General features: G+C 41.9%; 2 protein-coding genes across 3 annotated transcripts in view; both read right to left on the bottom strand.

The window, feature by feature from the left end:
• Positions 1 to 56466, bottom strand: part of LOC149743987 (disintegrin and metalloproteinase domain-containing protein 19) — an 88350-nt gene extending 31884 nt beyond the window's left edge. The window contains exons 1-8 of the mRNA XM_089905921.1: positions 56298 to 56466; positions 53569 to 53654; positions 49068 to 49138; positions 22715 to 22793; positions 17349 to 17425; positions 8146 to 8338; positions 7408 to 7473; positions 2613 to 2684 (exon numbers count right to left, since the gene is read on the bottom strand). Coding sequence (XP_089762047.1) covers positions 2613 to 2684; positions 7408 to 7473; positions 8146 to 8338; positions 17349 to 17425; positions 22715 to 22793; positions 49068 to 49138; positions 53569 to 53654; positions 56298 to 56364 — 711 coding nt within the window. The 5' untranslated portion in view covers positions 56365 to 56466. The remainder of the gene's footprint in view (positions 1 to 2612; positions 2685 to 7407; positions 7474 to 8145; positions 8339 to 17348; positions 17426 to 22714; positions 22794 to 49067; positions 49139 to 53568; positions 53655 to 56297) is intronic.
• A 35436-nt stretch (positions 56467 to 91902) lies between these two features.
• LOC149743986 (transcription factor SOX-30-like) lies at positions 91903 to 134438 on the bottom strand. Of its 2 annotated transcripts, XM_089905919.1 has the most exons (5): positions 124527 to 134438; positions 122294 to 122533; positions 120900 to 121079; positions 114259 to 114751; positions 91903 to 93639 (listed from the first exon to the last, which is right to left on the bottom strand). In XM_089905919.1, the coding sequence occupies exons 1-5, from the start codon at positions 125533 to 125535 to the stop codon at positions 93258 to 93260; spliced, it is 2304 nt and encodes a 767-aa protein (XP_089762045.1). In that variant the 5' UTR covers positions 125536 to 134438; the 3' UTR covers positions 91903 to 93257. The 2 variants fall into 2 exon arrangements, with proteins under 2 accessions (XP_089762045.1, XP_089762046.1); XM_089905920.1 differs by lacking the exon at positions 114259 to 114751 and having other exon boundaries at positions 93414 to 93639.
• Between the last annotated feature and the right edge of the window lie 9741 nt (positions 134439 to 144179).

Here is a 144179-nt window from a genome sequence, read left to right as displayed (position 1 = left end):
TCCACAGATTTGCCTTTTCCAGACATATTCTATAAATGAAATTATACAATATGTAGTCTTTTGTTATTTCTTTCATTTAGCATGTTTCTGCGATTCATCCGTCTTGTAGCCTGTATCAGGCTGCCATTCCTTTTTATTGCTGACTAGTATTCCATTGTGCGGATATATTAATGGATTTATTGGAAGACGTCTCCGACTCATTTTGGAAGTAAATGGGTGTAAATGAAATACATGTAGATAGATGTGCTTACTTTGAAAATTTCCTTCCCCATCACTGGGGGTTTTTGGGTTTTGTGAAGGATGCCATAAACAGGTTGCAAGCTTTAGGCTGCAAAGGTCCCAGATAATCTTCAGGATTTTGTCCAACCCAGAGATCCTGAAATTCTATACACGAGCCTTGATCCTTGGGCTCCTTAAGGCTAGAGCTACACCTAACTTTCATGACACAGTATATTTCATCTCACACACACATAGCAGGAAGAGGGTTTTCCTTAAAGCGAAGTACTGGAAGGCGTAGGTACAAGGAATTCTTTGACTGGCCTATCCTAGAGAATACTGAGACAGCAACTTAAAAAAAAAAAAAAATTGCAGGTAAAGCTAGGTCACGTGAGCAGGAGATGCCATCTTAATCCGAAAGTGGCAGGTACTGCCCCAAGGTAAATATAACAATCATAGCACCAATGCTTATCAAGTGCTTTCTATGTATTAAGCACTGAGGCCTAGAGAAGTTCAGTAACTTGCCAAAGTCTCAGCAGGAAGCTGGCAGAGCCAGGATTAAGGCCCGGGTTATTAGACCTCAGAGTCTAATCATGACGACACTACACTGCTGAAGTGCTACCGTATTTACACATCCAGAGAATCAACTTGCCCCCAAGAAACCGTGATGTAAATGGGCTCCAGATTCAGCAGAGTATCAGTTGATTTCAATGGAAATTTTGATTTTCCTGTTTTACGCTAGGTCAATCATTACAGAAAATAAAGGGTTTGGATTTCAATTTGAACTTGCTTCACTAGGGAGCTTTTTGAGGACTTAAACTTGGCTTTTTTCACAGTGAAGGAAAAACATTTTTGATTGGGTTCATGGTTCAGCTGATCAGTGCGGTGCATTCCAGTTTTAGTTCCATAATAGCTCAGTTCAAGTAGGTGGGTCAGCAAGCCTCAGAGAAGTGAGCTTGCCTTCCCTAACCCCAGCCGGGAGTGACTAACCTCAGCTGCAGATGAGAGAACCGAGACTGCTTCACAGAGCAGACCAGCTGGCAAGGGGGGGCCTTCCAGCAAGGATGTGGTTTGCTAACGCCTCTCTTCTCCTTCCACTTTTCACCAGCACCACTCGTTCGATGACCCAGACCAGCTGCAGAATCTACATAGCGGAGACCCAGCCAAGTCTCCCACCTGCAGCATCTCCAGAACAATAGATGTCACATGGGGGATAACATGGTCTACCCCCAGGGAAACAAGCTTTTCTTGTTTTCCCAGATGCTGAGTGTTTGCGTTGTGGGATCATTTAGATGTTATTGCTGAGTGAACTGAAGGCTAGAGAGAGGACTAGACTGTGTCCCTGGAGTCCTTCCTTCCAGGAAATGCCAGTGTTTGACTTTCACCAGGCACCAAACACTGACCAGCGTTTCCAGAGTCATCTACGGCAAAAACACAGGGCATAGACCTGCCCATCCAGTGACTTCAGTACACTACCAAATTTGCTTGTAAATCCCTAAAAAGATTTGTTCTCTTCCTTATCCTCTAATATTTTTTTAAAAAAAGAAAAAAATATATATATATATATTCCCCCTTGAGACCTGGGATCCAGGAATCCCTAGCAGGCCCAGAGTTAAGGTTCAGAAATTTTGTGAGTGCCCTGAAACTGTACAATAAATGTGATCAGATTCTCAGAGACCTGCGATCCCAAACATTAAAATCTACTTTTTAAAACTATTTACCACTCGCCTATCAAGAGGCCACTGTCATTCTAGGTTACCTCTTCTGCATTTTGCACTCTTTCATATAAACAAAGTATTTCCAAGTCCCAGACCAGCCTATTCTAGTAAAATTCAAGAATCTGGGTATTTCCTAAGAGCTTGCTTAAAAGAGCCTGACCTAGGAAAGTTAACCAACTGCATGGCTTTTCTAAGAGACAAAACCAAATGATTTTAGAACTGTTTTACAGAGGGAGATTATACAGATTGACCCCAAACAACCCACTCCTCAACTTTTAAGGCAGGGATGAGGGGAAGGGGGTCAGAGGACAGCACTCTGGGTCCTCACCCCTGCTTCAGCTTAGAGGAGTCTGTTGTCATCAGACTTCTATATTAGACATTGGAAAAAGGATTCCATCAGAAAAACAAAAACAATCCAAAGTTATTGATTGAAATCAACCCCTCATTTTGTAAATTAAAAAACAAAACAAAACAGCAACCCAAACAAGACAAGCTACTTGGCTAGGTCCATGCAGTTGACGGTCTTGTCGTGACCACTGAGCTTCAGCTGCATCGCTACTGCCTCCCAGAAGCTGGTGGGGCGGCCAGTTGAGCAAGAGGCAAGTCAGGTGTGATCTCCTGTCCTGCAGCTCCTCTAAGGTGCTGGCACCTTTCCCACAAGGACACACCTGGTCTCACCTTATCAACGTAATTGGCGATCTCCATGAGCTTGTGTTTGGTGGCGTCCTGGTCTCGTCGATTCTTCTGAAACTAAATGGGGCAAGCAGAACTAGGTGAGACCCCAGAACCCTTCCCAGGACCCCTCGTGTGCCCCATTACTGGTCTTTGAATTCCTTTTCATTTTCTTCCGTCTTCTATGATGACTATCTCCCTGACACATAGTGTCAGCTTGGGAGGGCAGAACCTGGGTCACATCCATCTTGGTACCTCCAACTACTAGCTCAGTTCCAGGCACACGGTAGGCATGTTAACAGTTGTGCAGTGAACTGAACTGTCTTCCTCCAGCCTGTGAAGTCAACCTTGTTCTCCTGTCCTCCTAATTACAAGGCCTCCTGCAAACTTCCATTGGGGCTTAGAAGAGGGACCAATCCAATCCTTGCCTCCGTCATCACCCCAGCATGGAGCCACCATCACAGGGATCTCACAAGGCCTCCGTGCACGTGATCAGTCAACATGGTCAAATTGTTGCTGAACAACTGCAGTGTGCAAGGCACTGCACTTGGTGCTGGGTAGGATACAAAGTGTGTGGTCCTGGTCCTAGCCTTGAAGGAGCTTCAGTTAAAACACAGAGCGGACCAGAAATAACAACAATGGCAGATGCTATATTTAAGGAGTATGAAATAGAAACGGGCTGAGAAAACCTGCACAGAAATAACTGCAACAGGAGGCTGTGTGAATGACACAAAATGAGTGCTGGCAATGAGGATCATAAAACCTTGGGAAATAGGCTTCATCTAGGCATGCTACTCAGATCAACTAGCAATGCCTTCCACAGTGAGAAGAATTCTAAGGCTGCAAGGGGCTCGGCAGCAAAAAATGCTGTGCTCCATCAGAAATATCCGCCGTGGGCAGCAGGAGGGGCACATTTCTGTAGGTAGCCTCACTTAATCACGCCTGCTTCAAAAGCGTAGATCACGGGCTTCCCTGGTGGCGCAGTGGTTGAGAGTCCGCCTGCCGATGCAGGGGACACGGGGTCGTGCCCCGGTCCGGGAGGATCCCACGTGCCGCGGAGCAGCTGGGCCTGTGAGCCATGGCCGCTGAGCCTGCGCGTCCGGAGCCTGTGCTCCGCAACGGAAGAGGCCACAACAGTGAGAGGCCCGCGTACCGCAAAAAAAAAAAAAAAAAAAAAAAAAGGGTAGATCACTTTCAGCTGCAATGATGAAGGAAAGCTTCACAGCATAAAGATAAAACTTGCTACAACTGAAACCTAAATTTGAAAATGATGGGTATGTCCTATATGCTGCCATTGTTACACAGAACCTGGGTACCTATCTGATTTACCTTGTGTACACACGATATATGTTACTTCAGTCCAAACCTTCACGTCCTTCCTCCACTGCATCCCACAAGAATACACAAGAAAGAAATGAAAAGAACAGCCAAATAAAACACCCTGGGATATTTGCCCAGATGGGGGTGTGTCTCAGCCACGATAGGGGGAGAAACGCACCGTTTCCTATTCTCCCACTGCTTCTGGACCTTCCTGGGCCTCCTGGGAACCATGACTCATCAGAACTGCAATCGTCTCACTTTCACCATTGCTTTCTACGGAGTTAAATTCAATGTAAGATCCTGGGACTTAGACCTTTCCAAGGTGTTAATCCTGAAGTTTCTCTTTACTCAGTCATCCCATTTCTAAACTCGTCTCACGGGCACAGAAAGTGCTGCAGCATTTAGGGAGTATTTATTAGAACATCAGAGTCAGACTTCATTGTCTTTCAGATATATTAATCCTATCTTCAAACAGCTGCCCAATAATACCACCATAGTTTTAAGGAATGTACCATGCTATCCTGAAGAGCCTCAGGCAAGAGTCAGCAAACTTTCTGCAAATGGCCAGACTGTAAATATTTTAGGCTTTGCAGCCATAAAGTCTCTACCACAACTACTCAACTCTGCCATTGTAGCTCAAAAGCAGCCATGGACAACACATGCAGCGGTAGGCATGGATACGTTCCAGTAAAACTTTATTTATAAAAACCCAGAGTGGGCTGGATTTGACCATGGGCTATAGTTTACAGACCTCTGATGTAAAGAAAAGAGTATCTCCCACTTACACTTTCTGGGCTGACACGGGCCTTAAAACACGGTGCATCACCTGGTCTTTCCCAACTGCCCCACATTCTGTCTGTATCTTGAAAAGTCCTTGGCATACCTGTTCTCACAGCTGCCCTGTCTCCTCCTCCAAATCCCATCTTGCTCTTCCCCCACCTGGATCTCCCATTTCACCTAAGGAATGAATAAACTGAGAACCACCCCCAGGTGCTCCCACCTAGGCCCAGGGAGCTGCATGGTCATTTTTACTGCTGAAAACCCTCTCTCCAGGCAGCAACCCCATCCATGTCTCTGCTCCCTGTGCTAAGTCCAGAGCCCAGAGGCAAAGCCTGGCCTGTCTCAACACCAGGTTATAAATCACAGATAAGGCGCCCTCCTCTTCCCTGTCTGCCGTCCTCTCAGATTAATTAATTGTCAGGAATACATTTCTGCCCGCGGAGGATGAGAGGCCACTTGGAGAGGGAGTGGGGGAGGAGGTGGTGAGGGGGGCAGGGATTTGTGAGCCTGTGAGCCCAGCCTGGCCTATTACTTCCCCACCCACCCCTGCCCAGGACCTGAGTAGTGCGCACATTCCCTATCCACCATCCACTGAGCTGCATGAATCACGGCCTGTGGGCAGCACCTATGGGGCGCTGCTGGAGACCCTCCCTCTAGAACAGGAAGATGGCTCTACGCACAGCACAGTTCTGGAGGCACCTTGGGCGCACACTTTTCCTTTTGGGGGTTTGCTGTGACCCTGGAGGTCAGGAGACTGAAGATGTCCAATCCTCACCCCACCCCCGCTTCTCCAGCTTTCAGACTCACACCCAGTGGGTTTTAAATCCCCACACCAGGAGTCCTCTGGTGAGAGTGCAAGGCCGAGGGGGAACATCACCCCACCTTTCCATTAGAGCAGCTGTGTTTCTATATGCTTAACTATCGGGGTCACAGGAGCTTTCATCTGAACAAAGGATTCTGCAGCACACACACAAAAAAGGTTCGAGACCACTGTATTAGAGGATCTCAAGATGTCCCGGAGCCGGGGAAGCTCAGCTCTCTTCCAGCAACCCTCCCACTATGGCAGTTCTGTTAGGCAGGGGCCAGCGCCATTAGCATCCCCCATGACTGCGCAGCTGCGGCTTTTACATCACTTAGGATTTTGCTCCCCACACCACTCCCCCATCCTACACACAAACCAGTCTTTGGAAAGGAAAACAAAAGAAAAAAAAAAAAAAAAGAAAGAAAGGCTGCTGGAAAAACCAATACCGACACCAATTAAAAAGCAAAACTCCTCTCAAAGCAGAACAAGATGTTTCCTCGGGGCTTCCCTGGTGGCGCAGTGGTTAAGAATCCGCCTGCCAAGGCAGGGCACATGGGTTCGAGCCCTGGTCCGGGAAGATCCCACATGCCACGGAGCAACTAAGCCCGTGTGCCACAATGACTGAGCCTGTGCTCTAGAGCCCACTAACCACAACTACTGAGCCTGCATGCCACAACTACTGAAGCCTGCACTCTAGGGCCCACAAGCCACAACTACTGAGCCCGTGCACCACAACTACTGAAGCCTGCACTCTAGAGCCCACGGGCCACAACTACTGAGCCCACGCCACAACTACTGAAGCCTGCACTCTAGAGCCCGTGCTCTGCAACAAGAGAAGCCACTGCAGTGAGAAGCCCACGCACCACAATGAAGAGTAGCCACCACTCGCGGCAACTAGAAAGCCCGCGCGCAGCAACGAAGACCCAACGCAGCCAAAAATAAATAAATAAATAAAATTGAAATATATATATATATTTTTTTTTTTTTTAAAAAGATGTTTCCTCGGCCTGGGAAAGCCCTTCACCTCCGCGTCTCTGCGCAGTTAACGACTCCGTGTCCTTGCAGACACTCAAGGGCCACCTCCTCCTGCCACTAACACTGGAAGGCAGCTCTTCCAGCGCGAACTCTAGTATCCTTCCCCCTTCCCTGCACTGCCTCCAGGATCTGTGCTGTGGGATTGCTCCTCAGGGGGAGCTGCTAACTAACCCATTTGGACGGTATGTGACAGATGGGAACTGTGATGAGTTCTGTCAGAAAGGGAGCCCCAGGCGAGGTGCAGTGTTAGAACGTGGGGAGTGCTCAGCTCATCTGACCTTCCATGCCCAGAAGATATGTCAGTTCTGTGGTTGAGCCACTACATAAAGTGAGAATGGGGTAAAATGCGGCTAATTTAGGCAAATATGGGCCGTAGGGCCTGAATCCATTCTTTAGGAGTCAGCTTCAACACTACTGCCTTGGGAAGCTTTTCCCAATTCATTATCTGTGCTCTAATCCTCTACAATGAACCACCCTACAGCAGTCATCACACTTGGAACTAGAGAGTTTTTGTGCTGCTACTGTAAACCCTGTGGTTTAAGGGCAGGTCTATCTCTATTCTCCCAAAGAATAAGCACCAAAACCTAAGGGTCTTCAGACCCAGTCTAAGAAATGTTAACCCAAATAACATTCTCTATCCTGATGTTCTGATTAATGCACTGAGCTGGAAGAGACTTCTCCTTGTTTTCTTCCCAACTATGTTTAAAATAGCAAAAAGAGCCCTTGGTCAGATTTAAGGTCAAAATCACATGACAAACCGGAAAAAGAGGAATGCTTTAGTATTTCCCCAAAGCAGTTTGAAGGCTGGAATGGAAGCTATCAAGAGAGCAATTTTTCTGCTAAAACCCATTGCCTCCCCCTTACCTCTTCATAATCAGCCACAAGGTAAAGCTCCACATACTTCATGGAGTGTAAATCTTCCCTTTTCATCTAAGAAAGAGACATAAGCAGATCAGAGCTATAGAAATGGTGGACTTGACCTCATTTCAAAAAACTGCTCAGAAATGGTGCAGTTAATAAGCAGCGGCCCTCCTTACTAAATTTGTACCTGGGATCTAGACAACCCCAGCTATGGTCACTTCATCCTCACCCTCACTACACCTTCCGCCCGCCATCTTGGTTATCGCAGGAGGCTGCTCTGGGACAGTGGGTCCAGTCCTTTAGTCTCCAGAAATAACGAGCTGGCTGCCTAGTGCAGACAGAACAGAGGCTGACATACCGTGAGGGAACATGCTGACAGTCAAGTTCCCAAAAGACATTTAAACCACATACCTCTAATTTCGGTATAAATAAATACAAGCATTTTGTGCACATGGTTAAGTGGCTATTCCAAAAAGGGAGGCGTATATTTTTTTCTCACATTTTAAAGTTTCTGAAATCAGCACCTTATTTTAAAGGTAGTAATGTTTTCCCCCAAAGCTGTTATTCTGTCGAAAACAAGGGTTTCTCACACTCAACAATGACTTAGACTAAGAGGAAAAAGCTATTTCCTCCTTCTTAGCCATCTCCCTTTGATTTAGAAATACTCCTGGATCCAAGGTAAGGGTCCTCAGAAGGGACAAGCCTATCCCCAGGCTAACTCCTGTGCTAAGAAAAACTCACCCTGCGAGGTCGCTTCTTGGTCTGGTTTGTAAACTGAAGGACCCAGTCCCTGGCGGTGGGCTTGGAGTGCTCGAACCCACAGTTCCTGGGGGGAAGCTTGAGATGTTCGGATCTGTAAATAAGGTGGTGGCCCTCGCTGTCAGGGAGGGGCTCGATGATGTAGCTGAGGTTACTGCTCACCATAATCAGTCCTCTGTTGACGGGAGAAATAGAATCTCTGGTCAAAGATTATGGTCCTGGAAAAGTCCCTTGCTCAGGCCTCAGGTTCCCCCTATAAAAAATTTCACAGCTGGTTTTGATCATTGCTTCTTAATCTTATTATGGGGTCGTGCACTCCTTGGTGAGAATCTGACGCAAACTCAGACTTCCTCTCCAGAGAAATGCACATGTACGTGAGATGTGGTGCACGGTTTCAGGGTACAAAAGCATATCACAGAGAAGCTTGAAGGTTCTAAAAGGGCTGGACCAGGGACAGCTCATACTCATAAAGGATGGCAGGACTAGGATTCCAAAAAGCCTCCCAAACCCAAACATAGCATACAACAGATCACAGGTCAAAACTTGATAGACGGAGGAAAAGACAGTCTGGTGACTGGACGAAGAATGCTGGCCTGAGGGTGAGGAGACCCAAGTTCTAAGCTTAGCTCCAACGTTAAATTGCCAAATGCTCTTCAACAAACCTCTTCCATCACTCCAAGCCTCAGTTTCCCCAAGTGTAAAATGCAAATGATAATTTTCTAACTTCACAGGACTCTCGGGATAATTAAATGGAAAGACAAGTGTCCTTGCTCTTGGAAACCAAAGCTAGAGACATCACTGATGGCATGCCTACCAGCCCCAATTTCCCTGTGTCAGCAAGGCAGCTCTGCGGTGAGGTGACACCCACAACCAAGCATGTGTGACTTCTCTTTTCTCTGGGTTACAGATACTAGCCTTGAACTCACAATAAATATGTGTGTTCATTCATTATATTTTTTCATTCACTGAACCCTTACTCTGTATTAGGTGTAATCTGGACATAATCCCTGCCCTTGTGTAATTCACATTCCATTGGAGGACAGACATTCATTCCACAAATACTTCCTGAGCTGCTGCTATGTGCCAGGCATCATGCTAGTTGCTGAGGACGGACTAGTGAACAGGACAGACAAGATGCCTGCCCTCACGGAGCTTAGAGTCTGAACATGGGAATAAATCACTACAGTATGTTAACAGAAAAGGCAAAAAGCTTTCATCGCCCTTAACACTGATGTTGGATGCTGCTGCCTGGGGTGCTGCATCAATGAGGCTTCTGGGCGCTTTATCTGGACTCGGTGAGAAAGAGTGCACAGCTTATCACCAATCACTATCACCAATAATCAATGGAAGGGACAGCAGAGGCCCCCGTAGCAGGTATTTGCCATCCTTGACACCGTGAGATAAAAACTAGAGCAAGGGAATGTTATCAGGGCCCTGGGGAAGGAAAGTCCCAGCAATGTACCCCAGGGACCCCACAGCATTACGTGTGCTCCAAAACCTCAGGCTCTGTCCATCCAGAAATTTCAAAAGGTAAAGCGTAGCCAAGTCAGTCTTTGCCACTCCAAACTGGCAGGACCTCTCTTCGGCTGTCTCGGCTTCCATCCCTGCCCCTAACACCTCCAGATCCCCGCCCAGGTTTTGCCCTTTGGGAAGAGCCTGTGATGCTCTCAGGAGAGACAGCGCCAGGCCCTGATCAGCAGCAGTCCTTCCTGGAATCCATCCCTGGTTGACCTCATTCCGGTGCCAGGGAGCCTGACGACTTCCCGGCTACCTCATCCAGGCTGACGCAGCAATCCCAGACCAGCGCCCCGGCGGGACGCCCAATGGGCTGCCTGTGCAGCTGGGGGTGAGAGTGGAACAAACAGCAAGGGTCACATCCGCTCCTGAGTCCAGACGGGAAAGGGCAGAGGGCAGAGCTGCTGTGGGCATCCTGTTCTCAAGCTATCTTCTCATCTTGGCTGACCAAGGCCCCTCCCCGTCACCTCAGTTTCCCCCAATGGCTACAAACACTACAAACCAGCCGATGGCTTTGTGTGCACTGGGTTGTGGCTGTGGAGATAACACCCAGTGCGTGGAAAATTTCCAGTGTAGCTGACCAGGCATCACTTGAATAAGCCTCTAGGCCGAATAGGACAGAGACAACACAGAAGTTTGGTGCACAGTGAACAACAATCATGGTGGTTATAAACTACTGAGTCTTTACTATGGACCAGGCACTGTGCTGAGTATTTTATTATTCACACCAACTTCTATGATCCTTACAAATATTATCCTCATTTTACAAACGAGAAAACTAAGGCTCAGCGAGGTTAATCAACTGACCAAAGTCACACAGGCAGTAAAAACCTAAGTAGTCTGGTTCTAGGTCCCAAGACCTTAACCATGACCTCACACTGCCTCTGTCACCAGAGCCCTGTACAGTAGCTATAAGTGACAAGAATCAGCAACTCTCCTCTGAGGCGTGATCGGCCATTACCCAACTGGCCTGTCTGAAGTAAGACACCAGCTGGGAGAGGCAGTCAGTCCACTTCTCATTTTTAGACACCATTTTTTGAGAGTTAACTATATGCCAGGCACTGTGCTTATAATTGTCATTCTTATTTCATTCTTACATCAATCCTGTAAAGCACCATTATGGGTCCCATTTGATAGATAAGGAAACTGAGCTCCAGAGAGATTAAATAACAAGCTCTCATGGGTATTCTGGGGCCAAAGATTTAAGGTTCGGCAGACTCTGGACCCCATGCCCTTAACCTCTATGCTATTTGCCTCTATCAGTGAGTTCCAAACCTAGGGGTCAGAGATCTTAGGATCAAATCTCCCAGATCTATCCATTAGAATATTCTACACGGTGTATTAAAAATGGAGATGTCCAGGCCCCACCTAGGAGATGCAGATTCTGTAGGCCTGAGCAAGTGAACAAGTCCCATAGGAATCCCCTGCACAGCCACACTCAGGAACCTTGACCTGGAGCCCAGTCTCTGGCAGGGCCCTGTCTTTTCACAGAGCTCTAAGCAATTCTGTTTCAGGGAGTGGGCAGATTATAACTGGAGAAACACAAGCTCAGAAGGACATTGAAGGTCCTTCCAGCAATAGGACTCTGCGGCCGCTCCCCTCCCCTGCCCCTGCTGCGGCTGCTGGTAACGCGCCTGTGTCACAGTTGCCACCTTCCCGACTGCCAGGGGATGGAGAACAGGCTGGCGCAAGCCCTAGCATGTCACAGCATGTCCAGCTTTGAAAGTGGGGGGATTTGTGAGAATCTACTTCCCAGGGCCCTTCACTGTCACCAATCCCAAGCCCTGCTAGCTGCCCTCCCCTGAACACTCACCAGTCATTTCTCCTTCTAAGTGTCTCAGTTGATCTAATTTGCTAAATGTAAGCTCTGGCAGAGCTTAGCGGGGGGTGGGGGTGGGGTGCGCGGGAGGGGGACCCATGAGGTTGGGTGGCCAGGACCTCACACGCTATTCATTGTTGAGAGCGACCTCACACGCTATTCATTGTTGAGAGCTTGATACAAATGAAATTGTACAGAGGAACCCTGGCAGGGCAGGCCAGGCAGGCAGCAGGTTTAACCCCTGAATGACTACAAGACTCGCTCAAATGCATCCTTCCAGGAACTAGGCAAGAACTGCTTCTTAGGAATTTGTCCATTCAGAGCTGAACCCAAGGGGACACACCCTACATGCCTACATCCAGAGCTGCCCTAAGAGGTAATCACTCTGTCACACTTCTTTCCTTCCCCCAAAATCTGCATGCAAGTGAGAAGGAGTTACAGGGAGCTTCAAAGGCAGCACAAAGGTGACGTGGTCACACGGGTGATGTGGTCCCTCTGGGATGGGGTGGCAAGCCACAAGTGGAAAGCATGGGCTCAGGAGTGGGACACACCTGGATTCAAATTCTGGCTCTGCTGTCTGCTAGCTTTGGGCTAAGTTACTCAACAAAGCTTCCCCTCTCACAGGGCTGCTATGACAGTTGGCTGAAGTAAGAGGCAATGTTTACTAATAATTAGGGTAATATTTAAAAAGGATAGCTAATAGTCATTGAGCATGTATGATACACAAGGCAGGGTACAAGGCATCTTATTCAGTAGCCATTCAGCACATATGTATTGAGCACCTACTGTGTGCCAGGAACAGTTCTAGGCACCGGGGATGCAGCATGATAGGAAAACAAAAGAAAGTCCCTGATCTCAAGGAAGTTGCACTCATCACCTCATGTAAATCCACCAATGATGTCACTATTGTTGCTCCCATTTTACAGGTGAGAAAACTGATGCTAGGGAACTGAAGCAACCTGTCAGGTTTTATACCAGGAACTGCCTGGCTCCAGAATCTACACCTGACAAAACTTGATGCTGCCCTGTGAGCGCTTACTCTATGCTTGACACAGAGGTAGCATTTCTTATCTGTTCTGCAGAAGGAAGGCCAGGTATTCAAATGGGAAAGGGCCACGCCTCTCCTTGGCAAAAGGGCAGATAGGCATGGACTGGCTCCTTCTGTCCCAGGCGCCCCACCTCCTGGAAACTGCCCACTCTCTCTGCAGCACAGAAATTTCTACACTGAAGAGTCCTTTCCATGGTCTTGTCTACCCTGCTTTCTCAGATAAGAGGAACCGAAGCCCAGAGAAGTAGGAACTTGCCCAAGGTCACCTAGTGAGCTACTGTTAGAGCTGGGGGCAGATCCCAGGTCTCCTGACATCCAGGCTCCTTACTCATGGGCGGAGCCATGACACCACCCTCAGCCTCCCACCCAGGACTCAGCAGCCCCCTGCACCGTGGGCATCATCTAGAGAGCTGAGCTGGCCAAGGCAAAGACAAGGAGGAAATGAAATGAAACAGGGGGAGGAAAGCTCAGAGATCACACAGCCGGGAGGTATGGAGCTAGATCTGAAACTCAGGTCGCTTGACTCTAAATTGTGAGCTCCTTCTAAGCCATCACATAACGTTCACACACATCCTCCTGTGCTCACTCTTAATTTCATATCCTCTCTCTCCCTCTCTCTCGCACAAAGTCTGAGTCCAGGGACCTGGGGTAAGGTATAACCACAGTGAGTATGGGCCCCAGGGTTTTGAGGACAGATCTGCTATAAGAGTGATGCATCAGGGCTTCCCTGGTGGCGCAGTGGTTGAGAGTCCGCCTGCTGATGCAGGGGACACGGCTTCGTGCCCCGGTCCGGGAAGATCCCACGTGCCGCGGAGCGGCTGGGCCCGTGAGTCATGGCCACTGAGCCTGTGCGTCCGGAGCCTGTGCTCTGCAACGGGAGAGGCCACAACAGTGAGAGGCCCGCGTACCACAAAAAAAAAAAAAAAAAAAAAAGAGTGATGCATCAAATAGATGACTACAGGTGATCTACTGTATGTCTTTGAAAGACTTTCTATGTAATTGAACTTGCCAGACATTAGTACTTAAGATACTATACAGCCATTAAAACAATGAGCTAGATCTATGTGTGCCTACGACATAATGTTAAATTGGAAAAAGAAAAAAACAAATTACAGAATGATATGTATAACCCTATAACCAATCTCCCTTGGATTAAAAAATCATATATACACATAATTATGTATTTCAATTATGTATCCCCAACAGATTACAGATGGGGAATGAGACTGATTGAAAGGGCAGGGCAGGATAAAGAATTTTCACTTCTTTTAGTTTTATGCTCCAGTATTATTTGGATGTTTAGCACACTCATTAGTTACGTAATGATAATCTTCAAGCACTTTCTTTACAAACAAAGTGACCAATCAGGTTTAAAAAATGTTTTTACTGCAATCAATACCTCTCCTGCTGATAGACAGTGAGTTGGACACACATGTGCGCACGCGCACACACACACGTACACGCACGCCCAGTGTCTGCCGAATCCCACAGGTTCAGTCAAGGACACCTCAACCCAGTAATGTCTAGATTTCTTCACAAATAATCGTTGCTCCTAAAATTTATACTTTATGTTAATTTGCAAAGCATTTGTGCACACAAGATATCGTATAGGACATTTAGATGAGTCCTTCATAGGAGACAGGCTTGGGGAGTATGGACACTAAACACCCCTAGGAAATGGTGTGCCACATCATTTCATTGGTGTAGTTTATAAATATCCAGAGCTGCCACTCTATTCTCGAAGGGGTCAGGGGCCTAAACAAGATTACAGAGCATTATATTACATATCCATGTTCCTTTTTGGAAGGAATATTTCTAAAAGGATACACAAGAAACTGGTAACAATGGCTGCCACTGGGAAGGGGGAATTCGGGAAACAGGAAGCGTACTCTTTCATTGTACGCTCTTGTATTATTTGACTGTATTTTTACTATGATCCCGTATTACCTCTTCAATTAAATTAGCCTAAAGAACTGCTTTGGAGAGAAGAGGACGCCCAGCAACAATCTAGAAACTCAGCTGGATTCCTCTGTATTTGTATCATCAGCCTGAAGATCCCACTTGGTATAAATCCTACCTATTTTCTCCAATCACAAAGAGCATGTTTCCAGGAGAGAAGCACAATTGCTATGGAGATTTTCCATTGCAGCATCGCTTTATGAGCCTTAGTGGGGGGCGACTGGAGTGTTCCAGGGGTTTGAAGCCTGCTGCTGCTACAGCTGCTCCTACTCCAGAGTCTGAATCGAGCCATCTGCCAGGCGTCTCCAGCTCTTAAATCAGTCGGGCCCACAGACACCCTTGGTTTCTTAAGGTGTGTAGTGAGAAGGCTGGGAAAATAAGGCGGGTGGACCCCATAAAAGGGAAGCGTGCAAAATAGAAACACATGGACGGCTCACCCAGTTCTCCCCTATCAGCACAGCTGCGGGAATGATGTACAAGAGGCCAAGCCAAATTCCCACTGCCCCAGACCAAGAGGACAGAGGAAGAGGCAGAGAGAAGCAAGTCACACCTGCATGTTCCCTTTCCTCCTTCTTGGGACAGATGCTGTTCACTTGCAGACTGCAGATGACTGGGCCTGTAAACACCACTGGAAGGCCAGTTGGCTAGGCTCAATCAGGTCACTTGAGCAGGGGATTTGGGGTCTCTGTTATGGCCTCCCAGCCAAAGCTTGTTTCCCGCCTAATCCCCTCCGGCCAACTCACCATGAAGCCTTAAGATGAGACATGGCTCGATTTATAAACAAACACGTGGGATCGGCAGCATGATGGGCCTCACATTGGCATGCGAGCCTGGGTGAGTCTTAGCATGGTTTCACTGTTATAAGATGATAATAATCCCGTCTGCATGCTGTAGCGTTAACACAGCACTTAACATTCTCTACCATGCCTATCATCCATGCCCACTTTACAGATGAGAAACTGAGGGCTCAGGAAATTACTTTTATATGCCTGTCTTCCCTCCACCCGTGTAGGACATGGGCATAGAGCAGACATCCACTGTTAATCTGCTGAATGAAAGAAACAATCATTGGCTCAATCGATCAAGAGAGAGGAAGGGTACACAGTGGAAACACCTCCTACTGGCTCATGAGGGCCAACGTGTGCATAGCTGCCCAATGCTGCCTTCAGTAACCACATGTTGATAGCTTCGAATTGGTCATGGTGGGAATATTTTTACCAGCATACTGGCAGATGCTACATATCAGTGCTTTTTTTTTCTTTTTGTTTTCATAGAGCTAGGTTATCAACACACTGGGTATAGGTACCACATAGTATAGGCAATTAAAACCCAGGCAATTAGTATAGGCAATTAGAACACAGGTTTTTCAGATCATCATCTCTTTTCCAAAAGGAGGGGAGGGTGGGAAGAGTCTAAATGAATGATTTTTATTACTCCAACATACATGTATAGATCCTACTATATGCAAAGCACCAGGGTAGGCTGGAGGAGAGAAACGGATATTGAGATAGAATTCATATCCTCAAGGAACACATATTCTCAGGTATAAACTATAACGTGCACACATATCACCTGGGGATCTTGGTAAAAACACAGGTTACAATCCAGTAGGTCTGGGTGGGACCTGAGATACTACATTTTGAACAAGCTCCCAGGTGATACTGATGGTGCCCCGCTGCGGGCCCCGCCCAGGAAGCACGGGTCTGGGAGGTGACTGAGTGCTTGTATATACTGGCCAGTTCTAAACGTTAGATATCTATTAGCACGTGCAATCCTCACAACACGACAGATATATATTTCCCTTATCCACATTTTACAAAAGAGACCATCAAGGTCCAAGGTCACCCCTCTGGTCAACTGCTAGTTGCTCAAAGCCAGGTCGTCTGGCTCAGAGAATGAAGTCACTCTCTTTCCAACATGCCCCCTCGTTGGAACTTTTCAGTTCATTTTCTGTCTTGAAGATTATCCCTGCTTCTCCCTTCTCTTCCTGCTCTTTTCACTAGCTGCCCATTTCCTTTTTTGCCGCCTATAAGCACTTCTACCAGAGAAGAGCAAAGGAGAAGTGGGAATAAATGCTCAAATTCATCAATTTCAAGTGTATGAACCATGTCTTTTATTTCCTATATCCTGGTGCTTTGACACTGGGACCTTGCTCCTGCCCCCAGGGTTAGCCAATTCCTACAGATGGTAACTCACCAGTGAGCACAGCATGCCTTTCCAATGGGCTTCTCACTCTCTGGGCCGCCCACCTCCCCAGGCCTGTTCACCCCAGGGCCAGGTACCAGACAACTAGGGACAGCCCCATGCCCCAGATCCCACCAAAATTATTCAAACTAGCCAATCCTAAGCCTGCTTACCCTGCCTTTCCTGTTCCTTTCCACAGAACCCACAATAAAGACTCCTGCCCACATTCCCTCTCCCCCGTCTGCCTCCTGACTGACCCCTGTGCTGCCCTGTGCCCCAGCCCCAGCATGGCGTGCCCCTCCTCCTGGGATCTGGAGTACAATAAAGTGTCTTTTCGATGGCAGTTGTCTCCTGCTCTGTGGGCTTCACCATACCTAAATAATAATAAAACCTCAAGCTCCTCAGGAAAGAGTATGCTCAATCCCCAGTGAATCTGTGGGTTATCTATTATTAACATTATTATTTTTACCGTCACCATCATCAAAGGATTACTTCCCTTGTCCCTCCCAAGCTCAGCCCTTCTCAGAGCTGGCTTGCATACATTCTCAATAGACAGCTTCTCAAGGTCCCTGCCCAAGGCCAGCCCCGCTTAGCTTAAAAAATTCCATTGCTGGGGAGAGTCTCGGGCACGCCCCACCCAGCACTGTCAGGGCCTCTTACCTCATTCCCCGGCAGGTGCTGAGCGTGACACTGGACTGCTCTGCCTTCCTCACCGTCCCATGGTAAAAGCAGTGATCCTAGCACGGAGAAAGCGGGTGGTCAGACCACAGGATACTGATAAGCATGGCAACGTTAGTGTCTCGTGCAAGTCAGGGATGATTATATACCTACCCTAAGCTTACAATCTGCAAAGAGCTTTCTAAGCCACCATTTTATTTGACCCTTGCAATGTTCCTGGGCGGTGGGACAGAGTGGATGCCATCATCCTCACTGAAAAGATGAAGAAGCTAAGGCTCAGAGGGGCAAAGAGATTTGCCGCAGGTCTCACTGCTAGTTGGGGAACCCAGGATTTCAGATCTCTTTTTTCTTTTTCAGAGAAACAGTTTATTTATTTATTTTTGGCTGCGCTGGGTCTTCACTGCCGCGCGTGGGCTTTCTCTAGTTGCGGCGAGCGGGGGCTACTCTTCGTTGCATTGCACGGGCTTCTCATTGCGGTAGTTTCTCTTGTTGCGGAGCACGGGCTCTAGATGCGCAGGCTTCAGTAGCTGTGGCACGTGGGCTCAGTAGTTGTGACTCGCAGGCTCTAGAGCGTGGGCTCAGTAGTTGTGGCGCATGGGCTTAGTTGCTCTGCGGCATGTGGGATCTTCCCGGAGCAGGGCTCAAACCCGTGTCCCCTGCATTGGCAGGCGGATTCTTAACCACTGCGCCACCAGGGAAGTCCCTCAGATATCTTTCTATGACATGATGCTGGCCACAGGAAACACTGGCTTCTCAAAAGCCTGCCTCCCCACTAGACTCACATCTTTGACCCCCCGTAAGGACTGAACACTGTCCCCCGCAAAATTCATGCCTACCCAGAACCTCAGAATGTGATCTTATTTGGAATAGGGTCTTTGCAGATGTAATTAAATTAAGATGAGGCAATACTGAACTAGTATTCTTATAAAAAGAAGAGAGGACACAGAGAGACACACACACACAAAGAAAAAGGCCATGTGCAGATGGAGGCAGAGATTAGACAAAACTAGAAGCCAAGAAGCACCAAGCATGGCCAGGAGCCACTAGAAGCTGGAAGAGGCAAGGAAGGATCCTTCCCTAGAGACGACAGAGGGAGCATAACCTTGATTTTGGACTTCTAGCCTTCAGAACTATGAGAGAACATATTTCTGTTGTTTTAAACCTCCAAGTTGATGGCACTTAGTTACAGCAGCTGTAGGAAACTGGTCTATCCCCCATCTTCCCTGCTCCCCTTGAATCCCTACCCACCTGGAGCAGACTTGATTTGGCACCTGTGTCCATGGACGCTTGCAGGTCTGCTGCTGCTCTCTAGCCAGGGCATCTCACGGCCATCTGGTCTTCCGAGCCCGGCTGGATTCCTCATGGCTACAAACCACTCTGTGCTAGGCCCAGGACTAGGCCCCGAGACACAACAGTGAGCAACAGACACAGCTCCAGCCTTCGTAGGACTTATGGTCTTGTGAGAGCCAATATTGGTTTAAAAGCCATACAAAGATAATTACAAATCATGAAGAATGGCTTGAAATAAAGTTCGAGGTGCCAGCAGAGTGTCTGATAAGTAGGGTAGCCAGAGCATTTATGAGGCAAACCAGGACCCCGTTGAGAGTGATAAAGTACTAAACCAGACAGGCGGACACAAACCAGGACTGTTCCCAGCACACCAACGGGTGATAACAAGGGACACATTCCTACAAGCTTCTTCCCAAAAGGTCAAAAGAGATAAGCTGGTCCGAAGAGAAAGAAGGTAAAATCTCCAGGGCAGAGCCAGGTTCTTAAAAAGGGCTTAAGAAGGATGTAAACTGGGTAGCTGCAGACACAGAAGCTTTATCTTTCCCCACCAACGTCCTGGGCCTGAGCAGGGCCAATTGGGAATCTCTGGCATTCACCTACATAACAACAGTCCGAGTGATCCATCACCAGGACCACACTTGATTGTGGTTGTTCCTTGGTCCCCAGCAGGCAAGCATGTGACCCAGGAGACAGCTAACCCATTCGTCTACATTCTCTGGTTCTACCCTCTGCTCAGCTCTAGGCATGAGTATAGTGCAACACACTTTACAAAGGGCTGTCACACACATCACCGCATTTGATAATAATGCCTGCCATTTACTGTTATTAACAGTAAGAGCTAACATCTACCCAGCTCTTGCTCCTGGATAAACAATTTACATGATTTTTTTCCCTTTAATTCTGACCACAGCCTTATGAGGTAGATACTCTTATTCTCATTTTTTAAAAGGGGGAACTAAAAGTTGGAGAGGTTTTAGGTCATTCACAGGGCCACACGGCAAAGTGGAGATTCAAACCCCAGCAGCCTGACTTCAGACTCCATGCTCTGTCTCTCTTAGCAAAAGCAGACCCAGCAAAGTGCATGGAACTTAGTTTGTCAAAACTCTATTATCTTCCAGCACCAACGGAGACTGAGGTACTAGTCTAAGCCTTGCCTCTCACTGGTTATCTCGACTTCGGCATGTTCCTTTTTCTCTTCTCCCCTCAATTTCCTCATATGTAAGATGTGGCGTTGGAAGAGATGTTTATAAATTCCCATAAAAATCAGTGATTCATCTTACCCTTCCACAGCCCTGAGAGTCAGATCTTAGTATATCCAATTTTCAGATGAGGAAACTCAACACTAGTGTGGTCAAAAGGGTTTTTCAGGTCACACAGCTAGTTAAAGCCAAGACTAAAACCCTGGCTTCAGACCCCAAACTCTGCAACTCGTTCTACTGGAACACACTCACAGACCATTCCCCCAGTGATCTGACCTAGATCAGGGCTGGAGCCCACAGGCCCAGCAATGGGTTGGATAATGTTCCCACAAATCCCACTACCCCTGGCCAAGTTTGGTAGGAGAGTGTGATCCACAACATTTGGGTCAAGCGAGGCTAAGTGGTTTATTCCATTCCCATTTCTCTTTGAGTCTTCAGCTCCCAAGTAAGAAAGCTGACTGGAAGCCCCCTGGGGCTGGGTGGGGGGCTTTGCAAGAGCCTAGGAGCAGGGGATGTAAGAAAACAAAGAGGCATCCCATGCTTCAGGCGAGATGTGCTTCTGTGCTTCAGTCAACGAGACCTTCAGGAAGGAGGGGCTCTCTGGGAGGGAGGGGAAGTTCTCTCACTGTCCTCTGTTTCTCAAAGGCCCTCACAACATCTCTGCCTAACCCTGAGAGCACAAAGAACAAGTACACAACAGCCATGAAGTCATCGCATTCCTTCCCAGCTTCTCAGCCTAAGGGGGCCACCCTGAGGGGGCTTTCGTAGCAGGAAGCATGAGCTCATGGCAAACTCAGAGCACTGAGGCCCATTCTTCAGCACAGAAGTGCAGAAGCCAAGCCCAGAGGAGGGTGCTTTGTGAGGTCATAATGGCGAGGGGCTTTTGAGGCATGTCTGTCCCTTCCCCACCGAGCTGGAGACAGAGAACAGAAGTCTCAAGGGAGGAAGAAGTTCCAAACAAGGGGCCTTGAAGAAGGTGTGGAGCCACAGCTGGCCAGCCTTCCCAGAGATGAGAAGACAGAGCCTACTTGCCTCCCGTGGGCACCAGCCACTCCCCCCACCCCAGGAAGGTCTTGGTGAAGAAGGCAGCCCTGATCTTCACACCCAACAGTCCAACATAGCCCCTCAGCTACCAAGTTACTACAGACCTCTGGGACTCATCGAAACCTAACTGTCCTGTGTCCCTCTCCTCATTCAAGGGTGATCTGATAAACTCATCTGTGCTGCTAACGACTGTTATTGGCTGTCATTGTCTTCTAGGCTTTTGCACTCCGGCAGGGCTACTGTAGAGACTGGATCACGTGGGAACCTCAGGGTCATGAGAAGCTGTGGGAGGAGCCCATCGTGCTGCCTACACACCACACCCCCAAGATACGCACACCACAAAAGCCCATGACATCCAGCCCCAAAGGCAAAAGACTGCTCCTTCTGCTGGAGTCTGTCTTCCCTTCTCCTTCACCCCTGCTCTTTGGTACAGAGTCTCAGAAGGGTCACTCAAGTCCAGAATGTCTCAGCTTGGGCACTACTGACATTTGAGGCCAGATAATTCTCTGCTGTGGAGGACTGGGCTGTGCATTGTAGGGTAATTAGCAGCATCCCTACCCACCAGATGCCAGTAGCATCCACCTCCCAGTCATGATAACCCAAACTGTGCCTACAAATTGCCAAGGGTCCCCTCCTTTGTTGGCTAAAACAGTCAAAGAGACAAATAGAATATTCTAGGGTAATTGCACCTGATTAAAATTGGTATAAGTCATCACGAAGCATATTTCCTTTGCTTTATGTTCATTACCAACATATTTAACAAAAATTTAAGGAAAAGAAATGATTTAAACCAAAATCACTCCTAGTGGAGAACCACCACTCTAATCCTACAAATTCTAAAAGGTGCCCTGTAGGAAAAGCTAGCAAACCATGAAATGTGTATGATTCATGACCTTAAATGTCCACCAGTGACCAAATGGTGTGGTGGAGCAAACTAAAAGACTAAAACTGAAACACCATTTAAATGACGAATCTCTGTGCAAACAGCCAAGCTCAACTTTGAGGGGAAAAATACCCAATATGAAGGTAGAGCAGCAAAATAAGAAAAACTTCACATCCTAAAACCACATTAAAAAGGCAGAGTACAGGGCTTCCCTGGTGGCGCAGTGGCTGAGAATCTGCCTGCTAATGCAGGGGACACGGGTTCGAGCCCTGGTCTGGGAGGATCACACGTGCCGCAGAGCAACTAAGCCTGTGAGCCACAACTACTGAGCCTGCGTGACTGGAGCCTGTGCTCCACAACGGGAGAGGCCGCGATAGTGAGAGGCCCGCGCACCGCGATGAAGAGTGGCCCCCGCTTGCCACAACTCGAGAAAGCTCTCGCACAGAAACGAAGACCCAACACAGCAAAAATAAATAATAAAAAATAATTAATAAACTCCTACCCCCAACATCTTAAAAAAAAAAAAAAGGCAGAGTACAAAACCTTACATGTCCATATGAAAAAAAAACAAACACCTGATTGGGTGAGATGACAGGATTACCAGCAAATCATTTCTCCTACTTAAACTTTTGTTAGTATGTGGGTAATTAACATAAAGCAAAGAAAATGTACGCTTCACAATGATTTATATCAACTTTAATCAGATGCAACTTGCTTAAAATATTGTTTGTTTCACCATTTTAGCCAGCAAACGGGAAAGGAACGCTTACGAAACAACAAATTCATATTTCGTGTCTCCTGCTCACTCCCTGGGTCTCCGTCAGGAAAACAATTTCTTCAGGGGAGGGACTGTCTCCACTGAGCATCTCCTCACTTCCTAGGGGTGGGTCTGGGATAGGGCATCTGCTTGATAGATATTGACCTGAACTTACCTCGGATTTCAGGGTGGTAGTTCGAGGGTTGCCACTTGGAGTATATTGGGTTTCTGTGTAGGCTGGAGCAAAAAGGTGCCTGAAAAGAATAAAAACAGGCATTTGTCTCCTTAGATGATGGACTTCATGGTCCTGGGAACAGCAGCCAGTGATTCTAACTAAACTTGGTAGAGCCACCCCAAGCGTCTCCACACAGAAGGAACTAGGCAGTCCTATGGAACGGCTCAAGGAATAAAAAGAAAAACAGAGTGAAGTTTGTTATGAACTTTGTGTTCATTGGGATCATCGCTTAAGTCAGCCACAACCAGACAGAGTTGACCACAAAAGCAGTTATCTCAGATCTTAACTTGTTCTGGGTCCTAGGAAAATACATGTGCAAACACATTCACAAAATTTCCCAGGGTCTATGGACCCTATTGTGTACCTTGACTGATTATTTCTCCAGCGTATCCACCAACTTTTGGTATCAGCACACCAATTTTCCTTTAAGGGAACCCCTCTTCCCTGTTGCATGTTTTGGTAAGACTGTCAATCAAGGTATCCTACCTGGCCTTGGCCAAGGGCGGCCCTCGGCGCGAGCCAACCAATGGAGCAATGCTGCAAGAACTTAACAAATGGGAGCTATTCATCTGCTCCTGTTCCTGCTGCATGGGTTCCAGGAGTTTCCTTTGCCCATCTTTTCTGAGACCTAGTGGTTCAGATCCCCTGAGACCTGGTAGTTTTACGTGTTAGCCTTCCAATATTGTTTTTTCTTTCCTAAAATTGGACATTGGTTTCTCTCTTGCAACAGACCTCTTGCAGCTGGGGTTAAGAATCCCTCACCAGGGCTTCCCTGGTGGCGCAGTGGTTGAGAGTCCACCTGCCGATGCAGGGGACACTGGTTCTTGGCCCGGTCCGGGAAGATCCCACGTGCTGTGGAGCGGCTGGGCCCGTGAGCCATGGCCACTGAGCCTGCGCGTCCAGAGCCTGTGCTCCGCGACGGGAGAGGCCACAGCAGTGAGAGGCCCACGTACCGCAGAAAAGAAAAAAAAAGAATCCCTCACCAAAGGCAAGGTGACCTCAAATAAGGCTTTTAGAATTTCCCTGAAAGTTAAAAGACAAAAGAGCCAAATGGACGCTTCAACTAGCTCAGCCACGTTAAAAGCAGAACGAATCTAAAGAAAATCGTGGTCAGGGGGCAAAGTTTGTAATGGAAGGCACCATTAAAAATTGGAGTCTAACAAAAAAGAATTAAGTGGATCTATATCTACTAATGTGGAAAGATGTCTAAAATGGAGTTAGATAAAGACAATAAATTTCAGGAGAGTATGTACTTTTTAAATCCCTTTTAATGAAAAAGTAACAGCAGTACACACTAGTGCATGCATCAACAACAGCTGGAGGAGGGCACGCCCGTCGTTAATGGTGGTTATCTCAGGGAATTACGGAAGATGTTCACAATGTAAGCTGTATAATATTTCTGAAAAACTGGTTGATCTTAAAGAATAATTATCATGTATTTATTCTGAAAACGGAAAATCTAATTTGAAACTGCTTTTTAAATAAGAAGATACATGCTGAGGCCAGCATAGAAAGCCAAAGGGACCTGCAGGGACCACCCTGGTTTTGTAAGAGGTGACATTTCCCACAAGAGAGGGTCATTGAAGAGGATCTCCAGAGTCTCTCGGAGTCACTTCCAGCTCTAAGTTCTGGGACCCCAGACTCTCAGATTCCCCTCCACCCAAAGAGTGCAGTCGGAAGGCAAATGCCACAAGGGTTGGCTCTTGCACTATGTCAAGCCCTTCAACGTGCTGGCTTGGACGAGAAGAAAAGAAACCCAACAGGGAGATGTAAAAACAAAGCAAAACAGAAAACCCAGCTTGTGTAGAGAAACTCCAATTCACATGGAAAGCTTGGGTCAGTAGCTAACTTGCCAGATTCTGTCTCCCTTTCTCTTTCTCCTTAGCATCTAACCAGTCAAGGATCGAAGGGAAGAGTCACCCATTTGTCTGAGCGAGATAAACTGTAAGCCCCAGGAGGACAGAGGCCAAGCTGTTTTGCTCACCAGTATATACTGGTGTTTAACATGTACTCAGTGAAAGAATGTGTTAACTAATTACTGAATGCATGAATGAGTGCGTCGTTGAGCATACTAGGAGCTTAGAACATGGTCTGGAGTCTGAGAGACTAAGTTTCAGTGCCAGTTCTGACATGTACTGTCTCTATGGCCATGAGCGAGTTGTTTTACCTCTCCAAACCTTTGTTTCCTCTTCTGCAAAATCCCTTCTACTTGACAGGGTTGTCATCTGAGTAAAATAACATAATGCATGAAAAGAGCTTAAAACCAGTCCTGGCTCAGAGTGGAGCTCAGTAAAGGTTAGTGATTATCATTATTGCTTTCAACAGGGATTATGATGGGAAGAACCCAGAAAAACTGGTGGAATTTACCTATTTCCTTTCAACTCCCCCCAGCCATTAACTCCCCAGTATATCACTTGAGAGAGGTGAAAAAACAATGAGCTCATTCCTGCAGCCCATTTCCTTGGTCTGCTTTCACAGACTGCATAATGGACGGCGAGTCAGGAGTTCAGAATTTAACAGTCCATCCTAGATGACAGTAGGGAGACGTGAGTTTTCCCACAGTAATCCACTCCTGGAAAATACACTCCCAGCCTTTTCTGAGCCTTAGGGGGGGAAATATTCATCCAGTGACACCAAGATGCTCCAAAGAGAGCAATCCAGACTGAACCTCAGAGGAGTCTACATTCTTGTCGGTTCTTGGCCACACATCCTCAGAAGGGTAAGCATCTTTCTGCACCTTCTTATTCAGAAGTTCTGCCACTGTCATCATAGGACTCTCAGAGCCTCAGTGCTGAGAGGGACCTCAGGAATCATTAAGCCGAACTCACTAGACTGTGGACTCCCTAAGAGCAGGGAGCATGACTGCCTTGTTCAATGCTTCTCCCCAGCTCCTAGTACCAGGCAGGTTTATTCTGTGGAAAAAGTGGATGAATGAATAAATGAACGAATGAATGAATCTTCTACCTTGTGTAGGAATCTGCCAGATGGCCATTCGGCACTGGGCATCTCCAGTGACAGGGAGCTCCTGAGACCACCCACTCCATTTCTGACCACATATAATAGTCAGAGAAAGTTCTTACACTGAACCAGAAACTACCTCTCTCTGTAACCGGCACCCACTGGCCTCATCCTTGCCTGCTGAATCTACAAGAAACAGTCTGCTCCCTCTTCCACCTAGATGCCCTTTTCAGGACCAGCAGCATTAGCATCACCTAGAAACTATGTGGTTGGAGCCCAACCATCTGTTGTTGTAATAACTCTCTGAGTGAGTCTCGGGCAGAACCACCACCCTAGACCACAAGTTCTCAACATACTTTTAAAGCAGGCAAACTTCAGAAATATCCACGTGCCTCACTACCCAAGCCTCCATCACCCTTCTACCTCCACCACACCCTGGATCATTCTGAGCTTAAGAAACCCTGAAAAGTTGCCATCAAAACAGTTCACATGCCTTTAAGTGAGAAAGCATTTCACCTTCACAACATGCCTAGGAGGACACTGCAACCTCGGAACTGTAACTTGTCCAAGCTGTCACGGCACAGTGTCAGAGCCGGGTTTCAAAGCCAAGTCTGTTGGGCCAGACCATACGTTTTAAGCAGTTCTCTGCTCCGTCTCTATTAGAAGGTAGAAGCATAAAACTAAAGCACTGCCAGCAGTAGTCCAAAGCACAATTTGACGGTGATGACAGCAGCCTTGAGAACATGTGATGCCACAAATAGGAGGCTCCTGGGTCTTAGATGTGAATACATGCAGAGAAGAGCCGTAGGGGTAAGCAAAGCACAGGGCAAGATAAAGAGGATAGACATGTAAGGATGTCACGGGTCGTTTTTTGGGGGGGGTTTGTTTGTTTTTTTTAATAACAACCCTTTCCCCAAATGCGGTTGTGGATGTTGACCAGGAGGGTCATCCTTCCTTCTAAAAGCAAAAGGAAGGGTCATGTTCCATCACCACTATCTGTGCAATTGTACCGATTCACAAGACACTGCTTTCACACGCTCCCCATCACCCCAAGCCAGGCCCATCTATGCCTCCAGTCCCTGGTGGTGCCTTGGCGCTGCTCTCGGCACCAAAGACACTATCCCCTCAGAGACAGGGCTGCAGAGCCACTGAGCAGCCCAGCTCAGCCCAGCCACCCCTTCTCCAACCACATCTTGTTCTCATCTCCTCTCTGACAAGGGGCTGGCTCAGCAGATCTGCAGGAAGCTGTCTCTCACCACTGGAGTGTGCTAGGATTTTCAGGAAACGAGTTGTGAGTGATGTGCATCCAGGAAGAGAGAAGGACTGTCCAAGATTTCCCACCCTGCCCCCTCCTTTTTCTGGCTTTGATGGAAAAGCAATTTCTGAAGAAGTGCCTCCCACCCGTGCCCTCAAGGCTCACAAGCCCACAGGCAAGCAGAGATCACACATCATCCCAATGCTAATAGCAGCCGGCACTGCAGTGCTCCCTTTGGGTGAAACTCAGGTTGCCCAGACCCCAAAGTCCTCGAGCAATCTTCTGAATCTTTGTATCTTCTGCATCCCAACTGGGAAAATAAGCTGTCCCCCAAATATTGGACATAAAACATACGGTCACTCTCCAGGGAGGGACAACAGAATTGCCCTTGGTGGCCTGGTAACTGTACACGCAGCCACACCCCCCAAAACACACTGCAGCTCCAACAGCCCTGACCTACCTTTCCTAAGGCTCACAGCCTTCGAACCCAGAACCGTCCCTTTAAGGACTATGTACTGTCAGACTAATTTCAAATGCTTCTCTAAGCTTCTCTAAAACCCCCTCTAGGGAGAGAGAAGCAGGAGGACTAAAATTTGCAAAACATCTGCCCGAGTCCAATCCCCCCACCCAGCATGCTGCTTCAGATAAGCAAATCGGTGAAGACAAAGTGGTAATTTCCAAACTACCTTGAAAAACAACCCTACCCAGATATGCTCAGCATAAACAAACAGCACTCTGCTCATCCCAGCGGCTATGTTTACTGACACCTCCTTCTCCCAGGTCTTGCTCCATATCTAGCTCTTTCAGGAGTATTGGGGGCACTTATACACTGGTGATGCTTGGGAGGTACAGCCTTGCTGGTCCCTCTTATCTTCTCTGGAGGAGCCTCACCCTCACCCTGTCCATCCATGCGGGTGATAACATAAGGCTCTTTCATTTCTCACTTATACTTACAATGCTGTCATAACGGGACTCAGCCCAGTAACACAACACCCGGAAATGCTGTTAAAAAATATAAAATCCCAGGCCCCATCCCAGCCCCACTGAGAATTACATTCTCTAGAGAAGGACTCAGAAATCTATATTTTTAATAGTTTTTCCAGGTGATAATTTTTCAGTCTCTGGGAATTCTCCACTGTACCAATTTTAACACTTTTAATTCTTTTTCTTATTTCTAGCCTCCTAAGCACCCTCTCAAAATCTAAAGATGATATCAGCACAGCCTAGAGAGAAAGTCCCGGGCTCAGAAAGGTTTGGTTCGAGCACCAGCTGCATTACTCTCTACATGACTGTCATTTCAAACCCTGCAAATGAGGCAAAAGATCACCGTAATGCCTTTCAATGTCACACAAGAGCACCGTCAAATCACAGGCTCTGGGAGCTCTAAGGTTCTTTGGACTCCATGGGGGGAAATGTAGCTTTGAAAGACTATTTACAATTAATTAGGGCAGCTCTTGTAAAAACCCTGTAAACTCAGATGTTAACTTGTAAAAACCTAATAAGATACAATAGAGATACAAATGATTTCCATCTAGCAGAAAAGATAACTCTCAAGGTTATGATTTTATTGCCCATAGAATATTAACCAGTTTTGTATGTAATTTAGCAATGTTATCTCAGCATTCCTTCTTCACTATTGAAAAAATATATGTTTCCCTTATCTATCCAATTTTTAAACCAGTTTTATCATTTTGTTGGTTCCCCCATTAATTAAACAAAACTTTGACAAACGCTCGCTCTCTGTATTTGTATGAGAACTGTTTTCACTTGAGCCACATAAATTCTGTTTTTTTCCCAGACTGAAAATGAACAGGGTGATAATTATGATCTCACAGCCCCACTGAGAGGATCAAATGAGAAAATACATTCAAATACTAGCTAGGACGTTTATGAGTTCTGTGAACTTGGGCAAATCGGCTAGCCTCTCTGTGCCTCAGTTTTCTCATCTATAAAATGGGGAAAATAATAGAATCTACTTCATAGGGTTGCTATACAATGTTAGGAGAGTGTCTGACTATGAATATTTGCTAAATAAAATGAACAAATGTGAAAGAAACCTTTGCAAAGTATAAAGTATTTCTTTCTACAAATATCATTGTTAACATTTTCTCCAGGACCATCTATGTGCACATGCAGTAAAACTTGGTAATTGTTAACCAAGATAATGGGCTTCTGAGAGCTCATAATACTAGTCTCTCTCCTTTTGGGTATATTCAGAAATTTTAATACTCACATTTTTTAACTAGCAAGGTGATACTACACACATCACAAGCTACTCAGCCTCAGTTTCCCTTTCTATCAGTTGGAAATGGTGATGCCCAGGACAGGCAGACATTAGGAAGAGATTTTGAAAAGCAGAGAATGATATTCTAATGTAATGGCTAGTGCCTGCCCATATTTGGGACAAAATAACAAATTCAATTGAGTAGTGTTTTGTTGTCTTTTGTTTTCAAAGAGCAAGAAAGAAGAGGCGAGAAGAGACAGCTCAAGCTGTCTCAGAACCAAGATTTCCAAAGCAGTGCTCACTCCACCTCTGACTCCAAAGGAATGGAAACAAACCAACATGCCAAAGGCATGGCCCTAAAGCCAAATAAGGGGCCCACAGGCAGAGGCATTCCTTTTTGAGGGAACAGAAAGTTTAAGGAAGGGGGAACTTTAAAGGTTGCTCCTGCTGTAAAGAGTAGGAGATCTCCTCCTACTCCAAGGACTCACTTGAGCAAGCATCATCACTGCTAGAGGCCCAGGTCCAGAAGCAATGCCGCAAAGCAAGACGGTGCCACCCACAAGCCTGGCATAAAGCCGAAGCATGTTGTCTTTAATCTTCTATTAAGGAAGTGTCCAAACAATGCATTAAATCAACACTCCTTGTCACCGAACGCATCCCATTACATCTTCTCCCAGTCCCCACAAGACCTGGCACCCTTCCGACCAGGTCCTGGTCCTGTGTTTTGCTTTTGTGTTGTCGACCAAAGGATGTTTGGATGAGCACTGTTTACTCCTTTGGCCAGCAGGGTCTTTATTTAATCCTCTTCAGGCCTCGCTCTTGGCTGCCTCCACGAAGATGGAGTAACCTCTCTGTGCAAATAGGGCTGACCTCTTGGGATCAAGATGCTTAACTGTCAGGGACCCGAGAGGCCCTCCAAATGGCTCACCCAAGAAGAGTTTACGGGTTTGTTTTGCAATGTCCTGTAAAGTACCCATTATAGGCACTTATTGGAATTGGATAAGAACAGTTCAGGGAAATGGGGTACTATGTATACTACTTCTGAGAAAAATAAAGAAGTGGAAACCAGTTACCACGAGCAACCAAACCCATTTCCGATAGCAACAAGTTTCTGGTAAATCACCACAGTTATCAGATTAACGTGAAGGGAAGGGCCAACGCAAGAGGCAATGGTTCAGTTGTACAGATAAACTTTGGGGATAAGACACAGGAAAAGTGAAGAAAGGAAATCTCTAAGATCACAGGACTTATGAAAATATGCTTAGAAAAAGGGGAGTAGGTGGGCTATCCCATGAATAAAAGCAAACAAAGAAAAAGCAAAGACCACAAACCAACCTGCCCTAAATGTGGGTTCTTGGTCCCTTTTAGGCTCTGATTAAATATCCCAGTAACTGTGATAAACCTTGACCAATGTTTCTTAGCATCCTAAAGCACAAATCACAGTGAATGCGCAAGTCAAGAAGGTCAGAACTTGGAAAGTCCTCCTAGAACATAGTAGACATATGTTGTCCCGCACTGCCCAGCAGCCCTGCCACTTTCTTGGGAAAACAGTGCCAAATTTACATTTAGAGAAATGTTCCCCTCTTGCTGCATGCTGACTGGGCCCACCTGGAGTCAGTCATAACAAGTCAGGACAATCAGGTCTCATTTCACTGAATTTCTAGATGAGTGACACCGGTAAAAATGGCTGGAGCTGAGACACACCATTGGTGATGCCTGAAGATGATGTTGAAATCTCAGCCTCTGCTTACTGATGCTGAATCGAACCTCAGAGACAGAGTTTTAGGTGAAGGAGAAAGAACAGTGTTATTGCTGTGCCAGGCAAAGGGGACCACAGCAGGCTCCTACACTTGAAAACCATGTATCCCAATCCGGATGGATTTTTTTTTTTTTTTTTTTGGCTGCTTTGGGTCTTCGTTGCTGCGCACAGGCTTCCTCTAGTTGCAGCTAGTGGGGGGCTACTCTTCCTTGTGGTGCGCAGGCTTCTCATTGCGGTGGCTTCTCTTGTTGCGGAGCACGGGCTCTAGGCACGTGGGCTCAGTAGTTGTGGCTCGCAGGCGCTAGAGCGCAGGCTCAGTAGTTGTGGCACACGGGCTCAGTTGCTCCGCGGCATGTGGGATCTTCCCAGACCAGGGCTCAAACCCATGTCCTCTGCATCAGGCAGGCAGATTGTTGACCACTGCGCCACCAGAGAAGTCCCCAACCTGGATTTGATGAGGGGTTTTATAACAGTGGTTCAAGGGTGGGGTCGCTGACAAGATTAGGGTGTACACACGGGCCTGCACTCCCTTAATCCCAGGTCTCAGGTCTCCTAATCTTGATGAGCTTCTCGGGTCCCTTTAATCTCGCCTCAGGCGGTTTCTGGGCTGCTCCTCCCTTGATTAGCAGCTGTTCGAATCTGCCTTTTGGAACTCAGGGAAGGTCATGGAGGCTGGAGTCTTGCCTACAAGAAATGGGGAACAAAAAGGCCTCCATGCCCGGGAGCCCCACAGGATCCTGCTCGGTTTCAAAGAGACTCTCTATGAATTCCTAGACCCTGGCCTTTTCAAGCCCTAGTTCTTCAGCTTTTCCCTCACTCTATGTGTTGCCTCATACGCTTCCCATAAAGTTTTTTTGGAGGGGAGGGGGACTGGTGAATAAATGGCAGAGTCTACTGCAACAAAAAATCTTTACATGCCACCCTCTCTGTTCAGTGCTTACCCCCATTCCATTCTCATGGACGAAAAAGAGCAAAATCAACTTCCCAACATCACAGAATTATATTTTGCTTCTAAACTCGTCCGTCTAAATGAACGAAAGCTACCTAAACATCAGCATCAGCAGTAGATAAGCCAAGAGTTAGGCCATCCAGACACTCCCAAAAGGCAGAGAGGAAGGATGCCCATGCAAACTCATCAATGAACGCTTTTTAAGCAGCATAATATGGTACAAACTGCGGGGCACATGGCCTCGGGAAGACCAAGTTCCTCCTGGCTTGAATTCATCACGTATTTGCTCTGGATTCTTGGCCAAGCTGCAGTGCCTCTTCGGAACACCCATTGCACAAATATTTAATTGAGGCCAATCATGTGCCAGGCACTGTGCTGGGGGACGTGAAGGAGGCAAGCACAGCTTTCCTGCCCTGCGCATGGCATCTCGCTCATGAAGATGAGAGGAGGATGAAGGGTGGCAGCTTATGCCACCCCAGACATGCCACTTTAGCATAAGGATCATTTTGAGCTGAAGGCAACTGAGAAGAAGCAGATACAAGAAAAGCTCCTTGCCCTCCTATTTGCCTAAAAGCGGGTCATCAATTCTCAAAGGTGTCCCTCCTCCTCTCTCTACCAGGAAGGACAAAAGTTAATCACCAGAGACAACTTTAGACCCGGTCAGCCTGGAGACGGCACCAGAGGAATCCACACAACAAACTTTAAAAACTAGCCTTTATCTATCATTTCCCAAATATTTACCTTCCCACAGTGTATGGCCTTTAGAAGCCTAAAACCTCTTTCCTTTTTCCTACCATTTCTCTACAAACTTATTGTTCTTTGTTAAAGATGCTACAGAAGCCTCAATTCTGTGTCACTCATTTTTCTCTGGGTATCTCCCATGTATACATGTTAATAAACTTCTGTTTGTTTCTCTTTTGTTAATCTGTCTTTTGTTACAGGGTACCCAGCTGAGAACTTAGAAAGGAAGACAGAAAATTATTTCCTCCTTTCCAAAGTCATCTGTGAAAGTACTTTGCAAACACTAACAGGCCACACAGAAGGTAGGTATTACTCTTTGGTCCCTAGAAACCAAGTCTCTATATTACAACCTATCTTCCTTTCTTCCTAGAACTGCTGCAAACCACAGCTGCAATCAACTTCCAATTTCCCCTAACAAGCTGCCTACACAGCTTCGGAGGAGGGGTGCCTGTGCATGAGTGAGTGAGTGAGTGAGTGAGTGAGTGAGTGAGTGAGTGTGTGTGTGTGCGCGCACGCGCGCGCATAGGTTGAGCACAGAGAGAAAGGGCCGCCTAGGGATCAGGAACTCAGTATCCTCAACACTGCTGATCTCCCTTTCCACAGCCATATTCCTATCACCACATAACTGAAAGGCCAGTTTAACCTTCGCATTCTTACCCAAGCCCCAAAGCCAGCATCGATAAAGAGTTTCTAGAATACAAGGGGTCTGACACCTTTCCCAACACTTAGATCTCCTCCTTCTCTAGCACTCCAGTCTTCCTCCAAAGGAATCCCTTTCCATGACTTGTCCTTCCTTTCCTGGGAAGGGGGGCGGGGCGGCGGCCTTGGAAAAAGAAACCAAGCCTGATATAATGCAGTCATTATAGCCCCTTTGGCCCATCTAGACCTCTCTCCAGGGAGACTGATGCAAGAGGAGAAAACGTGGGGGCCGCCAGTTTCCTGCAAACCCGTAACCTCGGGGGTAAAAGAAGGAGGAAAAGGGGGCAGTGGGGCACATGGGAGCCATGGAGGGGACTGGAAGGGAGCCATAAGTACAGAAGTCATAAAGACCCATTTCTCCTTAAACTGGCTCAGGAAAGCCTGGCCCAGCTCCACCCACTCAATGATATCATTGTTTTCAACAAAAGCTGGTTTGAGAACCCGAAGGGAGACCCCCAGCGAGGCCTCACCAGTCCCTGGGAGATCAATCAAGTGCTCAGAATTGTAGATAAGGGGGGCAAGTCTATGTAAGGGTGCAAATTACAGAGATAATCAGGGTAAGGACAGACTTCGCTTCTGCCAGGACTTTTAGGGTCACGGAAAGAGTATAGGATGCTACTTGTCACATAGATTTTATCAGTGGATTCCCCACCACCAGAGTTGATGACTGGAGATTATTACCTTCAACTAATGAGAAAACTAAAGATCTGAGAAGTGGCTTATCCGAGGTCCCACCACAAACTAAGGACAAACACGGGGACTTGTACCACTGTCCTGCTACTTACTCAAGCCCGGAACCTCAGATTGGCCTTTGAATCCATCCCCTTCCTCAGCTCACATCCAATCCATCTCCCAGTCTCCATGATTCCACCCTATAAGTATCTCTGGAATCTGTCCCCTTCTCTCCATATCTGCAACCACTTCCCTATATTAGATCACCATAATTACCCCCTCAGATTAAAATAAAGCTTTAGAATGGGTCTTATTACTATCGCCAGTCTTGCCCGTTCCAATCCATCCTCCACACTGTAGTCTAAGTAATTTTTCTCACATGCACTTTGGATGCTGTCACTATCTGGCTTTTAAAATTTCTTCATCAGCTCCCCATTGTCCTCAAGATACACACCCAATCCTTTTAAGGAGCCTACAAGGCCCTTCGAGGACTCGCCCCTGCTTACCTGGACAACCTCTTCTCTCACCGTTTCCTTCCTCCCTCTTGCTCTCTGCTGTAACCACAAAGAACATCTTTTCATCATCAACAAAGGCCTTAGAGCCTTTGTTCCTGCTACTTGCCCTGCGTGGAACCCATCCCCCTCATATAAGCCACAACTCTACCACCACCCTACTTCTCCTTTTACTCCGCTTCCTCCTAGAAGCCTTCGCAGGCCCTCAATCCAGGGTAGGTTCCCCTTCCCCATGCTCCCATGGTACCTTCTACTTCCCCCAACATAGCCTGTCCCACACTGCTCAGTAATGGTTGGATTATCTCTCTCCTCCACTAAGCTCTAAGCCCCATGATGGCAAGCTGTGTTTGCTTGCCGTTACTCTTCCAGGAATACCCAGGACCTAGCCCAATGCCAGCCACCAAGCTGGCACGCACAATATTTGCTAAATGAAGGAAGAAAAGGTAAGAGAGAAAGGAAGTTAAGAATTCCCAATGAGTAACCCAGAGCTCAAGCCCTGGAGACTCAATACACTGGAGACTCTTGTCAGAAAAACCACGGGTTCTCTGACCCAATACCTACTTCCAGCTGAGTTTGAGCAAGACCTGCAACTTGCTCCAGGGTGCCCAAAAGCCTATTCATTTAGCATCCAAGGTATCAGCCAAAGGTCTGTGTATGTCACTGAGTTCTAAATAGAGAAAGAGTAAAGGTTACATTCTTAAAATCAGAGTATCTCCTGGGCAAAATGTAAACGTGGCTTCATTCTCAGGACAGAACCAGTCCAGAGGCCTCAGAACTGGCCTCCTCCTATAGACATTTCCCCGGGGATAATCATGCTCCATGTCCTAAGCACAAAGGTTGGAGAGTAGAAATCCAGCTTCCAGGGAGTCTGGACGAAGAGCCTAGGCACATCCTTGAAGATGAAAACAGAGGTCTGGAAGGTGGGACTTTCAGCACATCTCCCAAGTCCTAGTGTAGATCCATCCCGCCCACCAGACCCTGCTTCTCAGGAGACTCCCCCAACTACCCGAGTTATGAAGAGGCCATCTTTGCCTTGGGCTCAGCCCCTTGCAGTCCATGGCTCCATCCGCCAGGTACACCTCCACCCACTGGGCTCAACCCAAATTTCCCTTCGACAGCGAGGGGTTGGGGAAGAACTTCTTCTCATCCGAGGTGCAGAAAACACAGCTCAGCTTTAAATTGCACCTCAAGCCTCTTTCCTAAAAATACCCCATCTACCTCTCTGACAATATGGTTTTACCAGAGGCAAGAGAAAGCCCAACTCAAAGTCAAAAATAAGAGAACAAAAAATTTGAACTCTAAGCCACTCAAATCCTCAGGTAGCCCAGCTGTGGAAGGGAGAGAAACCCCTTTCCCACTGCCACATACCACTCTTCTGAATTATAATGATTTGGCTAGCTGGAATACTGAATTCCTAAGAGCTTATTAGCACTCCAGTTTTGGTTCCCCTAGATCCAGACCAAATATTTATATATTAATTTCTCAGTCTGAATTCCTTTCTCATTCTTCCACTCATCTCTCTTCCCTCCCTCATCCGAAGCCTCCCCTCCTTGCTCCCACAAGACAGAGCTCCAAGGTACCCTCCTGAGGGAAGTTTTCTCTAATCCCCAGTGAGAAACTCCCCCTTCCTTATCGCCCACTCAGCACTTTACTTTTAACGGTATTAAGTAAATTTGTAACCAACCTCGGATTATGCTGTTTGAGCGTTTTCTCTCCCATAGAGAGTAAACGGCCAGAGGGCAAGGATATGGTCTTTGCACCTGCTCCCTACAGCACCAAGCATAGGACTTTACACACAGGTGCTCAATCAATATTTGCTGAAATCAATACTACAAAGCTACAGTAATCAAAATAGCATGGTGTTGGCACAAAACAGACATATGGATCAATGGAACAGAACAGAGAGCCCAGAAATAAACCCACACACCTACGGTTAATTAATCTTCGACAAAGGAGGCAAGAATATACAATGGGAAAAAGACGGTCTCTTCAGCAAGTGGTGTTGGGAAACTTGGAGAGCCACATGCAAACCAATGAAGTTATAACACACCCTCTCACCATACACAATAATAAACTCAAAATGGCTTAAAGACTTAAACATAAGACCTGACACTATAAACTCCTACAAGAGAACATAGGCAAAACATTCTCTGACATAAATTGTACCAATGTTTTCTTAGGTCAGTCTCCCAAGGCAATAGAAATTAAAAGCAAAAATAAACAAATAGGACCTAATCAAACTTACAAGCTTTTGCACAGCAAAGGAAACCATAAACAAAATGAAAAGACAACCTTCAAAATGGGAGAAAATATTTGCAAATGATGCAACTGACAAGGGCTTAATTTCCAAAATATACAAACAGCTCATACAACGCAACAACAAAAAAAACAAACAACCCTATCCAAAAATGCACAGAAGACCTAAACAGACATTTCTCCTAAGAAGACATACAGATGGCCAACAGGCACATGAAAAGACGCTCAACATCACTAATTATTAGAGAAATGCAAATCAAAACTACAAGGAGGTATCACCTCACACCAGTCAGAATGGCCATCATTAAAAAGTCTACAAATAACAAATGCTGGAGAGAATGTGGAAAAAAGGGAACCCTCCTACACTGTTGGTAGGAATATAAGTTGGTGCAGCCACTGTGGAAAACAGTATGGAGGTTCTTCAGAAAACTAAAAATAGAATTATCCTATGATCCAGCAATTCCACTCCTGGGCATATATCCAGACAAAACTATAATTCAGAAAGATACATGCATCCCTATGTTCATAGTAGCGCTATTCACAATAGCCAAGACATGGAAACAACCTAAATGTCCACTGATAGATGAATGGATAAAGAAGATGTGGTACACACTGCTATTTTTAAAATAGATAGCCAACAAGGGCCTACTGTAAAAAAAAATTAAAAATTAAAAAAAAATTTAAAAAGAACTATATATGTCAGTAAATGTTAATAACATAAAAAAAGATGTGGCATACACACACACACACACACACACAATGGAATACTACTCAGCCATAAAAAAGAACAAAATAATGCCATTTGCAGCAACATGGGTGCAACTAGAGATTATCATACTAAGTGAAGCAAGTCAGAAAGACAAAGACAAATATCATATCACTTATACGTAGAATCTAAAATATGACACAAATGAACCTATCTATGAAACAGAAACAGAATCACAGACATAGAGAACAGACTGGTGGCTGCCAAGGGGAGGGGGGTCGGGGGAGGGATGGAGTGGGAGGTTGGGGTTAGCAGATGTAAACTTTTATAGAATGGATAAACAACAAGGTCCTACTGTATAGCACAGAGAACTATATTCAATATCCTATAATAAGTCACAATGGGAAGGAATATTAAAAAAAAGAATGCATATATGTATAACTGAATCACTTTGCTGTACAGCAGTAATTAATACAACACTGTAAATCAACTATACTTCAATTTTTTAAAAAATCTGCTGAAATCAAACTTGTAGAGTGGAGTCAAGTTAGCTCTGGTTTATAAGGCAGGAGATCCATCAACTGATGAACAGATAAACACAATGTGGTACATCTATACAATGGAATACTATAAAGCAATAAAAAGTAATGAGGTACAGATGCATGCGATACAACTTGGATAAAACTCAAAAACATTACACAGTGAAAGAAACCAGTCACAAAAAAACCAATATTGTATAATCCCATTTATATGAAATACCCAGAATAAGCAAATCTATAGTGACAGATAGCAGATTAATGGTTGCCTAGAGCTGATGGCGTTGGGGGAAGGTTGTGGGTAACCGGTCATATTAGTTTGCTAAGGCTGCCTTAACAAAGTGCCACAAACTGAGAGGTTTAAAAAACAGGAAATTGCTGTCTCACAATTCTAAAAGTTAAGCCTAAGATTAAGGTGTTGGCAGGGCCATGCTCCCTTTGAAGGTACTAGGGAAGGATCTGTTCCAGGCCTCTCTCCTAGCTTCTGGCATTTCCTTGGCTTGTGGCCACATAACTCTAATCTTCACATGGCATTCTCCCTCTGTGCGTGTCTGTGTCCAAATTTCCCCTATTTATAAGGACACCAGTCATATTGGATTAGGTGCAATCCTACTCCAGGGTGACCTCATCCCAACTAAGTACATCCACAATGACTATCTCCAAATAAGGACACTCTGAGGTATCAATACAAGGGGTTAGGACTTTGACATATGAATTTGTGGGGGGGGGACATATTCAATCCATAACACTGTTAATGGCTTCTTTTTGGGGTGATGAAAATGTTCAAAAATTAGAATATGATGATGGTGGCACAACTCTGTAAATATACTAAAAAACATTGAATGGCATATTTATATAAATGGATCAGCTGTATGGTATGTAAGTTACATCTCAATAAAGCTGTTAAAAAAAAAAAAGCGGGAGAGTTGGGTTTAAAGATTCTGCCCAAGCTCAATAACCAACCCATTGGTGAGAGTGTGTGAAACAAATTCTCTCAACACAGGTGGTGGATTTAACTTACAGAGAAGCCAAAGGCAAAGTGCCTTTATCTACCTGTTCTGTGTAAATTCCCTGTGACCCAGTGATTCACATCTAGGAGGTGATTCTCTAGAAGTACCTCTCAAAGAACATGAAGGTGTCCACTCCAACACTATTTGTAAAAATGAAAAAAAAAAAAAAAAAAAGAAAAGAAAAAAAATAGTTTGAATGCCCATCAATATGGGGTGATTAAATTGATCATGACATCTTGATTATTACTGAATCTGAGTGATGGGTATAAGGGATTCATTATATCATTCTCTCTACTTCTATGTGCATTTGATAATTTTTCATTATACGAAGTTCTAAAAGTTAATTATGGCATATGCATACAATGTACCATCATATAGCCGTATGATCTCAAAAATTTACATGGAAATGTATCCAAAATATACTCCCATACTGTGCTGTATGAACGTAAAATGGTATAGCCTTTGGCAAGGAATCTGTGGAATGGGAGGTACGATTTGTCAAAATTTAAAACATTTTAGACATATATGCTATATGACCTTGCAACTCTATTGCTAGGGATTAATCCTACAGAGATACTTGCAAATGTACTCAAAGATTATGTATAAACCTATTACTGCAGCATTATTTGTAATAGCAAGAAATTAGAAAACTGTCTATTAATAGGCAAATTTTTAAATTCCGTTTCATCCATTCAGTGGCATCCTATGTCATGATTAAGAAGAATGAAGTAGGTCTATAAATATGCTAATGTGGAAAGATATTGAAGAGAAATAATAAAAAAGCAAATTATAGAATGGTACATAAAGTATGATCTCATTTATTTTAAAACTCTATTACTTATATAATTTTTTGCTAGAATTTTATTATCAAAGTTTCAAACACTCCAAAAAGTTCTTCTGTAAATTTTTAAAAATAATTAATGATTGCCCATGTTATATTTCCAAATGAAAAAAAAATAGGTAATAAAACTTAGGATATAGTATAACCCCATTTGGATAAACTTACATGGAAATTTATACAGGGTTAAAATAAAAATCCATATGAAACAGTATGTTCAGGGTAAATGTTCACTCACTGGATGCCAGCTATCGTTGTTATCTTAAGGTAAACAGCCTGATGGTCAAGGGTTCCTCAAACTCAAGAATCAACTCTCGACTTCCTCCAAGTACACAGCTTCCCTTCGCTCTGACAAGGGTCCATCTAAGGCCAACAGGGCAGCTGACAGCTTCCTCCCATTCATTCTACCCTGTGCTCCTGCTGAAGGGCCGCCAGGAGAAATAAGCTTGAGACAAAAGAAAACCATGGACATCCTTCCTGGCTACACAGGCAGCCCTGGCTGCGGGTCCCTGAAAGGAGATAGAGCCGGAACTGGTGAACTAATCCCGACCTCCTTATCAGACAGCTCAGAACCTTGCCAAGGGAGTGCCCGGGCACTGATTCTGCAGGCAGAGACAAGAGGTACAGTTTGGCCGCCTGGAGAACCCTGCACAGCTGTATTCTCGAGATACAGTTAGGTCAAACTGGGCACGGCAGGGGAGCAGAATTGAGTTTCCTCCCAGGGGCAATGGGTTTTAAGGTCATCTTCCTAATTACATTTGGAAACCAGCTCAGGGGAATTCCCTCTTACTTCATTCTTAAATGTTTTTCCCATCCTGCAAAATACAAATAATAGCAACTATTTATTGGGCTCTCACAGTGCACCAGGCACAGTGTCCTTTAAGAGAACTGTGTTATTGAATATCACATGACACCCGATGAGGCGGCCACTATTATGAGCCCCATGATGTGGATGAGGAAACTGAGACTTGCATAGGTAAGCAACTTGCCAAAGCTTACACCTCCAGGAGGTGCAAGGAGCCAGCCTGACTCCTATGTGCCTGGATTGCAGCACTACAGTCCACTGAAATCCAAATTCTAACCTAGGCCTAGGGAAGGCAGGAGGAAAGGGAAGAAGTAGGGCAGAATAACAGAGAAGTAACACCAGTGTTCATCGAAGAAGAGCATACCAAGTAAGGACAGGGCATCCAAGAGGCAGTATGAGGCCACAGCTAAGACCCCGGGCTTGGAGTGCCCTTCCCACCCAGACGTCCTTGAACAAGTCACACGGCTCCATGCCTCAGGGTCCCCATCTGCCAAACAGGACTAACACAGGTACCTACACCTCACAGGGTTGCTGGGATGATTCAATTAGAGATTGCACAACAGAGCCTGCTACATAGGCATCTCCTATGTTGTAGCTATTACTACGGCTGACGATATCATTCTTCCTATCTGACCATCATTCCTCAGCCAGAAGCTGCCTGAAGGCAGACTGTGCCATCAGACAACACGAGCTGGAACTTGGGAAATGCTGATGAACGGTAACCACACGTGCTATGTCTCAATATGTTTTTCTCTTGCCACTCTTACTTGAAGACAGTCACAGGGGCCACATGCAATGCTTTGCGTCACCAAGACACTTTAGAAAACATCCGTTCTTGACTCTGCATTAATGAAACTTAGCATGTATTGAAAACCAGCTTATTTACGTGCCACAAGTGATACTACGCACAGCGTAATACATTATTGCTGGGACTTCCCTGGTGGTGCAGTGGTTAAGACTCCGCGCTCCCAATGCAGGGAGCCTAGGTTCGATCCCTGGTCAGGGAACTAGATCCCACATGCATGCCACAACTAAGAGTTCACATGCCACAACTAAGAAGCCCCTGTGCCTCAACTAAGGAGCTGGTGAGCCACAACTAAGGGGCCCACTTGCTGCAACTAAGACCCAGCCCAACCAAATAAGTAAATAAATAAATATATTTTTTTAAATACATTATTGCTAAGGCTCACAAACCTGGTGTATTTGTTTCCTGTGCCTGATGTGTAACAAATTACCACAAACTACGTGGCTCAAAACAACAGAAAGCTATTCTTTCACGGTTCTGGAGGTCAAGAGAGTGAAGTTAAGGTGTTAGCAAGGCTGCACTCAGTCTAAGAGATTCCATTCCTGGCCTCTCCCAGCTTCCAGTGGCTGCCTGTATTCCTCGGCTTGTGGCTACATTACTCTCATCTCTGTGGTCACACTGCCTTCTCCTCTTCTGTCTGTCAGCAAATCTCCCTCTGCCTTCCTCTTACAGATATACTTGTGATTGAATTTACAGCCCACCTGGAAAATCCAGAATTATCTCCCCTTCTCAAAATCCTTAATATAGTCACACTTACAAAGATTCTTTTTTGCCACGTAAGACAGCATAGTCTCAGGTTCCAGGAATTAGAATGTGGGTCTCTGGGAGGGTGGGGAACATTTTTCAGCCTACCTCATCCCGCAATGAAGTTATTTTCTATTTTCTATGCAGGACATAGAGTATAGTAAGAAACAGACAGACCTGAGTGTGACTCCTGGATCTGCCTGACATTGAGTGAATTACTCAAATTCCTCACACTTGAGTCTCCCCATTTATAAAATATGAATAATAATAATATCTTCTAAAAAGAGCTGCCATGCGGATTAAATAAGGTGGCATGTGAAGTGCCTCTGCACAGTGCCTGGCTCTCAGTAAATGCTCACTAAGGAGTGAGCGTTATCGTGAACACAAATGAATAAACAACATTCAGAAGGCAAGTGACTTGCTGAAGGCCACCAAACCAGAAAGTGTCAGTGCCTGGAACTGAATCTGGGTCTCTCTGGCACCAAAGCCCGAGCATGTTCTACCCTATGGATTAGGCATTTCGGGCTTATGTGCTCACAACCTTAAGAGTCAACACATCTAGGTTATTTCAATTGTGGATGCTACTTCATACTCTCTTCCGGCTACTGTACAGCTGCATCCCTTCAGATCACCACTTCTAGTTACTGAGACTGAGTTTACACAGTCTACCCTAAGAAAGCAATATCATGTTGCCAATGATTTAGAAATACTGGAGACCCTGCTTATGCAGGGGTGCGGTTAAGAGTTTGGCTTGTACAAAATCACATCAGATTGGCTGGCAATCCATTTGGTCTGCAACTCCAGGGGTTCTGGACAATATGGGAATTATAACCGAAATCAATCTCCATCTACAAAGCTACAATTGGAAACTGCATTTCAAACAGGACCATGAGGTCTCTCTGGGGCAAGGTGCCTAGCCCCAGCACTTAGAATTTAAATCCACGTAGGCATTCGCTGCCTCAGAGTCAACGCAGCAGGGTTAATTCCAGTTCCTGATACTTCAAAAAAATGTTTGAAGAAAATTTCAGACACTCACAGGGAGCTCTCTTCAAGTTCTCATGTCCCCACCCATCCATCCAACCGTTTCCTCGGCACCGGTCTCCTCGGGTTATACAACATCGGCTGCGGGGAATGGGGAGCCCAGCTGTGTGCAGAGTTTGGAAAAAACATTCTGAATACTTTAGCTCTGCCAAATACTTGGTTAAAGAACGATATCCTCTAATTTCTTAAGCCATGTGTATTTTAAGTGAAATGTAATCCATATGTCTGTGACTCATTTAAATGCACTTCAGTGAAGCATGGTTCACCAAGAGCGCTGGGATATGTCTAAGCCTTTCTTAAGCTTCTCTTTGATCCAGGAAATTGAATTCTGCCAACGACAAATGAAGCTCCTGACAAGAGAGGGTCTAAGAGAGCTGTCCTTTATCCTAGATAAGATGTTAAAATCTATTCCTCACCCAGGAGGAAGCCGGGGAGAACTCCACAGCCTGGGTGATATGCAGAGTTTTGCTCCAGATCAGCTACGCATTTCCACCAGGCCTCCCTGGAAGAGAGGTGCAGCAGCAAGCGGTGGTAACTAACCTACCCCGTCTATTGCTGAAAACACTCCTCTTCTGCCTATTTCTCCCCTTCTTGGGTCCTCCAGTATTATACAACTCAAATAGGGATGAAGGGGGAAAAGCCCAGGAGCTAGATCACTCCATTAGCAGTGAATGTTAATTTTCCAGGACAATTAATTTTGTTGCTTGATTTCCAAGACAACAAAAGCAGTCTCCATCCCTAAGATATCTCTGAGGGACTGGTAAGAAGTTAGAGATATGAAGTGAGATGAAAGTCGGAAGTAGTGGTAGGTACAATAATCAGTAAACCTCCAAATGCCTAAATTCTGCCTTGACCATTACTATTCCCCATGAGGTCTGGAGGTAGATATGCACACAAAAGAAAACAAATATCCATTCTTATTAGCTAGCCTTATACAAACAGGATTTCTCTTTCGCTGAGCTGGAGCACAATGAATGGGGTGAGACCAAAGGACATCTCTCCTTTTCCCAAGCCAAAACCTAAATCTGGCATCATTTGGACTCAAGGAAGGAAGTCTACTGAAGAGATGAGAGTTGCAGACTGTGCTTCAGAGGCTAGCAGAGAGAAGTATATAGATGGCCAAAGATCCTCTGGGCACAGCGCCCACTGGCTGAGCTGCTCATTTGCTTTTGAAGGTGATCTTGTAATGTAGTAATTGAGCCAGTGAGCATCCTGCAAGCAGGTTCAACAGTTCAGTGTGCCCTCCTCTTGGGAGAAAGTGGAGAAGGGAGAGAGCCAGGGCCTACATCTCCCTGGAGGCGACCAACTCCCCAGATGCCTACAGCTAAGGAAGATTCCATTTGATTTCAGCAAACACACTGTTGTCCAATAGGGTTTCTGGATTGATGAGGCAGTCCTCAGAGCCTGGGGGAAATTACGTGGAGAAAAAAATATTATGGATTTATACCTCAAAATTGTGGGTTGTGGAAATAGCAGCCTATAATTTCTTCCCTGTAATTTCCCTTCTCGTGCTTATGTTGCCTAAACGGTGGGTCCTGAGCTATCAGTTCATCTCCAACTTCAAGGTCTGTGGTTTTGGGGGTATTTGCCTTTATCCCACTGCCCCCTATTTCCAGGAATGTCTACAGAACTGGAGAGTAAATGCCCTGAGGCAGGGACCTCTTTTCCATTTTCCACTTATGTGGTATCCTTTCAATAGGTAGCACAGGAAAGGCTTTTAGAACCCAACTGGGACAAAACCCTCATTCGACAGATGAGAAAGTTGAGGCCCAGGAGGGCCAACTGGCTTGTTGACCAATTCCACATTGTCTGTCTCTGAGCTCAGTACTCTCTCCACTGTACCACACAGCCCTAATCACAAGTCAGGTTCTCCTAACAACAGCTATGTACCAACAGTGGCAAATGATGGATAGGTGTGAGTAAATGTAAGACTAGGGAACATATCAGAGCAGAGTACTACCTTCATCACATACAGGTGAGTCTATAAAAACACGTGTGGGGCAACATGTAGAGTATAATCTCATTTCTGCTCCTCCCTCAGCACAAAAACAGCAGCCTGGTGTGCTTCTGTGTGATTGTGCCGACGAGTATCTACGTGCGTGCTCTCACACGCAGAGAAAAGGTCCATGGCAGGCTCACCAACTGTTCACAGTGGACTCTCCTTGTGGGTGGGAGACCTTCATTCTTTCACTCATTATATTCTGGTATTGCTACATGTTTTACAATGAGCACGTACTGCTTTTGCAATTTAAAAAAGCACAAGCTAGAAAAAAATAGTGGCTGCCATTTACTGGGTATGGAGTACAAACCAGGCACTATGCTGACCCCCTGACAGGCACCATCTCATTTCATCCTCCCAGCGGCTCTATGGTGTGGGACTGTTATTATACCCCAGATAGGGAAACTGAGGCTTGAAGAGGACGTACGGTTAGTAAGTGGCGAGTCAGGATCTGAACCAGGACCCTCCAACATGAAAGCCACATTGAGGTTAGCCCTACGATGTCACTCTATTCCACCTGCACTCAACAGAGAAGAGAGTGTGTGTCCCCCATGGGAATGTCATCCGTTTATCCCGTGTTGCTTCACAGCAGAAAAAGGCTGTCAGCTGCTGTGCTATGGAACTAAGGCACCTTGGGGTGTCTGCTGCCTGAGCTGAAGGTCCATTTGCTGTGCCCCTCTCTCCTGGCCTAACCCCCATGTTCCTCCATCCTCACTATTCTTGGCTATCTCTCCATGTGTGAATTCCATTAGAGGCCTGCTCACTGCTATTTCGGGCCATGCATTAGCACATGGGCTTTGATTAGACGAGAGAAGGCCAGACACTTCAGGATGATGAAAAAGAAATTAGAAATGTCCTCTCCCTCCCCTCAGAGTCCCAGAAGCCCTCGTCCACAGCTCCTAGGAGGCCTGAGAATCCAATATATGAGGAGACGTACGTGGGGGCAGGGGGAGGGAATGGAAACCCTCATAACCTATTAGGACCTTTGAACCTGGCTGTTCTTGCTCCTTGGAACTGTCATCTCCCCGCTGTCCACGTGGCTCACTTCCTCACCTCCTTCAGGTCTGGACTCAAATATCAATTCACCACCAAGGCCTGCTCTGGCCACCGTTCCCAGCACCTCCCTCCTGAACCCCTGCTCTCCAGAGCCCTTATGTTCCTTTTGTTTCTGCCACGGCAGTTGTCACTGGACATACTACACATTCACTTGTGTATTTATTGTTCCCCTCCACTGAAATATAAGATCCAGGAAGGCAGAACTGTTTTATTCACAACTATATCTGCAGTACCTGCACTGGTGCCTGGAATGCTACAGATGCATCCAAGAGGGAAAAGATAAATGAATCAGCTGAGGAAGTTGAGAACCAGAGCCTGAGGATCACTTAGCACAGGGCCTAGTTTCCCCCTCAAATATCATGGGATTATAAAAACTTTATAATTTTGATAAAATGTGAAAAATCAGAAAAGCAGCACCACCACCCCCCCAAGCTGTTTTGAATCCAGACTTGCACGCACCATGAATGAGAGGGCTTTGGGAAGTAAACACACTAGGAAGTCATGTGCAGTTGGAGTTCTGCTTGCTAACACATGTTCAAAAACAAAAAGCCCAATTTAGACAAAAACAGCAGGAAGCCATCCCCAGGGATACCTGGTGAGGTCATATTGCTTGGCTCTGCTGCTTCCACTTTTGTCAAGTCTCCTGCCTGCTGCCAACTCAAGGACGCCAGGAATCACATCCAGGCCACTGCTGATCACTGGGAAACAAAAGAGCTCCAGGCAACAGACAACAGAACCACATCTCCAGGCTCTCCTCTGGAACCTCAGTGTGGGACCGTAAAACATCACAATAGTAGTCAACTATTTACTGTGTTCTCTGTAAGCACTTTGTGTACATCACTGTACTCAGCCCTCACAACCACACATATGAGGCTGGTGTTACTAGTCTCATTTTATAAGTGGGGACACTGAGATTCTAAAAGACGCAGCAATATGCCCCAGGTTACTCGGCTAGTAAGTTGAAACTGGGTTTCTGTGACTCCAAATCCAAGAACACAAATGATCCTCGTTTCACCTCTCTCATTTACTTGCTGTGTGGCCTTAGGCAAGTGCCTATCCTTCCCTGAGTCGAAGTTCCTGCTTCCATGCATAAGACTGCTGCACTCAGTGTTTTCTATGGCATCTTCACGCTCTAACTTCCTATGACCTCTTGCAAAGACTCCAAAATACGAAGGAAGGATGAGTCCTGGGATCCCTGCTTGGCCAGTCCAACTCCAAAGGATTTGCCCATGACACTAACCCCATCATGTAGGCAGCCCAGAGGAAGCTGAGGGGTCAAATGCCCCAGCTGGAGGCAGAATAGGACAGATTAGACGGAGGTGGCAATAGGGAACAATAGACTAGAGCTAGAGGGTTAGGGCCATGAGAAACCGAAGAAGGCCCCTGAGAGAGACTAAGAACAGACCCTCTGGGGGCCTTTCCTGCAAGACCAAAGGAAGACACTACAAGGAGAAATCCCAGGCAGATTTCTGGGCCTGCGCCCTCTGCAGACACAGCCAGCTGGGTCTATTCCAGGGAAATGGGACAAAAGGAACACATTCTTGGGCTGGTTTTACTCTAGGAGTAAGGTAGGAGGAAAGTAGCAAAATTGATTGAGATGCCCATCTTTCTGGCTTCCCGAAGGCCACCACATTCTGGAGGCAGAGGAAAGACTCGGATGAAGCCCATTACTGCACAGGCTGCTTAAGTCATACTTTTACTACACTTCCGACACCACTCATCCTCCTCTGCGAGTGTCCAAAAAGCCCAAATTTGGAATAATTTATATTCTTGCTTTCCACCCAAGCTTAGCAGTCATTCCCATCCTCCTGGGTATGGGAAGGTCCCTATCCATCGCTTTCTTGGCAGGGATGCATGTGATTACTCATCTGCTTCCAAGGGACTCCGGAGGCTGCCAAGAGGAGACAGGCCGTTCTGAGAGCCACGCGGCCTTATGTGCGAGGTCTGTGCGGCAGAACGTAAGTGGGGCTGCTGGTGGGGAAATATCAGAAGCCCTCAGAGGACCCCGGCCAAGTAAGGAGAGCTCTCCAGTGGCCAGAGCAGATTGGGAATGGCCAAAGAATGGGCAAAAGACACAGCCGTGCCTTATGTCTATTCACCGGCTCGATAACGTGAATCAAGATACAGCTGCACTTGATGGCAAATCAACGTGGAAATATTTCTGAGCCAGGCAGCCACCCAAGAGGAGTGAGGTTAGGAAGATGGAGGAACCAGCCCGATGAAGCCAGGAGACTGCTGACCATATGCCCTTGTTGGCAGGAGCTCAGATGCAGCTGACCCAGAATGGACAGAGCAGCCAGGGTGTGAGCATCAAATCCCAGAACACTCCACCTTGCCTCTCTCCTTTCTGCTGTTTTCCTCTAATCTCCTTCACTTCCTGCTGTGCGCTGTGCTGGAGCTAGTAAGACAGCTGCCAAAGTCCTCCAGCCCATCCCTCCCTTCATGTCTCCCACATACACACACTCACACACACTCACGTGCAGTGAATTCTAAGAGGCCCCAGAGATACAGCCTGAGGAAGTTCAAGGAAGACGTTAAACAGTCCACTAATTTCACAGCAAGTCAAGAGGCTGTGGAAATGCGGGCTCTATAAGATGCTCCCCACAAAGGAACCCTAGCTTGAGAGCTTGGGTCACTTCGCTGTTTCCTTCCAAAACAGCGGCACCTGTGTCCGGCACTGACATGCAAGTGGGTTGTTTCATTTCAAACAAAGGAGAAGTCCACTTACTCATTCTTCTCCAGGTCCAGGATCAGTTCTCGCCCCTCAGCCATCACCCTGAGCTCAGCTTTGAGTGGATGCTAAAAGCAACAACAAAAGAATGTCAGTTCCTAAAAGCAGGGGACGAGGCTACCAGGAAGGGGCGCACGATCTAGCACAGGGCTCTGACCTGGATCCACAGGAAGTGGATCCACAAAAAAGGCTCAATCTCATTTTCAGCCCAAACATGAAATATCTTCACTCCCAGAAGGACCCAATTCCCCTCCCCCACCTGCATTCTCCTCAAAGACAAAGGAGAGAAACTCCAAGCCAAAATGCGGTTTTAAGCGCCTGCATGCAGGCCTGGTAAAGGCAAACCCTGAAAAACAGGATCTTGGAAGACAAATTCTGAGTGGAGTTAGATCTGGCTTCAAGTGCTGGCTCCGACACTATAGTTGTGAATTGGGCACATTACTGAACCTCCCTACAACTCAGTTTCCTCATTTATAAAACAGAGGAGTAATAGTCAACTTTATGGGGATCTTGTAAAGACTAAGTGACATGGTAAATGTAAAGAATTTATTACAGTGCTTGGCATACAGGAAGCCCGTTACATGTTGGCTGTTATCTAAAGTACCAGGGAAAGCCTCTTCATCACGGTCTCGTATTTTATTTTATATTGGCTCTCAGTTTGGATACCCCTCAATCATCTCAGAGGAGACAAGTAGAAGAACCTCCTACTAAGGTTTTAAAGGTCTGAAAGATACATTTTACACACAGGAGAAAATGTGCTGAGGGCCGAAGTAGCTACACACCCAGAACAGACCATTTAAAGTATCATACAAATGGCCAATAAGCATAAAAAACATGTTCAGCATCGCTGGTAACTTGCCCTCACCCAAAAAGATTTCTTTTTTAAGATATCTTTTAAAAAACCAAAGCAACAAAGATTTTTTTAAAACCATAAATCACAATGCAGTGGAATATACTATAGAATGGGCACTCTCACACCCTACCAGTGAGAATTTCAATGAATACTGGCTCACCGGAAAATAATCTGTCATTATGGACCAAGAGTTTTAAAATGTTTAGGCCCTCTAACTCAGAAATAGAAGATTCTCTCTGAAGGGAACAAATGGAAACACAGGCAATGGTTTATACACAAGGATGCTCATTACTTACAATAATGACTAATGAAATAGAACCTAAATGTCCAAAAATAGGAGAATGGTTAAATAACCGATAATCCATTCACATGACAAAACATTACACAGTCACTAAAAATGATGACTTTCAATAATTTTTAAATTATCAAGAAAGTACATATGACAATGATTAAGCACAAAGGTTTAAAACATAACACTGTATGTTTTATTCATTCACACTTTTGTAAAGGGACTAAAGTAGAGAGAAATAAACCAAAAGGTTACCATAGTTACTTCTCAGCAGTGAGAACATGAGTTAATTCTATTTTCTTTTGTGCATTTTTCCATGTTTTTATAATGGCTTTATATATATATATATATATATATATATATATATTTTTTTTTTTTTTTTGGACTGCGTTGGGTCTTCACTGCCGCACACGGGCTTTCTCTAGTTGCGGTGAGTGGGGTCTACTCTTCGTTGCAGTGCACGAGCTTCTCACTGCGATGGCTTCTCTTGTTGCGGAGCTCTAGGCACGCGGGCTTCAGTAGCTGTGGCGTGAGGGCTCAGTAGTTGTGGCTTGCGGGCTCTGGAGCGCAGGCTTGGTAGTTGTGGCGCACAGGCTTAGTTGCTCCACAGCATGTGGGACCTTCCTGGACCAGGGCTCGAACCTGTGTCCGCTGCACTGGAAGGCGGATTCTTAACTACTGCCCAGCAGGGAAGCCCAAGCTTCTACCCCTTTTAAGGTTGACCTCAAAGCTTAGTTCTGGCATGTATGAGAAACTGGGTCACCTGCTTTGCCACCTCTGGTTGGGGCCTGCCTCTTCCAAGCACGTTTCTCTTCTTATCAACTTCAAACTCCACTTCCCATTAGGGTCCTGGGCATCCCTGAAACTTTTGTGCCACTGAGGGCTCTGATGAGATCTGAACATTGTGATCTAGGATGCTTATGCAACTCTGTCCTTTGCTATTTTTTGCTAATTTATCCTACTCACTTCTCTTAACAAGGGACATTTCAAAAACATGGGGAGAGGAAGCTAGGGGGATGTTTACCCAATAACTTTCACTAAGAAATTCACTTCTCTGTTTCTGATGCCTATTTCTGATTCAGCTCCACCAATACCTATTTCTGGTCGCTGGTCCTTTGCCACTTCACTCTGGGGGGTCTGGAGCAAGGGCCCTGCCCAATCACCTTAAGCATCAGAGACACAGTCCCAAGTGGGCATTTGAGGAAAAGCGCACAGCAACAGAGCTGTATCAATCCCTTATCCAAGAGGTAGGTGGCCAAGAGTCACAAAAAAATGAAAGTTGACACAGATCAAAGCACTTTCACTTCTCCCCCAAAGAGACACAAGCTGCAACATAAGTAGGAACATTTATTTTTAAGTGGGTAATCCAAAAATATTTCTCTATAGTCTGGAAGATGCTCAGACACTGATATTTAAGATATGATGTTTCCAGGGGACATTTCAAGCAAAACAATGAAATAGCACTGTAAGGATGTATGTAGCTTCCCTGTCCAGATTCACTCAGTTTTTATCTTGCAACTCCACTCTGTGCTAGGAAGGGGCAACATCACCTCTCCTAGGAAGTGTAGGAGCTGACCCACTGCTTATACTTCCCCAGGGCAGGGTTAAAATGCCTTTCTCTTTTGAGCTAGATTAAACAGATCTTCAGCTCCACCGGGTATTGGAAATCTGTCCTATATATCTTTACCCCCCTTAAGACATAGTACAATATTTAGCATATTGTGTTCAACTAACGTTTGATGAATGAAGTAATTACAAAATGAGAATAAGATGCCTGAGTGAGACCTACCTCTCCCTCTCTTGACATTCATTCATTTGTTCTTCAACAAATATTTATGGTGCCAGGCACGGTGCTAACTATTCCTACAAAATACAATGACCCAGATTCTGGGCAGACAATGGCTGGGAACAAAGACAGGATCTGAGCTCCACTTTGTTTCTCAGGCCCTTCCTGAGGATGCCCAGCATCCCACATCTGGAGGGAACAGAGAGGCGTCTATAAAAGTATCAGATCCATTCCTCGGACAATAATGGATAGGCTGGAATATCCAAGATCTTAATTTTTAAAAATAACCTTCTCTAGGACGGCCATCCATTAATTTGTCTAGACTTTTCCTGAAGCTATTTTCAGTCTCTCCTACTTTTTGATGAAATGAACGCCATACATTTATTGTCTTTAGGATAAAACATTATTTGCTTTCATTTGTCCTAATATTTTTGCTGTAAATTCCCTTATTAAATCCAAACTGGAGCATTTTTGGACATGTCTGTATTACTCTAGGCATAACTTCATGTATTCTGGGCATTTCTACTCTCCATTTACCTTTCCAGACTCAAGGACCACAAGTCTGAAATCTTTCCTGACACAGCTCTCTCCTCTCTCTGCTACCGTAATCTGGCTCTTATATGTTGCCCCATAAATCACTGACCATTTGAACCCAAAGGGCTCTTGTTAACTACCTCTCCTCTCCAGCCCTCTTCCTTCTTATCCCATCTAAGCCCTATTTTATAAATGAGGAAACTGAGTTCAGAAAGTGAAAGGTCCAGTAGCTGGTTACTGACATGTAGCAATCACATCTTCCTTTCTAGTTCTTTCTTGTCTCACTTGAGCTATAAGAACCAGAACCAAAGACTATCCTAGATGCACAGATACTTCCTGCAAGAACAGGATAATGTTTTCTGTCTTATTCCCAATCCCCTTTATAAAGCCTGTGCATTCTGCTGGTGTCATGGCCCAAGGAGCCTACTGAATTTTAAGATTATTGGATTTGAAGACAGATTCCTCAGCATAAGGTTCCTACCCTGCGTCTTAGTTTAAAAATAGTTTGGGTTATCATTTTTCTCTCCAAGTATATTATCTCATCAATAAAGTGAAGCAGGGACATCCCTGGCGGTCAAGTGGTGAAGACTCCACACTCCCAATGCAGGGGGCATGGGTTCGATCCCTGGTCAGGGAACTAAGATCCCGCATGCCTCACAGTGTGGCCAATAAATAAATAAATAAATGAAGTGAAACACATATTATGCAGAGCAAAAACTAATGACAAAATTTAATCAATGCCAGCTGAGAGTCGGTGATTTTTGTGACACATATTTGCACTTAGCTTATGTCAGCATTAACACGCATTTTCATTTCCTCAACTACTTGCATTTAGAAGTGTTTCTAGTAGGCTGTCACACAACGAAGGAAAGCCCCATCTGGGATTTCCAAAACTGGAACACAGAGCAGAAAGATTGGGCCAGAAACGGAACTAGTGGTGATAACTGGGCTTCCAGGAAAGTTGAGTAGGTGACCTCAAGCCTCACAAAATGGAGTTGTCAGCTTCTGCCTGTGAAAATGAGATTCTTTGTCTTACCTTTTCCCACAAGGGGCTTTCTGCAGTCTTCCACTGAGGTATTATTAGTTCATGCTGTGGCTGGGGGCTGCCGTCCCCACTTCCTCCTGCCAACACAGGAAGCACACCATTGGAATCCCAGACCTCTGCACCCTAGCTAAGCCAGGCATGCACTGCCAACCGGAAAGACCCATATTGGGTTGTCAGGAGACCTGATGGATTCCAGGCTCTTGGCACTCACTATGGGTCAGGCACTCTGCTAGGTGCTGATAATACAGTGGTTGGTCTGTGTATACTTCACAAAGTTTATCTTCTAGAGATGGGAAGCAGACAACACAAATATTCTCCAATGGTACCAGAGGGTCATGAAATAAAGAGACCCTGAAGAGGAGGTACCTATTTTAGAGAGGATGATCAGCAAGGATGGCATTTAATTGAGACCTGAGGGACCAGAAAGAAGATGCAAAGATCTAGGGGAAGGGTGTCCCAGGGAGACAGGTCAGCAAGAGCAGAAATGGCCTTGGCCTGTTTAAGGAACAAGCAGAAGTTAGAGGTAGCTAGAACGTAGCAAACGAGAGGGGAAATTGGTAGATATGGTCAGCAAGACAGCCATGGGTCTGATATCACAGAGGGCATGGAAAGTGTCTGGATTTTATTATAAATAGACTTGGAAGGCACTGGAGGGTTTAGACACAGAGCAATATGATCTGTATTTGGTTTTTAAAAGATCTTTCTGCCGCTGGGTGGAGATGGAGAGGGTGGAGGTGGGGGAGGGAGGCAGGAGTGCAAGTAGAAGCAGGAAGGCAAGGCTGGAGACTTGCAGGAGCCCTAGTGAGAGTTGCTGGTGGCTCAGACTAGAATGACATCAGTAAAGAGGAATGAAGTGTTTGGATTCTGGGTATATCTGGAGGGCAAGCCCCTGGGTATTATTTCCATTGAGTTTCAGTTTTCTCATCTGTAAAATGAAGACAATGATACCCACCTGCCCGTCTCACAGCATTACTGGGGAGAGTTACTGTGAAAGTGCTTCCCAATCTGCAAAGCATCATAGCGTTAACCTGAGCTTCCTAAGGGCAAGTTTGCTTTTTCATATCACTTTCTACTTTCCAAATGATTCTCACCACCCAGTTCTCTGTACTCAAGACAACCCTGGGAGCTAGGTAGGAGGATTCCTATTTTTCAAGAAAGGTGAACTGAAATCTGTTTGAGGAGACTTGTTCCAGGCAGGGCAGACCTCAAACATTGGTCGCAGGCAATCTTAATAAAGTGGTAATTGCTCAAGACCTAGGCAAATTAGTCTCCGTAAGAATAGGCCAAATCCACAGGACTCCTGGGGTTGAAGTGAGGACTCCAAAACTTATTCTTTCTAAACCAACCACATCAATCACCTAGAATACAGTGAGTGACACAGAAGATGGCCATAGTTGTTCTGTTAGACTGGCCCAATTATGAGTGATTAACTTTCCTTTGAGATTACTGATATGATGTATTCTCAATCAAAATAGATCCTAAAAAAAACCTCATTAGAGTAGCATTAGTTTCATCATATTAGTAAAAATGAGAAGCAATTCATTCATTTACTCATTACATATTTTCTGAGCGCTTAACTATATGCCAAATACTATGCTAGGTGCTTGATATTCACTGGGGAATCAGGCATAGTTTCTGATCTAGTGGCTCTGATCAATCTAGAGTCTCTGCAACAAAAAGGAGTTATGCTAGTCAATGGAACATTCAAAGGAATGAAATGATCTTTATGATTGCAAACATTATTGAAAGCAAGGCTCAATAACAGGAACACAGTACCTCTTAAGAAAAATTGTTCAAACCTTGGAAATAAGGCAAAAAGAGCAAGCAGGATGTCCTTTCAATGTCACATTTGGAGCATTGTTTAATGGGCCTTCCCACATATTAGTGAATTATCGAGAGGAATGTACCTTTGTTTGACTTTTTTGTTTCCTATTAATTAAAGGCTATACTCTGTGAAGTTATCTGTTAACTGTAGCTTTCAGTCTGGTAGAGATGCAAATGACTTCAGTATAGTAGAAAGATAACTAAGAATTATGGTTGTTTGGCTCCATGGAGCATTGACCACTTGTGTATCTGTCCCAACACAGGATTTCAACATTCTTTCTCCAATGCCTGTATCACTCCTGTTCCTCTAATGCTTTGAACTAGCTTTACTATTCTATTCACTGCCTCATTAATGAATCAAATCAATCTTTGCCAACCTTTCATCCTATATTTGTATAAGAGTCATGTTTTCAACTTTTTGAAAATTATACTTCTGCGATTTCTTGAAGGAATTTATAGTCATTGAAACCATGTTTTTGGAGAATGTAACGATGTGGCAAATGCTCATAATGTGAAGTGGCATATGCAAGACACAAAACAGTACCTATGGTATGGCTCCAATTTTATCAAAATATATTTATAGGCACACACACAAAGACTGGAGAAAAGAGGAGAGACTAGGAAAGCAGCGGAAAGAAAAGCCAAAAGCAGAAAAACCGAGGAAAAGGAGAGAGAGGGAGGCAAGCCAGGGAGGGACCGACCGTTTTCTGCCTGCTCCGGGTCTCCCGCATCTCCACCACCTCCCCTGGCGCACAACGTGGGAACAAAGCCGGGGCTCCCGGCCTGGGGGCCGGCGGGGGCGCTGCCCCGAGGAGTTGCGGGGGACGACTCCCAGCTCCCCAGGTCCCCCAACCCACCCACCTCCAAAGCCCCCCGTCCCCCGCCCCGCTACTTACTTCTGGTCCACACCGGCAGGGCGAGCGCCAGCAGGCAGAGCTGGGCAGCGCCCACGCCCCGGGGCATGGTGGCAGCTGGCCCCTCGCGCACTCTGCATTCACCAGCACGCGGCCATGCCAGCACCCTAACCAGGCCGCGGCGCTTCTGGAACCCACGGTCGCCCAGCAGCTCCCAGCCCTGCTCCCAGCCATTGGCCGGGACGCTCCGCCCCCGGCTCCGCGGAGGAGGGGCGGGAGGAGCCGGGGGCGGAGCCAGCGCGACCCCTGGGAGCCAGGCGAGGTGGGGGCGGGGGAGGAGGGAGGCGGTGTTCGGCGGTGCTCAGGTGCTGGCGATCAGGGGAGGGCGAGTCCGAGCCGGAGGAAGGGTAGGGATTAACGGTGGGCGCGGCCTGAGGAGGGTCGGGGGCTTGGGTTTGTAGGAATTAAACTGGACCCCTCTGGGTACAGCGGCCCATTTCCTCTGTCCCGCACTGGGCTAGACGCCTTGGGTGACACTCAGAGGCTACTCACCCAGCACCGTCCTCTAGAGGCCGCCACGCTTGGACGCAGGTTCTGAAAGAGTTAACCTGGCACAGAGAACTAAGTGCTATATGGAATTGTTTTCTTAGCAAGACACAAATCAGGGATCCTTTCCTTCTGACTGGGAGGAACGGGGTGGTGAAGAGAGGATTCCCAGAGGAGAAGACGTCTGAGCTCAGGAGGAGGCGAAATGGAACACCAGGCAGAAAACCCGAGACAGACAGACTAGGGCGGGAAAGTCCATGCGCTGTACTGGGGAAAAACTGGAATTTGGGATGGTTAGGATTTAGGGCTTTGGAGGGAACAGAGGGAGATGAGACTTGAAAATAATAATAATGAATGTCACTTATTGAGGGTTTACTGTTTGCTAGAAAAAGAAAATAATAACTAAGACTGATAGAGCGCTTCCTAAGTGCCAGACACTGTCTTCAGCACTTTACATATCAACTTATTTACTTAATCAATCTAGGAAAAGAACTACCTTTTATGGTCCTTTAATATGTGCTGGGGACTCTCTATACATCATCTCTTTTCATTAGCCCAATGATCCCCTGGGGTAAGTACTAATAGTTTCCTGGTTTAGAGATAGAAAACCAAACCTGAGAGGCTAAGTAATTTGCCCAAGGTCACACAGCTAAAGTCAGAGTCTGGATTCAAGTCCACATCTGAATAACTCCAGAGCCTCTTACAGCACACCTTATTTTACAGATGGGTAAACTGATAATCAGAAAAAACTGCCTTGCCTAAGATCCCTTAGCAAGTTTTGGCAAAGCCTGTTTCTAAAGCCTCAGACCTCTTGTCATCTATTCCTTTCACTGAGTCTCCTTCTTCAAACCCAGGTTTGTACAGTTAAACAAGATGCTGTGTTTGGGGGAGGAAAAGGCACTCCTGAAGATTAGTAGGTATGTCTGTTGAAACCACTGGACATACATAAAAGACACTGCTCTTGCCATTGATGTATTTAGAGGCTGTATTATTCTGTTCAAGCTGTCATAACAAAAAACACAGACTGGATGGCTTAAACAACAGAAAATTATTTTTTCACAGTTCTGAGATTAAGGTGTTGGCTTGGTTGGTTTCATACAAGGCCTCTCTTCCTGGCTTGTAGAAGGCATTCTTGCTGTGGCCTCACATGGCCTCTTCTCTGCTTGTGTGAAGAAAGCAAGCTCTGCTGTCTTCCTCTTCTTAAGGACGCTAATTCCATCAGACAGAGCCCCACTCTTATGATCTCACTTAATTTTTATTACCTCTTTATAGGCTCGATCTCCAAATACAGTCACTGGGGGTTAGGGGTTCAACATATGAATGTGGGGACACATTTCAGTCCATAACATTCTATCCTGTGGTCCCCAAAGTTCATGTCCTTCTCACATGTGTCAACTGAAAAAAATGCACAATGCGAGAGTTGTGAGTTAAGTTTATTTCGGGCAAAATGAGGACTATAGACTGGGAGACAGCATCTCAGGTAGTTCTGAGGAACTGCTCCAAAGAAGTAAGGGGGAAGGTCAGAATTATATATGACTTTAGTGAAGGGGTTACATACATCAAGCACACATTTTGGCAGAGGCTTGCTGCTAGTCAGGAGGAGCAGATGTCACCGTTAATGGTTTTAGTGCTTTTCTAGACGTGAGAAGATGCAAGAATTTGGGCTCATAAAATCTTCTCCTGAAGATATCTAAGTATCTAAAGGCCTGTTCTGCCAGTTTTTCCCAGAGCACGGAGTGCCTCATTCCTGATCTCCACCCTGAACTCCTTTCAGTGGGTGTTGAAGGTCAGCGACTGCAGTGGCTAGTGACTTACTTCATTCCTGTAGAGGCTAATGGCAAGTGCCAAGTTTTAGTTGATGCGTGCAATTACCCCATCCCAACAGCCCCCAAAGACTTAACCCATGCCAGCATCAATTCCAAGCCCAAAGTCTCATCTAAATCAGATATGGGTGATATTCAAGGTATGATTCATTCTAAGACAAAATTCCTCTCCATCTGTGAACCTGTGAAACCGGACAAGTTATATGCTTCCAAAATACAGGTTTAGGGGGACATTCTCATTCCAAAAGAGAGAAATCCGGAATAAGAAAGGGGTGACTTCCCATGCCAGTCCGAAACCTAGTCCAAATTCCATTAGATCTTCAAGCTCTAGAATAATCCTCTGGCTGGATGTTCTGCCTTCCCAGCCCACTGGGGCAGTAGTGTCATCCCCACAGCCCTAGGCAGTGGCACTGCCCCCTCTGCTTTGGGCAGCAGCCCCACCCTGTGGCTTCTTGCTGCAGTCCTGCTCCCGAGGCACTGGGCAGGGGAAGCCTGGCTCCCTGAAACCAAGAGGGGTCCTACCCTCCGAAACCAAGAAAGAAATAGCCTTGCCCTCTGGGCCTGTATGCTCTACGCATACAGTGGGAATGGCAGCCCTGCTGATCTCTGAATCACCTTCAGGGTTCTTCCCTTTTCTTAAAAGATAAAGCACATTCACAGCCAAATAGCTCTATTGTCCTGTCCTTTAGAATCCCAGTTCAAACGCCTTCCTTTATTTTGTCTTATCTCTGTTCTCCTTGGTCCGAACTGGCAGTGTCTCTGCTAGCATAATCCCATCTCTATTTCTGGCAGCTGCAGAGATGGCTGATTAACGGTTTGAGTCATCTCATTATCAGGTGATTGTCCAGCCACACCCTCAGCATCTTCTCTAGAACATGTGCTTTCATTTTTTGCAATGTAGATGGGCTGAGAAGTTTCCAAATCTTCAAGCTCTTGTTCCTTTTTGCTTAGAATTCCTTCAATTTATCTCTCTCCTTTTGAATTTTACTATAAGCAACAAGGAGAAACCAGGTCACACCTTTAACATTTTGCTCAGGAATCTCCTCATCCAAATATCCAAGTTCGAAACTTGGTATTTCTACTTTCCACAACACACTAGGACACAATTCAACCAGGTTCTTGGTCAATTTATAACAAGGATCACCTTTCTTCTAGTTTCCAGTAACATGTTCTACCTTTTCATCTGAGACCTCACCAAAATCACCTTTAATATTCACAGCTCTACAAACATTGTCTTCACGATATGTGTCTTCTCAAAAATGATAGCCGCTTTCTTTAGAGTGCTTCTCTTTTTCCCTGAACCCTCACCAGAATTGCCTTCAACATCATATTTCTACCAATAGTCTCTTCAAGGCAATCTAGGTTGTTTGTAGCATGGACCTCAAAGCTTATCCAGCTTCACTATTTACAATAGCCAGGACATGGAAGCAACCTAAGTGTCCATCGACAGATGAATGGATAAAGAAGATGTGGCACATATATACAATGGAATATTACTCAGCCATAAAAAGAAAAGAAATTGAGTTATTTGTAGTGAGGTGGATGGACCTAGAGTCTGTCATACAGAGTGAAGTAAGTCAGAAAGAGAAAAACAAATACCGTATGCTAACACATATATATGGAATCTAAAAATAAAAATGGTTCTGAAGAACGTAGGGGCAGGACAGGAATAAAGATGCAGACATAGAGAATGGACTTGAGGACACGGGGAAGGGGAAGGGTAAGCTGGGATGAAGTGAGAGAGTGGCATGGACATATATACACTATCAAATGTAAAATAGATAGCTAATGGGAAGCAGCCACATAGCACAAGGAGATCAGCTCCATGCTTTGTGTCCACCTAGAGGGGTGGGACAGGGAGGGTGGGAGGGAGACACAAGAGGGTGGGGATATGGGGATATATGTATGTGTATAGCTGATTCACTTTGTTATAAAGCAGAAACTAACACACCATTGTAAAGCAATTATATTCCAATAAAGATGTTAAAAAAAAAAAAAAGCTTATCCAGCTTCTACCTATTACCCAGTCCCAAAGCCACTTCTACATTTTTAGGCATTTGTTACAGCAGGACCCCACCTCTTGGTACCAAAATCTGTATTAGTCTTCTAGGGCTTTGCATAACTGAACACCATAGACTGGGTGGTTTACACAACAGAAATGTATTTCCTCAGCTCTGGAGGATGGAAGTCCAAGATCAAGGTGTTGACAGGGTTGTTTTCTGGTAAGGCCTCTTTTCCTGGCTGCTAAACAGCTGCCTTTTTGCTGTGTCCTCACATGGCCTCTTCTCTGTGTGAGCATGCAGAGAGAGAAAACACTGGTCTTCCTCTTCTTTTAAGGACCCTAATCCTATCAGATCAGGGCCCCACCCTTATAACCTCATTTAACCTTTATTACCTCTTTATAGGCCCTATCTTCAAATACAGTCACATTGGGGATTAGGGCTTCAGCAGATGAATTGGGGTGGGAGGGGAGACATAATTTAGTCCAGAACAGGGGCTCTAGCCCTAGAGCCATGAGACTAGAATTCTAGTCCCAGCTCTCTCCAACCAGCTCTGTGACTTTGGGTAAGTCACTTCTCTTTTCTAGGCCTGAGTTTCTGACCCAATGGCCTGGGAATGGTAATGGCTACCCCAATCCATCTCACTCAGGAGCTGTGAGAAGCTGTTGAGATAATGGTGGTGAAAGTGCTGTGCCAGTTAAAAAATATTGAAGTATCAAGTCTAACTCATTCTATGGACAATCTACTTGCAAAAGGCATCCAAGCTCCTATCTGAAGTTTGCTCCCAATTGCTGGCACTCAGCTGAACAATATTTAATCAGCATGTGCCCCTGAAAATTGGGAAGTAGCTCACAAGAGAAAGAGTCCAGTGGTTTCTGCACTGACCAAAATATGATTCCCAATTCTGTCTCTCATCTATGCCCTTCACACTTATACACAGAAACAAACATATACACAACTTTTGACCCCCAAAAGACTTTCCATTTATTTGTAAAGAATGTATTTGTTATTTATAAAGAATACTACACCTCTACATAATCTTTAAAATATTCATGACATTTAATCTACTAATTACATTTCTGGGAAACTAGCCTAAAAAAATAATCTGCAGGGCTTCCCTGGTGGCGCAGTGGTTGGGAATCCGCCTGCCAGTGTAGGGGACGTGGGTTCAGGCCCTGGTCCAGGAGGATCCCACATGCAGTGGAGCACCTAAGCCCGTGTGCCACAACTACTACGCCTGCACTCTGGAGCCCGTGACCCACAACTATTGAAGCCCGTGCGCCTAGAGCCTGTGATCCGCTGCAGGAGAGACCACGGCAATGAGAGGCCCAGGCACCGCGACGAGGACCCAACACAGCCATAAATAAATAAATAAATAAATAATTCCTTTAATAAAATAATAATAATCTGCAATGCACACAAAGATTTATGGACTATAATGTTCACAGTGGTGTTATTTATAATAGTGAAAAATTGGAAACAACATAAATGTCCAACTGTGAAGGAACAGTTAATAAATTATAGAATATTCGTATGATGGATTATTATGTGGCCATTTATTTAAAATAATGTTTGCAAAGAGTTTATGCTCTGATGTTAAGGGAAAAAATCAGTGTCCAAAATTACAAATGTAAGTATGATCTCAGCTATGTAAATAAAAGACTAAAAAAAACGCTAGAAGGAAATGTGCCAAAATGTTAATGGCAGTTACCTCTGGATGGTGAGGCTATGGATGGATGAAGGTTTTTTGTTTGGTTTGTTTTTTTTGGTTTTTCTTCATCATTTTTTGTTTGTTTGTCTTGCCCCTTCCATTTTCTACAATACTTCTCTACTTACGTGTTACTTTAGTAATGGGGGTGGGTGGACAAATGGGAAACACAGGAAAGAAACACAAAAGGAATAATGGTTTATCCTGGTGTCTTATGCAGAGAGTTTTGCATACTTGACCTCTCTACACAAGCTTGATTCTCTCCTCTGATGTTAGGGAAACTGAGGCAGAGTTAGAGCAACGCAGTTCCAAATTTCAGGAGTCCAGGTGACCGAGGTCACTGTTCCTTCTAGCTACAGTATAATATCATGGTTAGGAGGTGGCCACCCTGCCAGGTTTAAATCCCTTTTCTGTCCTTTACCAGCTGTGTGACAACAGGCAAATTAACTTTTCTGTGACTTTGTTGCCTCATCTATAAAAGATGCTAATAATGATAGTTCCTAGATCATAGAGTTTTTGTGAGGCTTAAACGGATGCTTAGAATAATACCTCTCACTTAGTAAGCAGTTGACACATGCTAATTGTAATAATTCTCATTCTACTGCTAATAAGTATGGGGGTGGGGACCATATTCATAATGCTTAACTTGTGCTTTTAGTTGTGTAATGTGTGAAGAGTCTAATTATATACTGATTCCTTAATTATTATCAAAGATAATGATCACATTATATTGTAACTGTCTTTTTCTTACCCCACATTCACGACATTGTGAGCCCCTCATGAACAGGAGCTAGACCTTTTTCTTCTCTCATCCACCCCCTGCATCTGGAAGGCACAATAAATGTTTAATTAAATTAATTATAAATTAAATAACTAATAATAATTCTTTCATTCTGGCTCAGCACAGACTTCCAAGTTGCTCATGGGAGAGTTTTCTTCATGGGCCCTTACTGGGAAAATAGTGTTGGCCCTGTGATAGCTTTCCTTTGTAAATCATTTTCCCAGCAACTAGCTCTTTTTTTTTAAAGTTCGGTTTATTCGAGTATAATTTACATACATTAACATTCTCCATTTTTTTTAGTACACATTGCTATTAATTTTGACAAATGCATATAATCTAATAACCACTTCCACAATCAAGATCGCCCTCCTGTCTCCTGTCACTCCTAACCCCTGGCAATCACTTATCTGTTTTATGTCCCTATAGTGCTGCCTTTTCTAGAATGTCATATAAATGAAACCATACAGAATGTAGCCTTCGGAGTCTGGCTTCTTTCATTCAGCATAATGCATTTAAGACTCAGCCACGATGCTGCATGTATCAATACTTCTTTCCCTTTTATTTTGGCCGTGCGGCTTGTGAGATCTTAGTTCCCTGACCAGGGATTGAACCTGTGTCCACTGTCCACGGCAGTGAAAGTGCTGAGTCCTAACCACTGGACCTCCAGGGAACTCCCGATACTTCTTCCTTTTTATTGTTCAGTAGTATTCCATTGTGTGATTATACCCTAGTTGTTTACCCATTCACCAGCTGAAGGGCATTTAGATGGTTCCAGTTTTTGACGATTATGGATGAAGTCACTATAAATATTCAAGTTTCATGTGAATGTAAATTTTCATTTCTCTAGGGTAAATAATTCAGAATGGACTTCCTAGGTCTTGTGGTTAAATATATGTTTAACTTCATAAGAAACTACAAAAAGTATTTTCCAAAGTGGCTGTATGATTTTGCTTTCCCACAAGCAATGTATCAGAGTTCCAGCTGCTCTGCATCCTGGCCACAATACCGTCAGTCTTTTAATTTTAGCCATTCTAATAGATGTGTAGCTCCCCAACAATGTTCTTGCTCTTCAAATACTCCTTGAGGTAGCAGGTTAGTATTACTGGATCCATTTTGACGGAAGGAATTAAAGTCTAAAGAGGATCTTTTACCCAAGTCTCTTGGTTATATTCAAGATTTTAGTCTTTAATTTTGAGTTTTTACCCACAGAAAAAGCAAATCTCCCTAACCCATGGGAAACCCATAAAGCTCTTGGAATCACTCATTCAACCAACAGCATTTATTGTATGCCTGGCCTTTGCTAGAATCTATCAATACAAAGATTTCTAAGATAAGATCTCCACTATAACAATTAGGGCAGGAGGAGGTGGGGGAAAGAGTGAAGGAGGTAGAACTGACAAGTAAATTAAAGGGCTAGTTACAGACAGTGATCAAGTTTCTTGATGTGTGACTTGGGTCTCTTGATTTCCCAACACCAGGCAATGTCTCCAGGATTGTGGATCATCACCATCATCATCACCATTAAGCACCTCAAGTGGTGCTTAATTAAGCACCGCGCCTATGTTATCTCATGTAGTTCTCGTAACAGTCCCATAAGAGATACTAGGTCAAACCATATGAAATTATTGATTTTATAGGTCATAAAGAGTCAAACTTTGTCAGTGTAATATGGTTCAACCTAATAAATAATAGTTGTAATTGACTGCACAAGGCTTACAATGTGCCCAGTGCATTATTTATTTTATCCTCAGGGTAACCCTCTATGGTGGGTACTACTGATATTCCCACTTTATAGATGATGCAGCTGAGTCTGGAAACGGTGGTGGAAGGGTAACTTAAGCACGATCATGCAGCTGCTAAGTTGGAGACAAAGCCTGAATTCAAACTGAAATGTGGGGAACTTCAGAGCCACTGAAGCCATAGTGGTCCATATCCATACATATCCACGTATACTCTGGTATTATTACAGATGAGCAAACTGAGTGAAGATGTGAAGTTGCCTGAGGTGACTGTGGGATCTACCATGCCCAAATTTGTAGGGCATCCTAGCTTCAGATTCCTGGCCAAACTGCCTTTTTTTCCTCATCACCTGCTTGTCACTCTGGAAATTGGGCTGAATCCAGACCATCCTCAGGAGCACTTCCATCAGGGTAGTGCCCCTATAGCCTGGAAAGAGGCATGGATACTTGTTTGCTCTCACTAGACCCTAAAAGAAATATATTTTTTATTTAACAAACTTTATTTATTTTAGAGCAGATTTAGGTTTGCCACGAAATTTAACAGAAGGTAGAGAGAATTCCTTGTACTTCCCCACACATGCACAACCTCCCCACTTCTTCATTCGTGAAATTTCCTTGCTTTGACGTCTTCTCCATCTAAAATTAATATAGCTCCTCCTGATTTCTTTTTTTTTCTTTTTTTTTTTGGTACGCGGGCCTCTCACTGCTGTGGCCTCTCCCGTTGTGCAGCACAGGCTCCGGACACGCAGGCTCAGCGGCCATGGCCCACGGGCCCAGCCGCTCTGCGGCATGTGGGATCCTTCCAGACCGGGGCACGAACCCGTGTCCCCTGCATCGGCAGGCGGACTCTCAACCACCGCACCACCAGGGAATCCCCTGCTGATTTCTTTTGGATAGTGTTAGAATGGTATATTTTTCTCCATCCATTTAATTTATATACATATATATGTATATACACACACATATATACATACATAATATAAATATATACGTATAGGGTTTCTTGTACACATGTAATTGGTCTTGTTTTTTGATCCACTCTGATGATCTCTTTTTTTTAATTGGTACATTTAGACCATTGACATTCAAAGTAGTTATTGATATAGTTGGATTAATATCTATCATATTTGCTACTGTTTTCTATTTGTTGCCTTTGTTCATTGATTTTGGGGTTTTTTTTTGTTTTGTTTTTGTAATTTTTGTTTTTGTCTTCCACTCTTTTCTGCCTTTTGTGGTTTTACTTGAACACCATATATGATTCCATTTTCTCTCTTTTCTTAGCATATCAGTTATACTTTTTTTTACCTTTCTTAGTGGTCCCCCTAGAGTTCGCAACACACATTTACAGCTAATTCAAGTCTACTTTCAAATAACACTCCACCACTTCACAGGTAGTATGAGTACATTATAATAACAGAATAATCCTAATTCCTCCCTTGTATCATGGCTGTCATTCATTTCACACACACACACACACACATACACACACACATATACGCTCTGATGTTTTGTTCTCAGGTGATGCTGATGCTGTTGACAGGAGCACATTTTGAGAGCCACTGCTTTTGAATGTCATTGAAAGAAACTGTAGTAATCCTCTTCCCTCATTTCCAATTTTTGGATAATTTCTAGCAACATTAAAAAAATCAGAACATTAAAAGTAGGCAGAACACTCTTTGACATAAATCATAGCAATATTTTTTTGGATCTGTCTCCTAAGGCAAAAGAAATAAAAGCAAAACTAAACAAATGGGACCTAATTAAACTTAAAAACTTTTGCACAGGAAAGGAAACCATCAACAAATGAAAGGACAACCTACTGAATGGGAGAAAATATTTGCAAATGACGTGACCGATAAGGGGCTTATATCCAAAATATATAAACAGCTCATATAACACAACATCAAAAATACAACCTGATTTAAAAATGGGCAGAAGACCTGAATAGACATTTTCCCAAAGAGGACATACAGATGGCCAAAAGGCACATGAAAAGATGCTCAACATCATTAATCATCAGAGAAATGCAAGTCAAAACCACAATAAGCTGTCGCCTCTCACTGGTCAGAATAGCTATCATGAAAAAGAACACAAATAACAAGTGTTGGTGAGGATGTGAAGGAAAGGGAACCATTGTATACTGTTGATGGGAATGTAAATTGGTGAAGCCACTGTGGAAAACAGTATGGAGGTTCCTCAAAAAACTAAAAATAGAACTACCATATGATCCAGCAATTCCACTCTTGGGTATATACCCAAAGAAAACAAAAACATTTATTCTAAAAGATATATGTACCCCAATGTTCATAGCAGCACTATTTACAATAGCCAAGATACGGAAACAACCTAAGTGTCCATCAACAGATGAATGGGTAAATAAGATGTGGTATATATATGTACAATGGAATACTACTCGTCCAGAAAAAGATTGAAATTTTGCCATTTGTAACAGCATAGATGGACTTAGAGGGTATTATGCTCAGTAAAATATGTCAGACAGAGAAAGACAAATACTGTGTAATAACATTTATATGTGGAATCTATAAAACAAAACAAACTAGTGAATATAAGAAAACAGAAACAGACTCACAGATATAGAGAACAAACTAGTGGTTACCAGTGGGGAGAGGAAAGCAGGGGAGGGACAAGATAGGAGTAGGGGATTAAGAGGTACAAACTACCATGTATAAAATAAGTAAGCTACAAGGCTATATTGTACAGCACAGGGAATATAGCCAATATTTTATAATAACTATAAATGGAGTATAACCTTTAAAATTGTGGCACTATGTTGTACCCCTGAAACTTTATTCTATTTCAGAGCAAATTTCTTTATATTAAAAAAGTTGTCAATACATAAAGAAGTGTGCCATAAAAAAGATATTTTAAAATGTGGAGGAAATGATTAAGACTGTCCACTGGATGCGGGAAGGGGACTGTTCTATAAAGTCTTTTCATGATGCTATGTAATGACTAAGATAAATCTTGAAGAATCAGTAGATATTTTCCAGGTAGACAAAATAGTTGTGAGTGAAGAATGTTTCAGGAAGAGAAAGCAGTATTTATAAAAGCATAGTGGTGTGAATCCCTATTCATTAAAACAAAATTTACGCAACCAACCTTTACTGAGTTCCCACTAACTGCCAGGCTCTGGACCAATCAGGGAACTGCAGGAGTTCAGATTGGCCGGCATGCAGGCAGCTGAAATGGGGTAGAAGTTCAGAGCATAGGCTCTGGTGTCAGATTTGAGTTCAAATCTCAGCTCCAAGTTGTACAAACTTAGGTAAGTTATTCAATCTCTTTGTGCCTTGGTTTCCTCATCCATCGACACGTGCAGTGAGTATACACGAGAAAATGTATATAAAGCACTTTGCCCAGTGCCTGTGTGTGATCACATGTCACCCACCAATACGTTCATGTTGTTAATTTGGTATAAATGAGTACATATTACTTGTATGGGTGTACAAGATAATAAAATTTTTGTAACCACAAAAAAAAAATCAGGAGTTTGCTTTTTTTTTTTTTTTTTTTTAAAGTCTTGATCCTGGCTTCTCTTGAAAAGTTAGAAGGTTGGGCAATAGTCAACCTACATTCTCCCATGGTCACCACCACCCCTAGCCCACATCACTCATTTATGTTATAGGCATTTGATTTTGCTATTCCTGTAAAATATGGTAGAGACATAAGGCCCACTTCTGAGGAGGGGCATGAGCATAGCTGGTTAATCCTCTCTGATTAATTCAGACACCCAGGGCTGGCTTCACAGAAGTATGACTCAGGCAGTCTGCACAGGACCCCTGTCTCAAAAGGTCCCCATACTTGGCTTAATACCTTGCTGTTGCTATCTTGAAATTCTTAATAATTCTTGGACCAAGGAAACTGCAATTTCATTTTGCAGAAGGACCTGCAAATCATGTGGCTGATCCTGCAGCCACCCCACACTTAACGTTAACCCTCTCAGAGATGGTCAAGGAACCGAGACCTGGGTATGTACAACTCCATCCCCAGACCCACTGTGTTTGGCTCATTGATGGGTATGTGGTCCTAAGCTGGACCAATGAGCATCCTCCCCAAGACTCTTGACAACCCTACCAAAAAGTTGCTTTCTTTTCTTCTCAGATGGTGAGCAAAGTAAATTTGGAGCTGTGGGTGGTCCTTTTACTACCACGTCAGGAAAGAATCGGTCTGAAAATTAAGCCAAATAGTGGCAAAAGATAGAAAAAGAGAGGGGGGGTGGGGGTGTTAATAATATTATTTGAACCTGTGGATGCAACCATGTCTGAAGTGAACCTACCCCCGGAACTTCTCAATTACTGAGCCAAAATTTTCTATTTTGCTTAAGCTTGTCTGAGTTAGGAGTCTGTCCTTTGCGGCTGAAAATGTCTCACTAGCATAAAGACCTTCTCCATCCTAGGCACTGTGCAAGGTGCTGGGATTACAATAGTGGAAAAGACACATGTCATTCCTATCTTCGTGGCACTTAGAGTACAGTGGGAGAATGCCAATAAGCAAGCAACTACACAAATAAATAAAATATAATAATTACACACTGGGATTTGTAAATAAAAGGAGCTAAGAAAGAGAATAAGAAAGGAGGACTACTTAGCATGGTTGGGAAAGGCTCTCGGTTGAGTGTATTTTAAGCTGAGAGTCAGCAATAAGAAGAACAGAGGGAAAAGACTTCTGGGCAGAGCAAACAGGAACTGCTTTTAGGCTTCAAAGGGCTTGATTCATTCAAGGACTGAAGGAAGGTCTTCATTTGTTCATCTGTTCATCTATTCAACAAACATCTAGTAGGCAGTGACATGGTGCTAGGCACTGGGAGACAAAGGGAAATAAAAGCAGTCCCTGACAAGTTGGCAAGATACATTGAAAGATGTAAAAATGTTCAAACCATTCAATTCTAGGAATTTAGTCAAAAGAAAAAAAAACAGGAATGTCTGAAAAGACATAGCTACAAGGATGTTCATTACGGAATTACTTATTTTTTCAACTTTTTGTTGAAGTACAACATACATACATGTGTTAAGTGCACATATCATAAATATACAATTCAACTATTTTCACAACCTAGATACACCTATATAATTCGTACGCAAATCAAGAAAAAGAATATGAGACCAGAACTCCAGGAGCCCCCTTTTGCCCCCTTCTAGTTACAAATCCCCTTCCCACCAAGGGTAAATGTTAGCCTGACTTCTAACAGTATAGATTAATTTTGCCTCTGTTTATACTTTATATAAATGGAATCACACAGTATGTGATTTGCAGTTGGGTGGCGGGGTTGGGGTAGTTGGGATGCCCTGTCTTCTTTTGCTTAACATTGTGTTTGTCAGATTCTACTATATTGTTCATGTAGTTATAGATTGCTCATTCTATATAATATTCCATTAATGGAATGTCCCACAAATTATTTATCTATTCTGCAATTTATAGACATATGGATAGTTCCTAGACTGAGACTATTATAAATAATACTGTTGTGAACATTCTTTTAGTTAATGTGTGTTTGCATTTATTTGGGGTATATGCTTAGGAGAGACATTGCTGGGCCATAGAATGTTGGGTCAGAGTATATGATCCACTTTAGCAGATATTGCTAAACAGTTTAGCAAAATGATTCCACCAATGTACACTCCCACCAGTTTTGTAAGAGAGTTCGGGTTTCTTCAAATCCTTGATAACACTTGATAGTTCCCCTTTTAAAAAACTGTAGCCATCTGGTAGTGGTATCGAATTGTGGTTCCAATTTTCATTTCCCTAATGATTAACAAGGTTGAAACTTCTTCATATGAGTATTGGCCACTGGACATCCTCTTTTCTGAAAAGTCTATTCAAGTCTATTCCCCATTTTTCTACTGAGTAGTCTTTCTTTTTCTTATTGGTTTGCAGGAGTTCTTTAAACATCTCGTCTATAAGCCCTTGGTCGGATATATGTATGCAGATATCTGCTTCCACTTTATGAAGTGCCTTTTCACTCACTTTTGGTGAAAAGAAATTCTTAATATAATACTAATATATCCAAATTTATCAATCTTTTTTATGGTTAGTACTTTTTGAGTCCTATTCAAGAAACTGTGTCCTACCCCAGGATCAGAAAAATGTTCTCCTATGTTTTCCTCTAAAAGCTTTACTGTTTTTATTTTATATTTAGATCTACAATTTATCTGAAATTCATTTTGTTTATAGTGTGAAGTAGAGGTCAAGGAAATTTTTTCCATATGGCCATGGCTCTCAAACTGTGTGCCAAGTACACAGTGGTACCTTGGGTGCCACAGTGAATTCACAGGGGTGTCATGGAATATTTTACATTTTTGAAGGCAGCACAGTGACATCTGTTGGGTACCATATAAACTATTAACCTGAAGTAGTTCACAGTTTCATCATTAAATTGTACTATGTTCCCTTCAATGACATCATATTTTTGCAAAGCTGCGTTTTTCAAAGTTGCCGTGACATAAAATAAATATCATGTGAAATCAGGAGATGAGAGTAATGGTGTTCAATCTGATTCTAACACATGATAAGCTCTGCAGTGCCCAATAGGAGCACAAGTCCATTAGCAAATATTGTGGTTGCTTAAAAGTAAAATAAAATGTTATTTTATATAAATACTCACTAAGTTGTTTGGATCTAGCTACTTAATAAACAGAATTATTAGGTATTTGTATTTGGGCCTAGAGGTGCCATGAAAAAAATGACTGAGCCATTAAATGTTCCATGCATCAAGAAAGTTCGGGACCCTCACTGAGGCAGAGCCTAGAGCAGTCCCAGGATTCCCACCCTGGTGTTTATGTTCTGTGTGATCCCCTCCTCATGAGTGTACGTGGTACTGGTGACTTGCTTCTAACCAGTAAAATATGGCAAAAGTGATAAGATATATGTGATTATGTGTACGTGATTATGTTACTTAAAATTGTAACACTCAACTTCAAAGGACTCTCTCTCTCTCTCTCTCTCTCCTTGGCTTTGAAGAAGCAACCTGTTATTTTGTAAGCTACTCCACAGAGAGAACCATGCAGCAAGGAGGTGAGGGTGGGCTCAGGTTCTCAGCAGCAAAAAACAGGTCCTGAGTTTGGCAGCCTGCAAGAAATCGAATTCTGCCTATAACCACGTGAGTTTGCTTGTAGATCCTTCCCTAGTTGAACCTCTGATGAGACTGCAGCCCTAGCCAACATCCTGATTGCAACTTTGTGAGACCCTGAAGCAGAGGGACTAGTTAAGCCATGCCCAAACTACTGTCTACAGAAACTTTAAGATAATAAGTATGGGGGGGCTTCCCTGGTGGTGCAGTGGATAAGAATCTGCCTGCCAGGGCAGGGGACATGGGTTCGATCCCTGGTCCGGGAAGATCCCACATGCTGCGGAGCAACTAAGCCCCATGGGACACAACTACTGAGCCTGCGCTCTAGAGCCTGCATGCCACAACTACCGAAGCCCGTGTGCCTAGAGCCCATGCTCCGCAACAAGAGAAGCCACTGCAATGAGAAGCCCGCGCAACGCAACGAAGAGTAGCCCCCACTCTCCGCAACTAGAGAAAGCCCACGCGCGGCATCAAAGACCCAACAGAGCCAATTAAAAAAAAAAAAAAAAAAGTGTGGGGACTTCCCTGGTGGCGCAATGGTTAAGAATCTGCCTGCCAATGCAGGGGACACAGGTTCAATCCCCAGTGCAGGAAGATCCGACACAGCGAGGAGCAACTAAGCCCGTGAGCCACAACTACTAAAGCCCGCGTGCCTAGAGCCCATGCTCCGCAACAAGAGAAGCCACCGCAATGAGAAGCCTTTGCACCACAACAAAGAGTAGCCCCCGCTCTCCGTAACTAGAGAAACCCCGCGCGCAGCAACAAAGACCCAATGCAGCCAAAATAAATAAATTAATTAATTTTTTAAAAAAGATAATAAATGTGTGTTGGGAATTCCCTGGCGGTCCAGTGGTTAAGACTCTGAGCTTCCACTGCATGGGGCATGGGTTCGATCCCTGGTCAGGGAACTAAGATCCCATGTGCCACGTGGCACAGCCAGAAACAAAAGCAAAAAATAAGATAATAAGTGTGTGTTGTGTTAAAGTGCAAGTTTGTGGTAATATTGTTACATGGCAATAGGTAACTAATACACTCGCCATGTGGATATCATATTGATCAGCCTCATTTAATGAAAATACCATTCTTTGCAGTGTCACCTCTGGCATAAATCTGACACAGCATTTTTTATAATAATGAGAAGTAGAAGCCACCTAAATTTCTAATAGATTTTTGATGAATAGATCATGATACATTTTATCCACTTGACAGAATAATAGATGGCCAATAAAAATCATGTGGAAAAGTAGCTAATTACATGGGAAAGTTTTCACAATATATAATTAAGTGAAAAAAATGAGTTATAAAATCGTATGTTCAATTATATCCTAATTGTGTAAAAGGTGAGTTTTGTGTGTATCTGCATTATAAAAATGGTGTTAAAGTGTGAGTTTTGTGTGTATCTGAATTGCAAAACTGGTGTTAAAGTGTGTTTGGGAGAGGAAGGATTACAAGTGTTTAACAATCTTTTTGTGTGCTTTTAAAATTTTCTATAGAGAAATTGCCTACAAATTTCCTACAAAGAGAACATACTACTTTTATACACACAAATTCATACATGCATATTATTTAAATCAGAGAAAAGTCCCTGCCTTGAGGAATTTACAGGGTGGTAGAAGGAGACAGACTACAGACAAACAAGGGCATATAAAGTTAGAGATTGCATGTTCAGGACCATTTAGAGATGCAGCTTGAACCATCTTAACACAAAAGGCTCATGGGCTGCGATTGGCCCTGCTTGGGTTATATAACATAGTTGGACCAACTGCAATTGCTAGAATGTGGGGTTCTAGGCCAGGATCATGAGGTCACTCTATGAGCCTTGCCTGTCATCAGCACCACGTGGAGAGTTGCAGGGGAATCTAACCAAAGGAAAGAGAGTACCATGAACAGAAGCGGGATGAGAAAGGTGACAGTGAATGACAAGACAAGAAGCAGTCAATTTTGCCTGGAGGAGCACGGCAAAGGCACAGAGGAAGTGATGCTTAGGCTGAATGTTCCAAGGTGAAGAGGTGTTTCCAGGTATCCGGGGTCAGGAGGGCATCTGAGGAGGAGGTAGGGAGTGATATGAGCAGAGGTGAAGGGAGCCAGAGAGATAGATAGAGACCAGATCATCCGAAAGTGGCTTCTGTATCAGGCTAAGGTATCTGAGCCTTCATCCTGAGGATAATGGGGTGTCCCAAAAGAACTGAAGGCAAGGACCAATGTGTTTGATCACCTTTGCTTACCTTGCAAGGTACAATACCCGATGCATACTACTATAAGCAAGAATAGTTAATAATATTTTCTCTCTCCTGCACTAGCCTTCATGAACTCTCCAGTGGCTGTGAGGAGGATACTTTGAGGAATCTTTCATAATAGCCTCCACTAAACCAGCGCGTTTCCATGTTTTTGACCATGATCCTCAGTAAGAAATACCTTTTACATCACAATTCAACTGAAGTATGTTTTAAAAAAGCAAAACACTTCCCTAGACTATCAAATTCATGATGGCAGTGACCAAAACTGTATGACTCTTTTGATTATCACTATAGCCTCTATATCTGGCAAAATACTTGTCCTATGGTGGGCCCATAATATTACTACTATTACTAAGTATGTATTTACTGAATGAATGAATAGATGGAGGTTCGATAAATGATTCAAAATGCATTGCAAACTACAAAGAGTTATACAGATACAAACAATTGCTGTTAGCATCCAACTCAGAGCTAGATTTATGAGGCTCTATGTTAGATCACCAGAGCAGGCAGGGGGAGGGGATGCTGAGGGCAGAGTAGAATTTGGATATAGTGCCAACAGTGGGTGGTGCCCCATACACCCCACTGGAATGATTCATACTACTTCCTGGGCCAGGGTCCCCCTTCATAGCCCCACTTCCTCTTTAACAGACCGTGAGTAATTTCAGTGGCATACTGAGACCATGATTCAGAGACTGGAGATAAGAGGGTTTGAAGATTCCCTCTCAAAGAGAGTGCAACAAATGCACAAGGTAGTCTTCTTCACTGATTAGGGGACCTGGGTTTTAAAAAGCCACTGCTTTAGATACCTTGAAAGTGCGTTTGGCTCAGGGAGGGTAGCCAGGGACCACTTAAACGCATCATATCCTCCCTGCCTCTTGAAGCTTATTGATCAGTATCATTTGCAAAGCCCTTCTCTTGCGTTCTCTGTAACCAAAGTTCTCTAAGCAAAAAGCCAAGCCAAGGAAACAACTCTAAAAGGAGCTGTTTGCCCAAATATTAGCAATGCTAACTGGGGCTGAGAAATTACTTCCTCCCAGTGTCAATATTCCTGCAAGGTTTAAGGATTAGAATCCCATTTGAAGAAGGGCTGGTCAGAAGAAATAATGATTTTCTATCATTTTCAAAGAGCCAGAATCTTTTGTGATGAATGAAGTCATCATTAAAGATCTTTAGTTCAGGATTGCACTAACAATAATTTAATAGTTATAGATGACTGTGGGGGGAATTTCCAATACCAATCACATAGAGCTTTTTTCATTCAAAAAGCAAGCCAAGGGCTTCCCTAGTGGCACAGTGGTTAAGAATCCGCCTGCCAATGCAGGGGACATGGGTTTGAGCCCTGGTCCGGGAAGATCCCACATGCCGTGGAGCAGCTAAGCTCGTGAGCCACAGCTACAGAGCCTACAATGTACAGTCCGCGAGCCATAACTACTGAGCTCTCAAGCCACAACTACTGAGCCCATGCGCCACAACTACTGAAGCCCACGCACCTAGAGCCCATGCTCCACAACAAAAGAAGCCACTGCAATGAGAAGTCCGTGCACCGCAACAAAGAGTAGCCCTGCTAGCTGCAACTACAGAAAGCCCGTGTGCAGCAATGAAGACCCAATGCAGCCAAAAATAAATAAATAAAATAAATACATTTATTAAAAAAAAAACAAAAAAGCAAGCCAAGAGTTAAGACAATGTTTGAAAGCTAAGGTTCAAGATTAAGGGACTTTGGGAGCAAGACCTGGGTTGGATTCCATTCTCTCCCCTGTACCTTTTAAGTAATCACTTTGGTCAAGTTAAAGAACATACCTCTCTAAGCCTCAAATATCTCAGCTATAAAAATTCAAAGGTACTCTGAGGATTGGAAAAAAAATGTGGAAAAGAATGTAGTGCTGTACCTGGCACATCATGTGTTGGATAAATAATTGTGGTGGTAATGATGATAATGATGATGGTTGTGATAACCTTTATTATTTTGTCCTAAAGCAATATGAAGAGATATAAGATCAGGTTAATACTCAGAATCCAGTTGGAAAAATAAGTTGGATTCCCAAATAACCTCAGTACCAAGCAGTATTCAAGAATGAGTATCTCATTCCTATCTTCTTGAATTTATCCAAGCTGTTCCATCTACTGGAAAAGACGTCTCACACCATGTTCACTTCTTCAAATATGGCCTGACTTTGTTTCAAATGCTGTTTTTCTATGAGACTGTCCTTGATCACTCAAGTCAAGGAAGCTCTCCTGCAAGCCCCCCGCCCTTCATTTGTGAGACAGTCCTCCTGCAGCCTTTCAATAAACACTGCTTTCTACTTGAGTTAATTTGAGTGACTTTCTGCTTCTTGCTGCCAAAAGAGCTTTGATTCAGATACTGCCAACGCATGTGGTTTCAGACATATTGAGTGTGAGGGTGCTGGAAACGCAAGGGAGGATGGAAGCAAGCCAGGCAGAGGGTAGGATGTGGGAGTCACAGGCTGATCATCAAAGATGGTTCAGAACCCATGACATCTCTAGGGAGGGAAAGAGAGATGAGAGAAAAGACTGGAAACATGACTGACTTCAAGAAGAGCTTAGATAAATTCTTGTCCCACTAAACGAAATCACACTACCACCGAGCACCTAGTGTGTGCGGCTGAGCACTGCCTAGGCACCAGGAGAGAATGCAAAGTAGAGTAAACACGACCTCTGACCTTCAGGAAATTACACCTACAACTTCTACTGAGTACAGATGAAGTGCAAGGGTGACTATCTTGCAGTTCTTTCTCTTAGAGGGTCTTAAAGCATGAGACAGAAGAATCTGACAAGATCATACCAAATAATATATTCAAAAGTGCTTTAGCAATGGTAAACAGCTTTGTATACATAACTGATGTTAGTGTTCAGTCCACAGTTATGGAGGACCTACTGTGCCAGGCACAGTGGCAAATCGTTTATACATATTCTTTGAAGGAAAAAAAAGTACCCTAGAAGTAGGTGCTATTATTCCATTTTACAGATAAGGCAATGGAACCTCAGAGAGGCTAAGTCCTTCTGTAAGGTCATGAGGCTGGTGAGTAGCAGAACCAGAAGTAAATGCACATTTATGTTTAGCAGATTTTTGACAGAAGGAGAAAAAAATTATATTTTCAATAAGTGGTACTGGAACAACTGGATATCTGTACGAAAAAAAGGGAATCCTGGCCTTTACCTCACGTTGTATACAAAAATTCCCTTGAAATAAATCATAGAGCTAAAAGTAAAGCTAAAACTACAAATTTCTAGAAGAAATCACAGGAGAATATATTCACAACCCCGAGGTGGGCAAAGATTTCATGGACAGAATACAAAAGTATAAACCATAGGAGAAAAAAATGATAAATTAGACTTAAAAAAAAAAAGCCACCAAACTTCTGCATTTCGAAAGAATGCAGAAACAGCAAGCCACAATTTGGAAGAAAATATTTGCAATATAAGTATCAGATAAAGGGCTTGCAACCAGAATAAAAAGAAGGTAACTCAATCTTTTAAAAAGGACAGAAGGGGGGCTTCCCTGGTGGCGCAGTGGTTGAGAGTCTGCCTGCCGATGCAGGGGACGCGGGTTCGTGCCCCGGTCCGGGAGGATCCCATATGCTGCGGAGCGGCTGGGCCCGTGAGCCATGGCCGCTGAGCCTGCGCGTCCAGAGCGTGTGCTCCGCAACGGTAGAGGCCACAACAGTGAGAGGCCCGCGTACCGCAAAAAAAAAAAAGGACAGAAGGTTTCAAAAAGATGATACATGAATGGATAACAAGCACAAGAAAAGATGTTCAACATGATTAGTTATCAGGGAAATGCAAATTAAGACCACTGTGAGATACCACTTTATACCCCTGAGAATGACTAAATTTAAAATGACTGACAATACCAAGCATTGGGGAGGATGTGATGAAGCACCTGGAACTTTCAGATATTCCACTTTGGAAAACAGTTTGGCAGTTTCTTATCAAGTTGAAAATATACGGGACTTCCCTGGTGGTCCAGTGGTTAAGAATCCGTCTTGCGATGCAGGGGGCACTGGTTCAATCTCTGGTCGGGGAACTAAGATCCCACATGCTGCAGGGCAACTAAGTCCGTGCACCACAACTTGAGAGCCCAAGTGCCACAACTACAGAGCCCACATGCTCTGGAGCCCGCGCGCCACAGCGAAGAGCCCACGCGGCGCAATGAAAGATCCTGCATGCTGCAACTAGGACCCAACACAGCCACCAAATAAATAAATAAATATTTAAAAAATATATATACTTATTCTATGACACAGCAATTTCACTCCTAGGTATTTGCCCAAGAGAAATGAGTGCACATACAAAGAGAGTTTTACATGAATGTGCACAGAACCTTCATTCATAATAATCAAAAAATGGCTAACTCAAAGGCTAAACAGATCGTGGTACATCCATAGAATAGTATATTACTCAGCAACAAAAAAGAACTATTCATATATACAACAACACTGATGAATCTCACAAAATTTCTGCCGAATGAAGCCGGGAACAAAATACTACATTCTCCGTGGTTCGATGTAAATGAGATTCTGGAAAAGGCAAATCTAAGCTGCAGTGGCAGAAGGTACATCGGTGGTGGCCTGGGGTGGGGGGTTGGGGGGCGGGCATTGCTTGGAAGGGGCAGGTAAGAATTTTCTAAATCTTGATTGTGGTGGTGGTTGTATTGGTGCACAGTTCTGTCAAAATTTATTGAGCTATTTGTACATTTAAAATGGGCACATATCACTATATGTAAACTCTACCTCCAGAAATTGTTTTTAAAAGAACTTTAAAACATGGCGAATTGTTCCACAGGCTCTGCGGCGGGGAGAGGGCCTCCGCAGGTAGACTTGTTGTGGAAGACGTGGAGTTGGCATGGGCGGGAAACCTTCCGGAAATTATTTAGTTTATAAGTCACTCTCCACCTTACCAAGACCTTTCACACTCTTAGAAGTTGCAGTCCCTCCTCAGGTCCTGTCAGACATGGAGTGCTGGGCTGGCAGGAGCAGGGCTGCCCAAAGGATAACAATATGGAGAAAGGGGTCTGTTTTTTCCAGGTACCTCCCTGAACCTAGGACACACCATCTGACCTAGTTCTGAGTTCTCCACAAAAACCCTCACGGCCTTGCTCCTCCTCTGGCCTCACATCTCTGCCTCACTTCCTTAGAGGGCTTGTCTCTGTCTCTAGCTCTCACTCAGCAGCCAGGGGCCCCTCACAGGTCCTTAGGCAGAACAGAGACTGCAAGAGCCATCAACTCTGAACCCTTTACCTTCTCCTTCAGGGAAGCCACAGGAAACACTGGATGGAATAAATCCCGCCGATCACAAGCATTCAAACATTCTCATAAGTACTGTTCTTTTAAAAAGCTGGAAAGTTGGGTTGAGGAGTTTGGGGTTATTATTAGCACCACACACTATAAAAAGGAAATGCCACTGATGATCTTAGATGGCTGTATTTTTATATGGGATAATTCAAGCTTCCTTCTTAGAGTTTCCAGTCATAAGAAATCCTTAATAAAAATACTACCTCAGGTCGTACCCTCAAACCCAGCTCAGCATTGTTGAAATCCGTTGGGACTATTCCAGTCAGGACTGACTGGGAGAAGTAGGATTGCATTTTTAGCCCATTCTTATGTCTGTTCCCTTCTGAGCTGCTCAGGTCTGTGCTACCAGAAGAAAACAACCAATTAATCAACCTATGTATAAATATTTATTTGTAGTGACCATGCGGAAGCAGCATGGCAATGGGCTGATCTGCAGACTCTTATCAGACTGATCTGAGCTTGGTCCCTGTGTCGCATAAGGCAAGTTGCTCAGCCCTTCTGTGCTTCCTCTACAAAATGGGTCATTGTGAACCCTGTGAGCTAATGCCTAATGTCTGGCACTTAGTAAATATTTAGTAAATGCTGATTCATTATTATTATGTGTTCACTCATGCCTCTTACCATGGGGACTGCAAAAGTGTGGTTTTGCCTTTGGGAATTCTATATTCCATTTTGACACTCAAAACATACAGGCAGGAGAATAAAAGAACAACAGAAGTAATGAAATCTCACGTTAGTGAAGTTGCTAAGAAATGTGCAATTTAGCCTTTCAGATACTGCTGGCCCCCTGCTTTGAGCTTTATTGGAGAGGAATTTGTCAGTGTGTGTCAAAAGCGTTTAAAATGTGTTTGTCCTTAAGAAAGCAATCTGTCTGTCATGGAGGACTGACACAGGAGGACCATGCCATTTCTGTATGTAGACTAGATAACTTTATGGTCTCTTAGAGCCCCAGGAGTCTGGGGCATCTTTAAGTGAAAATATTAATCTGAATTTGGAAAGTCGTAGGGGTTAGGGGTACCTAACTCCATGTATTCAGTTTAGTTAGGCTGTAGCAGATCACTAATTTTCCATCTTATTTCACAGAACCCAAGGCATGACTTGGGATTTACTGACATAGAAAATAGTCATGGCAGTTGTGTTTCCATTGTATTTGCACCCATCACCTCCCATCCCAAGAAGAAGGAATAAATCTGCAGCTGTTGTTTGAACTTCTGCAATCTGAAACAATTTGAAAACCACAGCTGTTAGAGGCATAAACCTGATTCTGGCTTTGTCCTTGATCCACGTCTCATGTTTCATGGAACTCACCAAAAGCCACGCTCTGGGGGTTGAGTCAGAGAAGGCCGCTTCTCCTAATCACCAGCCTCCCAGAAAACAGAAGTGCTGAGTGCTTATTCCTGAGGAGACTTTCCAGCGTGAAGCAGAGCCCGTTTGTGCCTTGGTTCAGTGGAACCAAATCCCTGAGAGGGGTGCTGATATTCCTAAAGTCCTACGAAAAGTTCAGCTACTACCCAGCTTTGCCCACTGGCAAGCAGAGATGAACACTATGGCAAACACCAGCATCTGGCTCCCAGCAGCCTGGCTATTTGGAGGAAGGGGCAGTCTGGAGGGCTTTAGTGCATCTCAAGTTAACCACACTAGTCTACCCTCACTTCCACAGAGAACAGCAGGCTGTATTCAGGCATCTCAGCGACAGCTGTGCCTTCCAAACCAAAACGTTGTTCGGAAAGATGATCCAAATGTGGGCTATGTGTTTCAGCAGGATTAGGTGGGACTTTCCTACTCAAATGGCCCTTTGTGTGCTTCTCAAAGACAGGGTATTAACCTCACCCGTGCTAAAGCATGATGGATGACTTGGAGTTCTCGATTTACATTTGGCTGGCAGTCAGAACTGAACCATCAAAATGCCTGGGTATCTGATGGACAGTGCCTGGCTTATTCAGACTTGTTTCTGATGGAGCGGGTGGATCCTGGGGCTTTTGCTCCATCCAGGTTTGATAAGCTAAACAAGGCTGGAATGTTGTTACAAAGTTCCTCTCAAGGCAGCAGAATTCAGTGTCCTGAATCAGTAGGCTCTATTATCATTTTTGTTTATATTCAGCATCTTTACCTACTTCCAGATCTACTCCGACCTCTGCCCATTTGTTGCAAGGTGTGGTCTCACCCAAGACTGGGGCAACCGGAGCACAGGGCCTCTGCTCGAGTCACTTCTCCCAGCTCCTTAAAGTCACCTGCTTGGTATTCTTGCTTTCTCAGTAAGATCCCTTGCAAGTGTGAAGTGCTTCTGTCTTCATCAGTGCTTTGGACTGTCTTCCCAGGCCAAGGGGAGTCAGAAGTTGACCTGCTCTATCTTGCCTGTTACAGGCTTGCACCATTATATGACAAGAGTTCAACACTCCCAGGCTGGAAGTGGGTTGGGATTGCCCCTCCATTCTCCTACAAACCAGAGTGGAGAAGGGGCTGCTTCATCTTCTGGTGAAGAACTGGGCTTTTAGAGGTTCCAGAATGATTCAGATGTCTTGGTTCCCAACAAAAGCTGTGTGGGAGACTTAGGCTGGCCTGCTGCACTGATCCCTTGACTAGGCCCAATGGCAAACAAGTTATCATGTGGGAGGAGCTAAGCTAAGTACCTGGGGTGTCACCAGAAGTCATGTACCCAGAATCCAGGCACTATAAACCTAATAAAGGATCCAAGGGAACAAGCGCTCCTCTAGCCTGGCAGACCCTTCACTCCACATGCTGAGGCTCTTCACTCAGTGTGAAGAAGGGGCTGAGACTGAGATGTGTGGGCTGCTGGCCTGAGACAAAGTGAGGTCTGGGGTTGAGGTGGAGAGTGGCTGCATCTGCCATCATGGAGCCCTGGTTCTATGTGCAGCCTCTGCACTGCTCGCTGGCATTGGCAACAGTGAACCTAAGTGAGAGCGACCTCAGTAGAATGGGACATCTTCTCAGTTATTCCCAGGCACAACCAGCCTTTGTGCTCTGGCCTAGCTCAGAGGAAACAAGAGAGCCTCTTAGAAAGTTTAACTCCGGGACTTCCCTGGTGGCACAGTGATTAAGAATACGCCTGCCAATGCAGGAGACACAGGTTTGAGCCCTGGTCCGGGAAGATTCCACATGCCGCAGAGCAAATAAGCCTGTGTGCCACAACTACTGAGCCTGCGCTCTAGAGCCCGCGAGCCACAACTACTGAAGCCTGCATGCCTAGAGCCCGTGCTCCACAACAAGAGAAGCCACTGCAATGAGAAGCCTGTGCACCGCAACAAAGAGTAGCCCCCGCTCACTGCAACTAGGGAAAGCCCGCGCACAGCAACGGAGACCCAATGCAGCCAATAAATAAATTTATATATATATATATAAAAAAAGAAAGTTTAACTCCATGGAAACTTTTACAAGGTCAAACTTTTTAAGCTCTGGCACTGAATTTACTTACAGGAATCTATTCTAAACAAAAGAATTTGTTGTCCTCTCCATGTTGGTAATCACAATACATGTCAGAAATAATTTAAATTCCAATAGAAAGGGATTGAGTAAAGGGATTATGTTATATCAATACAAGTAAACCATTAAAAGTTGTATTCTAGATTAGTTCTTCCTGGTAGAAGTACAACCCACCACCAAGAAGTGTTCTGATCAAAACTCTAGATCTAACCACCAGTTTATAGAAAATTCAGAGGACAGAGAAGCATGTTAAATGACAGCAAGGGAATGCAATCAGGAAAATTCAGAATACAAGTACTCTACAAAACAAACCTAGTTTCTTCTTCAACAATAAAAAAATACAAGAAAAACAAAAGACAAAATGGGAACATACAGAGAAAGAGACTTAGGATATATCTGAACCAAATGCAATGGGAAGACCTTTCTTGAATCCTGACTCAAACATACAGTTGTAGGGCTTCCCTGGTGGCACAGTGGTTGAGAGTCCGCCTGCCAATGCAGGGGACACGGGTTAGTGCCCCGGTCCGGAAAGATCCCACATGCCGCAGACTGGCTGGGCCCGTGAGCCATGGCCGCTGAGCCTGCGCGTCTGGAGCCTGTGATCCACAATGGGAGAGGCCACAACAGTGAGAGGCCCGCGTACCGCAAAAAAAAAATATATATATATACATATAATATTTGCAATTTGCTTTTTAAAACTCCACGGGGGGTGGGGGCGGGAGGGTAGGAAAGTATAGAATTGGTGATTGTCCAATGTGAGTGATAGGTACAGAAATTTTATGACAGTATTTATGCTTCTTTTTAATAATTTTATTTATTTATTTATTTTTGGCTGTGTTGGGTCTTCATTGCTGCACGCGGGCTTTCTCTAGTTGTGGTGAGTGGGGGCTGCTCTTCGTTGCTGTGCATGGGCTTCTCATTGCGGTGGCTCCTCTTGTTGCGGAGCATGCGCTCTAGGCGCCCAGGCTTCGGTAGTTGTGGCATGCAGGCTCAGTAGTTGTGACTCGTGTGCTCAGTAGTTGTGGCTCGCAGGCTCTAGAGTGCAGGCTCAGTAGTTGTGGTGCACGGGCTTAGTTGCTCCGCAGCATGTGGGATCTTCCCGGACCAGGGCTTGAACTCATGTCTCCAGCATTGGCAGGCAGATTCTTAACCACTGCGCCACCAGGGAAGTCTTATGCTACTTTTATATAGTTTGAAATTTTTCATAATAAAAAGTTTTTGGAAATCATGTTGTGGAAGAAATCTTGTGTCATGGAAAACTGTTTATGGCATATTACATTAAAAGAAAGAGGGAGTTGTATCTTAAGTACTATTATGACCTCATTTTTGTATCTGTGTGTATGTGTGAAAAAGTCTGCAAAAATATATGAACCAAAATGACTGATGAACTATGATTAATTCTGAATGACTGAATTACAGTGATTATACTTTTTTAGTGTGTTCACTGCTATAAATTTTTATAATCATTATTACTCATATATAAGCATGAAATAACAATGAATATATTTAAAATTAGAAAAAATATATGCATAACTATATTTGCACAGAAAAGTTATGGGGGGATAGTCTTCTAGGATTTGGGGCTTTCCTGTGTTTTCCTAATTCACTGAAAAGAGTAAAATTTCTTATAAAAAGAAATTTAAAACAAAGAAAAGTTGGCTTCATTTTAGGGCACTGAAATGGTTCTGATCACCAATTCCAACCTGGGGCAGGGGGGCATTTCCCACACCACCAACAGGCAATTCTCCATGACACTGGCTGGGTATTCTACAATGTAGCTCAATTCTGACACCATCCACCTGGAGATAATGTCAGACCCTACAGGTGAAGGACTCAGTCCCACAAGACTGTTTCCACCCTACTTCAGATACCAGTCATATCCCCAGGTTACCACCTGTGCTTCCAACTGACCAGGTATAGAATGAAGCTTCCCAGTGACCCTCTGCTAGGATTCAACCAATTTGTTAGAGTGGCTCACAGAACTCAGAGAAACATTTTATTTATTAGATTACCGGTTTATTATAAATGGTAATAAACGGATATAAGTCAGGACCATCCAGATGAAGACATGCATCAGGACAAAGTATAGGAAAAAGGGCATGAAGCTTCCATGCCCTCTCCAGGTATGCTACTCTCCCAGCAGCTTCATATATTCAACCTGGACGCTCTCTGAACCTCATACTTTGGGGATTTTTATGGAGGCTTCAACACATAGGCATGATAGATCATTAACTCCATTTTCAGCCCTTCTCCCTTCTCAAGAGAATGCGGGGTGGGGCCGAAAATTCCAAGCTTCTAATCATGGCTTGGTCTTTCTGGTGGCTGACCAGCACTCATCCAGCCGTCATCCAGGAGCCCACCCAGAGTCACCTCATCAGAACAAGGATGCTCCTATCACCCAGAAAACTACAAGGGTTTCAGGAGCCCTGCATCAGGAACCAGGGTCAAAGACCAACTATTAGAAAAAAAGATGTTCCTAGTTCTCTGATCACTTTGGAGATTCCAAGGGTTTTAGAAGCTCTGTGCCAGAGACAAAGACCAAACCTGCATTTATTGTTATAAATCATAATATCACAGATATTTTAAGAAAATGTTTGAATACGTTATAACTACCAATTTATGCACTCTATTTCTGTACAAAGTTGAACAGTTCCCTGGCAGACCTGAGTTCTGTTCCTCCACAGAGGAGATGTTTGATGTGGGACAAGTCAATTGTTCCTGAGTCTCAGTTTCTTCCACTCACTTGGTGGGTGTCCTTAGATAAGTCACTTCACTTCTTTAAGTCCTCAGTTTTTTCATTGGTTAAATAAAGAAAACAACTATTTACAAGCTTGTTATGAAGACTGAGATAATCCCATAACATACCAGATACAGTTGCACATAGTAGATGTTCGGTAAAGTGTAGCTCCTATCTATTAATTAATCCAACAAATGTTTATTGAGCATGCAATACACTGCAGGCACAGTGCTAGGTATTAGGGATAATTCGTCAAGCAAGAAACACAATGTCCCTGTTCTCTTGAAGCTTCTAGCCATGGTTGGTGGGGAGACAATAAACAAGGAAACAAATAAATGAGATAATTACATTTGGTGATAAGTGCTTTGAAAAGAAAATTATTTCTGTGGTTATATTTACTATTAGTGTAAAAACCTTCCTGGTCAATCTCTCTCTACTCCTTTATGTTTTAGGAGCCACTCTCAAATTAAAGAGAGCTCAACAATGACTTTAATTGAGCTTGGAAATTCACTGAACTACTGACTCTTAAAGCGACATGAAGAAGACAGAGAGAAAAATGAAATGTTGGTGAGAGGAGAATCCTGAAGCTGTACCATAGCTCCCAAATGCCATTTGTGAATCATTGCCTGGTGGGATTCAGAATTACCTGTGGAGCATTTTAAAGATACAGACTCCCGGGGCTTCCCTGGTGGCACAGTGGTTGAAAATCCACCTGCCAATGCAGGGGACACGGGTTCAATCCCTGGTCCAGGAAGATCCCACATGCCGCGAAGCAGCTAAGCCCGTGCGCCGCAACTACTGAGCCTGTGCTCTAGAGCCCGTGAGCCAGAACTACTGAGCCCGTGTGCCACAACTACTGAAGCCCGCGCACCTAGAGCCCACGCTCCACAATAAGGGAAGCCACCACAATGAGAAGCCCGCACACTGCAACGAAGTGTAGCCCCCGCTCACCGTAACTAGAGAAAGCCCGCGCACAGCAACAAAGACCCAACACAGCCAAAAATAAATAAATAAAATGAATAAATTTATTAAAAGAAAAAAAAAGATACAGACTCCTAGTTCCCATCCTCAAATATTCAAATTCTGGAGATCCAGGAATTTTTGTTATTGTTGCTTTTTTTTTTTTTTTAAGTTCACTGGTAATTCTTATGGGCAATCAATCATGGGAAACAGTGCTTGTCAGGCAACTTATGAATTCCATTAGTCACTGAAGCTGAGAATACAGAGCTGTGTCTGTTAGTCTGTTGGCCACCATATATTTATTTTTCTAATTTCTCAAATACTTGCCCTGGTTGGCCCTCAAGGAACTTAGAATGTAGTGGGAGATATAAATGAAGATGCTGTGGGAATACAAAGCAGGAACAACTAAGTCTTTGAGGGTTAGAGAAAACTTTCTGGAGGGGAAGAATTCTGAATGAGTTAGAATCTGCTCCAGCTGCATGTGACAGAAAACACAAAATTATAGTGGATTAAACTAGTTAAAAATTTACTTTTCTCTCATATAAAAGCCTCTAGTCTGTACGAGTGCTCACTCTGAAATCTCATCATTGAAATTTACTAGGACAAATTACTGAAACTGCAAACCTAACACTTTCATATGATTAATTATGGCACATCTGCCTGAAGCCATATTATGCAAACATGAAAAGTCATCACTTAGGGGCTTCCCTGCTGGTGCAGTGGTTGAGAGTCTGCCTGCTGATGCCGATGCAGGGGACACGGGTTCGTGCCCCGGTCCGGGAAGATCCCACATGCTGCGGAGCGGCTGGGCCCGTGAGCCATGGCCACTGAGCCTGCACATCCAGAGCCTGTGCTCTGCAACGAGAGAGGCCACAACAGTGAGAGGCCCACCCACCGAAAAAAAAAAAAAGAAAAGTCATCACTTAGGAAGCTACAGAGTATGAAAAACAGCTCGTGATAAAATATTGAGGAAATGCAAATTTGTGTATATGTAAAATTGTGTATGTGTTGTGATTACAACTGTGTGAAAAATGTGTGTATATGGGCAAATATAGAAAGACCATCATAAAATAAAAACAATTATTAGATGGATTACAGGCTTTTTCTTCTCTGAAGATTCCCTTTAGTACAGTTATATTGTTTTCATAACAAAAATTTAAATGTCTTGCAAACTTTACATGGTGTCAAAGGTAGGAGTGCTTAAGAATCACCTGAGGAGCTTATTAAAATGCATATTCCCAGGCTCTAGCCAGAGAGATTCTAATTCTATAGATCTAGGGAATGGGTGCATTTTAAACAAGCATCCCAGGTCATTTTGTTGGAAGCAGTGCACTGACCACATCTGAAAAACACCACCATATCTAGGGTCTCCGAGACACTTAAAAATGTATAGAGTTGGAATATTATGTGTGCCAAGACAGCCCAGCTTTGCATTGTCCGAAGGACTCTGGCCAATATTCCACTATCATTGTTGGGGAAACAGTGAGAAAGTTTAAAACAAAGACTCCATATTCACAAAAATGTTCTCTCTCCCTGGTTTATATAGTGAAATATCACTAAAAGGTACAGCTTTGATCATTTTTCTTTTGTCTTTAAGCAAACTTGAAGCTACCTAATAAAAGCAACCCAGGCACTAACAGTTATGTATCTCCAGTTCTCTCACAGTCCCCATGTATCCTGTAACTTACTCCATGCCTTTCTAATAGGCCCAACACAAGTTCAGCTATAATCTGCCCTCGTGAGTGAAGCTCAGTCATTTCAAATTCGACATCTGCATTGCACAATGTGCATAAGCATAGATCTGCATAGATCCAGTTGATTCTGTACTCAGTGTATTCACTAGAATGATCAGTTTATCTTAGTTTGCCCAGGAATTTTCTGGTTTTATCACTGGTCCTAGGTCCCATGGCCTCCACCCCTGCAACCCCTCAGTACTGTGCAAACCAGGACGGTTGGTCACCCCCATACCTTTCCATTGCCTGTGACCCATGTAATTACGCACAGCTTAAAAGACCCTTTCCAGGAGCGGTTATCAGCCTCCACAGACAGTGTCCCAGGGAATACAGGCACGAACATAGCTTTTGGAAGATCTTCCTCTGAAAAGAATACATATAAAATGCTGTTCATTATTTGTTAGAAATAAAACATTTCCCTGAAGTGGTTTCAGAGGAGCCAGGGATTTAAGGTGCAGCAAATGGTCCTCCTCCTACACCTCCATCTCCCCCTTTTTCCTGCAAGCATTCATCATTTAGTGAAAAGTTTACTAAGATTTGTGTGTGTTACCCATCAGAAAAGAGACATGTAGGGTTCGGTCAGGCAGTTAGAATGAGGAAAGCAGAGATAAAGGGTAAATCTGTCTAGAGGATGTGGAATTTTTCATCAAGTAGAATTAGAAAGTAACTCCTTCCACACTTGTTTTCAGAAAAGTAGTTTTATTGTGAAACTCTTGGAATTTCTCTAAAATCCTAAAAAGTTAAGATGATTCAGAAAGCTAGAACAGGATGTTCCTCAGCAGAGTCTGTTCTAACATGTAGGACAGATTTTTCAGAATTACGCTGTTCACATCAAAATTATACTACTTTAAAATATCGCAAGTAATGCATAGAATCCCCAGAATTTCATTTTGAAATCATTTCCAAAATGGAACTTTCAAAAGTAGCTTGTATTTTTGGCTCAGGAATAATCCTTCTGACAGCTGGTTTTCACTGTGAAAAATACACTTATATGGCAATTCAGCACATTTGCCCACTCAAATTCTTGGGTGCAATATCAACTTTCATTAAAAAGTCAGTTTAGTGGACAATCAAAATTTATAACAACTCTAGGTTTCAGTTCTTCTGTCTTTTAAGACCATCAGATACTTAATGCAGAATACAGGTTAATTAGTCACCACCTTCTTTCAGTAAATGATTTAAGGATTTTTTCCGATCAATGCAGAAAACCATATGTGAAGCCAACGACTGAAAACCGAAGCAACAGCCATAAGCAGCATTCTCCAGAGTGAATCCTGTTAGTAGACATTATGTTAAAAGAAAAAAGGATACTCACGCTCAGGTAGGGGAGCGCTGAGATAAACAGAGCTCAACGTGTCATGTCAAGATTTTTGAGAAGCTTTGCAAAGACAATAGGCATTGGCACTCTCCAAGGTGGGAACACAGCATATATTTCCCAAAATTATTTGACCAAATATTGTCAGAATATCTAAAAGCCTTGGGTTCCAACTAACACCCTTAGAAAAAGACTGCTGTTGACTTTCTAAATTTGATGATTCAACTACTTGAAGTTGGGACTAAATCTATTTTCAGTCTATTTGCAGTGAAAAGAATTTTTATTTGCAAATAAGAAGGGCAGATTTGTCCAAAGCACAGAACAGTCTCAGTGACATTCAACACACTTTGAAAGGAAGTTATTCTTATCACAAATATGGTTACCTCCAATTTACAATAAGAACAAATAAGGCCTTGAAACCTATTAGAAAGTGCTTGTGGTTTCAAGCTTAGAGAATTTCACTTTGATGACTTGGAGAGGCAAATGAATTCATTCCAATAGGGCAGGGTTTTGTTTAGTCTATAGGTCTCTACTCAGAGCTAACAGTGGTTTGAAGAGCTAGAAATGAGCAGATATGGGCATTTGCAGCTAGGCATGCTTAACTGCTATTGGATATTGTTTCACCTGAGAGATACCCATATTTCCCAGCCCAAATTATATTGTGGATCTGTAAACAATCTAAACTGACTTCTGATCCCAGCATTAAGGGAGAGAAGGAAGAAGATTAAAAGAGTAGCCCTGACTCAGCAGCCATTAAAATGAAGATTGGGGAAGGACTAGCCTGAAGACAGATACTTAGGACACACTGAACTAGCCTCTATGTTATTCCACTGCCTTACAAAGGGATTCCCCCAATGAATTTGTCTATAAGAACAAGGTCCGTTGGAGATATTGCCTCACACCTCTCAGAATGGCTATAACCAAAAAGTCTACAAATAACAAATGTTGGCACAGACGTGGAGAAAAGGGAACCCTAGTACACTGTTTTTAGAAATGTAAACTGGTGAAGCCACTACAGAAAACAGCATGAAGGTTCCTCAAAAAACTAAAAGTAGAGCCATCATGTGATCCAGCAATTCCACTCCTGGGTATATATCCAAAGAAAAGGAAAACATTAATTCGAAAAGATATACACACCCCAATGTTCACAGCAGCATTATTCTTTTCACTGCAAATAGACTGAAAATAGATTTAGTCCCAACTTTCAAGTAGCTGAATTATCAAATTTAGAAAGTCAAGAGCAGTCTTTCTCTAAAGGTGTTAGTTGGAACCCAAGCCTTTTAGATATTCTGACAATATTTGGTCAAATAATTTTGGGAAATACAAGATGTGGAAGCAAACTAAGTGTCCATCAATAGATGAATGGACAAAGACACACACACACACACACACACACACACACACACAATGGAATATTACTCAGCCATAAAAAGAATGAAATTTTGCCATTTACAACAACATGGATGGAGCTGGAGGGTATTATGCCTTTTTTTTTTTTGGCCACATCACTCAGCATGGGGGATCTTAGTTCCCCGACCATGAGGGACCCATGTCCCCTGCAGTGGAAGCACAGAGTCCTAACCACTGAACCGCCAGGAAATTCCCTATTATGCTTAATGAAATAAGTCAGACAGAGAAAGACAAATACTGTATGTTTTCACTTATATGAGGAATCTAAAAAATAAAACAAACAACTATAGCAAAACAGAAACAGACTCACAGGATAAAGAACAAACTAGTGATTACCAGTGAGTAGAGGGAATGGGAGAGGGCCAAGATAGGGATAGGGGATTAAGAGGTACAAACTACTATGTATAAAACAAGCTACGAGGATATAGTGTACAGCACAGGGAATATAGCCAGTATTTCATAGTAACTTTAAATGGAGTATAATCTATAAAAACATCTAATCACTGTTTACACCTGAAACTAATGTAAATTGTAAATGAGCTATACTTCAGTAAAAAAAAGAATAAGGTCTGTGATCAAAACCCAGTTCAGTCACTAAGGTGCGATTAAAATGAAATGGGATAAAATGGCTCAAACTGTCACATACAACGGTGTAGACATCTGTCATGGTGTAGACATCAAATGTGCTGTAGCTCCAATGTGAAGTTACATGTTTATTCTCTACCAAGAAATTCAAGTTTTGGTCTTTAACCACATTCAGATGATATTGCACAGAGTAATAATAAATATAAAATGTGAAAATAAAAATTTTATTGGGAAGAGGAAATGTTACATACAATTAAGTGTATGGTTGATGAAATGTATCATACAGTAACAGCCTTTGCTTAAGGAACAGGTTTAGTAAAGGAAGAAGTTGGAAGCTTAGTATAGGTTTCCATACATAATTTCCAAGCAGTTTTAAGTAAAAGATCTCAATTTGCATAAATTATACAGATCATTGAGAGAAAAGTGTATTGGTTTGTGGTGATTTCTGATCATCAATTCACTTTGTGTCTTGTAGATCTCTTTTACCCTGATCCCAACTCTGGTTGTTCTGATCCTGTTCTAATATGGTTCTCTCCATCCATAAGTGGGCATTTACCCAGAGGCCACATCGCAAATAGGATTTTTTTGCTCATTATGAATTAAACAAATTCCAGGTGCTCTTAAATGAACTCCATGGTTTTAAAGACAGCTGCTTGGACCAAATCTGGAAGAGCTCTTCCATTTAGGGAGTCTTTAAGTCATAGGTACACATCTGTAAAGAGTTTGGAAATGGCATCAGAATATGTGCACACCATCTTTGTTGATACAGTTTCAAGTAAGCTAATAGGATCTGTATAATTCTAGAGACTATTAAGTTAAAATGAATATCTGCATGTGGTATGGAACCCATTCTCATTTGAGCAATACTCATTTTGCTTATTTCTGTCTCCCAAACAGAAAACATCCAACAAGAACAATTTTCTCTATGTTTATTTAATTATAACAAAAGTAGAACAATGCATACCAAATGTAAAAAGATATCTAAAAAAGATGATGAGAATGTTTAGGAACAGAAATGACTAATTTAGCTGAAGGAATTACTCAGGTTCCATTAAAACATATTTGCAACTTATAATTGGTTATTAGTGTAAATTAAATTTAGTAACTGAGTCCCAATTTACTACTAAAAGTTATCAAAATATTTTCAAAATGTTACATAAAAAGTGAAACATCCATAAGTATTACATAAACACCAAACAAAACATCATATAAAGAAAAATAAATGTATCCTGAGATAAAATACAAATCACACTTGTCATGCCAGATTATACACCCCCTTTCCCCTCACATATAATTGTGAGGATTCAGTGTTTTGCACGTTCCAAGATAAAGTAATGATAATATACGCTGATGCAAATTTCAGCCATAAAAATAAACTACTTCATATCTTAAATATTCCTACGATGAAACATCAGGATTCCAGTTTCACTAATCAAAAGTTTATGAAGGCATAAATTGCATTTGGTTTTGACTCCTCAGATCACAGCTGAAAACTCTCAGCAAAGCATTCTAGGCTCTTTTTTTCACATCAAGTGACCCAGAATATATTTTAAGCAATATTTATTTTCTGTACATATTTGTTTTATAATTATAAATTCTTGAGCACTTTTTCTTCTTCCTCATCATCACTGTCAGTGACATTGACTTGCTGGATGTTAGAGGGAGTTGATGTCGGGGCTGTGAAGACACTTTCCAAGGCTCCAGTGTCCAGCTGAGGCACGAGATTTAAGTATTCTTCCCCACTGTGGCTATGACTGTTACAGTAAGAGGTCCCATCCATGCTCTCACAACTCCAAAAATCTTCGCTGTGAGCACGTTCATCTGGGTAGTCTCCATAAGGATAGTCTCTATTTAAAGCTGAAAACATAGCCTCATGGTTCTGGCATCTGTCTTCATAATAACCAAGGCATTCTGGCACTGCACTTGGAAAATTTCCATAGCCAAAAGGAGGCCGACTATAAGGGCACGTGCTGTATCAGAAAGACAAAAAAGGAATTCGATCATAACTTGTCCACATGTTGCCTTGTATACAGACTAACTGAGCAAGTTTAACTGGGGCCTAGAGAGCTCCCAAGATAACTTTCTGCAACTACTTCATGTACTCATCCACATGTTGCCTAGTCCCAACATAAAACAAAGTAAACAACATAAAGCAAAGTAAGCTTATAACTATTACCTATTATCAGCCTCCGGTTTCTTACCTTTGGCAGCCTTAATAAAGAAAAATTACTTATCTGGGCCTTTCTCTCATGATGCCTTATGCCGTGTAAGGTTTTAGAAATGCAGACACCTGCTGTGCTGTGCTAAATATTGACACTTAGTAAGCAGTGTAACAACTGTTCTTACTAGTATTTGAAGCAAAATTTACAGGAGGTGGGGGGAAATGTGTAACTGGGTTGAAATCAAGAGCTCTTGGGGATGGGGGAGGGCACTCGAACAGAGGATAACAACTTAATTTTTAAACTCACTTTCAATAATTAATTATATTAAAATACTCAATACCAGAAAGATTTAGAACTGATATTAAAGTGTGGTTTTTAGAGATCTTTTTCAAAAAAAAATTTGGAGTGTGGGAATGTGAAGAATTGAAAAGATCACTTTGCTGTTTTATAAACTAATGGTTTTTCTTGTAAGGCAAATCTAAAAATTCTGCCATTCAAACCCATTTGTCAATTTTTAAAAAAAAGTATTACTCCACTTTTCAAAGGCACAGAACAGGAATCATTGGAAGAGTTATGTAGAAAAGTCCAACCAAAAGTTGTCTGGACTCACGGACTCCATCTAGTGACAGATAATATAAGCATAACAACCATGCTCATTAGCAAAACCCAAGACAAGTTGGGTGTTTCATTTCATGCTCCCACATTTTTTTTTTAAAAGGTCAACTTTGTTTCCTTCCCTTTAAAAATATAAGTATGATTGACATAATAGACTATCATCTCAAATTCTTTGTAAATATAGGGTTTCTTCAGTGGTTGGTGTCCTACCCCCAAATCTCCAAGTGCTAGGGACCTTGCCCGTGTTCAATATCACAAATATGAGACCTAGTTTCTGAAACGTTTCAGGTTTCCATTCCTACTGCCACATCCTTATTCAGGCATTTTTACTTTAATACATACATCCTGAATGCATTGTACTTGCAGCTACTATGACTTTGCTCGGTAGCTCTTCCACCTTTAGATCTCTCCATCCATTGGATTCCACAAATACTTCAAGGGTGTGCTCAAATCTACTTCCTTCACAAAGCCTTCTTCTCTTCAGCTAGGAACAATTCACCTACTAACTATTCTTTTAGGACTCAATATAGGCAAGATATTACACAAGGTTTGGTGGAGAATTTAATTTTAAAAAAATCTAAAATCCAGGTAGTATATACTTGATATGTGCTAAAGTGTGCTATAATGCAAACATCACACGGTTATATTGGTGTGGTAAAAACAAGTTAGTATTATATCTGAAGAACAAAAAGATCAGTAAAGATAAGAGTAATCCTGGACTTCCCGAGTGGCATAGTGGTTAAGAATCCGCCTGCCAATACAGGAGACATAGGTTCAAGCCCTGGTCTGGGAAGATCTCACATGCCGTGGAGCAAATAAGCCCGTGTGCCACAACTACTGAACCTGCACTCTAGAGCCTGCGGGCCACAACTACTGACCCGGCATGCCACAACTACTGAAGCCCACGTGCCTAGAGCCAGTGCTCCACAACAAGAGAAGCCACCCCTATGAGAAGCCCGCGCACCATATCGAAGAGTAGCCCCTGCTTGCCACAACTAGAGAAAGCCCGCATGTAGCAACGAAGACCCAACACAGCCAAAAATAAATAAATAAATTTATTGAAAAAAAAAAAAAGAGTAATCCTAAAAGGTTACATGGATGAAAATGAATACCTACAGAAGCATCATGGTGTAGTGGGAAAAGCAATCCTGAGGGGTGTGTAGTGATATTGCAATGTTGTTTAAAGTTGCAATTCCCTAATGATATATGATATGGAGAATCTTTTCATATGCTTAATTGTCATCTGTATATGTTCTCTGGTGAGGTATCTGATCAGGTCTTTTGTCCATTTTTAACCGGGTTGTTCATTTTCTTATTACTGAATTTTCAGAGTTCTTTGTATATTTGGATAACAGTCCTTTATCAGATACATCTTTTGAAAATATTTTCTCCTAGTCTGTGGCTTGTCTCCTCTTTCTCTTGATACCATGTTTTTTGATACAAGGTAGCTTTGTAGTAAGTTTGAGGTCACGAATTGTGAGTCCTCCAACTTTGTTTTCCTTTTTCAAAATTGTTTTAACTATTCCAGGTCACTTAAAATTCTATGTAAATTTTAGGACCAGCTTTTCCATTTCTGCAAAAAAGCTGCTGGGATTTTGAAAAGGATTATATTGATTTTGTAAATCCCTTTGGGAAGTATTGCCATCTTAATAATAAGTCTGCCAATGCATATACATGAATACCTTTCCATTTATTTCAGTCTTCTTTAATTTATTTCAGCAATGTTTTATAGTTTTCAGTTTACAAGTTTTGCATCTCCTTGGTTAGATTTATTCCTAAGTATTTTACTCTTTTTGATGCTATTGTAAAAAGAATTGTATTCTCAATTTCCTTTTTTGAGTGCTTATTGCTTGTGTACAGAAATACAAGTGAATTTTGTATATTGATCTTATACCCTTCAACTTTGCTGAATTCATTCATTCACTCTAATAAATTTTTGTGGATTCTTTAGGATTTTCTATATATAGGATTTTCCATATATAGTATCATGTGTGAAAAGAGGTAATTCTACTTCTTTTCCATTTTAGATGTCTTTTTTTCTTGCCTAATTGCTCTGGCTGGAACTTCTAGTACAATGTTGAACAGCAGTGGTGAAAGCAGACATCCTTGTCTTGTTCCCAGTCTTAGGGGGAAAGCTTTTGGTCCTTTGCCATTGAGTATGATGTTAACTGCCGGTTTTTGATAAATGCCTTTTATCATGTAGAAGAAGTTCCCTTCTACTCCTAGTTTGCTAAGTTTTGAAATCAGGAATCGATTTTTATCATGAAAAGGTGTTGGATTTTATCAAATGCTTTTTCGGCATCAATTGAAATGATCAGATGGTTTTGTTCCTTCATTCTTTTAATGAAATGTATTACCCTGATTGATTTCCTGATGTTGAACCACACTTACAATTCCTGGGGAAAATCCCACTTGGTCTTGGTGTATAATCCTTTTAATATGCTGCTCGATTCAGTTTGCTAGTATTTTGTTGATTCGGTAATTTTCTTTTTTGTGATATCTTTTTCTAGCTTTGGTAACAGAGTAATGCTGGCTTTAGAATCATTACCTCTTATATATTTTGGAAGAATGTGAGAAGGATTAGTATTAATTCTTCTTTAAAAGTTTGGTAGAATTCACCAGTGAAGCTATCTAGTCCAGGGCTTTACTTTGTTGGGAGGTTTTTAATTACTGATTCAATCTCTTGATATATACTTATTCAGATTTCCTATTTCTTCTTGAGGCAGTATTGGTAATTCAAGTATTTGTGCATTTCATCTAGGTTATCTAACTTGTTGGTGTACAATTATTCATTATTATCCTATAATCATTTTTCTATGAGGTCAGAGTAATGTACCCAGTTTCATATCTGACTTTAGTAATTTATGTCTTCTCTCTTTTTTTTCTTAGCTTAGCTATAAAAGTTTGTCAATTTTGTTGATCTTTTCAAAAAGCCAACTTTTGTTGACCTTTTTTTCTCTATTTCATTAAACTCTCTATTGTTTTTCTATTTTTTATTTCATTTATCTCTATTCTAATCTTTATTATTTCCTTCCTTCTGCTAGCTTTGGGTTTTATTTGCTCTTCTTTTTCTAGTTCCTTAAGGTATAAAGTTAGGTTGTAATTTGACATCTTTCTTTTTAAATGTAGGCTAGGGCAGCTATGAATTCCTCTATCAGCACTGCTTTTGCTATATAATTCCTTAAGTTTGGGTATGTTGTGTTTTCATTTTCATTCATCTCCAAGTATTTTCTAATTTTCCTTGTGATGTATTATTTGACCCATTGGTTAAGGGTGTGTTGTTTAATTTCCAGTATGTGTGAATTTTCCAGTTTTTCTTTCTGTTATTGATGACTAGTTTCATTCCATCATGGTTAGAGAAGAAACTTTGTATGGTTCCAATCTTTTAAAAATTTCTGAGACTCATTTTGTGATCTAACATATGGTCTATCCTACAGAATATACATTTTCACTTGAGAAGAATCTATATCCTGTTGTTGGGTGGAGATCACGTATTTCTGTTAGATCTAGTTGGTTTAAAGTATCATACAGTCTTCTATTTCATTTTTGATCTTCACCATTTTTGGATGGATGGTCTTCCGTTCATTATTTAAAGTATCCACAGCTAATATCATACTCAATGGTGAAAAGTTTAAAGGTTTTCCTCTAAGATAAAGAACAGAACAAGGATGCCCACTCTTGCCACTTATTCAACATAGTGCTGGGAGCCCTAGCCACAGCAATTAGGCAAGTAAAAGAAATACAAGGCATCCAAATTGGAAAGAAAGATGTAAAACGGTCTCTATTTGCAAATGACATAATAATGTATCTAGGAAAACCTAAAAACTCAACCAAAAAAACTGTTAGAATTAGTCAGTGAACTCAGTAAAGTTGCAGGATACAAATTCAATATGCAAAAATCAGTTGCATCTCTATACACTAAGAGCAAACTGTCAGAAAAAGAAATTAAGAAAAACAATTCTATTTACAATTGCACCAAAAAGAATAAAATACCTAGGAATAAATTTAACCAAGGATGTGAAAGACCTGTACACTGGAAACTATAAGACACTGATGAAAAAAATTGAAGAAAACACAAATAAATGGAAAGATATTCTGTGCTCATGGATTGGAAGAAATAATATTGTTAAGATATCCGTACTACCCAAAGCTATCTACAGATTCAGTGAAATACCTATCAAAATCCAATGGCATTTTTCACAGAAATAGAACAAACAATCCCAAATGCTTTCTGGAAACATGAAAGACAGTGAATAGTCATAGCAATCTTGAGAAAGAAGAACAAAGCTGGAGGCATTATACTCTGATTTCAAACTATATTACAAAACTATAGCAACCAAAACAGTATGGTATTGGCATAAAAACAGACACATAGATCAATGGAACAGAAAACAGAGCTATAAAAAAGCCCATGCATATGTGGCTAATTAATTCATGGCTATTAATTAACTAACAAAAAGAGACAATTGGGAGAAGATAGTAGCTTCAATAAATGGTGTTGGAAAAACTGGACAGCCACATGCAAAAGAATGAAACTGGACCCCATCTTACATCATATACAAAAATCAAGTCAAAATGGATTAAAGACTTAAACATAAGACCCAGAGCGCTAAAACTCCTAGAAGAAAACATAGGCAATAAGCTCCTTGACAACTGAGTTGGCAAGTTTTTTTTTTTTTGATTTGACACCAAAAGCAAAGGCAACAAAAGCAGAAACAAACAAGTGGGACTACATCAAACTGAAAAGCTTCTGTACTGTAAAGGAAACCATCAACAAAACGAAAAGGCAACCTACCGAATGGGAGAAAATATTTGCAAATCATACATCTGATAAATAATTAATATACAAAATACATAAAGAATTCATATAACTCAATAGCAAAAAAAAAAATCTGATTTAAAAATGGGCAGAGGAGCTAAACAGACATTTTCTTCCCAAAGAAGACATACAGATGGCCAACAGGTACATGAAAAGGTGCTCAAGAACTTCCCTGGTGGTACAGTGATTAAGAATTCACCTACCAATGCAGGGGACATGGGTTCAACCCCTGGCCTGGGAAGATCACACATGCCGTGGAGCAACTAAGCCTGTGCACCACTCACCACTACTGAGCCTGCGGTCTAGACCCCGCGAGCCACAACTACTGAGCCTGCGCACTACAACTACTGAAGCCCACGCACCCTAGAGCTCGTGTGCCACAACAACTAAGCCAACGTACTGCAACTACTGAAGCCTGTGTACCTAGAGCCCGTGCTCCACAACAAGAGAAGCCACCACAATGAGAAGCCCACACACCTCAATGAAGAGTAGCACCTGCTCGTCACAACTAGAGAAAGGCCATGCGCAGCAATGAAAACCCAACGCAGCCAAAAATAAAAGGTGCTCACAATCATCAGGGAAATACACATTAAAACCACAATGATATCATTGCTGCCATTTGCAACAACATGGATGGACCTTGAGGACATTATGCTAAGTGAAATAAGTCAGAGAAAGACAAATACCATATGGGTTCACTTACATGAGGAGTCTAAAAACAAACAAACAAAAAACAAAGAAAACCAAATCATAGATACAGAGAACAGTTTGTGGTTGCCAGAGATTGGGAGTGAGAGGTGAGCAAAATGGATAAAAGTGGTCAAAATATACAAACTCCTTATTTATAAAATAAGTAAGTCCTCAGGATGTAATGTACAGCATAGTGACTATAGTTAATAATACTGTATTGTTTTTTTGAAAGTTTCTAAGAGATTAAATCTTAAAAGTTCTCAGCACAAGAAAAGAATTATGTCGTATACTGAGACTAATATAATGTTATATGTCAATTATATCTAAATAAAAAATAAATAAAATTAAGTAGTGAAGTCTTCAACAATTATTACATAACTGTGTATTTCTCCTTTCAATTCTGTCAATTTTTGCTTCATATATTTTGGGGTACTGTTGTTATATATGTATGTGATTATAATTGCTATATCTTCTTAACATTTTATTATTATTTTTGGCTGCGTTAGGTCCTCGTTGCTGCGCTCAAGCTTTCTCTAGTTGCAGCGAGTGGGGGCTACTCTTCATTGTGGTGCGCGGGCTTCTCATTGTGGTGGCTTCCCTTGTTGCAGAGCATGGGCTCTAGGCACGCGGGCTTCAGTAGTTGCAGCATGTGGGCTCAGTAGTTGTGGCACATGGGCTCTAGGTGCACAGGTTTCAGTAGTTGCAGCATGCAGGCTCAGTAGTTGTGGCACATGGGCCCTAGAGCGCGTGGGCTTCAGTAGTTGCAGCACCTGGGCTCAGTAGTTGTGGCGCACAGGCTTAGTTGCTCCATGGCATGTGGGATCTTCCCAGACCAGGGATCAAACCCATCCCCTGCATTGGCAAGCGGATTCTTAACCACTGTGCCACCAGGGAAGTCCCTTCTTAACGTTTTAAAATAGATATGTGGGAGTTCCCTGGCGGCCTAGTGATTAGGATTCCAGGCTTTCACTGCTGTGGCCCAGGTTCAATCCCTGGTCAGGGAACTGAGATCCTACATGTTACGTAGCGTGGCCAATAAATAAATAAATAAAATATGTAATGTCTTTGTCTCTTGTAACAATTGTGACATAAAACCTATTTTGTTAAATACTATTATAGCCACCTCAGCTCTCTTTTGGTTACTACTTGTAAGGAATATCTGTTTTTATTTTTTCACTTCAGCCTATTTGTGTCATTGGATCTAAAGTCAGTCTCTTGTGGTAATTCCCTGGTGGTCCAGTGGTTAGGGCTCTGCACTTCCATTGCAGGGGACACAGGCTTGATCCCTGGTCAGGTAACTAAGATGTCCACAAGCCACATGGTGCAGCCAAAAAAAAAAAAATCTGCTCAGTGAATATCATGTTTATTTTTTAAAATAAATAAAGTGAGTCTCTTAGAGACAAGATTTAGTGTGATTATTTTTTAAATTCATTCTGCCAATCTACCTTTTAATTTAATCCATTTAAGGGGATTACTGATAAGGAAATACTTACTCTGCCTTTTTTCTTTTTTTTGGCTGTACCACGTGGCATGTGGGATCTTAGTTCCTGAGCTGGGGTGCAAGGGTGCAGTGGAAGCATGGAGTCCTATCCACCACCGCCAGGGAATTTCCTCAAATATTTTTAAGTTATTTTCTTAAGTGCTTACCATGGGGATTATAATTAACATCTTAAATTTATAACAATCTCGTTTGAATTGATACTAAGTTACCTTCATTAGCATATCAAAATTCTGCTTGTATACAGTGCCTTCCTTCCTTTGTATTGCTACTGTCCTAAATTATGTACTTATACATTTTATATCTATTAACAGATTTTATAATAGATGTTTTATGCATTTGCTTTTAAATCACATAAAGTTACTAACCAAAAATACAATATACTTGGCTTTTAAAAACTAAAGAAGGACTTCCCTGGTGGTCTAGTGGTGAAGACTCTGTGCTTCCACTATAGGGGGCATGGCTTTGATCCCTGGTCAGGGAACTAAGATCCTGCATGTCTCTGGCGAGGCCAAAAAAACAAAATAAAAAAGATACTTGGCTTTTCTGTTATTTTAGTAACTTTTACCAGTGTTCTTTATTTCTTTGTCTGGCTTTGAGTTACTGTCTACTGCCTTTTCATTTTATTCTGAAATACTTCCTTTAGCATTCCTTTAGCATTCCTTGTAGGGTAGGTTTACTGGTGATGAACTTCCTCTACTTTTTTTTTTTTTTGGCCACACTGTTTGGTTTGTGGGATCTTAGTTGCCCAACCAGATATCAAATCTGGAGCCCTGGCAGTGAAAGTGCCAAGTCCTAACCACTGGACTGCCAGGGAATTCCCTCTCCTTTTCTTTTCTTTCTTTCTTTTTTTTTTTTTTTGGCTGTGTTGGGTCTTTGTTGCTGGACACAGGCTTTCTCTAGTTGTAGTGAGCGGGGGCTACTCTTCGTTGTGGTGCGCGGGCTTCTCACTGCAGTGGCTTCTCTTATTGCAGAGCACGGGCTCTAGGCACACAGGCTTCAGTAGTTGTGGCGCATGGGCTTAGTTGCTCCGCGGCATGTGGGATCTTCCCAGACCAGGGATCGAACCCGTGTTCCCTGCATTGGCAGGCAGATTCTTATCCACTGCACCACCAGGGAAGCCCTCCTTCATTTCTGAAGGGTAGTTTTGTTGGTTATAGAATTCTTGGTTGATGGTTTCTTTTCTTTCAGCCCTATGCTATGCCACTGTCTTTTGACTTCCCTGGTTTCTGATGAGAAACTGGCTGTTGACCTTATTGAGAATCTCCTGTACAAGATTAGTCACTTCCCTCTTGCTGTTTTCAAGATTCTCTCCTTCTTTGGCTTTGACAGCTTGATTATAAGGTACCTCCTTGAATTTACCCTACTTAGTGTTCATTGAGCATCTTGGATTCCTATCTTTCTTTAAATTTTGGAAGTTTTGGGTCAAGCTATTTACAAGTCTTCTTCAGCCTTGATTTCCTATTTACATAGAGCCTAAAAAGCAGTCAGAGGTGAAAGCTTAGGGTCTTCTCCAGTGTTTGCTGAACATGTGTTTAGCTCTGGATATGCTAGCTCTGGATATGTTTGTGCCCTTGTGTACTGATTCCTCAGTATACATGGGAGATTTTCAAAGCCTCTATTCCCCATATATCTCCTTTCCCAGTCTCTTCTAGGCTTTTCAGTCTGTCTGCTGCTTGTCCTGTCTGTTGTCCCTTAACCCAGGCAGCTGTGGACAGTACATACCTTTAAATATTTTCCACAAACACTAGCTGTGAGGCCACTCCAGCTCTAAGGGAATGCTTGGGAGAGTCAAACTAAGGTAAGCCCCTGAGCCAATTCCTCAGGAAGTCACCAGACAAGTCAAAAATGCACAACCATAATGCTTTAAGAACAAGGTCTGTACTGCCTCGTCTAATAGCAACAAGTCACACCAGGAACATGGGTCACCATCCCCTTGGCCATCACTGAAGTAGAAAATGTGAGATGGCTGTGGCAAAAATACCACAGTGCTCTCTTATCAGAATTTAGCAGCTTCTTTCTCCATTAAACACCCCTCCAGCTGATTCTGACAGGTTTTGCCAGCTTAATTATTGCTTCAGTGGAGAGAGAGATTCTTGGGGCTCCCTATTCTGTAACTCTCAGTGACATTCTACCTCAGTGGTGTTTTGTACTTTTCAGAATATAAGTTTTGCACTTATTTTGTTAAATTGATTCCTAAGGTTTTTAAATTCTATTTTATTGTAGATGGAATTGTTTTCTCAATTTCATTTTCTATTTATTCACTGCTACTGTACAGAAATGCAACTGTTTTATATATACTAGTCTTATGTCCTGAAAACTTGCTGAATTCATTTGTTACTTATAATAGCTTTTTTTGTGGATTCCTCAGGATTTTCTATATATAAGATTGTGCAATATATAAATATAGTTTTATTTCTTCCTTTACAATCTAGATACCTTTTATTTACTTTTCATGTCTAATTGTCCTGGATTAAACCTCCAATAAAATGTTGAATAGACGTGGTAAAAATGTACATCCGTGTCTTATTATTGATCTTAAGTGGGTCTTGCTGATCTCCAGTCTTTGCCATTAAGTATAATGTTAGTTAGGGTTTTTTTGTTAGATGCCCTTTAACTAGTTGAGGAAGTTTCTTTGTATTCCTAGTTTGCTGGAATACTTCATGTTCAACATGAAGAAGTGCTCAGTTTTGTCAAATGCTTTTTTTCTGGGTTTATTGAGATGATTGTGTGGTTTTGTCCCTTATCCTATACTACATTAATTGATTTTCAAATGTTAAACAACTCACATTCCTGGAATAAATCCAAGTTGGTTACAGTGTATAATCCTTTTGTTATGCTGCTGAATTCAGTTTGCTAGTATTTTGTTGAGGATTTTTGTCTCTGTATTCATTAGAGATATTGACCTGCAGTTTTTCCTTCTTAAGTTGTCTTTCTCTGGTTTTGGTAGCAGAGCAATACTGGCCTCATGGAATGAGGCCCTCCCATTTTTCGGAAGAGTCTGACTATGAAGTGTGTCTACTGTAGACAACATATAGTTAAGATCTTGATTTTTATCCAGTTATACAATATCTGCCTTTTGATTGTTTAATCATTAACAGTTAATGTGATTATTGAAACAGCTGGATTCATGTCTGCCATTTTTTGTTTTCTATGTGTCTTGTATTTTCCTTGTGGCCTTCTATTCCTTCTTTACTGCTTCCTTTTGCATGAAGTAAATATTTTCTAAATAACTTTTTAGTTCCTTTAACAACTTTTCCACTATTTTTTCGTTATTTTCTTAGTGGTTGCTCTAGGGCTAATCATATACATCTTACCTTACCTGAATCAACTTCAGATTTTTACTAACTTAATTCCAGTAAAATGTAGAAATTTTAAAAAAATATGTATTTATTTTGGCTGCACTGGGTCTTAGTTGCAGCATACGGGATCTTCATTGCAGCATGCAAGATCTTTAGTTGCGGCATGCATGCGGGATCTAGTTCCCTGACCAGGGATTGAACCCAGGCCCCCTGCGTTGGGAGCGTAGAGTCTTACCCACTGGACCACCAGGGAAGTCCCAAAACATAGAAATGTTGCTTGTATATAGCTCTACTCCTTCTTCCCCCTTTTTGTACTACTATTGTTATATAAATTATAGCTATATGTTATAAAACCAGCAATCTATTGGTATGATTATTAATTTATATAATTTTATGCCTATTAAATAAGCTGAGAAGAGAAAGGAGAGCAAGTATATACTTTGAAGTTTGTTATATTAACCTTTTTATTCACTACTGCTGGTTCTCTTCATTTGTTCCTGTGGATTCAAGTTACCATCTGCCATCATTTCCTTACTCTAAAACAACTTTGCCTCCACCTACTTCCTTATGCTTTTATTATCAAATATATTACATTTCTATATGTTATAGGTCCACCAAAACAATTATTTGCATATTGTTTTATACAACTGCTTTGAAAACCAGTCAAAAGAAGATTTATACTGTCTTTTTATACTAGCTTTTATTTTTTTTTTATTTTTATTGGAGTATAGTTGCTTTACAATGTTGTATTAGTTTCTGCTGTACAGCAAAGTGAATTGGTTATACATATACATTACATATATCCACTCTTTGTTAGATTTCCTATACTATCTTTTATAATTGCATTTTTACCTTTACTGGGCTCTTTGGTATTTTGTTTGTTTGTATTCCAACTACCATTAGTGATCACTTACTTTCAGCCTGAAGAACTCCCTTTAGTATTTCTCACAATGCAAGTGTGCTGGCAATCTCAGTTTTGGATTATCTGAGAATCTCTTTACTTTGGCTTCATTTTTGAAACATGGCTTCACTAAATGTAAGTTGACAGGTTTTTTTCAGTACTTTAAATATGTATTCTGGCCTCCATTGTTTCTCATGGGATGTCAGGTGTTCATTTTATTGGGGTTTCCTTGTACATGATGAGTGTCTGTCTGTCTCTCTCACTTTGATTTTCTCTTTGGCTTTGGATTTCAGTATTTTACTATGATGTGTCTTGCTGTGGATCTCTTGGCTTTTACACTACTCATAATTCATTAAATTTCTTAAATGTGTAATATTTTTCATCATATCTGGGAAGTTTTCAGCTATTAGGTCTTCAAGTACTTTTTTCTGCTTCTTTCTCTCTCCTCTCTCCTTCTGATACTCCTTTTATAGATACACTGGTACACTTAATGATGACTGTGTTCTGAGGCTCTGTTCATTTTTCTTCATTCTTTTTCTGCTCTATTCTTCAGATTGTATAATCACTACCAGTCTATTTTCAAGTTTTCTGATTCATTCTTGTGTCCGTTCAATTTTACTGTTGAGCCCCTCTAGTGAATTTTTCATTTTGGTTATTGTACTTTTCAACTCCAGAATTTCCATTTGGCTATTTTTATAATTTCTATGTCTTTACTGATAGTATCTCTATGAAGAGGCATCATCATCATAACTTCCTTTACTTCTTTAAAAATGGTTTCCTTTAATTGTTTGAATATATTTATAATGGCTTGGAAGCCTTTGTCAAATTTGAAATCTGGGCCCTATCACAGGTAGTTTCTTTTGCCTGTTTTTCTCCCCCATGTACAAATCGTGCTTTCCTGTTTCTATGCATGTCATAATTTTTGGTTGAAGTCTGGACGTTTTAGGTAATATACTGTAGGAACTCTGGACAGTGACTCTTTCACTTCTCCAGGGCTACTTTTTTTGTTTTTATTTTTTTGCTTGTTTTTTGTTTACTGACTTGACTAGACTATTTTATTTTTTATTTTTAAAAATATTTATTTATTTATTTAGGCTATACCAGGTCTTGGTTGAGGCATGCAGACTTCTTAGTTGCAGCATGCAGGCTCTTAGTTGTGGCATGTAAGCGGGATCTAGTTCCCAGACCAGGGGTCAAACCCAGGCCCCCTGCATTGGGAGCACAGGGTCTTACCCAATGGACCACCAGGGACAGACTATTTTAGTGAAGTCTATTTCCTCTGCAGTGTGAACCTTGAGTGTCACTCCTCAGAGGGCACAGACGTGGACATGAATACAGTCACCCTAGGATGATATTGGTTTTAGCAGGACTCTCTTTGACTATCTCTTTCCCTGATTTTTGTGTTAAGCTCTCTGACTCATTTGTTATCACATACAGCTGTTAAGATTCCACTAATTGCTGGTTGATTGCTCTGTTCTCGAAATGCCTTGGGGCAGAGATTGTTCCACAGTCTGATCCAATTAAATTCAGACGGGGTAAATTTTGAGGAGTCTTTGAGGTTTGTTCTGACTGCAGGAGGGCTCTTCTTAGCTGTTTCTTTCCTTAGTTCTCTTTGGTGTACTAGCTGGCATACAGTAGCTGCTTGGTCTCAATTAAGAGGAGTCTCTTTTTATTTGTTTATCACCAAAATCTCATTGTTTTCAAGAGTGTCCTTAGGGTTGAACTTCCCCACACTGTTTCAGATAAAGTCAAATTCCTTTGGGGGAAAGCTTCTGAGCTCTCTGTTCTTATGGCAAAATCTCTGGTCTTCTTGGCTTGCCTCTGCCAGCATAGAACATCTCTTCTACGAGTGACCTGGGTCAAGCGTGTTCAGGGTTGCAGTATTCTCTGCCTGTCATCCTTAGAGTTGAGTGGCTATCCTGTTAGTAGGGGCTGAGCGAAGAAAAGGAACCCCCAACCTCTTGCTCACACTCACCATCAACTTAGTTTCTTTAACTCAAGAGCTGGAGAGGATGAGAAATGCTACCATTCTGTGTAAGATATTGTATCCCTTGATTAGGAGCTGAGGGGAGTGAAAGCTACCTTCTTGGCCATACCCACCCAGAGTTGGCATTCCATCCAGATGAACTGAGGGTGGGAGTGAGGGATGGTATTTGTCATGGCTCAAGGGTCATAGACTCTTGCTGTTCTCACCAAGTTTTAGGATGTTTTCTTGAATAAATGTTTCTTCATTTGCTGTATGCCCTTAGGACACTGCCCAGAGAATTTAAGCGGTTAGTTTTTTAAAATAGTTTTCACGAGTTATGCTTGTTTGCTTGGGAGCAGCTTCACAGAGCTCCTCATGCTGCCACCTCAGAAATGAAACTCCCTCTCACTTATCTTTTTAATCATACTATTTCTATTAATATCCTTGAGCTTTGTTTTGGATGCAGTTAATTACTTGAAAACAGTTTGATCATTTCAGATCTTAAGAATTTTTAGATAAAATTTTTTAGATAAAAATTGATTAGAAATTTTTAGTCTAGGCCTAGCTGAAACAAGACTCTCTAAGTATTTAATACCCCATCAAGGTTTTCCAATCTGTTTGGTGAGAAGAGGAACTATTTCCAGCCTGGTGTGATTGCTGGGAACTGTTGTCTCTGATTTTTCAGGTAGTTTTTCCACTAGCCTTGGGTAATTTTCCTCACAGGCATACACTGATCAGTATTCAGCTGAATACTCAAGATGGAACCTATGCAGAGATCCAGAGTTCTTGCACTGTGTAGCTTTCTTCTCTCCAGTACTCTATCCTGAGAATTCTAACTGACTTGGTTTCACTGGTCTCTCAGCTCCATCTCCTCAACTCAGGGAGTCTGCAAGGATCTGCTTGTGCCACGGTTTCCAGGTCAGTAAGCTGGTTAGATTGCAAGGCTTACCTCATTTATTTTCTGTCTCTCAGGGATCTTCATATGCATTGCCTGGTAAATAGTGTCTTGAAAACCGTATCTTCATATATTTTGTCTGTTTTTCATCATTTCAGATGAGGGTAGATACAGTTCCTTATATTGCATCTTGGCTGGTACAGAAGTCCTCTTTAAACATTTAAAATATTCATTTTTAGTCTCTCCCTGATTTTCAGTTATTTCAAATTCTTGGGGCGTTAATTCTCCTATTTGTACCATCTACTGACTCTTGTTCTTAATGAATACTTTGCTCGTGTTCCATAATTTTCTAAAGTTCACCTTTAATGACAATTTTCTCCCTTTGGAAATTCCAAGTGGCTTGAATGGTGGAAGTGTTCCTCTAGAATAGTTGTCCCAGGTAAGTCATCCAAGAACTAATTTCTATGTTCATTTATCAGTTTATTTTTTATTATTTTTTAATATTTATTTTATGGGGGGGCTGCATCAGGTCTTAGTTGTGGCACGTGGGATCTTTGTTGAGGCATGAGGGATCTTTCGTTGTGGCGCGCAGGCATCTCTCTAGTTGTGGCGTGTGGGTTTTTCCTCTTTTCTAGTTGTAGTGCACAGGCTCCAGGGCACGTGGGCTCTGTAGCTTTGGCACGCAGGTTTCAGAGCACGTGGGCTCTGTACTTTGTGGCACATGGGCTCTCTAGTTGAGGCATGTGAGCTCAGTAGTTGTGGCACGTGGGCTTAGTTGCCCCACAGCATGTGGGATCTTAGTTCCCTGACCAGGGATTGAACCCACGTCCCCTGCATTGTAAGGTGGATTCTTTACCACTGGACCTCCAGGGAAATCCCTAACTTCTCAGTTTATCAAGTGGATAGGTTGATTTCAGATTCTCAACCAGTGTGCAGTATAATCTAGGGTTTTGATTTCTAACAGAAGACTTTTTTCCATATATAGCCCTGAATAAAAACAAGTTTCCTTTGTGCTTTCTCTGGGTCAATGATAAAAATCTTCTATTACTTTATCAAGGTTGACAGGCCTTTCTAGGGTCTTAGCTTTTTTTAAAAGTTATTTATTTATTTATTTAGGCTGCATTGGGTCTTCACTGCTGTGTGTGGGCTTTCTCTAGTTGCAGCGAGCGGGGGCTACTCTTCATTGCAGTGCATGGGCTTCTCATTGTGGTGGCTTCTCTTGTTATGGAGCACGGGCTCTAGGCACACAGGCTTCAGTAGATGTGGTGTGTGGGCTCAGTAGTTGTGGCTTGTGGGCTCTAGAACGCAGGCTCAGTAGTTATGGTGCACGGGCTTAGTTGCTCTGCAGCATGTGGGATCTTCCCAGACCAGAGGTCAAACCCGTGTCCCCTGCATTGCCAGGCGGATTCTTAACCACTGCGCCACCAGGGAAGTCCTCTAAGGTCTTAGCTTTATGAAGAGGTTTTAGTTTCAGCTCCCCACCTTGAGCAGAGTCATGACCTCATATCCTCTCCTTATGTAGGCATTAAAACCCAAGTTTATAAATGCTGAGACTATATGAATCTGCAAACTACCCCCAAGACCACTGTACTAGTTTTCAGCTCGTTTGTCATTTTGACGAAGGGGGATTTATTTTCCTTTCTTGTGATTTCAGCTAGGTATTAAATTGTTCATATATAAATTCAACAGTTATAGATAGTTACAGCAGAAGGTATTCCATATTAGCTAAATCTATCATGTTTTGGGACTATAAATTCTATCCTCCAATAAGGATTAGGCAAAATATTGTATATGTATGTAGATGTGCATTATTACAGAAAATAGGTCCAAAACTTCAATTAAATTCTTAAATAGGTCTACAAACCAAACAAAGGTTAAGGATAATTGCTTTTAACTTTAGATCTGTTTGTCTAAAATTTTACAGTTAAGATGCTATATAATCCCACAAATTTAGAATTCTTTGGACTTACCTTCCCTAATAGATACATAGATATAGCTATGTCTGATTATATTTTTTTATACATTTCAAGCTAATAAATTCCCATTTATCATTCGTATCTTTTCTATATCCCTAACTGCAATACACTTTTTAAAAATTAATTAATTTATTTGTTTATATTTTTGGCTGCATTGGGTCTTTGTTGCTGCGTGTGGGCTTTCTCTAGTTGCGGCGAGCGGGGGCTACTCTTCATTGCGGTGTGCGGGCTTCTCATTGCAGTGGCTCCTCTTGTTGCGGAGCACAGGCTCTAGGGGCACAGGCTCCAGTAGTTGTGGCATGTGGGCTCAGTAGTTGTGGCTCGCGGGCTAAGAGCGCAGGCTCAGTAGTTGTGGCGCACTGGCTTAGTTGCTCCATGGCATGTGGGATTTTCCTGGACCTGGCCTCAAACCCGTGTCCCCTGCCTTGGCAGGCAGATTCTTAACCACTGTGCCACCAGGGAAGTCCCTGCAATACACTTTTTGAACACATTTATTTACTCAATGGCCAACAGAATGAAGATCCTAGATATCTCTTGTGCATATGAAAGTATAAATACTACAAGAAGGCGGAGGTATAGAAGAAAAGGTGGGGCTTCCCTGGTGGTGCAGTAGCTGAGTGTGCCTGCCAATGCAGGGGACACAGGTTCGAGCCCTGGTCAGGGAAGATCCCACATGCCGCGGAGCAACTAGGCCCATGAGCCACAACTACTGAGCCTGCGCGTCTGGAGCTTGTGCTCCACAACAGGAGAGGCCGCGACAGTGAGAGGCCCACGCACAGCGATGAAGAGTGGCCCCTGCTTGCTGCAACTAGAGAAAGCCCTTGCACGGAAACGAAGACCCAACACAGCCAAAAATAAATAAATAAATAAATAAATTAAAAAAAATAAAAAGAAGAAAAGGTGGGGGGTGAAAAGAATAACTAAGAAATTAATGTAGTACAGAAAGAGAGTGTCTCAATAAGCACAGTATGAAGATAGTTAATATTTGAAGGTAGGAGGATATTAGCCCTCACAGCTAGGGATCAGCATTTCTAATTGTCCATCTGTTTCATAAAGTGACTCCTTGATTAAACTGCCTAAACTCCTTGATTTTTACTCTATATACACAGGGCAAAATATCAAATATGAAAAAAAAATCAAATATGTATATTTGGTATATATTTAATATATATATCAAAAGTCATTACAATTACGGTATTGAAATGGTTGAATAATTCCACACGTAAATGGATTAAATTAGGGAGGAAATATTCTTTATAGAAGACTATTATTAGTTGGGAGAAGAGACAATAGAAAAATTGAGAGGAAATCAATTAATTTTGTTATTTAGCCAGGCTGGATTTTACTGAAATATACTATTTAAATAAGCATAAATAAGATCATCCATATCCTTGGGAAAATTATCATCACACACATACAGGTAGAAGTTAGGAGCAACTTAATGTTTAAAGCTGACATACTTGTTTGACATTCTTGCATGAAATAAAATTCAGTAAAAAACTACCAACTCACTTCATTTGGTTCCTTTAATAGCATTTTTTTTTTTTTTTTTTGCGGTACGCGGGCCTCTCACTGTTGTGGCCTCTCCCGTTGCGGAGCACAGGCTCCAGACACGCAGGCTCAGCGGCCATGGCTCACGGGCCCAGCCGCTCCGCGGCATGTGGGATCCTCCCGGACCGGGGCACGAACCCGTGTCTCCTGCATCAGCAGGTGGACTCTCAACCACTGCGCCACCAGGGAAGCCCAATAGCATTATTATTAATTAGCAATAATGGTAGTAAAGATAAAGGTATAGTTTCTGTCTTCTAAGGACATACTTTTCAGAGTTTCTTTTCAAAATGTTCTTTAAACTATCAGATGATTTGTACATTAACAGCTAAATCCCATAAGTCTTGTCATGAGTAAGGAACATAAATTTCCTATGATTTTATCTATTTATTATATAAGGAAACATTTCCTGCCCAAAAGTCTACTTGACTACATGATTTTTCCATTCAAAAATACAGTATGTATTTTCCATGTGATTCTCTGCTAGCAACTAACAGCTACCAATAAGAGAAGCCATTATATTGAGAAGCCTTACTGATACAGTGAAAAAAACAAACATGGAATTCAAAATCGGACAGCAAATCTAAGTTTGACTACTGGCTCTGCCATTTACTAGTTGTGTGACCTTAACAAAGCTATTTAACAGCTGATCAGTTTCTTTATCTGAAAAAGTAAAGGGATTACTATGCCTAAAACAAAGGATTGTTGTGAGAATTATAGATAAAAATGCCAAGTTCTCAAAATGCTAAAAACAATAACAACTAGAGTGAGATTATGGTACACAACCTGTTCTAGATGCCTCTTTTTCTCCTTTAATGTGAGTAAATACTGTCTAAGTCTTTCCTGTATTACAAAATTAATTATGTAACAAAGATAAAATTTCCGCAGTTTTAGTTTGTGGACCTCGAGGTTCTAACTAAGGCTGATCTTCTCAAACCTACTCACTTATTAAATTCCACCTATGTCCTAGCACTCTTCTTATAACTAAAAAAAACACTGTAAAATTCTCTAAAATTCCTGCAACATCTCAGATCCTAGGAAATAGCAATGAGAAGAGATTATCAACCCCTGTCCTTAGGAGTCTCTTGAAGTTTGATTTCTTGAACTAAAAGACTTCTGAAAGCTATTAAAGAAGAGCCTATTGGGAAAAACAAAACAAACAACAAATAGCAAAATCTCCCTTTCTCCTGATCTGATCCCCTAGTTCCACTTTCTTCCAGTTCTGGGCTAAGGACTTGAAAGCAAGGAATCCCATTATGAATTGAAGCAACATAATATATACCTCAAAAGTTCTTTGAGGCCTTGGTACCCAAGTGGGGAGTAGTTTTACTTTCTAAGTAAGTAACCATAAAAGATTGTGTTAAACACGTAACACTCCATTCTCAACAGAAACCATCTCTGTCTACACACTTAACAGCAACTGAAAAGTAGAGGTTAATGCCACTCTACTAGAATGTTTGCAAAGAAGTTAAATTCTATCACTCCAAAATGAAAAGTTACAAATTTGTTTTCCCTAGATACTTCCCTGTGAAAATAAATTCCTTTACTGGTAATTTACATAATAAACGTTTTGGTTTGTTAAAAAGGGCACTGAGAGGGTATATAACTTCAGACAAGTCATTTAACCTCTTAGATCAAGTGCTCTCTATATCCCTGCTACTCAAAGTGTGGTCCACAATCAGCAGAATTGACATCACTTGGGAGCTTGTTAGACATGCAGAATATTAGGCTTACTATAACTCAGTATAGGAAACTACTGTACCCCAGACCTGCTGACTCAGAGTCTTCATTTTAACAAGATCACGTGTGGTTTATATATATATATGAAAGTTTCAGAACCACACCTCTATACAATCAGGGGGTTTGACTAAATGATCTTAAATTAAGGTCACGTATAACTGATTATTTTTTCAAGAGAAAAATCAGATCTGACAACACTGGCGCCTGTATTCTCATGTGGCAACGGTAGGCTGGAACTGAGTAGCAGCTGCCTCATAAGATGGCGCATGCACTCTCCTTGGCTTCCCCAGTCCTCATCTGGCCCCTCCATGTATTTATATTAACTGCTTGGTCCCTATTTAGCCACTAATCTAAATTATATAGATCCCAAGCAGTAATGAGGAAGTTCCTTTTTCAGTAAATAAGAGAGGCCTTCAGAGGTAAAAATTCATTAGCTATAAGTAGTTTTAGGTGAAAGGAAATAAATTGTTCATTTACCTTGATGGGAAGTAGTGAGGTCCAGGTAGGAAGTAAGGGTGATGAAAAGCGAATCGTGGTGGCGTCCCAAATAATGTGGCTGCATGGCCAAGGGGAGGGGGCTGGAAGATATGTGAGTGTGGAATAGGAGGAGCTTGGGGGATTGGAGCACTTCTGGGACAAGTGGAAATGCTGGGATACTCCTTGGGAGGCTGGATGGTAGAGGCTGCAAATCTGGCGTGGGCAGTACGTGCACTGGTTGGAATCCTGCTGGTGCTCTCCAGAAAGACAGGAGCGGGTCTCTTCACAGAGCGACTGGCTCCAGAGTACAGCTGATGAGTGTCCGTTTCGGAGGGCCCAGCAAAGCACTGGGGTAGGAGTGGTGGACAAAGGGGCAAACTTGGAGCCTGGACAGCCACGTGGGCAGTACTGGAGATGCTTGGCTGGAAAACTGTGATGGGGCTTGGGCGCTGGACTGCAGGTGTGGGCAGCTGGATGGCAGGTGGAGCTTCATCTTTGGAAATAAAAATAGCATGGGTCAGGCATGAACTGAGTCACTCCATATTTTTCTTTTTTCAGCAGAACTTAATAAACTATACAACCAGAAGCCTTCACTAACCACCTTACCTAAGAACATCACCACTCTATTTTACCATCTTGAACAAACTGAAGCCATCTTGTTCATTTATTTTACATTCTTGTCTCTCTTTCCCACCTAGATTCTAAGTGCCATAAGAGGAGAGACCTTTTCTGTTTTGCTCACTACTGTATCCCCAGGCCTCAAAATTCTGCCTGGCACAGAAATAGGCCCTTGAAAAATATTTTTTGGATGAATAAATAAATGAATAAAATGATTGAGTGATTGAGTGAAAGACAAATACACACAAATGCTGGCACATATATAAAAATGTTTCTAAAAGAAATAATATGAAACTACTGATAGTGGTTACTTTTAAAAGGTGGTCATCTGGAAGAGGGGACAGGGCCGTGGGATGCCAGACTTTCATTTTATACCTATTGGTACTATTTGAACTTTCTATTCTCTAAATATATCAATTTTATTTTACATATTAATAGAGGTTTCATCCTAGTGGTATGGGTCATTTTTCTTTTATTTTGTATACTTCTCTATATTAAACTAAATTATAATTGACATTTAATTTTTTAATTGGAAAAAACTAAAGAAACAATCAGTAAAATTATTTTGCTTTATTGCATTCAATATGAATACATAAGGAAATTCCCAAGTGAGACTAAGACTTGCCATAGGTCAGCAATTTGTGACAGATAAGAAAGGAATATTATCACAGCAGGGCATGCTGGACATAGCAGAATTTTTAGAGGCAAGTGAAATAATCATGTATTTGATCTTTTTGATCCTGAAGAAGAGAGGACTGCTGACCGAGTTGCTGAGTTATCCAAATGACACACTTAGGCTAAATGTAACTCAACTTTTCCACAGAAATACAGAGAGAAGCCAAAGCAATAGATTCATGATCTAGTTTATTTCCATGCAGTTAGGTCTCTGTTAATATAGAAGATGCAGTCCAAGAACAGACCCTGTGGTTAGAAATGTCTCTGTCAGAGGCCAAAAGGATTGTGAATCTTCTCTCAGCCTTGGCCAGGTAACACCTTCCTCTCCTTCCTTCTCTCCAGAGAAGTCAAATAACTACCCCTCCTCCCCCTTAAACCTGGAGGTAGGGAATTAAGGGGTATATCTGTTTCAAGTTGGCCTCTGACGCAGTGAAGTAGAGGCAACACAGGAGCAGGGTGTAGATGAAGCTGTACTGATTCTCAGTTAAGGGTTACATGGACTAGCCCTCCAATCTGTGAGGCACAGGCCTTAGGCCTTTCCTGATTAATCAAACATAACTTCCCTCTTCAGGTTCCCTCAGAACCTATACATCTATCAAACATCACAAAATAGTGTAAATCTGCAGGTCTGCCACCCTTACCACAATCACAAAACTGGGAGCTCAAGAGCAGGGACAGTTTAATTCATGTTTGTATCCCCATTACCTGGCACAGAACTTGGTTAATAATAGTTAAGAAAGGTATGACTAGATGAAAGAAAAAACAAACTAACAAATAAACCTATAGCTGACAGAACCTCTACCACTCATCTGGTATAAGGAAAATCTCCTTCTCTATGCAACTATGAAGCCAGGCTGACCTGTAAAATCTCTCAGTTTTATTCACTGAATTATCACTGCACTCAAGACATATGCTCCTAAAATCTACTCTGATGCAGATTTCTTTTCCCTGTATAGTACAAGAGGCTCTTAGTCCTCAGAAAAGAAGTATGGTCATTTTAGGCAAAGGAAACACAAATTATAGGAGCCATAGAGAACAATGATATTATTTCAGTTATTGAAGAAGGAAGGGACTCATCCTTTAGCTGATACAAATGTTCTTTTCTACCAAAGATATTTTTATAAAATAAGGGGTACCAGTGAGGCATGAGGTGATAAAATCATGCATTTATTTAACTAAACAAATATTCACTAAGCAACTAACATGTGTCAAGCACCATTTTGGCCTGAGGTAAAAAATCAGATAAATCAGGTGCATAGAGAGTTATATGGTAGTATAATGAAGATGTCCTAAATGTCAAAATTCTTGTTGCTAAACAAGAGGTTAAAGTCTGCAACACCTAGTCATCACTGATAAACTGTCAGTGAATAGGGAAGACTTGTGGAACGGGCAGAGATCTAATGTATCACACTGTAGATAAAGTATGGAAAAGACCAGCCAGTCACCTGGTTTCTCTCCTTCTAGCATACAGCTAGGTTACATTTCTCAGCCTCCCTTGCAGTTAGGAGTGGTCCTGTGGCTCAGGCTAACCAATGGAATGTAAGAAGAAGTGATATGCACCACTTCTGAAACTGGCCCATAAAAAACTCTCATGCATGATCCTCCATGCTCTTTTCCCTTCCGCAGGTCAGGCACACTTGGATGCTACATATCAAAGATGGAAGAGCCATAGGGTAGAAGAAAACTGTGTCCATGAATCCCTTGGAAGAAAGCCAGAAATACTTATTTTGGACTTTACATGCGTAAAAAAGTAAACCATGATTCTGTTTAAACCGTTATGTTTAGATGAGTGTTGAAGCAGCTAGCATTATCTAATTGTTACATGAGGTAGAGAGCAGAATTTTACATCTATAGTACAATATGATAAGAACAAAAGAAAAAATTTAAAGTTATTAATAACTTTCAACAATTCTGGCAAATCTCTCCCACCCACTCCTAAAGAGGAAGACTCTACTGCCTGTGTTGAATGGATGAAGGATGCAACCAGGCTTTTGTTGTGTGACTCGGATAAACAGGAAGGAGTAGAGAATGGCATAAACTGAGGACAGACCAAATTTCTCTACAAGAAAAAGTTGTATAGGGGTAGAAAGAAGAACAGGAGGACGAGCATATGGCTGAGGAGAGAGAAACAGAGGCAGAGAGAGGAGGAGAGGACAGAGAGAAATAGAGTAAGAGCAGAGACATAGAGACAGAGATGGGAAATGGAGACTTGGGAAGAACAGTTAGACAACTGCTAAGAAAGATGGGACTTTGGGGACAGAAATGGTAATGAGGAACCTAAGAAGACTTACTATAGTTTGAACCATAAGATTCCATCTTCCTTGCCTCATAAGAAAACCTACAATAATGAGCTACATCACTTTTCAAGGAATTTTCAAGCCATATCTTTGTTTCTTATGGATATAAAACTTTGCTAGAACTGATCTTAAGTCAGGGACAAGACCAGATTTTTTTGCATTATAATAACAGTATCAGAATGTTGGAGGGTTTTTTTTGTTCTGTTTCTGTTAAATAAGAACAGATGGGTAAATCAAAATCACATCACATGTTTACTACCAAAAAATTAAAATAGTAGTAAACATTTTTAAAGTAAAAATTTAGAGAAAATGTATGAATTCAGAAGAATGAAAGATGTCAACTGAGTTTGGATGTAATAAGGAAAACCCATGTCAGGTTTGAGAAATAAAATGTAGAAAATGAAATAATCTCACCAGAAAATTCCTAAATATATAAAACTGACATTTAAAAGCCAGGCTAAAATAAATATAGCTTCTACCAAACTTCCAGAATCCTTTAAAATAAATTTGATCACTTAATGTAAAATGAAAATGCTGGCATAACTGGCATCAAAGACATATGATAAAAGAAAGTATCTAAAAAGTATTCTGGACTATCTGGCTGTAAGTACTTTCAGAAACTAGAAACAGGAGACAAGCTCACAAGATCAAAATATCACAAGATCTTAGGTGGCATTCACTGAAGAACTTTAGAGAAACTCAAAGTTAGAGCTGAGAAAATATTAGATGAAGTAAATACAAATGGTCTCTCTGCCAAAAATGCTATGCCAGAGCATTTTCCAAGTTATTGGAAGTAGTGAACTTGTTATTGGAAGTAGTGAACTTGAGAACTATAGTTTGGTGAGTCTATTTTCTTCTTTTTTTTTTTTGCCGTACGCGGGCCTCTCACCGCTGCGGCCTCTCCCGTTGCGGAGCACAGGCTCCAGACGCGCAGGCTCAGCGGCCATGGCTCACGGGCCCAGCCGCCCCGCGGCATGCGGGATCTTCCCGGACCGGGGCACGAACCCACGTCCCCTGCACCGGCAGGCGGACTCTCAACCACTGCGCCACCAGGGAAGCCCTGGTGAGTCTATTTCCTACACTTAAAAAGCTGATGAAATCTATACAATGTATTAGTGTATAAAGGTTGCTAGGAAAAAAGAGAGCAAATTTTTTCTGATAAGAGATAAATTATACCTCACTCCTCACTAACTTGATATCTTTCTTCCATGGGAATAAACAAAACAAGTTTGAAAAACACAATTACCATGACTTTATGTTTAGAATATAATATAAAATTAGCTGAAAGAAACAAAAAAAGGGATGGTGTAAAAATTTGTATCTGTAGGTAATAAGTGATTAAAAGTAGATTCTCTTAGGGATTTGTGCTATAATTTGTTCTTATTTAACAGTTTTATAAATGATTTAGAATATAAAATATATAGTGAAATTACCAAATTTGCAACTGATAACAACTCCTCCAAGTAATATAATGCCACACTGATGAGTACAAACTAAAAGAACATATTTTAAAAGTTGTATGATTGGGCAGCAGAGTAGCCAATAAATCTCATCATAACTATTATATAACTATTAAATATATATATATATATAACATAATTATTATACATATAACTTTATATATCTGGGAAAATAATTCCCAAATTTTATACTTAAAAGATAATGATTTTTTTAATCATTTGAGATCCAAGAATTAACTCTTTACTGACACTACATATTACTAGAAATAAGAGAAATTTAAAAAGAAAAAAGCAAATAAAAGATCATTTTCCTTAGATTTGATTACTTTGTATATGGCTCTGAAATGCTTCCTATAATTCTGCTTCTCATACTTAAATAAAACATCATGGATGCGAGAGCTCTACCACTTTCTATCTCCCCAAATCTTTGCTCAGAATTGCATAAAATTAATATATTGTATAAAACTGTCAACTGTCTCAAGTAAGAACACTGATAAATATATTTCTGGGGAGAGAAAACATACAGCATTTAACTGTGGATAGAATGACATGGAAGAGGGGTCTTAGAAAAAGGGGTAAAGAGAAGAAACAGATGATAAAAGTGTAAATCATAAATAACAGATAACACAAGGTAAGTTTTTAAAAAAAGCACAATTAAGGCTAGATTGAAATACAGGATTAAAAGAGATACTACCAAATAGCAAAGGGTGAAAGTGCCTGCCTGTTCTGGGAGAGGACAGGGTGATAGGATCAGCTTTCTTTGCCTTGAGCCTAGATACCCTGAACGTGGTTTTGTTGGTATCCATTGCTACAATGATACACAGGAAAAAAACTGAAAATGCCTAAGATCCTAATAAGTTAATTTTCAAGATATCTAAACCTCTCATCACATAGATATGAGGAGGTAGAAACTGGAAAGAACAGTAGTTTCAGGACAAGTGATAGCAAGTAGTGAACGTACAAAGCTCTGCCTAAGAGATGACTAAAATAGGCTCTGGAAGAACAAACTAATGATGGATAGACCTATAACAAGTTCTTAAGATACTAGATTCTCAATTTTGGGTTCTTAAAAGCAAAAGACAGGAATGTTGTGAAGAACTGATAACAGAGGAGAAATTTAGGGAAAGAATGTAATGAACGAAATATCTGGTAGAAGATAACTTCCATTGCTTTTCTAGGGCAGCAAAAAAAAAAAAATGGTCTTAAGAGATCAGTCACTATTACTATATTCCAGGACAGGATGCCTCATACCCCATCAGCAAGGCATTCTTTTATGCTAATAGTAAAAACATATTCCTATTTCCTATTGAATTACCTCAGTCATTTCCTGCATTATCTGCATAATCTATGGACTCATCCTGATTTGCTTAAAAGGTCTGACACAGAATATTTGCTACTCTAGCAAACCAAGGGTTTTGATGTCTACTGAAATCTTTCTTTCCCTGATTTAATGTTTTCACTCTATTTTTGATTTTCTTCTTAACATTGTTGTTCTAAACTCTTAAGCTAACAGAAACAAAATTTCAAGTTAAGAGGTAAAATCATCACACAGCCATTAAAAAATTTGTAATCTACAATAAAATCAACTCACCAACTGAATGAGTGATGGGGTTCTGTAGGCTGGGAATTACCACAGAGTAGGTAGGTGAGCAATAAGGATAAACTGTTGTTGAATTTGTAGAGATGATATTCTGTGTGGTACCAGAAAGTACATTGGAAACGCTTAGAGGGAAGCGTTTTCGCTTCCCTGGACGAGGCTGATAAATCCAACCTAGAGAAGATAAACTATTTTTAATTTGAACATATAGATCCTATTTAGCCTTTAAATAGTTCTTTACACATTAAAAGTCCAAAACACTTCTAAGTCTTCATTGTCTAAAGTATCTTTTCCAGCTCTATGATACCATCTCTGTGCATTTTAGCATATACATCCATATGGCTCCTAACTAGTGGCCAATGTTGTAACCCATAATTCAAAGGAAGAGAAAGGGCAAATGTCTTTTATCCAAAGACACATAATGAATTTATAGTAAAATCAACATTAAAGGCACTGAGATTGAATCCCAAAGCTTTTCCTCTACCCATAAAACAATGCCCCAGTAAGATACTATTTGTCTCCTCCTGTTTCCTCACTTTCTATAACACACAATTATCTATATCTTACGATGAAGTGGTTACTAATGACCAGTCACTATTTTTATGCCTTCTTCAGAAAGAGTCACTCTCTTACTTGGCAGTCTCCAAGTCCACAAACCACCCAATTTCCTTCCAAACTCAGAAAAGTGGAGTTAGGGCAGTTGTAGCCACTGTATAACCAAGAGAATCACTGGTTCCCTGTAACCGCTGCTCTGATGATTCCCCCCTAGAACCTTTCTCCTACTACTTTAGAAAAATAGTTATTCTTTTCCCACCATGCACAATATGTTGGCCATACACTGTGCTTTTACCAAGCTTAATATCCATTTCCTCACTGCTGGGGAGAGAATCAGAATTTATTTCAAACTACATCATGATGAGGATAAATTTATCAATCAGAAGGCAGCACTATATTCTGATAATCATATAATATTAAAATGAAGCATGGTGTTAATGCCTGCAGCATGCCCTGCATATTTTCTCTGTTGCTCTGATCTGAACTTCATTTTCTAGCATATTTGAAAAATTATAGCCTAGAACTCTGGAGCTTTACCTTCATTACGTTTATATTTATATATTTAATCAAAACGACAGTAAAACTGTTTGTCCCCAGGTTTGCATTAGTTGGCAAATATGAGACCAGATATCCCTCTACTTTGTTCTGTTTAAGGAAACTTATGCCCAGTATCAATTAAATCATTACTGTAATATTAGCCAGTATTTTCTCTATTGTACATATCAGATTAGAAAAAAATTACATTTTTGTCTTTCAGTCTCGACCTAACCTATTCTTTACCTAAATAAATTTAAAGAAATTAGAAAGAGGCTTTGTTCATTTCATTTGATTACCAGGAAATTCCTCTCTGTGCTTTTCTTTAATCTTTTGTGCTTCATCATAATAGGGTTTCTTTTGTTCTTCACTAAGTTTGTTCCACTCTAACCCGAGCTGGACACTGATTTCTGCATTGTTGGCTGCTGGGTTAGCTTTGGCTAGTGCTGGCCGGTGGATCCTTGCCCAAACCATAAATGCATTCATGGGTCGCTTCACATGACCATTTCTGTCCTTACTGAAGGGAGTGTCTGGTATTCCTACATGACAAAAATTAAGAGACTAAATTAATGTGCCACACACACACACAATTTTAAAGTGAAGTGCACTTCCACCTATATTTACTTTTTAAATATCTGGAGAAAATATACACTTCAATATAGCCAAGGAACTGCCAGTGTTCCAGAATTCCTCATAACCCCTGAACTCTGCATTCTAAACTGTGGCTTAGAAAGACTCTTCTCTTCCTCAAAAAGAAAAATATTGTTGAAGATACTGTGGAAGTAATAATGTTGAAGACACAGTAAACTGCTGGCTTACTACTTCTTTGGGCTATATTAATATATCTAACAATAATTAACATTTAGTTTATTTCCCATTAAAATATTCTATTACTGGGGAACAGGAATTAGGACTTATTAATGACTATAATCCCAGCGCTAGGTGGGTGTACCCTAAATGTTTAAAGGAATTCATTTACATGCCACTGGAGTGCCCATTCAAACAAAAATACTTATAATATTAATATATTATATTATTTATATTTTGTTATGAAGGTGAAGCACCTGCCAAGGTGGGTCACTAACACTAGTTCCATGTCCCAGGAGAAAAAATAAGAGGAAAATAAGAAAGGTGACTTTTTGAAAATCACAGAGACAGCTGAAATTACAATAAAGGAAGTTGTTTAAATTCACATCTCTTACATAATTCATCAAAAACCACTGCCTATACACTTCATATACTGTTTCTCTTTATTTTAGGGTTACTTGATATATAAAATTTTAAAATGCACAAAGGATGAAATAAGTATTATAAAGAAAGCTTCCCCTTTCTCTCCTTTAGAAAATGAAAACAAAGTTTAAAAATTACTGACGATAAAAAGCAAGAGGATGGGATACAGATGAACTTATTTGCAAAGCAGAAATAGAGACACAGATGTAGAGAGAACAAACATATGGGTACCACGGGGGGGAAGGGGAGGGTGGGATGAATTGGGAGATTGGGATTGACATATACACACTACTATGTGTAAAATAGATAACTGATGAGAACCTACTGTATAGCTCAGGGAACTCTACTCAATGCTCTGTGGTGACCTAAATAGGAAAGAAATCCGAAAAAGAGGGGATATATGTATACGTATAGCTGATTCACTTTGTTGTACAGCAGAAACTAACACAACATTGTAAAGCAACTATACTCTAATAAAATTTTAGAAAAAAAAAAGCAAGAGGGTGGGGTGGGGAGGAAGAATCAGTAAAGAAAATAAGAAAACAATAAAGATAAAAGTCAATGAAGATATGAACTGAAGATTAATATGACTTTCCATTGACATTTACTGCCATAGTATTCTGTCTGAATTACATCTTAAAATAAGAATTTTCTAGCTATATATTTGGAAATAACGGATAGAAATAAAATATCTACTTGTAATTGTTACTACTGTAACTGTGGTCATTTCTTTGAAAACAACTTATTCTACAGTGTTTTCATTTTCTATATTTCTATAAGTCCTTAGCTTTTAGAATACCATTACAATTAATTACGTACTGTTTTCTCCTAGAAAATGTTTACTCTTCATTTTTAAAGAAGATAAATCACCTCTATATCCAGTATAAACTTTCCTGTTTATTTTTTCATTAAACACTATTTTTTCTTGTTTCTTGATACATGTAAAAATACTGAGCTACTATAATACAATATTTTAAAATGTTGATTATCTGTAGCATATAAACCGAGGGCTTCGTGTTATCTAGCAAAAATATTTCTATTTTTGTGTATAAACATTAGTCACATCTAAATCTCATTCTTCACTGGGCCTTAAAAAAAATAATTATTTTTAATGTTTGGGAATCCTGAACGTGTTAGCGTATTTTACTGGTATATGTACAAGTCAGAAGTGATACCTTTGCAGACTTTGCCCTGAACCCATGATTTTATTTTTCTAGTTTATGCTTCTCAACAGCTGACATGTCAGCTACGGGGCAACAGACGAAGTTTGAAAACCAGATTGTTTCCCCTGCCGTCTAATACCTGCATCTGAGGGAAGCACGGTGAGCGGGACATCTTTGGTTTCAATTTTTACAGAAGGTTCCAGTAAGGACTGCATTTTAATAGGCACTGGTGTCAAGGGGACCTTGGTCAATCCTGTCAGCTCTGAAGGTGGAGGTCCCTGAAACTGGATCCGGGCTCCAGGGGGCACGGTATGAAGAGTCAAAGGGATCCTGAGGTCTTGCTGGTGCGGCCCAAAGGCAATGGACGGCTGGGTCAGGATGACATCCTTGCTGCCATGGACCAGGCCACTGGACGCGGGCTCTGTGCCGAGCCTGGAGTCCTCGCGGAGTCTCTCAGGCTCCTCCGTTTTGATGACTCCTTCTCTGATAGCCGCCAGGCTTTTGCCTTCCCCGCCTTTCGCCGCCGTGTAGCTCATGACATCCTCCTCTTCCTCCAGCTTGCCCTTCTCGTCCCCTCGGGGGCTGTCGAAGGCCGGCCCGGGGCCTCCTGCCTTCGCCGCCGTGGAGGCCTTAAGGCCCGCCTTGACGGCCCTCCGAGGTCCCACTGACGGATCCAAGCTGGGGTCCAGCTCCTGCTTCTCTGCCTTAACGTGCACCGGCAGGGGCTGCACCGGGTGCAACTGAGGCCTGCAGGGGGAGCCCTCGGACGCCGGCGGCGGCAGTAGTAGCAGCTCGGGCCTCAGCTGCAGCAGCCGTGCCTGCGCGGGAGAGGCGGCTGCGCCGTCCTCCCGGGCCTGAGGCAGTGGTGGCCCAGGCGGCAGCAGTAACACCTGCTCCGGGTTCACCTGCAGTACCCGCCGTGCCGCGGGCTGTACCCCCGACGCCGGAGCCTCTCCGCACGACGAGGCTACCGTCACAATGGCGGCCGCGCACGCGGCGAGCGGCGACGCAGAGGGCTCCGCGGCCGCTGCCCGAAAGGAGGCGCCCTCGACAGCCACCGGGGGCGGAGCGGGGCGCAGCGGGCGCGGCGGGGTCGCCCGCGGCAGTTGGCGCGGCTGAGGCGGCGGCTCAGGCCTGGCTCTCTCCATGGGGGGAGGGGGACGCCCCGGCCTACTCCCGGCCCGGATTGTAAGCTCAGCCGTTTGTTGGCGACCTTCTCCCCTCCCCCTTTCAGTTAAGACCCTTCCAAGGCCTTTGCTACCCAGAACCCTACGCGGTTCAAAAAGCAGCCCTTGGTCTTGGCCTCGCCCAACCACAAGTGTCTTGGTACACCCCCCCCGCGGTCCGCCAATCACAGGCACGTTCTCCGGCTCCTCCCGCCCTCCACGCACCCCTGGTACCGAGCCTCGAATCGCCGGCTACGGCCGGGGCCGCGGCACGTGCTGCCCATTTTCCCCCTGTGACTCTCCCTCTCTTCCGGTGTTCTCTAACGTCCGTTGTCCTTAGTTACCTCTCCCCAGTCCTGAGTGCCCGACAATGGCGTTGCCCAGGAAACAGAGCGGTTCCACGCCACTGACCTCCAGGAGATAAAGCCGTGTGGGTTCTGCACAAGAGCTGGACATACCTGCCTTGTACACGCGGTTTGCAATTCCAGAATACCTCGTGGGTCCTGACCCTCACCGGGGTCTTTGGATTTGTGCCAAGGGAAAAGAAGGCAAATTTTGCAACTTCTCAATAACCCCCTTAGCTGATCTTGCTGGGAAGAGTGTTCGACTTGGCCATTACTGTGCTAGTTAAACTTTATCACCACTCCTGTGGGCCCTGCTTGCAAAATACATCCCAAATTCATCCACCTCTTTCGGTTTCTCCCACCATTACTCTGTTCTGCTCTTACATCTGGATACTGCTACAGCAGTATCCTTCACCTTTCACCTGGATCTTTCACCTGGATACTGCTGTAAATAGTCGCCCTGCTTTTCGCTTTTGTCTCACTACGCTCCAGGTGCCAAGAATCTTTGAAAAATACAAATCTAGTCCTCCCACACCCTCTCTCCAAAAAAAATCTTCTCAGGCCACTCAGTAAAGGTTTAAAGTCTTGGCAAGGTCTGTAAGGCCCCAAATGGCTTGGGCTGTAGTTCTCTTATTTACCACTCTAGCCCCAGCTTTAGCTACACTGCCTCTCCTCATTCTTTCTCCTACTTCAAAGACGTTTGAATATGCCTTCACTTGTATTTCTCCCTTGTGTCTCCTTAACACCTCCTGCTCCTATTCCGAATTGCACCTCAACTAGTACTTCCTCAAAGTCATGTTCTCTGACTCTGAAAATCAGGTCAAATCTCCTTTATGGACGCGTACCTCTATCACCTCTTCTTTTAAAGTTCTTACCACAATTTGTAATTACATATTTCTTTATGGCATTATTTCTGCTGCCTCCTCCACTTTACTTATACTCCTTGAGGGCCGACTGTGTTTTGTAAATCTCCAATGCCAATCATAGAGCCTGGCGTATAGTAGACATTCAGTAAATACCTGTTGAATGAATAAAGACGGTTGTAGTGTGATAATAAAATAGTAATAATCACTACCTATATTAAGGGCTTACTTTTATGCTAGGCATTGCTTCAAGTCCTTCGCGTGCTTATGCCTCTCCTTTTACTAGTACTGTATTGTGTTTGTTTCCATTAAATATCACCAAGAGAAAGAAGAAATCTTGTATTAACATTTGTTACATTTCTAAGTGATGTCCTGATTAAAAGCTATAGATTTATCTTGAAGCAGATAATTTTTTGCCACCAGAACAAGTTAGCTCTCAAAGAAGACCTGACCCAACTCTCTTTCTAATGCCCTGTTGTCAAATGTGGCAAATAGGAGTTCTTACAACTGGCAGGTAGTCAAGGGCAGTGGTTCTCAAATTTTTATCTCAGGAACCCCTTATATCCACAAAAATGATTGAAGATTCCAAAGAGCTTTTATTTATGTGGTTTTATCTGTCAATATTTGCCATATTATAAATAAAAACTGAGGACTAGTTATAGTTATCAATTCATTTTAATTCATTCATTAATGGTTATCAATTCATTTTAAGTATCTATAATAAACCCATTACATATTAACATAACACATTATTATGATAAAACTATGTTTTCCCCAAAATTAGAAGAGTGGAATTGTGAATCTACTGTCTGACTTAGTTGAAAAAAAAAAGTTGGATTCTCACGGCTGCTTCTGCATTCAGTTTGTTGTAATTCATGCCATATAGGCTCTAGAAAGCTTCACTGTACACTCATGAGAGTATGAAGTAAAAAAGGGAAATATTGTCTTAGAATTATTATGAAAGTACTGTTAACCTAGCAGACACTCTGAGTCAGTCCCTGAACCACACTTTGAGAACCACTGACAAAACAAAGGCTAGTGAAAGAGGCAGAGGAATAAATCATGTTAGTGTTGATTTTGTGCAAGACTAATACATATTCCAATCTGAATTAGTAATTGAAAGCACGTGATGTGTCAGTCCTCTGTGGTAGCAGTGCAAATAGTATACGGGGAGTATATTTTAAGCAGAAAGCAATCTTTTTAAAAACCAAAAAACTGTTTTACTGAGGTTTGATTTATATATAATGTTTACAATTAAATGTACAATTTGATGTGTTTTAATAAATATTTAAAGTTGTGTAACCATCACTACAATCCAGTTTCAGAACATTTTCATAAACTCAAAAAAGTTGGGGTAAGGTAACTCAAAAAGTCCTCTTGTTCCCATTTGCAGCCAATATATGCTCCCACCTTCAACCCCAAACAACCGCTTGTATGCTTTCTGTCTCTATAATTTTGCCTTTTCTAGAAATTTCATATAAATAGAATCAAATAATGTGTAGGCTTATATGTCTGGCTTCTTTAACTTAGCATAATGTTTTTGAGGTTCATCCAAGTTTAATGTATCAGTAATTATTTTATTACAGCGTAGTATTCCATAGTATGGAAATACCTAATTATTCAGGGATATTTTATTGTAAGATGTCTCCCACTCATTTTGTTTATCCACTGACTGGCTGATGAGCATTTGGATTATTTCTAGGTTTTGGCTGCTATCAATATGATGCCCATTCATGTATAAATATGTGTGGGGACATAGGTTTGCATCTCACTTGGGTAGGCACCTAGGAGCAGACTTACTAGGTTATGTGGTAAGTTTATGTATAACATTTTACAAAACTGCCAAACTGCTTTGCAAAATGTATCATCTTACATTTCCACCTACAACATATGAGGGTCCCAGTTTCTCTACCTCTTCTCCAATATTTGGTGTCAAAAGGCTTTAAAATTTTTATCCATTCTGTATAGTATATATAGAATATATTATAGTAGTAGTATATAATAGTAAATAATTGTGTTTTAAAACAGTGAATAATAATTCACAGTGAATAATAATGTTGAGCATCTCTTCATGTGCTTAGTTGCTATTCATATATCTTTATCGCCTAGTTCTGTTAAAGTTTCTTTTGCCTATTATTTAGATTGTGTTGTTGATTTTATTTTTGATTTTTAAGGATTCTTAATATATTCTGGATATAAGTTCTTTATTAGATATATGTTTTGCAAATATTTTCTTTCAGTCTGTGGCTTGTCTTTTTGTTCTTTTTTTTTTTCATTCCTAGTAGTGTCTTCTGAAGAGCAACATTTTTACCTTTGATGAAGTCTAATTTGTCAACATGCCATTGATTATATTTAACAAATCATTGCCTAACCTAAGATTAAAGGTTTTTCTCTCGTGATTTTCTCTAGAAGAGTTTAGTTTTAGTTCTTATTAGCACTATGATCCATTTCAAGTTAATTTTTATGCAAAGAAAGAACTAGTTCGTTACCTAACACTCTACAGTTGTTCCAGTACCATTTGTTGAAAAAACTATCCTTTTCCCATTGAATTACTTTCTTTTGTTGAAAATTGACAATATATGCATGACTTTATTTCTGAACTCTGTTTGGTTCCTCTGATCTATGTCTGTCTTTATGCTAATGCCACATTGTCTTGATTACTATATCTTTATGGTAAATTTGGGGATTATGTCATATAAGTTCTCAAACTTAGCTCTTTTTCAAAATCATATTGGCTAGTCTTGATCCTTTAGATTTTCATATAAATTTTAGTATCAGCTTATCAATTTTCACCAAAAACAAGCCTGCTGATTTAGGTAGCCTGCACTGGATCTATAGATCAATTTCGGAAAAATGGACTTCTAAGCAATATTGAGTCTTCAGTTTGCAGGCATGGGATATATGTCCATTTATTTCAGTCTTTAATTTTTCTTGACAATGTTGTATAATATTCAGTGTACAGTTCTGCACTTCTTTTGTTAACTTCATTCTAAATACTTTAATTTTTGATGCTGTTATGAATGTAATTATTTTCTTAATTTCATTTCTAGTTGGTTATGTATTGATTTTGTATTCATTGCCTTACTGCACTGGCTAGAAGCTCCAGTCTAGTGTGGAATACAAGTAGTGAGAGTGAACATCTTTGCTTTGTACCTAGTGTCAGGGGGAAAGCAATGTCTTTTATCTTTAAGCGTGATGTTAGTTGTAGGTTTTATGTAGCTGCCTTTTATCAAATTAATGATGTTTCTTTCTCTTCTTTCCTAGTTTGTTGAGAGCTTTATCATGAATGTTTGTTGCATTTTATCAAATGCTTTTTCTTTTTTTAAATTCACATCTAAATTTTAAATTTACACAGTTGCAAATGATTTGATTTCTGATGTATTGTAAATATTGATATTTTATCGAAAGCTTTTTCTACATATTTTGAGATTGTCATATTCCCCTTTAGTCTAGGGGTCAGCAATATCTTCCAGAAAGGGCCATATAGTAAATATTTTTGGTTTTGTGAGCTATATGATCTTTGTTGCAACCGATCAACTCTGTTATTGTAGAATGGAAGCAATTATAGAGCACGTGTAAATGAGTGGGCATGATTGTTTTCCAATCAAACTTTATTAAAAAAAACAAAAGTCATGCCAGATTTGGTCTCCGAGCTGTGGATTGCTGACCCCTGCTTTAGTCTGTTACTACTACATGTATTACATTAATTGATAGATGTTAAACTGGCCTGCCTTAGTGGATACACCTACTTGGTCATAATGTATAATCTTTTTTATACAGTATTATACACAGTTACTATTCTTCTAAGAATTTTAGCATTTATATTCATGATGGATATTGGTCTGTAGTTTTCTTGTGATATCTTTGAAACTTTGGTATCAGGGTAAAATGAGCTGGAAAGTGTTCCATTCGCTTCTAGTTTTGAAAGGATTTGTGTTGTATTGGTATTATCAATTCCTTAAATGTTGATAGAGTTCACCAGTAAAGCCATCTGGGCCTGGACTTTCCTTTGTAGTAAGATTTTTTAGTAAGTCAAATAATTTAATGTCTTTGATATAGGTCTATTCAGATTTTATATTTCTTCTCGAGTCAATTTGATAATTTCTATCTATGAATTTGCCCATTTCAACTAAGTTGTCAAATTGTTGGCATAAGGTTGTTCATAATATTTCTTCATAATCTTTTAAATTTCTGTAGAGTTCAGGATGTTTCCTTTTCATTCCTAATTTTGGTAACCTGTATCTTTTCTCTTTTTTCTTGGTCATTTTACTAAAGTTTTGTCAATTCCATAGGTCTTTTCAAAGAACCAACCATCAGTTTCACTGATTTTTCTCTATTGTTCTGCTAGTTTTTTTCTTTTAATTTCTGCTGTGGGCACTATTATTTTGTTCCTTCTACTTACTTGGGGTTTGATTTGCTCTTCTTTTTCTAATTTCTGAAGATGAAAGCTTAGTTAGTTGATTTTTTAAGTTATTGATTTAAAATCATTTCTTTTCTAATAGAAGCATTTAAAGCTATAAGTTTCTCTCTATGCACCGCTTTACCTGCTTTCCATTACTTTTGCTATGGCACGATTTTGTGTTCATTCAGTAGAAGATATTTTCTAATGTCTCTGGTGATTTCTTCTTTGACCTATGATTTATTTAGAAGTGTACTGTTTAATTTCCAACTCTATGGAGATGTTCCAGATTTCCTTCTGCTCTTTATTTCTAATTTAATTCTACTGTGGTCAAAGAATGTTCTTTGTATGATTTCAGTCCTTATAAATGTACTGTGACTTGTTCTATCACCTTGCATATGGTCTATTCTATAGAATGTTTCATGTGTACTTGAGAAGAATGTATATTCTACTGTTGTTGGGTAGAGCATTCTAGCTGTTTAATAATATTCAAGTATTCTGCATCCTTTCTGATTTGCTTCTTGTCATATCTATTAGTATTATCAATTATTGAGAGAGAAATATTGAAATATCAACTATAGTTACTGAATGGTCTATTTCTCCTTTGATTTTGTCAAATTTTGCTTCACATATTTTGGGGCTCTCTTGTTAGGTACAAGTATATTTGTAATTGTTGTAACTTTTTGATGAATTAACCTTTTTGTCATTATGAAATATCCCTCTCTGTCTGTAGCGATATTTTTGTTATTAAAATCTATTCTAATATAGCCTCTCCAGTTTTCTTATGGTTACTGTTTGCTTGGTATACCTTTTCCCATCCTATTACATTTGATGTGTTGTATTTTAAATATAAAGTATTTCTCCTGTAAACAGAATATGCTTTTTAATCCCATCTGATTGTTCTGCCTATTAACTGGAGTTTTTAGTCCAGTACAATTTAATGTAATTATTGATATGCTTAGAATTGTGTCTGTTGTTCTGGAATTTGTTTTCTCTGTGCTTTTTGTTCTTTGGTTTCTCCTATACTGCTTTCCTTTGGTTAAATATTTTTAGCTTACAATTTTAATTCCTCTGTTGATTTTTTTAGATGAGTTTATGAGGTTTAGTGTGTGTGTATGAGAGTATATGTGTGCACACAAATGTACATCCTCTTTAGATTACAATATTCATCTTTAACCTATCAGAGTCTTCTACAGTCTTCCTATACTGACTTGATTCTGATAAAATATTGCACTATTTCACCAGTAGAACTCCATTTCCTCCTCCTTCCTTTATGCTATTATTATATTATAAACCAAATAATAGAGTAATATATTTATTGCCTTAAACAAACTTGTGGTTTTCAAAGAAAATAAGAGAAAAATTATGTAGTCTTTTATATTTACCCACACATTTACTATTTCCCACGTTCTTCTTTCCTTCCCACAGATCCAAGTTATTGTCAAGCATCATTTCCTTTAATATTTTTTGGAAGGCAGGTATGCTAGCAACAACTTCTCTCATTTTTGTTTATCTGCAAATATTTTTATTTCACCTTCATCTTTGAAGGCTAGTTTAATTGGATGTAGAATTCATGGTTGACTTGTTTTTCTTTCAACACCTTGAATATGTCATTCCACTACGCTCTTGTTTCTGAGAAGTCAGCCAGTAATTATACTTTTGTTTTTTCCATACATAGTGAGTCATTTTTCTTTTGCAGCTTTCACAGTTTTCTCTTTGTTTTTGGTTTTCAGGAGTCTGACTGTAATAAGTTTAGGTGTGGTCTCTTTATTTTTATCCTACTTGGGATTTGTTGACATTTGGATCGTATGTTTTGTTTTCTCTTAAATCATATTTGGAAAAGTTTTAACCATTATTTCTTCATGTACTTTTTTTCTACCCATTGGCTTTCTCTTCTCCTTTGAGGACTCCCATTAACACATGTTGGGACCCTTACCATTATCCTGTAAGTCTCTGATGCTCTGTCCATTTTTCTTCAGTCCTTTTTATCTGTATTCTTTGGATTAGATCATTTCTATTGATCCAATCTAATCTTCAGGCTTGCTGATTCTTCCTTCAGCCATCTCAATTCTACTTTTGAGGTGTCCAGTGAAATTTTCATTTTAATTGTAGTACTTTTTAACTCTAGAATTCCAAATTTTAATAACTTCTAGTTGTTGATTTCCTATTTGTTTATTATCATACTTTTCTATAATTCTTTGAACATATTCTTAACAGCTCCTTTGAAGTTTTTACCTGCTAAATTCAATATCTGAATCCCACTCACATACAGTAAGTTTCTATTCACAGAAAGCTATCTTTTGATTTGCTAATGGATCTGATAGACTCTTGCTCTCTTCTCTTATCTCTCATGGAAGGGCATCAATAATAATTGTCAAATAACATAAAATATTAATTTCAGTAGTTGGTTCCTTGACAGTTTATATAAGGCATAGCACGAAGTGTTATTTATTTATTTACTTAATGATGGAAATCTATCTGCCATCAGATTCCTTGTAGTGTTCAGAACTTCACAATGTGACCTTATTTGGAAATACGGTCTTTGGAGATGTAATTACTTAACAAGTGAGATGAAATCATACTGGATTTGGGTGAACCTTAAATCCAATGACTAGTGTCATAAGAAGAGGAGAGGACACAGAGAAGATGATATAAAGATGGAGGCAGAGATTGGAGGGATGCATTTACAAGCCAAGAAATGCCAAGGATTGCTGAGAGCCACCAGTAGCTAGGAAGAGGCATTGAACAGATTTTCCCTCAGAGCTTCCAGAAGGAATCAGTCTTGATTTGAATGTGCTAGTCTCCAGAACTGTGAGAGAATAAATGTCTGTTGTTTTAAGCCACCTAGTTTGTGATACTTTGTTATAACAGCCCTTGAAAACTAATATATTCCGTTTTCTTTTCTTAACAGGTAATGTGTTACAGAAAGTTCTGGGATTGGTTCTTTTCCATTGACTAAGGAAGGCTTAGAGGAGAATTTCCATTCGCTGACTGACTGATTTATTCATTCCGTAAATATTTACTGAACCCCTAGAATGTGACAAGCTCTGTGCTAGGCACTAGGAATATAACAGAGAATAAGACAAATGATTCCTCTTCCCTTACACAACTTACGTTTTTAAAAGAAATTTTAAATTCATACCAAAACTGTTCAGGGTCACAACAGTGTCCTCAAAGAAGGTTACTTAAAATGAATCGAATAAAACAATGTTGTGGACAGAATGTTTGAGGCCCCCCAAATTTCTGTGCTGAAACCCTACACCCCCACCCACAGTGTGCCTATATTTAGAGATGGGATCTCTAAGGAAGTAATTAAGGTTAAATGAGGTCATAATGGTGAGGTCCTGAACTGACAGGATTAGTATCTTTATGAGAAGAGACACCTGAGAACTCTCTCCATTCCTATAATCACCTCAAGAACACACTGAGGAAAGTCCATATGTGGACATAGTGAGAAGATGACCATCTGCAAGCCGGGAAGAGAGCTCTTACCAGGAACCACCTCTACTGGATGTTGATCTGGCACTTTCAGCCTCCATAATTGTGAGAAAATAAATGTCTGTTGTTTAAGCAAGGCAGTTTGTGGTATTTTGTTAGGGCAGCCTAAGCAGATTAATACAAACAGGAACCAAATATTCATGGAAATTAGTGGAAAAGGTGTATTTTTATCTTTTAAAAATTATGAGTTTAATTGAACTTACATTTTAGAAATTTCATATTATAGGTGCCACAGTAATTCTTAGAACAGACGCAGAATGAACCAAGTGCTAATTGTTTATGGGGGAAGATAGACTTTGGTGGGGAGGCTTTCAGTGCAGAGAATTGAGTTAACTGTTTTCCATAGACCAGCAGATTATTATTTTTGGTTTGTACAAGTGCCTGTATTAGTTCCCTATTGCTGTTGTAGCAAATCACCACAAATGTCGTGGCTTAAAACAACACATACATAGTTCTTTAGGTAAGAATTTCGAAATGGGTCACATGGGACTAAAACCAAGATGTCATGAAGGCTGCATTCCTTCTGGAGGCTCTAGGAAAGAATCCATTCCTTAACTTTTCCTCTTTCTAGAGGCTGCCCACATTTCCTGGCTCATGAACCTCTTCTATCTTCAAAGCTAACAGCTGGATCCCTCCGACCCTGCTTCCATCACTACCTCATCTTCTCTGGCTCATTTATTTCCCTTTCCATCTTTTACATAACCTTGTGATTACATTGGACCCACCCAGATAATCTAGAATAGTCTCACTATTTTAAAATCCCTAATCACATTTGCAGAATCTCTTTTGTCATATAAGGTAAAACATTCACTCATTCCTAGGATTAGGACACGGACATCTTTGGAGGTGCTATTATTCTACCTACTGCAGTCCTCATTCCTGTTTTATTTTATGTCATGTCATATCATGTCATTTTTTTATGACACTTCTTCATTCACCATTTCTATTCCCATTCCAGTTCTACTCTCCCTCACCTCCATCCCCCAGGCACCCACTTTATTATTTTTTTAATAAATTTATTTATTTATATATTTATTTTGGGCTGTGTTGGGTCTTTGTTGCTGCATGTGGACTTTCTCTAGTTGCAGGGAGCAGAGGCTACTCTTTGTTGCAGTGCACGGGCTTCTCATTGCGGTGGCATCTCTTGTTGCAGAGCACAGGCTCTAGGTGCACAGGCTTCAGTAGTTGTGGCACGCAGGCTCAGCAGTTGTAGCTCACAGGCTCTAGAGCGCAGGCTCAGTAGTTGTGACACAGGGGCTTAGTTGCTCCACGGCATGTGGGGTCTTCCCGGACCAGGGCTTGAACCTGTGTCCCCTGCATTGGCAGATGGATTCTTAACCACTGCACCACCAGGGAAGCCCCCATCCCCTTTAAAATACTTAATGGAACCTCGGTTATATATGTATCATTTAGTGATATACAATGTTTTGTGTATACATGTATTTGTTTTTTAATTTACACATGTCATCCTAGATATAGACTCAGTTTGTTTCTTTTTTTTTTCACTTAGCATACTTTTTGGAAATTTTTTTGCTTATCTGTATTTTCTACAGTGGATATGTTCACTGATTTTTTTAAAAACTTTTATTTGTTTTTATTTTTGGCTGTGTTGGGTCTTCGTTGTTGCGTGTGGGCTTCTCGTTGTGGCTTCTCTTGTTGCGGAGCACGGGATCTAGGCACATGGGCTCAGTAGTTGTGGTTCGCGGGCTCTAGAGCGCAGGCTCAGTAGTTGTGGTGCATGGGTTTAGTTGCTTCACAGCATGTGGGATCTTCCCGGACGAGGGCTTTAACCCGTGTCCCCTGCATTGGCAGGCGGATTCTTAACCACTGCACCACCAGGGAAGCCCTGATTTTTTTTTTTAGTGTTTTTTTTAAGTGTGTAATTTAGTGGGTTTTAGTATGTTCACAACATTGTGCAACAATCACCATTATCTGATTCCAGAATAGTTTCATCATCCCAGAAGTAAACCTCAAACCCATTAGTAGTTACTCCCCATTCCCCTTTTCCCAGGCCCTGGAAACCACTGATCTACTTTCTGCCCTTATGAAGCACAAGTTTAAACAGATTACCCTTGTCGTATAGGTATATCTGGTTCTGAGCTTCTGAATTATGCATTCTGTGCATCACTTTTTACTTCTCCATTCCTGTAATGGTGGACTCTTGGGTGCCTCTAGTGAGCTCCTACCACAAGCAGTGTTGCTGTGGACAAGACCTCATAAACCTATACAGCAGTTGCTCTGCAGACATACCCAGAAGGTATGCACATACAACTCTTCACTAACAGATTGCTCTCCCAGGTGGCTATTCCACTTCAAACTTCTAACAGCAGTACATAAGGATTTCCTTTTTCCAACTTCCTTACCAACAGTTGGTTTTGTTCAATAAATTTTGCCCATCTTATCAGTGTATAGAAGCATCCAATTGTTTTAATTTGCACTTCTCTGATCTTTAGATAGGTTGAGCATCTCTTCATAAACTCATTAGTCTTTCACCTTTCCCCATCAGTGATGTGTACATTAAGACCCTTTGCCACTTCATTATTGTGTTTTCCACTTTTTCCTTGTTGATATGCATGAGTCCCTTGTTTATTACAGATATTCAAACATTGAAAATATCTTCTTATCTGTGACTCATCTGTTCATTTGTCTCTGACATCCTCTGTTGAACAGAAATCCTTAATTTAATGTGGTTGCATCCGTCATTCTTTCACCTTATATTTTAGGCTTATAGGGTCTTGTTTAAGAAATATTTTTCCATCCCAAATTTCTCAAAGAAATTCTATTATATTTTCTTCCATTAGTTCTATAATTTTACCTTTATAGTTAGGCCTTTAATCTATATGGAACTTTTATGTGATATAAAATAGGGATCCAAGTTAATTTCACATAGTAATCTAGTTATACTAACACCATCTAATGATTCATGTTTTCTCTGCTAATTTACCCTGCTTCTATGTATCAAGTAGCCCTATGAAGAGATCACATGGAGAGGGCTTAAGCTTCTTGCCAACAGTCATGTAAGTGAACCATATTTGAAGTAGATCCTCTAGCCCCATTCAAGCCTTCAAATGACTATACACCCAGCTGACATCTTAATTACAACCTCATGAAAGACCATGAGCTGAAAGCACCCAGCTAATCTACTGAATTTCTGACTTACAGAAACTATGTGAGATAATAAATGTTTATTATTGTTTTAAACCACTAGGTTTTGGGGATAATTTGTAACACAGCAGAGGATAACTAATATAGTTTTAATACTGAATAACGAGTAAGTAGAGCTCTTTGGTCTCTATTATATGGTGCCCTTCAGTTTCTATTTCATTTCTATCAGAGGAATAAAAGTAAGTGATAGCTTTTCAATTTTGGTGTTCCCTAAAATAAGAGTGTAAGATAGTTAATAAATGGGAAAGATGGGAAAAGAGAGAAAAGAAGCTGAGAAAGGAACAAATATTTAAGGCCCCTTACAGTGTGCCTATTATGTCCTTTATTACCTTATTTTGATCAAAAGAGTATTTGGTCAGCTAGCAAAAATGTGGTTATCGCATTTATTTTATCTTGGACCTCTTACTACATATAATCACTGTTGACCAAAGTGAGGAGGCCAAAGCACTGCTGGCTTTGACTTGGCTGGAGGCATAGGTCATAGAAAGGAATGTGGCAGATTTGGAAAATACTGTGAAGGAAATGCATGTGTTGAATGGAGTTTGCACTAAATACTCTTTAAGGTCCATCATCCCTAGTGTTCTGAGATATTCATCCTTTGCCTGGTAAACTCCTATCTACCCTTCGAGACTCAGCTTAAATGTACCAGTCCTCAAAAAGTCATTAGTTCTACATACCTCAATGTAATAAAGGCCATATATGACAAACCCACAGCTAACATCACAGTCAACAGTGAAAAGCTGAAAGCATTTCCTCTAAGATCAGGAACAAGACAAGGATGCCCACTCTTGCCACTTTTATTCAATATAGTTTTGGAAGTTCTAGCCACAGCAATCAGAGAAGAAAAATAAATAAAAGGAGTCCAAATTGGAAAGAAACAAGTAAACTGTTTGCAGATAACATGATACTATACGTAGAAAATCCTAAATACGCCACCAGAAAACTACTAGAGCTCATCAATGAATCTGGTAAAGTTGCAGGATATAAAATTAATGTACAGAAATCTGTTGCATTTCGATACACTTACAATGAACTATCAGGAAGGAAACTAAGGAAACAATACCATTTACCATTGCATCAGAAAGAATAAAATACCTAGGAATAAACCTACCTAAGGAGATAAAAAAACCTCTATTCAGAAAACTATAAAACACTGATGAAACAAATTGAAGATGACACAAACAGATGGAAAGATATCTCATGTTCTTGGATTGGGAGAATTAATATTAAAATGACCATAGTACCCAAAGCAATCTACACATTCAATGCAATCCCTATCAAAATACCAACGGCATTTTTCACAGAACCAGAACAAATAATTTTAAAATTTATATGGAAACATAAAAGACCCTGAATATCCAAAACAATTTTGAGAAAGAAGAACAGAGATGGAGGAATCACACTCCTTGACTTCAGACTATACTACAAAGCTACAGTCATCAAAACAGTATGGTACTGGCACAAAAACAGACATATGGATCAGTGGAACAGAATAGAGAACCCGGAAATAAACCCATGCACTTGTGGCCAATCAATCTGCAATAGAGGAGGCAAGAATATACCATGGAGAAAATACAGTCTCTTCAATAAGTGGTGCTGGGAAAACTGGACAGCTACATGTAAAAGAATGAAATTAGAGCATTCTCTAACACCATATACAAAAATAAACTCAAAGTGGATTAAAGACCCCTAAGTATAAGACCAAATACCATAAAGCTCCTAGAGGGGAATATAGCCAATATTTTATAATAACTATAAATGGAACATAATCTTTTAAAATTGTGAATCACTATATTGTATACCTATAACATATATAAACTATACTTCAATTTTTAAAAAAGCCAGTAGTTCTAGCCAGAGTGAAACATTTCTTTATCTAATAAATGCTTTCACAGCACTTTCTGTATACCTCTATTTTGGCACTCATATTGGAAAGGGGATATGGCAATACTATTGGCTGCCTATCCTCCATCTTCTTCCTTGCTAAAAGAACCCTGCTTTTGTTCAGAAGGCACTGTGCCAAGTACTGTTCCCCATAGTCAGAGATTGGTATAGTGGTGGGCATGTGACCCAAGCTCTGTCCACTGAGACATAAAGAGCAGTATGTTGGATGCTTCTGGAGGGGAATTTTTTTCCCTGTAAAAGAGCAGATATACAAAAAAGCTCTTTTCTGTTCATTTCCTTCCCTCTGCTTTAGATGTTATAGTGTGAGGATGTTATGTCTGGTACCATGGCAGTCATTTTCAGAACACGAGAAGAGCGCTCTCATATATATTGTGTGGATAGTGAAGCAGAAGAATTAAAAGTGTTCCAATCCTTGGCATCACTGAGCCACTGAATGGACCATGGAACTGCCAAGCTCCAAACTTTTCTGTGATGTAAGTAAATTTCCCACGTTGTTTAAGTTTTTGTAAGTCAGGCTCCAAGTTATTTTCATCCCAAAGCATGCAAATTGATAGAAAGGGAAACAAAAACAACATTTATTAAACACTTGTAATATGCTTGAATGTTTTGTTAACATGCTTCTCTCCCTAAATTGTTAGAGTAGGGACCTTGTCTTAATCAATTCCTAGCTCCTTCTATAGTCTCTGATTTAGAATGATTGCTTAAGAAGTGTTTGTGCAATGAATAAATAATAAATGAATGGATAAATCTGTAAATCAATGTGATGATGTTATTAGGAGGCAGTATAGAAAAAATGGCTAAGAGCATAACCTCAGGTATTACATTTCCGGCTTCCAACGCTGGCTATACCACTTACTAGCTATGTGACCTTGGGCAAGTCACTTAATTTCTATAAAGCTGTTTCTTCAGCTATGAAATGGGTGTAATAATAGTATATACCTAAAAGAATTGTTGTGAGGATATTAAATATTCTATATAAAGGGTCCAATACAGAATTTCACAAGTAACAAACACTGAACACGTTAGCCATTATTATTAGAGAAAAATAGGGAAGAGCCAACAATGATTCCAAATTTTCAAGCCTGGTTAACTGGGAAAATAAAGATAAGCTGGGCCAAAATTCAGTGTGGAAATGGAAAAGATGATGCTCATCTTCAGACATATGTAAAACAAAGCCTAAATATAGTTAGAGAGTAAAGATATTTTGGATATAGAGAGAGTTACTCTGCTTAGATTCTGATTTAATTGCAGTTACTCATCCTGAAATTCTATAATCACAGAATTGTACTTTTAAATATAGTAATTTAAAGAGGAGGATAACTTCCAGATTGCATCCATGATGAGTCAAATCCAAGGAGGTAGTAGTTTCTGAGATTCTGCCTAAAAATGTGTTCTCAAGTAGTGATCTTCCAAAACAAAATATTACAGAGAGAAAAGATTTCCTTAAATGGTGTAAATTCATGCAGTATCAGTGATGTGATGTGGTTTAGTCTCTGAAATCCCTTGAATTCTCTTCCCAAGTTGATGTTTCTTCATAGAAACAGAGGAAAACTATGCTGGAAATATTTAGAGGGGAAATTCTGTGTATTAGCATTCAACCACTTTTGTTCCCCAGCTAGTCAGAACCAGTAATAAAAGTCAAACATGAAAAAAAAAAAAAAAAAGTCAAACATGGAGGAGGTGTGACTAAGATGGCAGCGTAGGAAGGCCCTGAGCTCACCTCCTGCCATGGGCACACCAAAATTACAACTATTTACAGAGCAAATATCTAAGAGAATGACCTGGAGACTAGCAGAAAAGGTTTTCCACAACTAAAAATATAAAGAAGGAACCACAATGAGATGGGTAGGAGGGGTGGAGATGCAGTAGAGTGAAGACCCATATCCCCAGGATAGGCAACCCATAAATGGGATGAAATAACTACTACAGAGGCTCTCCCCAAGGAGCAAGGGATCTGAGGCCCACATCAGTCTTCCCAGCCCAGGGGTTTTGTACCAGGAAGATGAGCCCCCAGAATGTCTGGCTTTAAAGCCCAGCAGGGCTTGCATGCAGGAGAGCCAGATGGCTATAGGAAACAGATACTCCCCTCTTAAAGACTGCATACAAAATTCACATGCTCTGAATCCTAGTGCAGAGGCAGCAGTTTAAAAGGAACCTGGGGGACTTCCCTGTTGGCACAGTGGTTAAGAATCCGCCTGCCAACACAGGGGACACAGGTTCGAGCCCTGGTCCAGGAAGATCCCACATGCCACGGAGCAACTAAGCCCGTGCACCACAAATACTGAGCCTGTGCTCTAGAGCCTGTGAGCCACAACTACTGAAGCCCGCGCGCCTAGAGCCCATGCTCCGCAACAAGAGAAGCCACCGCAATGGGAAGCCCACGCACCACAACGCAGAGTAGCCCCACTCACAGCACCTAGAGAAAGCCCACGTGCAGCAACAAAGACCCAATGCAGCCAAAAATAAATTAATTAATTAAAAATAAAAGGAGCCTGGGTCAGACCCACTTGCTGATCTTGGAGAACCTCCCAAAGGGGCGGGAGGCAACTAGGACTCCCCCTGGGGACATAATTACTGGTGGCAACCATTTTTGGGAACTCTTTCTACCACAAGGACACTGGTGCTGGAAAGCACCATTTTGGAGCCTCATTCCAGCCTTTTAGCACCAGGGACTTACCTGCCCACCAGCAGGCCAGCACCAGCTCTGGGCCCCAAGGGTCCCACAGCTGGCTATTTTGGGGTCTGAACCTGCCCACCAGTAGACCAGCAGCCACCTTATGAGGCAAGGCCTAACAGCCAACCAAGCTGGGGGCCACTCCCACCACAAGAAGGGCCCATGCAGCCCACATAGGGGGCACCCCAGAGCATATAGCTCTGGTGATCGGAGGGGAATGTATCACTGGGCCCCACAGGACATCTCCTACACAGGGTCACTTCTCCAAGATCAGGAATCATAACCAACTTACCAAAAACACGGGAACAGAGAATTAGGCAAAATGAGGAGACAGAGGAATATGTTCAAAACAAAGGAACAAAACCCCAGAAGAAGAACTAAGAGAATTTGAGAAAAGCAATCTACCTGATAAAGAGCTCAAGGTAAATGATCATATAGATGCTCAATGAACCCAGGAGAAGAATATATGAAAATAGTGAGAAGTTTAACAAAGAATTATAAAATATAAAGAAGAACCAAATAATAACTGAAGAATATACTAGAAGGAATCAACTGTAGATTAGATGGAACAGATCACCAAACTGGAAGAGAGAATAGTGGAAATCACCCAAGCTGCGCAGAAAAAAAGAAAAATGAATTTTTAAAAATCAGGTCTCTATCATGTACCAAAATGTTCATTGCAGCTCTATTTACAATAGCCCGGAGATGGAAACAACCTAAGCGCCCATCATTGGATGAATGGATAAAGATGTGGCACATATATACAATGGAATATTACTCAGCCTTAAAAAGAAATGAAATTGAGCTATTTGTAATGAGATGGATAGACCTAGAGTCTGTCATACAGAGTGAAGTAAGTCAGAAAGAAAAAGACAAATACCGTATGCTAACACATATATATGGAATTTAAGGGGAAAAAAAATGTCATGAAGAACCTGGGGTAAGACAGGAATAAAGACGCAGACCTACTGGAGAACGGACTTGAGGATATGGGGAGGGGGAGGGGTGAGCTTTGACAGGGCAAGAGAGAGTCATGGACATATACACACTAACAAACGTAGTAAGGTAGATAGCTAGGGGGAAGCAGCCGCAAGGCACAGGTATATTAGCTCGGTGCTTTGTGACAACCTGGAGGGGTGGGATAGGGAGAGTGGGAGGGAGGGAGACGCAAGAGGGAAGACATATGGGAACATATGTATATGTATAACTGATTCACTTTGTTATAAAGCAGAAACTAACACACCATTGTAAAGCAATTATACCCCAATAAAGATGTTTAAAAAAAAAAAATCAGGTCTCTACAATTTTAAGAGACCTTTGGGACAACATCAAGTGTACTAACGTTGGGTCCCAGAAGAGAAGAGAGTGAGAAAGGGGCAGAGAACTTATTTGAAGAAATGATAGCTGAAAACCTTCCTAACGTAGGAAAGTAAACAGATATTAGGGTTCAGGAAAACAGAGTCACAAACAAGATGAACCCAACCCAAAGAGGTCTACCCCAAGATACATAATAATTAAAATGACAAAAAATAAAGAAAGAATCATAAAAGCAGCAGAGAAAAGCAACTAGTTACATGCATGAGAACTCCCATAAGACTCTCAGCTGACTTTTCATCAGAAACTTTGCAAGCCAGAAGGGAATGGCATCATATATTCAAAGTGATGAAAGGAAAAAGTCTACAACCAAGAATACCATACCCAGCAAGGTAGATCTGCTTCAGATTTAAAGGAGAGATAAAGAGTTTTACTGATAAGCAAAAGCTAAGAGTTCAGCACCT

Source organism: Delphinapterus leucas, unplaced genomic scaffold (assembly GCF_059928025.1).
Source record: "Delphinapterus leucas isolate spDelLeu-1000000601 "Yukka" unplaced genomic scaffold, BTC_Dleu_Yukka2 spDelLeu_asBTCV2_sq31, whole genome shotgun sequence".
NCBI classification, from domain to species: Eukaryota; Metazoa; Chordata; class Mammalia; order Artiodactyla; family Monodontidae; genus Delphinapterus; species Delphinapterus leucas.
Note: the sequence above shows the minus strand (reverse complement) of the source record. Positions and strands in the feature narration are given on the sequence as shown.

Coding starts and splice junctions, on each gene's coding strand:
- LOC149743986 (XM_089905919.1), bottom strand. CDS start 125,535: ATGGAGAGAGCCAGGCCTGAGCCGCCGCCTCAGCCGCGCCAACTGCCG. Junction 122,534..124,526: donor CGTGCTTCCCTCAGATGCAG/GTATTAGACGGC, acceptor TTTGTCATGTAG/GAATACCAGACACTCCCTTC. Junction 114,752..120,899: donor CCCCATCACTCATTCAGTTG/GTGAGTTGATTT, acceptor TTATTTCCAAAG/ATGAAGCTCCACCTGCCATC.